The 144,179-nt window shown below is 40.4% G+C and overlaps 1 long non-coding RNA gene across 1 annotated transcript; it reads right to left on the bottom strand.

Annotated features, from left to right (window-relative positions):
- Positions 1–31,810: 31,810 nt before the first annotated feature.
- Positions 31,811–99,778, bottom strand: LOC129527950 (uncharacterized). Its single transcript, XR_008673056.2, has 3 exons — positions 99,390–99,778; positions 80,683–80,805; positions 31,811–33,562 (listed from the first exon to the last, which is right to left on the bottom strand). It is a non-coding gene; the product is annotated as an uncharacterized lncRNA (long non-coding RNA).
- Positions 99,779–144,179: the final 44,401 nt, after the last annotated feature.

Raw genomic sequence — 144,179 nt, 5'->3', positions numbered from 1 at the left:
TTGTTAATATGATGAATTAGGGTTCTCCAGAGAAATATAATGAACCGGATACATATGTCTAGATTAATATGAGGGGATTCAGTTTGGAAATTGGCTTATGCAATTATGGAGGCTGAGAAGTCCCTCAATTGGCCATCTGCAAGGTGGAGAACCATGGAAGTCAGTGGTATAGCTCAGTCCAAGTCTGAAGGCCTGAGAAACAGGAAAGCCCATGCTATAACTCTCAGAATGAGGCCAAATGCTTGAGGAACAGAGGGTTCCAAATCCTGGAGTCTAAGGCCGGAGTACCTGAGTTCTGATGTCCAAGGAAGAAGAAACTCCAGAAGAATGATTTTGCTTTTCCTCTGCCTTTTGTCCTATCTGGGCTCTCAACATACTGGATGGTGCCTGCTCACAATGCGTGAGGGTGGATTTTCCTCAGTCAGTCTACTGATTCTAACGTCGGTCTCTTCTGGAAACACCCTCTCAGACACACCCAGCTATAATGCTTCACCAGCTATCTGAGTATGAATATCCCTTAACACAATCAAGTTGATACCTACAATAAACTACCACATAGGGCAAATTATTGATTTTTGAATGTTAAACCTATCATGCATTCCTGGATAAATCTTACTTGGTCATGATGTATTCTCCTTTATATATATTCTTGGAATGATTTACTAAAATTTTGTTTAGAATTTTTTGTATCTATGTTCACAAGAGATACTGTTCTTTAGTTTTTTTGCTGTACCTTTAGTTTTCTTGCCATACTAAAATGTGATTTTAGTATTAGGATAATGCTGGTTTTGAAGAATGAGTTCCTTTCTCTTCGGTTTTCTGGAGCAGTTTATGCGGGGTGGATATTTCTTCATAAATGTTTGCTCTAGTACCAGTGAAACCACCTGGGCATAGAAATTTTCTCGGTGGGAAAAATTTTAAAGTACAAATTAAATTTCTTTAATGGATATAGGGCTATTCAGGTTATCTATTTCCTCTTGAATGAGTTTTGGTCATTTGTGTCTTTCAAGAAATTTTTACATTTTATCCAAGTTGTCAGATTTGTAGACATAAAGTTGAAATATTTCCTTATCCTTTCAATATTTATATAATCTGTAGTGATATCACCTCCCTCATTCCTGATATTGGTAATATGTGTCTTCTCTCCTTTTTTCCTATTCCATCTGGCTAGAAGTTTATCAATTTTATAAATCTCAAAGAACCAGTTTTTGGTTTTATTGACTTAATTTTTTTCCTGTTTTCTATTTTATTGATTTCTACTGTAATCTTTATTATTTCCATTCTTTTGGTTACTTTGGGTTTCATTTTCTCTTCTATTTCTAACTTCTTAAAGGGAGAGCTAAGATAATAGATTTATGAACTTTCTTCTTGGGCCTGGCCTATGTTGCTCACGCTGGTCTTGAAGTCCTGAGCTCAAGGGATCCTCCCATCTCAGCCTCCCAAGTAGCTGGAACTACAGGCGTGTGCCGCTACAGCTTAACTTTCTTTGTTTCAAATAAAGGCACTTAGTGCAATACATTTCTTCTCTCAAGTACTGCTTTAGCAATATCCTCCAAATTTTTATATTTTTAAAATCATTCAATTCAAAATAATTTCTAATTTCTTTAAAATTGTATTATGTAAAACATACAGCTTACTTGTACATCTGTTATGAACCTCAACTTCATATTTAAAATATGTTATTTACTTTCTAAATATTTGAGAACTTTTCAGAGCTCTTTCTGCAATTGATATCCAATTTAACTCCATTGTAGTTAGAGTACATATTTTGTATAACTTAAGTCATTTTAAATTTATTGAGGCTTATTTTATGACTTAGAATATCTTGTCTATCTTGATAAATGTTCTGTGTATAAATAACTAGGCAAAGCATAAGTCAAAGTGTTCTATAAATGTCAATAAGTTGGTTAATATTGTTAAAATATTCTGTATTTTTACCGAATTTTTAATGCACTTGTCCCATCAATTATTAAGAGGATGTTAAAACCTCTGACTATAATTGTGGACTTGTTTAATTCTCCTTGTAGTTCTATCAGTTTTTTTCTTCATGTCATTTAAAGCTCTGTTATTAGGTGCATAAACTTTTGGGATTATTTCTTTTCATGAAATGATCTCTTTATAATTATACAATGACTTTCTTGATCCTTGGTGATATTCTTTGCTCTGAAATCTACTTCATAAATATAATATAGCCCACCCCAGCTTTCTTTTTATTAGTGTTATGACATGTCTTTTTTTTCCATGTTTTTAGTCTTAACCTCTTTGTGCTTTTATATTTGAAGTGTGTTTCCTATAGGCAGTGCAGAGTTGGGTCTTGCTCTTTTATTCTAATCTAACACTGCCTCGTAATTGGAATATTCAGACCACTTACATTTAAAATGATTACTTATATTTTTGTGTTTAAATTTATCATCATGCTATTGCTTTTCATTTCTTCAATCTGTTCTTCATTCCCCTTTTCCTCATTGTTATATCTTATTTTATATTATTTATTTTGTATTAAATATCATAAATGATTCTATTTTGTATCCCCTGTTGACTTAGTAGTTATACATTTTTTTTTTAAATTTAAGTGGTTGCTTTAAAATTCAGTGGTTGCTTTAGGGTGTATAGCATACATCTTTAATTTATCACACTCTACTTTCAGATGATATCGTATGACTTCACATACAGTATGAGAACCTAACAATGGCATACTTCCATTTCTTCACTCTCAACTACTGTGGTATTCTTGTCATACCATGTGCTTGTACATACATTATAAACACCACACTTTATTGTTACTTTTGTTTAAGCAATGAGTTATCAAAGACACTTAATTCATAATAAAACGGTTTATATATTTACCCAAGTAGTTTTGGTTCTCTTGTTTGTGGGATATCTGATATAATTTTTCTTCTAATATAAAAGGATTGACATCCTTTAATATTTCTCTCAGTTGGGGTTTGATGGTGATGAATTATTTTGGCTTTTGTGCATCTAAAAAAGTATTTATTTTAACTCAGCAATTAAAAATTTTTTTTCTGGGTATGGAATTCATTTTGGCAACTTTTTTTGTTTTAGTACTTAAAGACATTGCTCCACTGTTCTGTTTTCCTATAAGAAATCTGATGTCATCCTTACTTTTGTTGCTCTGTATATAATGTGTCCTTTTTCTCTTGCTGATTTGAAGATTTTTTTTTCAAGATTTTCATTATTTGTGCTTGATTCTTGTGCTTGGTGTTTGTTGGGCTTCTTGAAATTTGGGGGTTATAATGTTCATTAGATTCCGTAAAATTTTGGCCATTATTTCTATGAACATTTTTTGTCATTTCCCTCCCTCCTGACTCCCACCACTTTGGGGACTCTGATTATACATATATTAGGTTACTTGAAGTTGTGACACAGCTTTCTGATGCTTTGTTAATTTTTTAAAAAACCATTTTCTCTTACTATTTTATCTTGCTATATCTTCAAATTCACTAATTTTTTCTTCTGCAGTATCAAATCTGTCACAATACCATCTGCTGTATTTTTTTAAATCAGATATTGTAAATTTTATCTTTAGAAGTATGATTTAGATCTTTAAAAAATCTTCTATGTCCCTACTTGAATATATGGAATACAGTTATAAATGCTTTCATGTCCTTGTCTGATAATTCTAACATCTGTGTCCATTCTGGGTCAGTTTTGATTGATCATTCTCATTATGGATCACATTTTCTTGCTTCTTTGCATGACTTTTTTAATGATATTCTGGACATTTTAAATTGTCTTGTTGGATACTATATATTTTTGTATTCCTATCAATATTCATAGACTTTGTTCTGTGATGCAGTTAACTTAGTAGGAAACAATCGGATCCTTTTTAGTCTTAATTTTAAGATTTGTTATGCAAGACATGAGTAGTGCTTAGTCTAGGGCTTATTTTCGATTGCTGAGGCAAGATCCTTCTGTGTATCTATTTAATCAATTGTGAAGTTTTAAAAATCTGTCTGTGGGAACATGCTATATATCCAGCCCTGTGTAGTGTTTGGTTTTTTTTAAAAAAAGTCAACATTTATCTTAGGTTCAGGGAGTACATGTGCAGCTCTGTTACATGGGTATATTGTGTGATGCTGAGGTATAAATGATCCCATCACCTACGTAGTGAGCATGGTACCCAGTAGGTAGTTTTTCAGCCTTTGCTCCCATTCCTCCCTCCTCCCTCCAGTAGTCCTCAGTGTCTATTGTTCCCATCTTTATGTCCATGTGTACCCAATGTTTAGCTCCCACGTATAAGTGAGAACCTGTGGTGTTTGGGTTTCTGTTCCTGCATTTCTGTTCACTTAGGATAATGGCCTCCAGCTGCATCTGTGTTGCTGTAAAGGACATAATTTAATTTTTTATGGCTGTGTAGTATTCCATGGTGCATATGTACCACATCTTCTTTATCCAAATCACCGTTGATAAGCATTAGGTTGGCTCCATGTCTTTGCTATCGTGAATAGTGTGTGGCAGGAATTCTAACCTCTAATCCTATTAGGTGGTTCTTTCTCCAGCCTTTGGTGGTTTCCTCACATGTATTTTCTGATCAATACTCAGCTGAATACTCAAGGAAGACTTTCTGCAGATCTCTCTGTGAAGCTCTTACCTTTCCCGTACTTTGTTCAGAGAACTCTAGTTTAATTTGAATTTCTGACACTCTCAGCTCCACATCCTAAACTCTAGGAAGCCTCTGGACTCCACTTGAGTTTCCCCTCCCTGTATTGTGGTCTGGAAACTCTCAAGGCAATAAGCTAAGCAATTGTAAGGTTCACCTCACTTGTTTCCTGTCTTTTAGCGGTAATTATATTTCATTCCTTGCAGTCTAGTGTCTTGAAAATTACTATTTAACATACTTTTTCTTTTTCTTTTTTGTAATTTCAGGCAGGCAGGAGAGTAAATCTAGTACCTTTTACTTCATCTTGGCTGGAAAGCAGAAGGCACATGAACACTTTAAAGGTTTTTAATACATAGAGCAAAATTGATGTTCAGTAACATCAGATAATAAATGACAGATGTTGAACCCAAGGTTATTTATCTTAATGGCTATCATTTTATTAAATATGTGTCAATTTGATAAGTAGCAAATATTATTTTTTAATATGCCATTCTTTTAATGACCAGTGAAATATAATGTACTTTCACCTCTTTATCTGCCATTTCTATTTCCTCTTTGGTGGTATTGACTGTTCATCATCTTTGCCATATTTTCATTAAGTTTCAAGGAGTAGTATCAGAGTCAGCACCAAGGGCAGAGAGGCCAGTCAAACCCTTCAGATTCCTGTTCCTGCTCTGTGTGCAGAGAGGCTGTGGAACAGGAGGAGGGATGAAGTAGGATGGAGAAGATAATCTAAGGTGCTCTGAAAGCCAGAGAGAGCCTATTACCTAACCCAGAACATCAACTAACTAGTTCTTTGTGAGCAGCAAGGGAGATGTAATTAAAGTCTAAGAACCAAACTCTTTACAGTTTCTTCCAAGAATGCGCTGCCTGTGTGTGTTTGCAGGTGGTACCAGTGATCTGGATTTACTGGCAACTTTGTGGAAGTGACTGGGGGGTTTTGGCAAATAGAACTGTGTTGGTGTGCTTGGGCCAAATAAAACTCTATTTCAAATAAAGTTATGTCCATTCTTTGGCCCATTTCATTTGGAAAAAATGGCAGTTTAGTAAATTGCCCTCATCATCCTGCTTGAGAAACATACAGATAAAGGTAAGTAGAGACAGGGTTATCTGAAATTCCAGGTTCACTTCAGCAAACTGAAAGGTTGTTTGTTTTTTAAATGGACTACATATCTTTGATTATATGACTCTAATATGGTATGTGCAAGAATATTTTATATTATGTCAATTCCCAAAATGAATAAATATTTTAAAATGAAACTGACAGTTTAACTTGGCAGACCAAGTTATAATAATTTGCAGACTGTCCAATGTCAATCTTCTCAAAAATCTTTAAATAAGAAACCTATATACCAAATTACAGGGTTGGAATAATACAAAATATATGTATGTAAGCATATTCACACATATACCAGGGCCATTGCTAGTTTGTGCATTTACTATAAAGAATTAGGAGCTGGTCAAGGGTATTCCAGTGATTCATTTGTATATTAGTCTGCTCAGGCTGCTGTAGCAAAATACCACAGACAGGGTGGCTTAAACAACAGAAATTGATTTTCTCACATTTCTGCATCCTAGAAGTCCAAGATCAAGGTGCCATCAGGGTTGGTTCTCCAAAGGCCTCTCTCCCTGGCTGGCAGATGGCCACCTTCTTGCTGCATATGGCCTTTTCTCTGTGTGCACACCTGCTGGGTGCCTCTTCCTCTTCTAAGGACACTAGTCTTGTTGGATTAGTGCCCCACCCATATGACCTTACTTAACCTTAATTGTCTCTTAAAAGGCCCTGTCTCAAATACAGTCACATTGGGGGTTAGAGCTTCAACATATAGATTTTGGGAGGAAACAATGCAGTCCATAACAATTTGCAAGGGGGTTCCTGTGCTTCAAGGGGAGGAAGGGAAATATAGAATTTAGGCTTAGTTTCAGTTTCCTGATGGTTTTAGGAAGAACATTGTTAAGAAGGTATGAACGTCTTGCTATTATAGACCCTGAATATAGGAGTGGTGGTCAGTCTGGGAAGAGTATCATGTTTGGGAACAAGATAATTCACCAAGGCACAGGAAACATCAGTGAACCAGGGTCTACCTCTAGAGATACTACAGAATATTACCAAGGTTTTATTTCCTTTTTAAAGGCAAATAGGAAGCTTTAAATGATGTACACGGGTTTCCTAATTTTTGAATCCTTTTGGTTTGAAGGCTTACTTGAAAAACAAAAGTCAGGCCAGGCACAGAGGCTCACACCTGTAATCCTAGCATTTGGGAAGCCAAAGTCAGCGGACTGCTTGAGCTCAGGAGTTCAAGACCAGCCTGGACAACATGGTGAAACCCCATCTCTACAAAAAAAGAAAAAAAAATACAAAAGTTACGCAGGTGTGGTAGTGTGTGCCTGTAGTCCCAGCTACTTGGGAGCCTGAGGTGGGAGGATCACTTTAGCTCAGGAGACAGAGATTGCAGTGAGCCGAGATTGTGCCACTGCACTCCAGCCTGGGCAACAGAGCCAGACCCTGTCTCAAAAAAAAAAAAAAAAGACAAAAGTCATCATAGCATAGACATATCCACCAGAAAATGAACAACTTAAGAATTAGTGACCACTCAAACATCACTTCCTGCTGAACACTAGTACCTAGCCAATGGCGTGCTCAAGCTGGCTCAGAGGGATTTTCAGAGTCAACATACAGATGTTTTCCCAACTCCCAATTCAGTGACATCACACTAGAAGCTTGACGTTGGCCATAGTGGAGTATTTACACTATGGCAGTTGGCCAACAGTATAAGTCAGAGCTTTTGACTTTCTGATAATTTTTTTTTAATTACCAGAAAATCACTGGATTTCTTCATGCCCATTGGCTCATTATTATTGCTGGACCACTTACTATTGATTGTTGAAAACACCTAAAATAAAATAAAAATTCAGTGTAAAAAGGCAAAGTGAAACTATATACTCTATAAAATTTTGTAAAAGATTGAAAATTGTAAGACATTGATGAAAGTGATATTGAGCTGCTATTCAAAACACACATAGCCATTGACAAATAAAGATACCAGAGAATTTTGTAAGTTACCAACTAAAGAAGGAAAATTGGCCAAATACACACTTGAATATAATGTATTACATATAAAAATATGAAGAGGCCCTACTGAAAACTTGTGAAACTGTCAATATTTTTTCAAAAGTATTCCTTTTACTTATAGCACAATAATCCAACCTGAAATTACAATGTCCTCATTGATGCTATTAGAGATGTTTTTGAAAAATTTTCACCCTCAATTTCTAAAAATAGTACCTAATTATATGTATTATCTAAATTTGTATTATAAAAGAACTTACTTTAATAATTTTAATTTCCTTTTAACATAAAATTTAGGTTAATGTTTTCTTTGTCATGTAGATTTTAAGTGATTTAAAGGATTCTTTCCAAGTTTCAATTTTGCTCAGATAACAAAACACTGGAAATGTTTATTAAGCATCCATCCATCCATCCAACCATCCATCCATCCATCCATCCATCCATCCATCCAAAGGCAGAGTGAAACTCTATCCATTTACTCATCAAACGTTAACCGAGTATCTGCTACGTTTTAGGTACTGTAACAGTGTTTGGGAATACCGAGATGAATAAGATAGTGTTCTTGCCGTTAAAAGTTCATTCTAGTAGGTAGACATATGTATAATTAAATTACAGTATAACTAGAGAGGAAGTGACAGTAAGAGCACATACACAGAGAAGTTTGATAGTGAGGAGAGTGATGAACTTTATGTGATAGAGCTAAGAAGGACCTGAGATAACGGAAGGCTGAATTCCAGCACCACCCCCGTGGAAAGCCCTTCTTCAATCCTTAGTCTGGTTTAGCTGTCCCTCATCTATGCTGTGATGGCAACCTATCGCAGTTGTAGCCTTATGTATCTGTCTATCTAAACTAAGTACACCTTGAGGACAGAGACAGTTTTTATATCCCTTGAATGTAGCAAAACTCTGCTACATGCTTGGTGCTCAGTTAAGATATAAAAAAATGAATGAATAAATGAAGGAAGAAGGGCATTGGAGACAATGTTACTTAGGAGGAGTGTCTTAGTCTTGGCTGCTATAACAAAATACCATAGACTGGATGGCTTAAACAACAAATATTTATTTCTCACAGTTCTGGAGGCTGGGGAGTCTAAAACCAAGGTGCTGACAGATTTGATGTCTGGCAAAGGCCTTATTCCTGGGTTGCAGATGGCTACCTTCTTGTTGTTTCCTCACATGGCAGAGAGAGAGACAGAGAGAGAGATCTTGGCTCTTCCTGTAAGGGTACTAGTCCCTCATAACTGCATCTAAACCTAATTACCTTCCAAAGGCCCCAGCTCCAAATACCATCACTTTAGAGATAAGGGCTTCAACGTATGAATTTGGGGAGGACACACATATTCAGTCCATAGCAAGGAGTTTGAAGAATAAATTGAATTTACCCAGAAGGTCTGGGAATTCAGGGTGGAGAATGAAGGCAGAGAGATTAGCATTCAAATATAAGGAACCATAAAACCAGCATACAGTGTGGCAAGTTTAGGAAACTGAGTTGTTTTTGCTATTTTTGAAGTTTGGGGCAACAGAACTGTTAGGGAGAGGCAGGACCCATGTTCCTTAGCTTTCAGGTTTTACATAATTTTTTTCCTTGCAGGGAATGAAAGTTATTCAAGGCTTTCAAGCAGAGACCATATCTATATTTTGGAAACATCATTCTCTGGGCAAAGCAGAGAATGGTTTGGAAATAGAGAATCTAGTCCAAGAGGCAGGAACACCACTTTGGAAACTATTGCAATAGTCCAAGGGAAGGATAATGAAAATTTGAACGAAGGGATTTTTTTTGGTGGGGGTAGGGGGAGTTGAATTATTGCTTGTAGATCAGCATAGAGTGGAAAAAGGGAAGCTGGGGGTAAACATTGCCCCCCTGTGAGAGAGAGGAATCATTTCTTAATGCATGTTTGGCCTGGACTCAAATCTTTGAAACAATAGCAACAACAGTGGCTGCCACTTACTGAAGACTTACTAAGGGCCAGGGACTGTTGAAGATCTTTATACACATTAGCACATTTGATACTCATAAGTAAGGACAGGGCTGAGATTTCAAGCATCCCCCTTTTCTCTGAATGCAGTCGTATTGTGAAGGTTTGTCCAAGTACGTGCAGCTTGTGGAGCTCTCTGGTTGTTTCCCATGAGTTTCTTTTTCTCCCCTGTCTAGACTGATGTTTCTTAATAACAGGAGCTGTGTCCTAATCTTCTTATGATAGCTCCTAAACTGAAGTAGATACTTATATTTTGTCAGTTAGGATGTAACAATGCAAACATGTAATTTAGATGCCCCCGAGACTGATTTATTCCCACAGCAAGGAAGCAAGGATGACCATAAATTTTCTGAAGCTAGGGCACTCCAGATTTCTCCTCAAATCCATCCTGTTTGGATTCCAACATTTGGCTCCATCATTCTATCAATACTTATTAAATCAGGGATCTGTGGCAGGAGGCCAGAGAACACCTGATGGCTGAGATCCTCTCTTTCAAATTTTTATGCTTTATTGAATAGAAGATCCCTATAAACTGTCTCTCGAGGGAAGCACTTTCTCATCCTCTTTCCGCATGTACACAAGCAAGAATCTGTCCTCCTGAACACGAGTCTAACTTATGGGAGCTGAGAGATCCAGGGCTGGATCCACAACAGGCCGACCACGCCTGGCCCCCAGCAACATGGCACTGCCCAAATCACCTACGTGCCTGTCAGGAGCAGTCAGGGGTGCATGGCTGTGGTGGGTAGGAAGAAGCAGAAGTTCCAGGTATGTAAAAGCATAAATAGTAATATCCATGTCTCATCAACATTGTAGTAATAATACCAATTATATTTTTTAAAGAGTAAATTAGTATCCAAGAGACATTGCCCCACATCCAGCCATCATTATGCTGGAGGATGGTGAGAGATGCTTTTCATCATGTGTCTTGGTGTGGGCATTCCTGCCCCTCACTCCTCTTTTACAGTAACTAAAATATTTTTGCACCTCCTATAGGCTTTTATACACAACCTCCTTCCAAGGGTGAAAGCCCCAGTTGCCCCCTCCTCCACACACAGACCTGGAGACCTGGAGTTTCCATCCCTCCTGTTGTCCCCTCTGCCCCCAACTGGCCTGTCTGAAAATGCCCAGGGACTACTTTAGTTCCCAGGCAAGATGGGGCAATTCTAGTTTCCCTAAATCATTTTGTGATTTCTATTTTGCCTAGTGATTTTTTATACAGGAGTACTTCTTTAAAAGGCATTTTGAAGTCTTTAAAGACTAATTATGAGTGCATTGGGAAGTGCACTGTGATGAAATGAATAGTCTTACAGGCTGAGGGTAAAACGTTTTGCATGACTCAGTGGGGCCCTTGGGCATATTTCAGTGGGTTTCATGGGCTTCTCACAATACAGAGTTGTCTGAAAAGGGGAGGCTTTGCCCAGGTGATAATTACATAGACGGCAAGTGTGGTAAAAACCAGCTCTGGAAAAGCCTCTCATGGGAGATTCTGGCTAGGACAGCTATAATTTTGTGCCTATTCTCTCTGACCCTGGAGACTTTCAACTGGATTAGCCAAAGGCATTCCCTGTTGATTCCAGCCTTTGAGGGCCCTCATCACACACCTCCACTCCCCTGCCCTCTCTGCCCCCACTGCAGTCCTGGCTGGGCCTCCTTGATTCAGCAAGCCCCACAAATTGTTAATGGGATCAGGGCTGGAAGACCCAGATTTTGAACAAAGCTAGGTCAAGCCCTGGCATATGTGTTTCGGTATATGGCATTTGTTCCTGAAATGGCCAGCTATCTAAGCAGGAGAGGCATGGATCTGGAGCTGGGGAAACTTGGTCCTGGCTCTTCAATCATGACCTATGGGACCTTCAGCCCATCACTTCTCCTCCTTGGGTTATGGTTTCTTCAGCTTTAAAGTGAGAGAATTTTACCAGGACTCTGCGATCTCTTTCAGCTTTTAAAATGTGTAATGTTTTCAACTCTAGGCACACATGAAATTCAAACCCAGGCAGCTTTCCAAACATGCCGAGGGCCGGGCCACATCTCCAGAGACTCTGAATTGGGCTGGTGTAGCACCTAGGTCCAGGCAGATCCAGGTCCATGGGGCCTAAGGAGCATATAGTTTGAGGGCCTGGTTAAGAAGAACAAAATAATATCTTACTTTTACAACTTTTACAAAAGTATGACTTTGTGAACACATCACTGTGGTCCCTTCCATCCCGGAGCCTTGGGAATAGTTTGTGCAAATGAGTGACCCTGAGGGTTAACTTTATTGTTTGAGAGTAAGTCTAGGGATGCCCCGGCATCAGTATGTTGTAAACGTTCCCCACATGATTTCACCACGCACAGTTGCCATGTGAGACCACTGGGGTAGACAGGTTTTCAATCCAAAGGTTGGTACTCCAGAGTATGAAAGTACATGGTAACCTGTGCATCTCTGCCTAGAATGTCTTTGTTTGGAAATTTCTCTTCCAGGCATCTCTCTCCTAATTGATTCCCACTCACCACTAAGGCTCACATTGGAGATCACCTCCTCTGGGCAGCCTTTCCTAATTCTCTATAGTTAGTTACTCCCTTGTATTTGTCTCAGATTCATGCATATCTCTGACCTAGCTCTTCCTATGCTCTAATTATTTCTTTGTACTTCTTCCTCCCCCACCAACCTGTAAGCTCCTTAGGCATCTTGGCATGCCCAGGACCTAGCACAGTAACCAGCACATGAGACCTTCATGAAAAATATGAAAAAAACAAATTGGAAAGTATTCTTATTTTTACATAGAAGATTTTCTTCATCCCTCACTCCACCTACATGATATTTTCCAGCCTCTTCTTTCAATAACAAATAAAGATGCCACCCTTAACATCCATTCAGATTCTCCTTGTTTACAAAGGTAAGCTCTCAAACTCCCTACCAATGCCATCCACCAGTTTATTGGGCACAACTAGATGAATTGTTGGATGACTTTGTTGCTGGGCGGGAGGACATCAGCACAGAATGTGGTGTGTCACACAGGGTCCTGGCAAGAACCAGGGGGACCAGGAGGCACATTGAGCTGAGATTTTTGTTTTGTTTTGTTTGTTTTTTTGAGAAAGAGTGTCGCTCTATCATCCAGGCTGGAGTGCGGTGGCATGATCTTGGCTCACTGCAACCTCTGCCTCCCAGGTTCAAGGGATTCTCCTGCCTCAGCTTCCTGAGTAGCTGGACCTATGGGCGCATGCCACCATACCCGGATAACTTTTGTATTTTTAGTAGAGACAGGGTTTCACCATGTTGGCTAGGTTGGTCTTGAACTCCTGACCCCAGGTAATCCACCTGTTTTTCCCTCCTAAAGTGCTGGGATTACAGGGGTGAGCCACTGTGCCTGGCCTCAGCTGAGATTTTTAAGACAACTTAAGGTAAGAACCATTTCCCCTCCACTTTCCTGCTGGTGCCTCCCTTTGACCAAAACCAACTGGAAGCCAGAAGAGGAATGGGGCCCAGTAATACACAAACATAAGGATCAGATACCCCGACCCCAGCTCAGAGTTGGGTTGATATAGGTGGATAATGGATCTGGCGAGGGAAGATTAGACAGAAAAACCAGCACAAAATGGATGATGTTATATTGCCAGAACCAGGGGAAGTAATTGGATGTTGTCTATATCTGCAATTAGTAGATGTCATTTAAAGGGGCTCTGCTGTACTTTTTACTTTAAGTGAAAAACTTACCAAACCTTAGGTGGAAAACTTACCAAACTAGCTTAAAAGTAAGGATAGATAGCAAAAATATTTCTATGTAATCAGCTGCTATGTTCTAGAAAAGAAAAGAACCAGCCTGTAGGAGTTTTGACTCCCACCTTCCTATTCCTGCCCTTCATTTTTGAAAGGCAATTATTCTTGTTTCTACTGGAATCTCATTTTCTCCCCAGGCCTCACAGCTGTTGGCACTGACTTCTTTCCCTACCACCTCCCATGTCATACCAGAGATGTCTAAGGTATTCTCCTTCCCTACGTAAAAGGCAGAGCTTGCTTATCTGGACATAACTTATACCTTAGCTCTCTGGTCCTGTGCATGGCTATTTACCCCCATGGACCATAAAATTAGGATCCATTGGTCCCCTCCTCAGTCTGAAACTCCACTGCTTTTTTTTTTTTTTTTTTTTTTTTTGAGATGGAGTCTCACTCTGTTGCCCAGGCTGGAGTGCAATGGCGTGATCTCAGCTCACTGCAACCTCTGCCTTCCAGGTTCAAGTAATTCCCCTGTCTCAGCCTCCCGAGTAGCTGGGAGTAGACACCTGCCACCATGCCCACCTAATTTTTGTATTTTAGTAGATATATGGTTTCCCCATATTGGCCAGCCTGGTCTTGAACTCCTGACCTCAAATGATCCTTCTGTCTCGACCTCCCAATCCTTGTTGGGATTACAGGCATGAGCCACCATGCCTGGCACCCATTGCCCATCTTGAAGGAAAAGAGGAACAGCACCTGCCGGTGTTGTGCGCCCCAGAGAGGTGGGGCTAAATGATGACTCCCTCTTGGCCCCTGGTACTGAGGACTGCAGGTGTCTGCAATCCTGGAGGAGGCCAGTAGGGGCGTCCCACCTCACACTCCCCTTTTATCCTCATCTGCTCCTACTTAACAGGTCCTCTGCCTGCTCCTGCTCACCCTACTGACCTGTCTCCCTCACACAGGGAGTCCCCAGAAGCAGAGAGAGGAGCGTCCTCTCAGAGGACTTGCCAGGAAGCTTTCTTCTGCCTGGAGTCCACCGTTTTCCCTCAATCTGGCTGCCCACCACCTTTCTTTCTCTGCTTCTCTCACTCTCATATTCCCGCAGATGGGAGATGACAGTGTAAGGGGGAGGTGAATGGGATTCTTTTGTTTCTCTGGTCCTTAAAGTCTATAAGGGAGAGTTTCAGAATAAGGATGTGACTGATCCTAATCACTTTTGAATTTTCTAGTCTCTTAGGCTTGTGGTTAAGACTGGGATCTGGGATGGGGAACCACATTTGTCAAGGACGTAATAGTTTTCTCCTCAGCTTTCTAGAAAGAATGAGGGATTTTAATGGAGCTAGAGGAAGAGCTCAGCAGAGCTAGGGAGAAACAAAGAATTATCTTGGCTAAGACTGAGGGTAGCTTCAGGAAGGGCTGAGGTACCTGGGCATGTAAGGCTGTGTCTGCCTGGAGAGGTCATCAGAGGGGCTCCTGTGGGAGGAGTCAGAGGGGGCCAGGTGTTGTTCTGTGCCTGAGCCTGCAGGTGTGGGAGTGGGGCCAGGAGCCTTTGGGCCTGAGGCTGCAAAGACGTTTCCTTCCTACTTCTTCTGGGGACTATGAGTCACTGAGTTGCAGATAGGGGATGACTCCAAAGGACTAGGGAGTCACTAATACAGGTGTCCTGTTAGATTGGGATTTCCTTGAGGGCAGGGTTCATGGTGTCTTCCTTGTAACTTAGCCCCCAGAACAACACCTGATACTCAGTAGGTGCTGAAAGGATGGTTGCTGAGTGAATGAATGAATGAAGACAGTTGATATTTCTGTTAACTTTCTCTTTAAGCATGGTGGTAAAAGCACTCACCAGCTGGAACTTTTCTTTCTAGATTATGTGTGGGAGTAACTGCCAAGTAGAGTAATCCCCTTGTCCCCTCCTCATCTTCAGTGCCTTCTCCTCTTCCCCCAGACAATAGAAAGGTAACTTGGGACTAGGTTTGGGGCCCAAGCCAGCTTTCTGAGCTCCCAGTTCCGAACACGGGTCTATTCCCTGGTGCCCTGGAACACCTGTGCCTGAGAAAAGCCCATGGGAGAACCGTGAGTCTGACTTTTCTTTTTATTCAGCTCTCAAGTCCGAGGCTGTAAAACCTGGGCCAGAGCTCTAGACAGGGGTGTGCCCTTGGTGCTTTGGAATCCAGCAAGGAGAGCCTTCCAGACCACAGGCTTTGTCCAAAATCAATCACTCTTTATCTGGGGCACAACTGTGAATAGCCATCACCATGCCAAAACTGGAGATTGCCAGGGCTTAAAAGGCCAATTAACATAACCCCAGGAGTTCTGAGTACATTGCCATAAAAACCAACGGCCCTGCTGCCTACTCCAATTCAGAGGCATCTTGACTCACAGGGCGCATGACTCAGACTGCTCCAGGCAGATTTTAATAGGTTCTAGGAACATCTCCTCTCACTACTGTCTGAGGACAGGAGGCTCTGCTCAGGTGATAATTGCCTTGAACTTGAGTCTACTGAAAACTGGCAAGAAAATGCTGTTGTAGCCAGGGAGTTTTTAGTGCTTGAGAAAGCCAAAAGCAAAGCCAGGGATCATAGAGACACAGTAAAACCTGGTTTAACCACTGGGCTGGGAAATTGCATGGTCTCAGGAGACCCACAGAGACTCCTCAGTCTTCCATGAAAAGTCCAGACGTACTTAGTAGGCAGGAAACCATAGACGGGATTTAGTGTGATAGTTCCAAGTGGGACCTATAGTCTCAGACTTCTGGCTGCACGATCATAGGGAAGCTCCTAGCTTCTATGAGCCTCAGTTTACTCATCTTTAAAATGGAAGTAATCATAGGTTGTTGGGAGGGTTAAACAAAAACAGCATAATGTCTGGTAGGCAATAAATGTCTGATACATTAACTTTCTTCCTCTGCACTCAGTAGGGAGCCAAGATGAAGTCGAAAGTTGGTCAGGACGCTCTTCCTGGACATTTATATTAGATAAAATATTTTCCTCTCTTCCCACCACTGACATCAAATCTAACAAAGAAAGACAAATAAAATATATAAACTGCAACTGGAGGGTTGATTCTTTTGTTGATGAGTAGCAAATTCTCTGCAGAACCCACAGTACTTAAGCAGTACTCCAGGGCCACATGAAGATACTATTGGTGACTACTCAACAAGCTTGCATTAAGCGCCTATGAAAAACAACAATATGGCTTAGACCTGCCCTCGGGAAGTTCACAGTCTAGGTGGGAAGACACATTCAAACACATAATGTGGCTCTAGGGCAAAGGCTTGAATGCAGTCATGGTTAAACAAGCCTGTCTCAGAATCATCTGGCAAACTTGTTAAAACACAAGTCCTAGACTCCACCCCCACTGATACTGGGTCAGGGATCGTGCCCATGATCTTACATTTCTAGCAAACTCCAGTGATGCTGTTCTGCTATTTTATGGCTGTTTGAGTAGCATCATTATATTAGAAGTCAAAGTAATGGGATTATTTATAGAGGAGGGAAAGTAATTTCTTGCAGTAGGGAGGATGTTATCTGGAGTGACTTTATGGAGGAAGTACTGTAGTTTTTAATCAAAGCCTAGAAGTCTGGGTAGGATTTCAGCAGGCAGCAACTGTAAGTGTCTTCACATAAATAAAATACTAACAAGTCAGGAAACAATGCAGAAATGCAGAATATATTCAGCAAGCAGAATAGCAGGGTGCATAAGTTGTGGAAGGGAGAGTGACAGAAAGCAATGCTGGTCACTGGTTTCTAGAAGAAGACCTCGAGTCTACTTACTGGGTGCTGAGGCAGAGGAGGTCAAGTTTATTTTGTAACTGACAGGGATCATGAAATATTTTTGAACATGGGAAGAATGTCATCAGTTCAATGACCTAATGCTTCATGTCTGAGTGTGAGATGGATTGGAGGAAGTGATGAGGAATGGGAAGATGAGTTGGTCCACAGACTTATTAAAGTCTTTAAGTGATAAGGAGGTCATCTGGAAGCCTAACCTAGGCCAGTGGGAGTAGTAAGAAGGCATTAGACAGGAAGAGAAAGTGGAAGACATATCATTAGAATTTTAAAATTAAATTACACATGGTAGATGAGAGAGAGGAACAAGTCAAAGATGACCCTAAGGAGCAGAGACTGAGTACTGATGCCAGCAGAAGAGAAATGAATTTTAGGGAAAGAAAGGATTCAACAAGGAAAATAGTGAGCTTGGTTTTGTACCTATTGAATTTGAGGTGCCTACAAGTTATCTAGTAGCTTGCATTGCAAGCTGAGGTTCAGTAGAGAGGCTGAGGCTGTGCAGACATTAAATATTTTTCATTATCTGAGTGTGTCACGTGGAAGTGATTATGGAACCCAGGAGAGTAGATGACTTCATCAGGGAGTACGCACAGAGTGAGGAGAAGATGAAGGCAACTGAACCTTAGGGAGTGTCTACATGTAAGTCGTTGGTGGAAGAGCCTGCAGAGAAGACTCAGCAAGAATGGTCTGGGAGGCCCTGGGGAGGCAGCTGAACGCTGTGTTCAGAACAACAAGAGAGAAGACTTTGGCAGGGAGTGATTCGAAGAGTTAACCGCGACGGAAGCTGAGAAGGAGGAAAGAGAAGCCATTGGATGTGTGGCTCGGGACGTTCAGGGGTGCACTTTCCCTGGCGGGGCAGGATCCAGGCTTCAGGGTGTCAGTAAGTAAACCGGGGTGAGGAAGTAGAGGAAGCGAGTGGTGAGTGGTGACAAAGAAAATGGGACAGTAACTCGAGAGGGAGACAAGGTCATGGGAGGATTTGGTTGTTTTTTCAGGGTCTGGAGATGTGCATGTGTGTAGGCCAAGGGGAAGGAGCCAGTGGGAAGGGAAGGATTAAAGAGGTAGTAAGAAAGAGAGGAGGGGAGTGAGGCTGCGAGTCTGGGAAGGGTGGAGAGGCTGGGACGGAAAGCTCTGGGGCTGAAGGGCCACTTCAGTATGAGGTCCTTTGGGTGTTCTGGCAATGAAACTGACTTGGACAAGGTCCAAGCAAGACTCTCCTTTCACTAAAGCAAACAGCATGGTGGCACTAACACTTCTCTGAGAAGCTCAAATACAGAGATGTCTCTTTTTCCCCCCAAGACCAGTCTTTCCACTTTCAAGCATTCTAAAAGGTCCAAAAGTTAAATTAGAGTTTCAATATTCTAATTTTCCAACAAATTTATTTCCTTCATGGGTTAGCCAAATCAAGGAGTCTTTTCCCTCACCTGGGTCCCCAAATTTAATTAGCCAACTTCCTCCTTCCCTTCTGAGAGTCAGAAAATAGACTTTTTTTCTCTCCTTCCCCTCCTGGCTTTTGCTTATCTAAGCTAAGGTCCCCATGAGAGCTTTCAGCTGCTTTATTTCAGCTGGTCCCTCATAGCCACACTGACTCTGGTTAACCTTCTCTAGCTTCTCTGGGACCACTTTTAGGAAAGTTTGCTAGGTATTCTGACCTACTAATAGGTCCCTTAAGGGGAAGTCCACACCATCACAGTAGATCTTACTACCTAACACCTAGTGAAATCCTAGGCTTTGCTGAGCTCAGCCAAGACACCACAGGAAACACATGGTCTGGGGTTCCCAGAGAGATCGTCTATATCTCAAAGAATAATGCTAAACAGACAGAATACAAAACTGTCTGGAATAGAAGGCTTTGGGGTTTTAAAGAGCCCACTTTTTGTTTTTTCTAAAAATTTGTTTGGGAGGGATTAGCTTTGTGACTAAGCATAGGAAATAGATGAAATGTGTTTCCTAGATTTCATCTTATTCTTAGGTAGTATTATGGCATTATTAATCTCACCATGGCATTGTTCCACATGCTAATGCTTTTTAAAAAGCATGTCATTAGTTTGAGTGACAGAAACATGTTCTGCACCCTTCATAGATATTCAATATCTCTGTTCTTAAAACATTTTCTTAAACATCAAGGTCTGTTCCATAACATTTACAGAAACACAGCACTGAAAATTGTAACTGTCTCATCTTTCATGTTAAATTGAAGATGTCAGGAGAAAGAAAATGACCAAACACGATTATAAAGATGGCAAGTGGGACATAAACTTCTGCTCTAACGCATAGTTTCAAAACTTTTTTTATTATACTTTAAGTTCTGGGATACATGTGCAGAACGTGTAGGTTTGTTACATAGGTATACACATGCCATGGTGGTTTGCTGCACCCATCACCCTGTCATCTACATTAGGTATTTCTCCTAATGTTATCCCTCCCCTAGCCCCCCACCCCACTGACAGGCCCCTGTGTGTGATGTTCCCCTCCCCAGGTCCATGTGTTCTCATTGTTCAGCTCTCACCTATGAGTGAGAACATGCGGTGTTTGGTTTTCTGTTCTTGTGTTAGTTTGCTGAGAATGATGGTTTCCAGCTTCACCCATGTCCCTGCAAAGGACATGAACTCATCCTTTTAATGGCTGCATAGTATTCCATGATGTATATGTGCCACATTTTCTTTATCCAGGCTATCATTGATAGGCAGTTGGGCTGGTTCCAAGTCTTTGCTATTGTGAACAGTGCCACAATAAACGTACATGTGCATGTATCTTTATAGAATGATTTATAATCCTTTGGGTATATAGCCAGTAATGGGATTGCTGGGTCAAACGGTATTTCTGGTTCTAGATCCCTGAGGAATCGCCACACTGTCCTCCACAATGGTTGAACTAATTTACACTGCCACCAACAGTGTAAAAGGGTTCCTATTTCCCCACATCTTCTCCAGCACCTGTTGTTTCCTGACTTTTTAATGAGGGGCATTCTAACTGGCGTGAGATGGTATCTCATTGTGGTTTGGATATGCATTTCTCTAATGACCAGCGATTATGAGGTTTTTTTTCATGTGTTTGTTGGCCACATAAATGTCTTCTTTTGAGAAGTGTCTGTTCGTATATCCTTTGCTTACTTTTTGATGGGGTTGTTTTTTTCTTGTAAATTTGTATAAGTTCTTTGTAGATTCTGGATATTAGCCCTTTGTCAGATGGATAGATTGCAAAAATTTTCTCCCATTCTGTAGGTTGCCTGTTCACTCTGATGATAGTTTCTTTTGCTGTGCAGAAGCTCTTTAGTTTAATTAGATCCTATTTTTCAAGTTTGGCTTTTGTTGCCATTTCTTTTTATGTTTCAGTCATGAAGTCTTTGCTCATGCCTATGTCCTGAATGGTATTGCCTAGGTTTTCTTCTAGGATTTTTATGGTTTTATGTTTTATGTTTAAGTCTTTAATCCATCTTAATTTTTGTATAAGGTGTAAGGAAGGGATCCAGTTTCAGTTTTCTGCATATGGCTAGCCAGTTTTCCCAACACCACTTATTAAATAGGGAATCCTTTCCCCATTGTTTGTTTTTGTCAGGTTTGTCAAAGATCAGATGGTTGTAGATGTGTGGTGTTATTTCTGAGGCTTCTGTTCTGTTCCATTTGTCTATATATCTATTTTGGTACCAGTACCATGCTGTTTTTTGTTACTGTAGCCTTGTAGTATAGTTTGAAGTCAGGTAGTGTGATGCCTCCAGCTTTGTTCTTTTTGCTTAGGATTGCCTTGACTATACAGGCTCCTTTTTGGTTCCATATGAATGTTAAAGTAGTTTTTTCTAATTCTGTGAAGAAAGTCAATGGTAGCTTGTTGGGGATAGCATTGAATCTATAAATTACTTTGGGCAGCATGGCCATTTTCATGATATTGATTCTTCCTATCCATGAGCATGGAATGTTTTTCCATTTGTTTGTGTCCTCTTTTATTTCATTGAGCAGTGGTTTGTAGTTCTCCTTGAAGAGGTTCTTCACATCTCTTGTAATTTGTATTCCTAGATATTTTATTCTGTTAGCAATTGTGAATGGGAGTTCACTCATGATTTGGCTGTTTGTCTATTATTGGTATATAGGAATGCTTCTGATTTTTGCACATTGATTTTGTATCCTGAGACTTTGCTGAAGTTGCTTATCAGCTTAAGGAGTTTTTGGGCTGAGACGATGAGGTTTTCCAAATATACAATCATATCATCTGCAAACAGAGACAATTTGACTTCCTCTCTTCCTATCTGAATATGCTTTATTTCTTTCTCTTGCCTGATTGCCCTCGCCAGAACTTCCAATACTATGTTGAATGGAGTGGTGAGAGAGGGCATCCTTGTCTTGTGCTGGTCTTCAAAGGGAATGCTTCCAGCTTTTGCCCATTCAGTGTGATATTGGCTGTGGGTTTGTCATAAATAGCTCTTATCATTTTGAGATACATTCCATGAATACCTATTTTGAGAGTTTTTAACATGAAGGGGTGTTGAATTTCATCAAATGCCTTTTCTGCATCTATTGAGATAATCATGTGATTTTTGTCCGTGGTTCTGTTTATGTGATGGATTACGTTTATTGATTTGTGCCTGTTAAACCAGCCTTGCATCCCAGGGATGAAGCCAATTTGATAGTAGCGGATAAGCTTTTTGATGTGCTGCTGGATTCAAACTGAAGCCGGCAAACCGAATCAAAACTTTTTTGTAACATGAATATGAAGAGTTTATTTCCTACTGTCTTTAATTTTTGTTTCAGCCTTTAAAATAATATTCATGGAAATTTGTGAGAAATATAGATTTAATAAAATATAGAGAATAAACTGTGCTTTAAAATTAGAAATGGAGTAATATAAATTATTGCATTTTTTGGTGTAATTGTGTTGCTATCAAGTCTTTATTCTATTTTCAAAAGTATTCGTCTGTCAATCTTTATGTTGCAGTAATAAAAAAATTTAATATCTGCTCATGAAATATAATAATCATTTTGCCTGAGTGGATGTGACCACTAACCAAAGTGACCTGGTGAGCATGTAAGGAAAAGAGTTTGCCCGTTTATGCTGCTTCACATCTTGCAGTGTGAAGAGCAGGTTCGTATGGAGGCTACACACAGATGCTAGAGTCAGACTGGTTTAAATCACAGCTCTTTGTGACCTTCATCAATATACTTGCTAACCCGCTGTCTCGGATTCCTCTTCTGTAATATGGGGATTATAAAATAGTAATCTACCTGAAACGGTGTGGTGACTACATAATGTAATGTTGGCAGAGTGCTGCAACAGACGCTGTGGCTACTCCATGCAAATACCCATCCCTACCTGCTGAGGGTTTGGGCCACTAAAGACTCAGACCTGACCAGGCGTGGTGGCTCACACCTGCAATCCCACCACTTTGGGAGGCTGAAGTGGGTGGATCACTTGAGGTCAGGAGTTTGAGACTAGCCTGGGCAACATGGAGAAGCCCTGTCTCTGCTAAAAATACAAAAATTAGCCAGTTGTGGTGGCGCACGCCTGTAGTCCCAGCTACTCAGGAGGCTGAGGCAGGAGAATCACTTGAACCCAGGAGGTGGAGGTTGCAGTGAGCCAAGATCACGCCACTGCACTCCAGCCTGGGCAACAGAGCAAGACTTCATGTCAAAAAAGAAAAGAAAAGAAAAGAAAAGAAATATTCACACCTGCACCCTTCTCAAGAGGCTTGCCCCTGGCTGACAGGTGCTCTTTTGAGGGGGTGCTTGTTATGCACTCTCCCAGCACCCACTACTGCAAGTGGCCCATAACTAATGACCTACTGGTTCAGGGTTATAAGAGCCAGCACCCCTGCTTCTGGAGGACTAAACGCTGTGGTACAATCCACTGGTCAGAACTCCCATAGGATCAGGCTGGGGCTAGACTTCTAAAGCCATACTTTGTTTATCTTCTTTCCCTGCCCTGCTCTCACGCCTTTCCTGGTTTTCCCTCCATAAATTATTCCTTCCTTTGCACAGAATCCCTGGCTCAGGTTCTGCTGGGGAACTGGACCTGAGACCAGTACTTCAAATAGTGCTTGGCACTATGTTAGCAATTATTAAGGATTGAAACAATCAAATTATTTGGTCTAAGTCAGATGTATAAATTGGAGACTTTATTGTTTAGAATGGAGTGACTTGCACATTCGTCATCAGAGCTGATAAATAACTGCTTCCACATCAGCTTGTCTTTATAATTATTTTCTCTCTTTCAATGGGAATGCTTAAAGAAAGCCCATTTCAGAGTTGTCAGGGAGCAGTTTGAACAAGGACAGAGGGTGTCCAGCACAACTGGGGAATGCGAGGCCTGACTCCATAGCTGATGAGCAGGCAGGGTTACAGGTGTCCTAGGTTTCAGAGTCTTGGAACAGAGCAGGAGAAGGGGCAAAGCAGCAGGGACTGGGAGGAGCTATGGTTCAGCTCTCCCTCATTTCTTGACAGACAGGAAGAGGTTTGTACCCTGGGGTACTTTAGCTGCTTGAAGTAACCAGGTCTTAGGCATTGTTTTGTTCAAATCAAGATAGAGGAAACTTCTCTCAATATTGAAAAAAGAGAGAAAAGGCAACGGGGGAAAAAAAGGAGGGAAAGGATGGGAGCTTTAGCTATCAGAAAGAGAAGACTCTTCCTGTGTAGCAGGGGAGAGAAGGGAATTATCTAGATTTAGGAGAGTGGACAGAGGCAGAACTCAGACAAATTTAACTGCTAAAATGCTCATCTGTGCTACAAGGGCAGGAAGTATCCCCCTGGGAATGTGTTACTGTTGAGGAGAAAGGCCATCAGCAAACCTAAAGGGGCCATGTTGCAGGAGCAAAGCCCCCACAAAGGAACTAAGCTGCAAGCCCTTAGGTGGCAGTATATGCCAGAAGGGACAGCCAAAACAGGCAGCTGGGCCTAGGAATTTTATCTTCAAAAATCCAAATGCAGTCTTGAAGAAGTTATCTTCCATCTCCTATCTCAAGATGGAAAATCAAAGCCACCATGCATCAGTTTGCAGCTGTGTAACACCCATTTGGTCAATAGCCACCTCTGGCTTTGTTTCCTGGAAGCTGTGCAATCATCACCGCTATCATTTAGGGCTGATAATTTTGAGACACCTGTGTCCAGATAAAAATCTGGTCTCATGGGATTTAGAACCAGACATTGATTTTCTTTACTACCAGGATCATTCACAGGATAAAGTAAGACAATGGCCAGGAGGGAAGATGGGTTCATCTGGATATTAGGCACTAAGGTTGGCTGCATCACTGCGATGGAAGATATAGGAGAGGCACTTCTAAGGGTCTCAAGTCCATTCTGACAAGCCTTCTTAGTAAAATTCAAGGCCAAAAGAGGAGGCAGGAGGATTCTCTGGAGCTCTGGCTAGTATTTAGCAAGGCCCATCTTCCTAGGCCTTGAGTTCACTGCCTTGGAGTGACACAACCATATTTTGGAAGAGGTTTTAAGGTTAACCGTGCACTTTTTCACATTATTTTGGTCAGCCCTCAAAACAATGATGTTATTTCTTCTTTTTTATTTAAAATGAGAAAACTGAGACTCAGAAAATTTAACACCGTTAGGAAGTGGCAAAGTAAGCATTTCGACCCTGGCCATTAGCTTAAGAGTCTGGTGTTCTTCATCAGAGAAAAAAAGCACAGCCCTGCTGTGAATATGTTCTCAGAGAATGTATCTTTTAGCATAGGACTTGTCATTTTCATCTTTTGATTTATTCCTTGAATACTATTTGCATGTTTGAAAATCCAAAAAGGGTAAAACACTCCATACCATCCTTGTCCCTCATCTGCCATGCTCTTTCTTTCCAGCGCCATGGTAACCACTATTCTTAGTTTCTTCCATAGTCTCTTTATGTTCTATCAGGAAGCATGAGCTTCTTTTCTTACTTCTTTTACACAAAAGTTACCATGTTATAAACAACGTTTAATACCTTCCTTTTTTCAATTAACTATATATCCTAGAGCTCTTTCTGTATCATTTTATAGGAAGCTTTCTCATTCTTCTTTATAGTTTATAGTATTCTCTTGTATGGATGTTCTATAATTTATTGAATCAGTTCTCTATTGATAAAAACTTGGGTTGTTTCCTATTTTTTACTACTACAAAACGCTCCAAGGAACAACCTTGTACATTTGTCCTTTAGTACATATACAAGTATATCTGTAGGTTACTTTTCTGAAAGAAGAATTGCTGTAGAAAAATGTTTATGTATTTATAATTTTTGTGGATAGTCATCAGAAATTGATAAAGCCAAAAACTAAACACAAAGCCATTTCATCCCTCATACCAGGGTTTAATAATTGGTTTACCAAGGACACACCCAACTAATGAGGACTCCAGCTCAGTTCCTTTATGAATTGAGTAAATACTGAGTTGGCCCCAAGGCCATTCTTCATAGCAGATTCTTCCAGGGCTCTTATCTTTGACTTTTGGTTCTCTCTCATTTTTTTTTTCTTTTGGTAGAGGCTCTAAGGCAAGAAAATTGGAGACGTTTTTGAAATTCTTCCTCTTGTCCTTCAGATACATCATACTGGAAAACAGCTGAGACAAGCATATCTCTGCAACTGGCCTTAGTGAAACAGAAAAATCACAGGCTCTGGGGTCAGAAAGACCTAAATTTGAATACTGGTTTTCTCACTTTTTAAATGCATGATCTTGGGTGGGAATTTTAACCTCTCCAAGTCTTGGTTCTTTCACGTGGGGAAGAGAAAAAAAAATACTTGAACCTATCAAAAATGGTGTGGTGAGGTTAAAGATAATGTGTGAAAAACACACTAAGGACTCAATGGATATTTTCTGTTATTTTGTAATATTGTCCTAAAATACATGCTTATAAATTCTTTTATATCAGTGTCGCTGGGGGCCTAGGACCAGCCTCTACCTGCATCTACATGAATGACTCATAACCTCAGCTTCCAAACCATCTCATTATTGATGGTTTGCCTCTTGGTAAGCAGTTGAGGAGTGGTTTTCCACATCCTGCTGATGACACAGTGTTCCTCACGATATGGCTGCATTAGGCTCCAACCACACTTGTAACATCAAAGCACCCTGGCTCATCAATTAGTCAGGAAGCAATTTTTCACCATTTGGTCCAGCACCTAAGCTGGCTCTTAAAAAGCACCAAGGTTTATCTAGGGTCAGATGGCTTAGAAATCCTACAAATAGGGCCACCCACAGCCACATAGTTTTGTGACAGGTGTCTGGACTCACAAGAAGCAAAGACCCACAGAACACAGAGCAGACATTTTCAGCTCTGATCTGAGAGCTGCTGTTTCCAAGTCTGCAGATTTATCATTTTAGTATTTCTTGACACCCAAATGAGCACACAAAGGTCTGTGTCCTCCTGGTGAAGGAAAGAGAGGCTCTTTGAAACAGACAACTCTGGTGATGGCAGTAATGCGATGATGGATTATCTTTATGTTTCCTCATTCCCTGAATCCATTAAAAGAGGGGAGTTGAATTCTACCTCATCAGGATCCTCTTTCCTTAATTACTTTTTAAATGACTGAAATGAAAATTTGCAAACGAGGCACATGTTAGGTATTCCTCTCATCTTCAGCCTATCCCTGACACCGTCCCAACTTCTGCCTTTCAAAGTAATCCAGCAGCAAAGATGTTCTAAAGCGTGAGTCACTCACAGATTGTTCAGGGGGCTGAAGGAAAATCTGCTAATGGGATTTGCAGTTCTACACCAGAAAATAATGAGATAGGAAATGGGCAATGTGTACATGATTCTTCCATGTCATTCAGAATAATGAGATCTTGGAGCAGCTTCTTCCTGAATTGAAATCATTGACAATGTATTTGCATATTCATTTTTGGATACTTTGATCTAAAAGTCAGTTATGGAAGAAGTCAGTCTAACATCTGAGAATTGTAGGGACTTGAAAAGAAAAGAAAAATTCTATCCTACGCTTATCTCTTTCCTCAACGTTTCTTAGGATCTTGAAGAAGAGGTTGAGGGAACACAAACATATTTGGGTTATATTTTTAAAACTTAAAAATAAAGATTTGTGGAGAGAATATTGACCCATAACATTTGCAGCTTTTGTCTTTTATTATCAAGGGTTTGTTAAAGCCCATTGTATCATCATGAAGATTTGAGTAGAAATGTTCTTATGCCTGTACTGTGCAATACAGTAGCCACTAGCCACATGTGCTATTTGAATTTAAATTAATTAAAATTAAACCAGATTAAAACATTAGGTCCTTGGTAGCACTAACCACATTTCTAGTGTGCCTGGTGGATGATACAACTCCTGGGTGTAGAAAGTGGCAGGCGTTTGTGTGAATGAATGAAATCTCCCAGGCTGAATGTGATGGAGGCTTAATCAACTAAGCAGCCTCTTTTTCCTCCTTAATAACTTGGAGTTTTACTCGTCCTTCCTCCATAACATCCATCTCTAACCATGGCTAGCTGTGGAGAAAGAGGCTTGCAAATTAAAGTTCATGCATTCATGGTTCAAGGCCTAGTTAAGCATAAGTGGGTTATCTGTAGTAATCAATCCTTCTGAATCACCAAGTTTATCCAAATTTCTTGATTCAGAACAAAATCAAGTCACATCACCAATGGAGTGGCTTTGGGAGATTATGTTCTCCCTAAAAAGAAAAATGCATCAGTTTTGCATATTGATGTTATTCAATTTACAAGCATAGGCAAATATAGCACCATTTGAAATAACACAAGATTTGGGTTAGATATATGCAAAAACAAGCAAGCAAATAAAACTTAATAGTCCACATTTTCTGATTATGAGTTCATTCTCAAGTCTTGATGATTTAAGTCAACCTCACCCTTGATGCAAAGCAATAATTATGGGTTTTGTTGGTAAAATCAAGTCATCATTCAATATTCATGTGTTCTTTCAGAGAAATCTCTTAGGCAGTTAATGTTATTTCTCCCTCCCTCCCTATCCTTCCTCCCAACCCCACCAACCATCAGCATTATTATTCCAGCAGATACAATCAAAATGTACACCACCAAAGGAAGTCTTAGAAGAACAAAAAAGGCTTAAGGCTTAAACATGAATATCAATGTGAATCATTCTATGAGCTTCGTCTGGGGGGACAAAAGAGGTAGAACAGTCTTATTTGATGTATATAAAATGATTAACTTTTACGAGACTTATTCCCTACCAGGCACTGTTCCATATACTCTGTATGTACCAACTATCACAGCAGCCCCCTTTCTCTGATGAAGAAACAGGTAGGGAGAGGTTAAACAATTGCACTCAAGTTACCATAACCAAACTACAAAAAAGGCAGTTTAGGACCACTGACTGTACTCTTAACCTTGAGGCCAAATGCTGTGTCTACTTAAGTGCCTGGGCTGGGGCTGCCTCCTTTGTCCCGAGTACAGCCTGATAGAATGGGCTGGCTTCTGGAGCTATGGGAGGGCCTCAAAATACAGTCAGCCCTGTGACGTGTATCACTGACTTATCTGGAAGGTGTAAGGTGAGCTGAGGAACCACTGCGATACTCACTTCCAGTCTACCCCCACCGGGGCTGCTTTTGTTGGTCAGATGTGGAAGGGAAAGCTACCTTCTCTACCGCCTTTGATCAGACCTAGGCCACAGTGTGAAGAGGAGAGCGTGCCTGCTTCTTAGAGAAAGCTAGGAGATGAATGTTCCCAGTCCTGCTAGCACACTCTTTGCAGGCTCTTTGGTGGGCTTGGGATAACCCAGCACTCCTGAAGGCTACAGGGTATGCTTTGTCTCCTAGACACAGAAAACTCTTTGGCAGCGTCTAGCCTGGGTCCACAGTGCCCCTTGGGTAAGGTGAGGGTAAACAGGCTCCAAGGTCCAAAACATGTCTGCTATTAAGCCCCATATTAATTTAATTAATTAAAACCTAAGATATAGTTGAGAAAGAAAAGCAAAAGACTTTCCTTTGTAGGAGCACCAAGTTAACCTATTGCTAGTAGCCTCTTGGGCACACAAATGAAAGCACAATGCCATAAACAGCAGTCCAGTCAGGACACTTGGTCAGCTCATCATCCAGCTTCTCTATGGTGTGGAGCTGCTATGAATGGCAGAGCAGCCCTGGGTGGTATGTGGCTGGGAATTGACTCCCCTACCCTTTATCTGCAGCAGAGTAACTGACAGAAGGTAGGGTTACGGGGCCAGATAGAAGGGGAGATTCCTTTCCCTGTGCTGCCTGGGTGGTCTTTTTGTCCCCCTATCTTCCTGGAAAAGATGATTAGATACAGTTCTGGGGTGGGAAGGAACCCACCCGCATTGTTGCTTTGCAGATAAGAAAACTGAAACTTGAAGTGGTAAAATGACATGCCCAAGGTCAGTTAAATGTCAGAGATTATGATCATTGATGTCATCCAAAGAAAACTCCAATTTTCTTCCAAGCTATGAAGTGGAACCAATTTGTAATACAGCTTTCTCAAAGGGCTGAAATCCTATTTCTTAAAGCCTCAGTTTATGTCGTTCATGCATTGAGCACTTGGGACAGAGGGAATTGAGGCAGAGGAAATTTTTTTATTATTATTTATAATAGAAACTCCACTGTCTAAAGGGATTTGAGGTGGCTTGTAATGAAAGGCAGACATATCATAAGGCTGTAAAAATATTTTAAAAGGAGAAAAAAAGTTGAAGGTTAGGAAAAAAATCTGTGTCAAACCCCTAAGTTAAAGGCAGCCAAGGGGAACAGTATGAGTAACTCAATTCTCACTGCCTGTTGAAAGGAAGCGTAGTAATGCTTAGCTACAACATTCTTGGAGAAAAGTTAGTTGGTTAGCTTACTATTATTCTCTACTAATTCTGGAGGGTCTTTTTAAAAATTTTAATTTATTCAGGGATAGGGCTCTGGGCCAGATTGATTCTCTGATTCTTAAGGACATAATGGATAGCCCCAGAAGCAGGTGCCAGAAGGCATTACTATCGTGGCTTCACTATTACTCTGACACACTATTTTTATTGTGCACTATTTTAACCCCATATTAATGGCTGTAGATTTTACCTGGGCACATGTATTGTCACCTAATTATTTAGTTGTCTTTTTACAGACTGTCAAGGTCTTTACTTCTTAACACAAGGACATGCCAAGGCAGGACTGCAAGCCAGGGAGACCTCGTCAGAATTCATTCATCTGAGTTCAACAGCATGTATTGAGTACCCACTGCATGCCCCAACCTTGCTAAGGAGCAAGGGATAAAAATGTGAGTTGAGCCTGATTGACAGGCAAAGATTCAATGATTTATAATACAATATGATGACATCATATGATAACAGTGATCAGAATGATGTGTTTTAGGAATGCAATAGAAAAAGGACAGATTCTGCCCAGAGACATTGGAGGTAGGTTACCAGGGGAGGTAATGTTTTATTCATTCTTTTAACAAATATTGAGTATATATTTTCTTCCAGATACTGTATTGGGTGCTGAGATTATCAAAGCAGTCATGTTCTCTATTTTCATGGAACTTGAAGTAATAGCCTATTTATAGATGGAGAAAAAGACTCATAGTGTATTGCAGAGAAAAAAGTATTGCAGAGAAAAAAGAGCTCTATGAGCAAAGATGAGAGGGACATGCAAGCTAAAGGGTGACCAGATAATGTGTGGGGCATGAGGACACTTGAACTGTATCACATACACAATGGGGAGACGGCAAAGGTCTTAGGGAGTGGCATGATCATATTTGTACTTTAAGAGTTAGCCACAAAGATTTAATTACATAAAAAATAAAACCATAAAAGTACTAGAAAAAAAACATAGGTAAGGATATACTTTTAACTTGGGGAAAAGCTTTCAACATATGGCATCGAAAAGTTAAAACCACACAGAAAAGAGGGATAGATTTGAATATATAAAGATTTAAAAGTAAACCACAAAACCACTAAAGTTAAAAGGATAAAAGTTTTAAGAAAAGTAAAAAGGACAAATTGGGGGATATTCAATAGCCTTGATATAGAAATGACTCATACATAAAAAAAAGAAAAAGAAAATGCCTTATAGAACAAAAATAAAATATTTGCAAAAGGAGATATTCAAAAGTTTCTCCCAAAAAACAACAGATGAAAAATGTTCAAACTCACTAGTAATCTAAACAAATTAAAATACGTAGCTATCATTCTTTACTTACCAGATTAAACAAAGATTTAAAAAGAATACAGTAATGCCAGCGCTAGTGAAGGACTAGAAGAACAGACGACTCTTAAGTATTACCTGTATATGAGTGGTTTAGAAGACTAATTTGTAACAGATGTCAGGATTCTTAAAAATTAATAGATACACTGATTTAACAAATTTACTTTTAGGAATATATCCTAAGGAAGTTGGCCAACTCACAAAAAAATTTTTTTCCAAATGGCTCATTTCAATGTTGTTTGTAATAGCTAAACAAAATCCAAAAAAAAAAAAAAACACAAACAACAACAAAAACCCACAAAACAATGTAGATGCCTAACCCTGAAACAAAGGATTGGTTAAAAAATACAAAGGCACTGCCACCCACTCAGACGCTATGTAGCCATTAAAAATAATATGAATCTATACTTACTGACATGGAAATTTACCCATAATATATTGTTAACAAAGAATAGAAGGTTACAGAGAATTATAGCAGGATATCATTTTTGAAAATAGTTATTTTATGTACATAAAAAATCCAGTAGGAAAGACAAAATATTGTATCATTTTTCTGATTATAGTTTGTAGTTTTTTTCATTCTGCTCATTTTTATTTTCTCATTGTTCTACATCAAGCATGGATTAATACAAAAATAATTCAATCATTATAACACATTAAAGGTGATTAGCCTCAGGCACAAAAGATGAAGGGCATTCAGGAGGCATTTGCCATAAACCAGGAAAGAAATGAGAAAGGCTTGTGCTGGACTCCAGTGGTTTCCAGTCCTAGCTGTACTTTAGAAATACCTAGGGAGGTATTAAAAAGTACTCATTTCAGGCACAACACAGACTAATTAATTTAGAGTCTCTGGGATGGTACCTTGACACTGGTATGTTTTAACGTCTGCCCCCTGCCTTGCCCCAGGTGACTCTAAAATGTGCAGGTGGAGATAAGTCCACTACTCTAAGGCAGTGGCAGTTGGAAAGGAGAAGAAGAGGATTTGGACCTGAATTACGTTCCAGGGGTGGGATCCCTAAAAAGGATATAAATCTCAGGACATGAATTTGGCTTTAGTGGGTTTCCTTTCATTCTATATAGCTCTCAAGGTCAAGTGCATTGCTGAGGAATGGACAATAGCCTCTGCTGATCCCTCTGATCTAAGCTGCAGCTGGCACGGCAGCATTGGAGGCTACATCCATTCTCAGCACATTTGGAGTGCAATGATGCTGCAGGAACAAATCGCCCACCTTCCAAATGCCCTGTGAGTGAGTCAGTGCTCAGCAGCATTGGCAAGGCGGAGCGCTGTAACTGCAAAGAAAGGATGACATCTCATATACATGTGTGAACAGGACTGTTTACTCATAGGATGATTATTTTAAAGGAGACGTTTGGTTTTTTAAGGTCCGTAGAAGTTTGTTTCGTCACTAATCGCAGCGGGTGTAGGTGTTAGCTAACATACCGGTAACTGAATGTTCTTAGCAATACTGCAATAGCTTCCCTTAAGGTTTAAAAATTACAATTTGATTTTAATTGCCACCTCTCTTAATAGGTGTTACTCAAACAGGAAGGAAAATGCCACATACTCTTACCAGTTCTTGATGCCAGAGATTACTAAAGCAATTTGGAAAGATATCGAAAAGGTGTTGAGAAAATACAGGTGAATTTTAATACATGATGTGTATTGACATTTTTACTCTAGGTAGCAACAGAGAGACTTCTGTATTGCTGGGGAGGAATTATATGAGATTTTGGCTACGGAGACAGGATTTCTCACTTCTTATTGGCTGAAAAAAAATAAATGAAGCCATTATAAGCAGTATTGAAATATTAATCATACCTTCCAAAATTAAACACCCTTTTAAAAATAAAAGTTACACAATCTGTCTTTCACTTCATCTTTGACTTTCATCCCAACACTGGTGGGAGAAAATAAGCTCTGGTTAAAATCAAGACTGAAAGTGACTTTGACTTTGCAGAGAACAGTGTCAAGGCGAAGAACTTGACTGTATCTTCTCTCCCACTTGGGGTCAGTGTTTAGGCACATGAGAGAAGATGAGGAACCAGGACAGGAAACGGCAGCGTTTCCACCAAAGGTCAAGGGGAACATTAATGGGCTACATTCCAGACCCAAGGCTGACGATCCTCTTCAAAGGAGTCAGTGGTGGAAACACAGACTCAGAGCCACTCCCAAAAGGTACGATGAGGTCAGGATCATTGAAGAGAGGCAGGGCACAGGGGGCGTTTGGGTGAGCATCTCTAAAGTTACCTTTCTGGTTGGTCTTTGACATCAAAGTGCATAAGTCTGCCTTTCATGGGCAGGTAGAAATGCTGTGCAGGTGAAAACAGGCCTCTGGCAAGATAAGAACAGAAATCTTTGAGCTTCAAATTATAGATCTTTATGTTTCACTGAAGCTTGTCTTTACAGGGGTGTCAGTCTTCACTGTGACTGACCACAAAACCCTGCAGGAAAGAGGCTGTGGGTTTTCCTGTGTGGTCCCCAGACCCTAATATGCCCTTGTAGCTGCCTAATACACATCTCTATTTAAAATGTTCAGAATCTGTGTACTTGGTAAGTAAATTTCAAACAATACCCTTCCTGTCTTCCGCTCCCTGTCTCCAGACCCCCATTTTCCCTCCCTGAAGATAACCACTGCTAGTGCATTTTTAGACTTCCTACCGGAGATAGATATTCTTCTTGCTCCGTTTCTCTCTCTCTCTCCACACGCACACACACTCACACACACACACACATAAATACATATACACACATAAACATATACATATTTTTACATAGATAGAACTTCACACACTGCTCTGTACCTTGTCTTGTTCCCTCATGTTCACTTATCAATAAATTCTGGAGATCATTCCACACCATTCCATACAGGACTAATTCAATCTGTGCATGAATGCATAGCACTCCACTGCAGAGGTGAACCACAATCTGTTCAACCAGGCCTCTCTAACTGATGGAATTTAGAGTTTTTCCAATCTTTTGTCAATGCTGCACTAAATGTCTTTGTATAACTATGTTTATGTCTGTGGAAGTATTTCTGAAAGATTAATTCCTGGATATAAAATTTCTGAGTACATGTACTTTAAGTTCTGATTGATATTGACACATTTTCCTTCAAATATCGAGCCAATTTATACTCTATCAAGAATATATGAGGCCTTGAGAATATTAAGTGAAAGAAGGCCACAAAAGACCACAGAATATATGATTCCTGTATAATGAAATATCTAGCATAGGCAAATCCATACAGAAATAGATTAATGGTCACCAGGGGTTGGGGGAAGGAAGGAGCTAAAGAGTAACTGGTATTGGGTGCAGGATTTCATTTCGGTGTGATGAAAATGTTCTGAATTCAGATAGTGGTGATGCTCCTACAACTATAAATATGCTAAATCCCACTGAATTTTATACTTTAAAAGGATGAATTTATGATATGCGAATTCTATCTCAATAAAGCTCTTATTGTAAAAAATGCATGAGAGTACCTGTGCCTTCCACACCCCTATTGACAGTGTATGTTCACACTTTTTCATCACCATTCTAATTACAACATCTTGCTTCATTCCTTCTAAAGGGGGACTAAGCAGGAAAGAAATAGATTGAACGGGCCAACCAGGTATTTTAGGATTTGGGCTGTCAACTTTATAGTCTAACAGCAATGGAAATGTCTAAGGTGGAAACAATCAAAACAGTCAAGTTGTCAACAATTGCCAATGAATTCAGCAGCCTAAATGAAACAAGCAAGGAATAAGACTTAAGAATTTAAAAAAGGGATGAAGGACCCGGTTCTTCCAGCCTAAAGGATTTTGAAATCTCCGTTTGCTTAACCAAGGACATTAATGCCACATCTCCTGAATGCAGAACTTAATCCAGCAGCCTGTCTCCAGTAAAAAATAAGCTGAAGTTCAATGTATTCTCTATGAAGAAGGTATGGGAGCTGAGTAAAACATTTTTGTACACCATTCTAGAGCTATTGATAGGCTGAAAAAATTAACCATTGCTTGCCCCTCTTAAAACTCATATTTTCATTGAGATGGGTTTCCTTTGGATTCCATTTCGCCCCTTTTCACCTCTCACCTCCAAGATTAACCCTGCTAAATACTTCTTTTTCTATGATGTCTTATATTTCAAACTGCTTGTGCCTTGTGGGATTAAAAGCTAAATACTCTTTAACAAGAGTAATCCCCTAAGTGGACATGTTTCTGAGATTGTTAGGCATTTGATCACAAGTGAAAGATGAGAATGCAGAGGCAAGGTATGAAAGCACAGAGAGTAGAGAGGTTCAGGATTTTCACCTTAGTAATAACTGATTGCAAAGGGGCTCTCCAAGCCAATATTTGCATGAAAATAGGCCCATTCTTAATTCTCAAGAATAAGCTCATTTTTCTCCCTTCCATTGAGAAGCAATATGACCCCAAGGAAATAATCCCAGCAAGTGAGGCCTTGACACACTTGACCTTTCCCAGTTTTTGACTCAGCTTATGTGGCTTTAATAATAACAGCTAGCACTTACAAACAGTGCATTTAATATGTGGCAGCCACTGTTCTAGGCACTCTATATATACTGGCTCATTTAAGACCCAACAATCTTGTGAGGAAAACACTATTTGTCCTGCTGCTATGGACTGAATTGTGCCTCCCCACCCCTGCAGAAATCATATGTTGATGCCTTAACCCCCAGTGTAGTGGTATTTGTGGATGGGCCTTTGGGGAGGCAATTGGGTTTAGATAAAGCCATGAGGGTGGGGTCCTCATAATGGGATTAGGGCCCCCCTAAGAAGAGGCTCCAGACAACTTGCTTCCCTCTCCTGTCTCTGCCATGTGAGGACACAGGGAAAAGGCAGCCATCTGAAAGTCAGAAGAATTTCTCACTGGGGAACCAAGTTGGCTATCACCTTGATTTTGGACTTCCCAGTCTCCAGAACAGTGAGATATAATTATTCACTGTTTAAGGCACTCAGTCTATGGTATATTGTTGTGGTAGCCCAAGCTGACTAATGTAAACCAAAATTAAAATTCTAAGGCCCCTCAACCATCTGAATGAACCCTTCCGCCTGGCCAAGGACATTCCAAAGTTAACCTGAAGAACAAGTTCAGGCTATGATGGGAAGGGGGAGCTGGACATGCCTCATTATACCCTCTCCTCCCTTTTGGAATTACTGGTAGAACGGACTCTTTAAGTTTGATAAGAAACATTTACAATTTATTCTCTCTGAAGTCTGCTACCTGGAGGCTTCATCTGTATGACAAAACCCTGGTCTCTATGACCTCTTATTGTACCCAGACATTCCTTTCTATTGATAATAACTCTTTCAACCAATTGCCAGTTAGAAACTCTAATCTACCTATGAGATAGTCATGCTGCCTTTCTGGACTGAACCAATGTACATCTTACATGTATGGATTGATGTCTCATATCTCCTTAAAATGTATAAAACCGAGCTGTACCCCACCACCCTGGGCACATGTCAGGATCTCCTGAGGATGTATCATGAGTGTGTCCTTAACCTTGGCAAAAATCAACTTTCTAAACTGATTCAGACCTATCTCAGGTACTTTTGGTTTACATTAATATGAGTGCTACCTCATAGAGGAGCAAACTGAGACCCAGGGAGGCTATGTCATAGCTTACCTAGGGAGAAGTAGAAGATGATGAAGGCAGGATTCAAACTCACATAGTCTCACTCCAGAGTCTGTATTGCTCATTACTATGGTCAAATGCCTGCAGCGAAGGCAATAGCTTGTGTATTCTGGCCTCCTCTTCTGCCATCGTGAAACTCCAAATTATGCCATCATGTGGACTCGCAAAAGATTGTGTTCAGGCTTCCACTGTATGTCTCATGTGTTTTGGAGTTTGTGCCCTCTTCTCATCTGGGAGCCTGGCAATGGCTGGGACTTTTTTTCATTTCCACTCCCTCAGTTCTTAGTGCAGTGCCTGGGTAGGTGTTTACTAAATCTTGTTAAGTGAATATGTGTAAAGATGAAACAGCCTAATCTCACAAAGTTTTACAAATAAGAATAAATCATGTGAGTTCTTTGCAAAGAAGAACATTGCAGTATGACAGGCTGATTTGGTAATAACTCAGCTAACAGAGACCTGCTTAAACAGTTACCCAAGACCGAGAAGGAGCAATTTTGTGCTGTCTTATGATAGTCTGAATAGACTTAGGGGGACACCAGTTTTCTGTTTTGCTCTTGGCCCCTTGCTCATAAAAAGTACTACTGCAGGTTGGGCTGCTGCAGAAGCAGGCTCTGAGATAGAATCTAGTGTGCAGGATATTTATAAGGAGGGTCCTTGGGATCTATGCCTGCCACAGGAGGAGACTAAGGCAGAACTGGGTAGAGGAAGAAGTTGAAATGTGGTGCAGGCCCAGTGACGGCCTGCCTGAACTCATGAGAGCTCTTGAGCTAGAATGGTCTTGCCAGAGTTGAGCCAGATGGCAAGGTCTTCTTACTCCAAAGCTACTTAGTCACTAGATATGGGCTGCCCAGGAGGGGCTTGATCGTGAGCAAGGCAGCTTGCCTGAAGGGATGGCAGCTGAAGGCTGTCTGTTGACAGACTTCCAGCAGCTGGGACAACAAGCTCTTATTTCAGGGAGGTCTGGGTGGTGTATCTCAGTGTCCCACACATGAACATTACTTTGGAATGAGTGTTTCCACAGCACAGGAGCCCAGCATGGTGAGTATTCTCATTATTACAGAATATTACTTTCATCTCTTGAGCCAGATTTTCTTTTATGACTCTTGGCAGATGCCCAAAGATCCTATGTCTGTGTAGCATCTTTTTGAAAGGTTTTTTCATACATAATATCTCTTGTATGAGATTCCTTTCTAAGAACACTCTACCTCCCAGAGTCTGGCTTTAAATTTGTTTTCTCATATTTCCTTCATATCGCAGAAGAAAAAGTTCCCTCCCCCTTTCTCAGGTTAATTTTTCTTCTATTACTTTGACTTGCCCCTTCTTGATCTCCTACAAAACCTAGTTCTTTCAGTGAGTCTCAAGTCCCCTCAATGTCTTTCCTCCCCTATGCAGGGTAAGCCCTAGAATATTATTGTATGGGAAATCGGGTCTTAGTAAGAGAGTAAACACAATGATGTGTGGGCATATAAGCAGGGAGGCCAGGAATGAGATGCAGCTCTGCTAATGAAATACAATTTAACACACTATAAGCAGGGATTCTTCTAGGAAGTTTTGATGAATAATTCTTAGTTGCTTATTCCTCTGACGAGCCCCTGAGGGTTGTATCAGTGGAAGGTCTCATGGTGAAGTAGGAGGAATGTGGTTTTTGGAGTTATTCAGGACTGATTTTGACTTATAGCCAAGCCAACTTGCTAGCTGTGTAACCCCTCAGTTTAATCAGTTTAATTACTTTCTCTTAGCTTTAGTTTCCTCATCTGGAATACATGGCTTATGAAGTCCTCCCTCAAAGGGTTGCTGTGAAGGGGACACTCAATGAGATGACACAGGTGAAGACTTGCATAGCATCTGGCACATGGTATACTCTGTCACGCACACGCTGCTTCCCCACTGAGGCAGTTGCACTGGGAGTCCAGCTGGCCAGGTGCCACCTCTCCTCTGGCTCGTTCACACATGTGGGCCCCACTACTTTTTGATTTTACATTTAAACCCAGTGCTCTGAATTCCTGTCTTGCCTTTATTGGTGAGATATCTCCATCTCAGTTACAGCTGAGCAGGTGTATTACGAGCTGAGTGAATGCAAGATTGAACAAATAAAAAATACAACATGTAAGTAAACTCAAAAAAGGCTTTTGGAGTACCCTGAGTTCAAATGGTTTGTGCTTATTCCATTCACAGATGGCACATTCTATCTGCAATGACTACCAAGCTAAGTATGGCAAGATGGTTTCTTAGAATGATAAGAGACTAACAGGACCCTACTTCTCATTTGTTAACCCCTCACAGTGTACCAATATTAAACAAGGTATTTTAAAAAGATCTGTTCCTGTCTTTGTGGTTAATTTTTAAGAGTTAAAATTCTTCTTGTTCTATGAGCCCCTGAAAATTCATTTTAAATCAACAGGCAAAGAGTCAGTTACAAGGAAGGGCAGAGCAAAAATAAACTTTATGCAGCAGTCATGTCTTAGGGAAAGAATTGGACAAACCTCTTCCTTGTTTCAGTAGAAACTTCAATACATGTAACAGAATTAAGGAACAGCTAGATTGATGCTTGTAGAGGCAAAAAGATATAGAGAGTATATATATTTAATCAGACTAATCAAGCACACATCTGTAAGTGAATTTAAAAAATGTCTTTGCTTTGAGGAAGTTGACTCTCATTTTGGTTTGTTTCATGATTGACTGAATTATTCTCTGTCTTGCATGTCACCTTATTTGACTTGACACTAATCTGACAGAGGGATGTACAGGAAAATCTGCAGACCTGGGTGTCAGCCCTGAGTCAGGACTCTGACTCTGTTGCTTCTTAGCTGTGGGACCATGGGTAAGTTACTCAATCCTCTGACCTTCAGTTCCTTCAATAGTAAAATGAGGTTTTAATACTTACTTCTACTATAGTGTGTATAAAATATAATACATATAAAGTGCCAGGAGTGAAGTAGGTATTAAAAATGCTATAGTTCCTCTCTCCTTGCCTGCTAATTTCCAAAATATCCAATGGCTTTTAGTCATATGATAAATTTTGGTTGCTACCATTTTTCCCTATTAGGCACTATTTACTGATACAGAATATTCTATACTTAGTGCAGTTGTCATAAGCAAGTCTCTAGACAAAGAGATGAAATTGCTGAGGCAGTTTACCTTGACAGGTTGACAGAGCCAGGCTCTGACACTTATCAAATGTTCGACCTTGGGCAATTAGTTAAACATTCTGTGCCTCAGTTTCCTCCTCTGTAATATGTGGATATTAAACCTCATTCCTAGGGTTGTGTTGAGGATTAAATGAGTTAATCTATTTGAAGCCATTAGCATGGTGCCTAGCAATCGTAGGAACAATGTTGATGTCAGCTATTGAAACTGCTGCTCCTCGTTGCTATGTTTGTGGCTGCCTTCCTACTCACAGCTCTCATCTTCAGGAACTGCTTCCACCCACTAATCGCCTCCCCCAGCGATGTTTGCGTTACATAAATGGTGTATCCATCCAAGCCCCAACTGTTTAGATCAGGAGTGGACGTCTCATCTGAGCTGGAAAAATCAGAACCCTCTCTTTGGTTTGGGAACAGCGAGTAATTGAGAGCAGCCAGCTGTGGGCTGTGGAGCTGGAAGGCTGCATAGACTCAGGTCTGAGGCTATTATCTGGTCCTTGATGGATGAATGGAGAAAGCTTTCTGCTAAGAGAATCAGGAAAGTGGGGACAGATATAAGAGAAAACCAGAGAGGAGAAAGTTCATGGCCCGTAAGAAATGATGAGAGGTCCTGGGAAGATGAATTTTCCAGTTCCTGAGACCAGGCTGTGCTGAGCACTCTGCACTTAACACTCTTGAGATGCCCACATTCTTACATGATCACGCTCCAATTCCCAACCCCTTCCCGACCGGCTTAGGCAACTCTCTCTTCTGTGCAGGCAAAGAAGCTGTGATGAAAACACTGAACTTCAGCAGGAAGTGATCTACATCCTTGGTCTACAAATGTTTTTGCTCACATAGTTGCAGAATTTTTAGGAACTATGTACCCCTACATATTTTCAAGTCGATATCTAAAATTTTTATCTTAAGTTTAAATGTCATATCCCATAGAATCTAATAGTCCATTGATTGCAAGATATATTTCTTTCACAGTATTATGAACAGCTAAGAAAAAATAAATGCTTACCATTTTTGTAAGATACCCCCCAATTTAACAGATGTTAAAATGAAAAATATGTCCCTTGGAATCACTGAAATGTGAACATTAAGGATATAATCCTTATACATTATAAATATTGACATTAAAAAAAGCCTGCTACATTATTCTTTTAACTGTGTCCAAAGAATCTAAATACTATAAAGATTTAATATTCACATGATCCAGTTAGAAAATATACTAGATGAGCATGATGTACTCTGACATTTGGAAAATTTAAATCTTTTTCCCCCTTGAATCTAGATTTTCAACCTATTACCCATACAAGATTTAATCTAAATGTATACAAGGTATTTATGTAAAAATGTAGTAGTCTTTAAACTCTTTTACTTATTCCCCTATCATACATTTTTTGTATACATACAAGAAAAATATGCATATGAACTGGAAATTTGCTTTATTCTCTGTATTCATAAGGCTGTAAATCTGCACTATCCCAATATGGTAGCCACTAGCACCTGTTGCTATCTAAATCTAAATGAACAAAAATGAAAAAGTTAAAAACTTAGTTTCCCCATATTAGTCACAAGAGCCCGATAGCCACAGTGGCTAGTCAGTAGTTGATGCGTGGATACAGATAGAAAATGTTAGTATTGATGCAGGACATTCTATTGAACAGAGCTGCTCTAAAGGTTAAAAATTTCTTTCAGATTCACTTATTATTTTACTTCTTATAAGCATTCAATTGATCAAAACAACCTAAACATATAACATAATTTTATAAATAATTTAATTGACACAAAGAGAAAACATTTGAAGGATTTGTGGCTTCTAATCAAATAAATGGAGCAGAATTTTTGTTTTGTTTTTTAAGTAGTTTCATGTGTTCTGTGACTTATTTCTAGAATAAGATAGAGGCCAACATCAATTTTATTTCTACTTTTTAGTTTTATAAATGGAAACACTGAGAAATTTTCTTTCTTTTTTTTTTTTGGAGATGAAGTCTCACTCTGTCACCCAGGCTGGAGTGCAATGGCACCATCTTGGCTCACTGCAACCTCCATCTCCCAGGTTCAAGCGATTCTCCTGCCTCAGTCTTCCAAGTAGCTGGGATTACAGGCTTGCACCATCATGCCCAGCTAATTTTTGTATTTTCAGTAGAGACGAGGTTTCACCATGTTGGCCAGGCTGGTCTTGAACTCCTTACCTCAGGTGATCTGTCTGCCTTGGCCTCCCAAAGTGCTGGGATTACAGGCATGAGCCACTGCACCTGAGAAGTTTTCTTCATACAAATAAGGAGATAATGAAGAACTTTATCACATTTCACTTCTTTGAACTTTTCCTGAGCCAAAAAAAAAAAAAATCACATAATGATCTATCATCAAAATTTATATTTAAGGATAATTTAGCTGACAACTTTATTAGGTACTTCAGTTCTGTTCAAATCAAGGATTAGAAACCACTTTGCTTGCAAAATAATTTGGCATTATAGCCATCTGCTGTCTCAATTTCTGCTAAGTCCCGTATATCAAAAACATACCAAAATTTATTAAATGACCATCAGTTGAACTTTTTGAGACAGGTCTTCCCTTTGTTGCCTAGGCTGAAGTGCAGTGGCATAGTTATAATTCATTGCAGGATTGAATTCCTGCAGTCAAGTGATCCTTTCCCCTCAGCCTTCCAAGTAGCTAGGGCTACAGGCGCATGCCACCACACCCAACCAATTTTGTTTTAAATTTATATTTTATTTTTAGTAGAGATGAGGTCTCACGATGTTGCCCGGCTGGTCTCTTGAACTCCTGGGCTCAAGCTATCCTTTTCTTGGCCTCCCAAAGTGCTGGGATTACAGATGTGAGCCATCAAGTCATCATACCTGGCCTAAACTTTTATTCTTTCACTTAGAGGCACTCTATTTCACTATATATATCTATATATATATTTTAAGTTAGGAATATATTACTGGCTTTATTATATTTTTGCCAATACTACCTTTTTGTGCTAAATGTTCTTTTCTTATGCTTTAAATACATATTTTTTTTTTCCAGAAGCTGAAGCTACAAACTCATTTAATTATGGGAAATGTTGGTCATGAACTCTAATTGGCAAAGTCCAAATTAACATTCCAACAAATTAGCCAAATTAGAATTACTTCCTGTCAAAAAAAGTATGACTTCAATTTTCAACAAACATGTTAATATGTTTTATCAAATATTATAAGATCTAACGAGAAATTATGAAATGCATCTTGTAAGACAAGTCAGGTCAAGATTAAAATGATGACAAATATAATTAGCTCATTTTTATAATGTAAATACAGAATTATGAATATGTCTTTAAAAAAAAAAAAAAAGAATCTCGCTTTGTCGCCCAGGCTGGAGTGCAGTGGCGTGATCTCGGCTCACTGCAACCTCCACCTCCTGGGTTCAAGCGATTCTTCTGCCTCAGTCTCCTGAGTAGCTGGGATTACAGGGGCCTGCCACCACACACAGCTAATTTTTGTATTTTTAGTAGAGATGGGGTTTCACTATATTGGCCAGGTTGGTCTTGAACTCCTGACCTCATGATCCGCCCACCTTGGCCTCCCAAAGTGCTGGGATTACAGGCCATGAGCCACTGCGCCCAGCCTTATGCTGTTCTAATTGATAATAATGCAAGGTAATTTGTAGGTAAGATAATAAGTTATATATGACACAAGGAGTTCCAAAAATTTATTGGTAATTGTCATAATTTTTGGTAAACTTATGTGCATGTGTGTCTCAAACTCTGACTTTTAGTTTTAGGAGAAAAGGTAGAATCATGTATCAAAAAATAGCTGTATTAATTTCATTAGACATTCACCCTTATATTTAATGAAAGAGAAGTATATACCAGTAAAAGCTAATTATTTGGCAGCTAGCATATAATTAATTTTTTGGAAATATGAGATAGAAAATATTTAACATTAGATGAAATAAGACAAAAGATGACCATAGTTTGGATATATAGCTCATGATATAATTCGATAAAATATATTTTAGATATCTTATTAAGCATATACATCCAATGTGAAAAAATTATTAAAATTATCCAAGAGTTTTCTAGTGTATTTTGAAGATCATAGTAACGCAGAAAATACTCCATTTACATTTGAAAGAATAAACACAGAAGTCTATGCTATTTTGACTATTTGTGTTTTTCTTTTTAGGGTCGTGACATTCCAGGGAAGACTTTGAGAATAGCTGAAAATTATAACTTTTATTTAAATATGGGATGGGGGAAAAGCTGTTTCTGGAGTTCAGTATTTTTCTGTGCTCTTTGGTTTGGGGCCCTGGAACTCTTCCTTGGAAATAAGGTATTCTGACCATAGCTGGGGGACAGAAGAAGAAAAGTAATAAAAAGTCATTATTCTATCAAACTGTTCCACCATAGATCTGAGTTTAGGACATCCAGGTGTGGGCCAAAATGCCCCTACAGCTGGGGAAGACTGGAGCCCTAGGGGTTTCTGGTGCCCAAAGAATGTATCCCCTTTGTTTGGTGCTCTGGGAAAGCCTTATCACTGCTACCAGGACCCAGAGTAAGATTCGAGATGTGTGAGCAGTTGGCCTCTCTTTTATACAGACCAGAGAAGGGCTTTGGGAGATACAGGCATGTTCTCATTCTTGGAGCAAGTTAAATTTTAGGAAAAAGTACAGGCAGAAGTTGAAGATCTGGAAAACAAAATATTCTCTAAGAACTACATGTGATCGCGTAGCTTTTGGGAAGTGTATCTGTCTGAAAATACTAGTCCACATGTGCATTTCTAAAAAAACGAGTTTTCTTTTTTTACAAACTATATTATTAAAACTGTTAGGACAGCATTGAAGGGACTTTCAAAAAAGGAAAAAATTACAACTTCACAGGCCTTAAACAACTATTCACATTGTCTCCTGGGCTTCCATCATTCATGTACACACTTCTGAATAATGATGATCTTAGAAATCTGAGATTTTGTATTCTGATTTTCCTGTTGTCTTTTTGACATAATGCTGAGAAATATTCCAAGTTGTACTCAGAGCACATAAAACCACTATCAATGATAGTCCATGTGTCTATGCTAATAAGACCTTGTATTTGTTTTGTATCATAGCTGTAACAAATTATCACAAAATTAGTGGTTTAAAACACCACACATTTTTTATCTCATAGTTCTGAAGATCAGAAGTCCGAAAATCAAGGTGTCAGCAGGACTGTGTTCCTTCTGGAGGCTCTAGGGGAGAATCGTTTTTCAGCTTCTAGAAGCCACTTGCATTCCTTAGCTCATGGCACCTCCTTTCATTGTCAAAGCCAGTAGGGCACCATTTTCAAATCTCTCTTCGATCCATCTGATTCTTCTATCTGCCTCTTTTTTATTCATAAGAACCGTTGTGACTGCATTGATTTCACCTGGATAGTCCAGGCTCCTCTCCCCATCTCAAAGCCAGCTGATTAGCAACCTTAATTCCATCTACAGTCCTGTAGCCTAACATACTGAAAGGTTCCAAGGATTAGAACATAGACATCTTTGGGAAGCCATTATCTACCTCCTACAAACCCTAAAATCAGCTTAAGTGTCACTAAATCCCCCTTTTATTTCTGGGAAAATAAAAGAGGACCATTTGGTGTTGTTATCATTCCATGTTGTTTGCCTGCCAACAATGCACTGAGCTGTCCACAGAAACATAATTTAGGAGCAGTCTCTGCTCAAAGTGCTCAAAAAATATGATTATTGTTAATATTTTCATTATTTAACATTTATTGAGCACCAACCATGCACTAAGTCCTCTTCAAAACATACAATTAGTCATGGTTGATGCCCAAAGGGCTTACTATTTCAAATTAGAAAGACACATCTAAAATTAGATGCTAACATTTACAAATAGCCATGCTTTGTGAAAGAACTGAATATCCCAGACAATTCAAATATAGTGCTTCATATTATGTGTTCTCCAAACTCATCTGTATTCCCATGAGACCTAGAAATGCACACTCACCAGAAACTTTATGTAGACAGGAAAGAAATTATTGTATACATGCTACTTATAAGCGATGTTTTAAAAGTTTGGGACAGCTGCATTGTGCTCTTATTTCAGATCTTGTGAGGGATTAGATCTTGTGAGCGATAGTCTTTTTGTGTTCTATGGTTAATAGGATTCAGCTAGAAGCAGAAAATATCTCATAAACGATGCACAGTTTAAAATTTAATTGCTACTGGAGAAAGAAATTTTCAAAAACTGCTGTTATGAATGACAAGCCAAGCTCCTACAGACCCATGATCATTTGGGAGACTGTTTCACATTGTACCTCAAGAGCCAGGAAGCCATTTCTACAGTTTAGAAAATTGACCCAACCTTCATGTTAATGCCTTATGTTGGCTGGTTGAAGTATAAACATGTATGTACTACTTGCTCTGAGTTTATACTGCTTCTAATGAGTTTCCCTGGCAGTAACATGTTCCATGTACTATTTACAGGGAAGAGGATTGGCAGGGGGGAATTCAGTTTATGCACTTGCCCTTTTTTTGGAAAATGGAAATATATTTACAATAGCATTTAATATGCTGTTGTAGTTTCTTTGATGAATTCTAGGGACAAAATCACCTCATTAATTTAATGATGAACAACTGAGACTCTGGTAAGGTGAATTAAGGTCATAAAACTAATTGACATCAGAGCCAGAACTAGAATCATATCACCTGTGACCCTCCGTGGACGTTTTACCATTTCACCTGATGCTCACTGTCTGCCTCTTACCCTGACCCTCCCTGGGTCTCCTCCTCACTCCACCACTATATACCCTTTGCCTATAACTCTTTAGGAGAAGAGAGTTTCAGTAATGCCATGTGTCTGTTATTGTTTTTTTCCCAGATGTTCTGTTCTAAGTTGTCAAGTAGACTGTGGAAACATCAACCCACAGCTGCAAGAAATAGCCCAAGTCATAATGTTCGCCAAGAACAATGAGTGACATGACTGTCCCCAGTCACAGTGGTTGATGAAGATTTGAGCTTGCCCGGATGAGCCAGCCAGTTAGCACTCTGGGCACAGGCATGGGTGGAGGCCTCAGCCTGTTCTCACTCCAGAGGATGGGGCTGCCATGTTAAGCAGCTCCACCAGAACAGGCCATCAACGTGTGTTTTTGGTGTGTGGATGTGTGGGACAGATTGTTATCTAAATTAAATAACTTAGTGTTCATCCAACCATCTTTCCAGAATGAGAGTAGCAGATGGAAAGGCTGGAATGTGGCTCTTTGTTTCTAGGGACCAGTGCTCTTGTTGAAAGGACTCTCCAGAATCAGTTTCAATCTTTCTATGCTTTCACCACAGGCTGAGCATGAACTCCACCTTATCAAGTCAACCTTTAATTTCCTCAAATGTAAAATATAGGTGATTTTGTATCTACCTAATAGTTCCATGACAGAATACAGGAAAAGCATCTATAAAAAAGATCAGACATATATTAGTGTTCAATAAATGATCCTATTCTTATTATTCCTTTGATATATATCAAATAGAGCAACTCATTAAGTGCCTGGTCCTTAGAGGGAGCAATACAGGGCAATGACTAAGATATAGGCTTTGTCTTCAAGAAGCTCTCAGTCAAGCTGCAGAGGCTCTATTATAAAAGATAAAGGTCATTTGGAAACACATTAGAAGAAGCTGTCAAAGTAGGTGGTAAATATCTGGGGAGGTAGGAGGAAAGAAAGGATCAAGCAAGGAAAAGAACCAATGGCCTACAGAGAGATGGTATCTCGTATGCATCTCCAATGCCTAAAACAGCTCATGATCCTCTAAGAGTTTAGTGGCATGTAGATTCTCAATTGCATAATTTTTTTTTTTACTGTGAGCCAAGTGGAACAACTAGGTCTAGTTTTATTAACTTACTATGTCATGGAGAATGAAGGAAAATCACTTTGTACCATGTCCCCACTGCCTGTAAGTCAGGTCTAAAATAGGTTTTTGAAGAAGGTAGGTAGTTCCAGGCAGTCACTAAACATATTTTGCTGGATCCTCTAAGGGAATTTTGTTAACTGACAAAAATATAATTTGGGTCACATAGGCAGTTCCAAATTTTCTACTAGCCACATCAAAAAAAGGAAAAACAAGCAGGTGAAATAAAATCTAATAATACATTTTATTTAACTCAATACATTTTAAGAATATTATAATTTTAACATGTAATCAATACAAAAACTATCAATGAGATTTTCCTTTTTTTGTACTAAGTCTTTGAAATCCAGTGAGCAAACTACACTTACAGCATCTCTCAATTTATACTAGCCACATTTTAAGTGTTCAATAACCGTATGTAACTAGTGGCTACCATATTGGACAAGTGCAAATCTAAAAGTCTTAGTGAAATTAGAGATTAAAAGAAAAACATACTTCAAAATATTTCAGAAAATAAATTCAAATACATAGGTTGGAGGATGCTGTACAGCACACGGTGTTCTGATGGCAGAGTGCACTGAGTTTGTTTCAGTAACCGCTGCTCCAACAACTTTTAAAGAATAAGGGCAAACAGAAATCCAGTCTGAGGACTTGCTTGACATGGTGATTAATTAAGACATATGGGTGAGCAGAAAGCAAGATTTCCTCCTACAATCCGTCTTCTACTGACCTTCATTAAGGACAAAGAACATTTTAATGGATGAAGCCTTCACCTTTAATAAGCCTTTACTCTGTTATTTCCTATGGAACCATGCATTAGATTAACAAAACAATGGTAGCTGGCTAATGACAGAGCTGTGGTCAGAACCCCAGGGATAGCCTATGTCACTATTAGCGCCTCAAGGCAAAATGTCACTTGGGCCACCTCTTCCAATCCAATCAAGAAGACTTTGACCTATAATTGCATTCAGAGAGTTCAAGAGCTCAAGAGGTTACAGATGGGGTGAGCGGGCCCATGCTTTGCATCATCAGATCAGCTTGAGGAAAGAATGTATGAGAGCATAAACGGGGACCGATATGGGCAAGGGGAAGGCATATTTGTTTCCTGTTTGCAAATGATATTTGGAAACAAAACAAATATTCCTGTTTATCATTGACTACTTAGGAGAGGTATATTTGTTTATTGTTTATATACATTTTTATTTTGGAATAATTTTGGATTTACAAAAAAGTTCCAAAGATAATGCAGAGAAACACTGTACCTTTCATCCAATTTCCCTTTACATAGGAAGTGTCATACATATGTCAAAACCAAGAAATCAACATTGGTAACATTACTACTAACTAAATTCCAGCTTTCATATTGCATTTGTTTTTTTCTATCTGCAGCTTTAAATTTCAGTGGGAAGAATTGTATAAAACAATAAGATATCAAAGCAATTTTAAACAGATAACCTCTATCTTGTAGAGAGTAGGGATAGAGATGAAAGATAGCATGAGGCAAAGTGGTGATATTAATCCAGCAACTTACTTTTCCTACCATGGATATTTAGATGAACTTTGATCATTCTGATGCAGATCAAAGGGTACCTCCTCTGCGAAGACTTCCCTGGTCTGACACCAAAAATGCTGACATTGGAGTTGTCAGCCGAAAGAAAGGGACCAGAATATTCTCAAGGAGCAATTTTTAAAGCTTCCCCTCCCCTACTCCTTGCTACCTTCCAACTCATGTTACTGAATGTGCTTCCAGAAAGCATCTCTGAAGGTTTTATGCATGAAGAGTTTGTGCTGGGTCTTTTGCCTTTTTGAATGATAGGAATTGCTGAAGCTATATATCCCTGAAAATGTCCAGTTTAGGAATCATCAGGGATAACACATCTTAGCACATTTAGGTAAAGCTATTCATATTCAAAAATGAGTTTGGGGGGAGTTGGGCTTACTCAGTTTACCTCTGACCAAATTTAACAAATAGGAGGAGCTGCCACAAATTTGGCACTGAGCTGGCTATGGCTTCACTGAGGATCACTCCTTTCTGAACACTGACACTCTAAATGATACTGTAGATGTTTCTCTCTACTAAACTCTAAGTTCCTGATGATAGGGACTGTGAGAAATGTGTCCTAGTCTTTCTTAACCTTGGACCCTCATTGCCTGAAACAATCCCTAGAATTTAACAGATGCTCAATAAATGTTCTTGGGCCAAAAATGGACAAATATCTATTGCATGGATAGATGGTTGAATGAATGCATAACTGATGAGTAATTCCTCATCTCTGCCTTTAGGAGCTTACTCTCTGGAAAGAGATATCGAGAAACACCCAGGTGATTATAATACATGGTGGAATGAGGTAGTAAGTGCTGAGAGAGGTGAACATGCTAAAGAAAATGCTGTTTAGGTTCCAAGAAGGTGAGAACTACAGCCCCTTGGAAAATAAGCAGAGGTAAGCTGTACTTGAGATTGTCCAGGAAGGATGCGTAGGATGTTGTAATCAGGGGTGGGATGGGAAATAAATAAGAACATTCCTGTCTGAGGGAACAGAGCACACTAACCCAGCAAGGTGGGAAATAAGGAACGCTTAGCATTTAGTTTAGAAAGCTTATGTGGCATGTGGAAGTAAGGGAAAATAAATGAAATTCATACGCTGAATTTCCACATTATGCATGTCCTTGAATGCCTCTGTTTGCCAATTTGGAAGCGATGACAGACACAGATAAATCATGAAGAGAAGCTATCTTGGGACGGAGGTAAGTGTGTTCAAGTACATCTTCCAAGAACATATTAGGTCTGAGAAAAATATTAGAACTGCAGGAAAGAAAAAAACATTGTGATAATATGATGATACCGTTTAGTCATTAAGTTCTATGGTGACAAACCAGAACTTTCCTATGTTTGTAATGTAGGAGGCTATGCTGTGATTAAATCATTATCTGTCCAGCCAATAAAATACAAAGAAAGCCAGTAAAGCAATTTTGTTAAAGAAGCAATTGAAGGGCCGGGCACGGTGGCTCATGCCTGTAATCCCAGCATTTTGGGAAGCTGAGGTGGGCGGACTGCCTGAGCTCAGGAGTTCAAGACCAGCCTGGACAACACGGTGAAACCCTGTCTCTCCTAAAATACAAAAAAAATGTGCCAGGCATGACGGCATGCGCCTGTAATCCCAGCTACTTGAAGGCCGAGGCAGGAGAATCATTTAACCCCGGGAAATGGAGGTTGCAGTGAGCCAGAATCTCCCCACTGCACTTCAGACTGGGTGACAGAGCAAGACTCGATCTCTAAAAAAAACAAACAACAACAACAAGCAATTGAAATAGCAGTTTTTGAACCTAATACTTTTTCTCTCCATGTTCCTTTAACAGTTGCATGATCAAGCTGACTTGAGGGTTCTGAACAGAAGCTGACCAGTCTACTGCACATTGTAAAGAAGTTAAAAAGCTGGACTGAATTGCAAAATGTACTACTCAAGGAGTCCAAAGAATAAAATATGAGCAGCTTGTGGGGGTAAAGCATTCGTAGGTATAGTATAGAAAAGGTCCATGAGCATCATGTCAGTGTCTTTTAACTTTCCATTGCAGTGGAATAATCCTTTATGCGTTTATGAAAATCTTTGGAAAAGAAGCCACATCACTGGGTGGTTCCTATTTATTTTCCTCTCCAGGGGCCTTTGCTGCTCTTGCTGGGTGCCTCAGTTGCTAGCTTTGTGAGTAGTAACGCCCCACTGTTCCCAGCTCCTTGCTTGCTGGGTGTGAGGACAGAGGCTATCATAGCAGTAATTGCTGGATGTTCTGTGTTTGCACATCTGTGGTGGCCTTCTGAATTGAGTTTCGTGCCAGAGCCAGGCAGCACCCCCCTACTCCACCCTCCCACTGCCCCTTTATTTTCTGTGTCACACCATTAAAGGAAATGAGATTATGGCACAAATCATCATTCACGTGACTCTAGCATAGAAGGTTAGCGAGATATTGCAGAGATAATTCCATAGCCACCATGGCCCCTGACAATAATTACAATGTGGCCACAGGGGATCACCTTCTAATAGGCTTTTGTTCACTCAATTCAGAGTCTGTTGTGTGCTAGAGTTTGGATAATTAAAGTTGTGTCTCAGAAGCCACATGTGGTAGCTCATAATTATGTAGTCGAGTCTAACAGAAAACTGAGGTGACTGACACCCGGCCAGAGTGAAGAACAGGGGTCCTGGTGACAACGAAGAAAGAAACCAGTCCCCTCATTTGGGGACAGGGGATTGGTGTTCACTCCATAGCATCAACTGCTTTATTTATTTTAAACAAAAATGACTAATTATAGCCCTTTCTGGTCCAATCCCTCACTCTCCACGGGGACTTTTCCTAACCCTTTCCTATTGCTCCAACAAAAGAATGGTAGCTGGTCTGAGCAATGAAGAAAATATACATGGCTTATTTAAACAGCATAATGGTTTAATTATTTAATCATTTGCATGTTGAGTGATTTGCATAAAAGCAGGAAAAGGCCCATGTTGGAATTTGGCCTGTATCTCCCCCGTTCCTCACTGGAGAAAGGATTCTGAAACTTGGCCTCATTGAAGCCCTTGAATTTTAGAAAAAAAATGTGAACTTTGAAAAACTTAGATTTGTTATTTCAAGGATGCAATATTTGAAAAGAAAACAAATCCAAAGACTATATCCCATTGGGCCATATTTCTCAAGTCAGTCAATGGCTGTCAAAGAAGCAAAGTAGTTAATTTTCCCTGTAAAGTATGCCCTTGAAAAGCCATTCTCCTAAGTATAGGCAGAATGCTTTGCTAAGTGGGTGCCTTTTCAGCATTCTAAGACTGGGTCCCACATTTTCTAACGATTCATTGTGAAAGAGATGGCTATTTTACCATTCTGCTTAAAATCTGAAACTTTAGTTCAGCACATCTCTTATCTTAAATCCTTGGAATGTTTAGAAGATTCTTGCAACACACTTCTAAAAGGCTCTGAATTTCTGAGCCTTAAAAGTAAAATTCTGCTTTGTTCCAACATAAGACATTTTTCCTCCAAGTTTTGCCAGGTAGAGAACAAACCCCTTCATTTTTTTCAACACTGTTGTCTCTCTTAAAGCACAGCAAATTTATTCTTCACCCAATGTGGAAACAACAATTGATATTCAAAACGCTACCCTTTCCTAAGGCTTTGCCTTCATGAAAATGAAACATATTTCATACTGAGCACCATATGGTGTTTGTGAAGAGTGGACACGCAGATGCCTCCTAATTAAAGCATTAAAGTTTGTCATGAGAAATGGCAGCACAGATGATTTTGGCTGGGTGTGTGGGAGGGGGTAGGCAGGAAGGGGTCCCAGAGAGTGGATGAAGTGGTAGGCTGACTCCCAGTTTTTTCAAACACACGCTCTGATTGGTCCTCAGGGAGCAGATAATGGCAAGAGGCAGTTAATTTGAAGATAATTGAGAGATCTCCTTCCTGTCTTCACACAATAAGAAAAGGTGTCGGGCCTCAGCTGGCACTTGCACTCTGGCAGGAAGAAAAGGGCTCGAATTGGTCTGTGAAAGCTGCCACCTCCTTTTCACTTCTCACACAAAGCTGGGAAACCCCTTTCCTATCCTACACCCCTCCTTCCCCCATGCCCCCAGCCGTGCACCCATGTTTATTGTTTCAACACATCGGACCATAAATAATTTTCCAGAGGGAGAGAATATTGGAGGACAAGGGAAGATCTATTCTTCTGGAAAACATGAGCTGTGCCTCTATAAACACTACCTCCCAGACAGGCTGAAGGGAAGCATCCCCTCAGGTGGGGGTTTACTGTGAGATGATGAACTGGTTTTTTGAGCCATTTTTCCCCCTTTCTCAGCATCTCTGGTACTATGTGCCAAGCTGTTCTCAAACCCATGCAGTCTAGAAACCCGGAGGGACTTTCTCAGGTTAAGGGGAACATTCATCTGCCCACCTCTGTGTAGATGGTAGATAGAAGCTCTTGAGGTGTCATGTGGTAGGAACGGTCTTAAGCTGGGTTCACACTTGCCTCAGCAAGTCACACTGCAAAAGGGAAGAGGTAATCACATGTGAGGGGCTTTTGGTTTGTTTGTTTGTCTTTTAAGGAAACTGTCCCTCTGGCCTGCTAAACTTCCCAGCTCCTTTTTTATATTATAGCGCAGCTTGCTTATAAATTCTAGGAAAATCTTAAGTCAGCACTTAAAATAATCTTTTTTAAAAAACACACCCACATGAAGAATTACTGGAAATTAGGATTACATAAGTGTGAAGAATGTTGCTTTTTCCCTCAGAACTGGGAAACTTAATGTTGACAGGCTTATGGGTATGACAGTGCTAAGGGAAACTTTAAAAAGTGAAAAGAGCTACAGTCATCAGTTTATTCCTTGTCAGTAAAGCCCCAAGAAAATGGATTTGATGGAGTGGGCAGAAAGGCAACAAAAAGAGTGGCAGGGGCAATGCTGAATGAGAAAGGCATTCCAGGAAGCTAAATCAGCTGAGGAACAGGATGGTTTGGGGGTCATTAAAGGTAGCTACACAACTGGGTTTGCTAATCTGATTGAAAAAATTTTTCTGAAGTATATTTTTCAGTCATTCAAGTAAGTTTTTCTTCTCTCTGAGCAGTAGAGACTGTGATGGCCTCTCCACCAGAGGGCTGCCTTCCAGTAAGTTCCTGGGGAGTACCTTGGCGGTATGACTCTTGGTCTGTGTTGGCATTTCTGTGTTGTAATTACACAGAATGGGCAGAATGGGAAACCTAATAAAGTGCTGGGACCATTGAAATAAAGAATAAGACTAAAGTTAGAAACTTCTGTTTATCTAATGTTATCATAAAGAAAGCAGAGAGATAAACTCCAAACTTAGAAAAGAGATTTCCAATATATAAACCAACAAGAGTTTAGTATCGAGAATAAAGGATAAAGGTAGGAAATCAATGAGAGAAATATAGCCCAGGAAAAAATTTGGGTAAATGACAGAAATAGACACCTTAGGGTAAAGGAAATGCAAGTGATTAACATATACTTGAAAAATGTATATATAACTGATTAGTAGGCAGGAAATGCAAATTAAAACCCAAATGAGATCCTATTTTGCATCTAAGAGATTGGGAAACAATTGGGAAGTTTGATAATATCTAGTGCTGATGAGGATACAGACAAAGGAATTTCTTATATGCTCTGGAGCATGTGTATGCATTGGTTCTACAACACCGGGAAATGATTTGGCATTATTAACTAACCCATAACTCTATTGCCGGACATATCCCTTAGGTAACTCCTGGCACATCTACAAGAATGGTCATTCAACACACCGTAAGACCAAAAATACTATCTGAACAGTTCAAAGGCCATTAATAAGCAAGTCTGCGAATACATTGTGACACTGGAGTACTATACAGCAGGAAAAATGACTGAGTTAGGACTATGCACGTTATGTAGAATCTCACAAATAATACTGTGGGAAAAATTTTTTACAAGATTTCATACAGTATGATGCCATTTTCCTAAGCCTAAATCAAACAACTTAAATAATATCTTACTTAAAGATACAGTAGATTCTCATTATTTGTAGTGGTTATATTCTATGAAGTTGCTGCAAACACTGAATTAGCAAAATACTGAAATCTACAACTATATCTCTGTCTATATTTATAAACACACACATATAGAGTTGGCCCTCTGTATCCATGAGTTCCACATCCCCAGGTTGTACATCTACAGATTCAACCAACTGAGGACTGAAAATATTTTTAAAAAGTAAAAAATACAACATAAAAGTACATATTTTAAAATACAACTATTTACATAGCACTTGTGTTGTATTAGGTATTATAAGTAACCTAGAGATGATTTAAAGTATATAAAAGCACATGCATAGGTTATATGTAACCACACCATTTTTATACCGGGGACTTAGTCATCTGTGGGGAAGTCCTGGAAGCAATCCTCCATGGATACGGGGAACGAGGGATGACTATACGTGCTCGCATATATCTCACATAGATTATAATCTTAAATCTTAAAAACAGCTCTTCCTGGTAGGTTCTATTTTCCTTATTTTACAAAGAAGAAGATGAGGTTCAGAAGTGAGTGAGTTATCTGAGGCCCCACTAACAGGTGCGCACCATGCATCTGCCCCAGACTTGAAACCCTCTTACACAGCACTGCACTGCTCCTGATCTCTATCCTCATCCACTCTTCATAGGAGCTGAAACAAGAAGCCAGAGCATCCCCTTTTTTGAACCCAGCTGGGAATGGGAGCCTCACTGGAAACCAGTGAGTGACTCAAATTTTTTATCACTTTGTGCATGTCTGCAAATGACTGCAAATGTGCTGTATTGATTTAGGTGTTACAAATATATTTTAGCCAGTAGGTGAATTTGCAAATACAGAATCTGAGTAATGAGGAGGAACTGTACACAAATATGTGCTAAAACAAAGGTCTGGCTTGGGGGTTAGATGGTGGATCAGAGTCTTACTCCCGTTTCACAATCCCCACTCTCTATCCCTCTCTCTGTATAACGTATGCACATAAACTTGTGTAAGTATATTATCTATAATTGTATATAGATTGTGTATATTATACATATTTGTGTTTGTGTGAGTGTGTATTAGAGAGAAGCAACTCTTTGAAGTCCAGTCACAGTATTTATATTTTACCATTTTAAAACCGAGGTGGCTGTCAGCCTGCCAGGGCTGAGGAATGTAAAGGCAGTGTAAAATGAGCCCCCCTCAGGTTCAAGAATCCTCCTTTCTGGTAAGATAACAAATATTGGGATTATTCACATTTAAAAATAATTTTAAAAATTCACAGGATATCCGGAAGTTGAAGAACCTTGCCTTGCAAATTTCACTTTTAAGAGCCTGATATAGTTAGAATTTTGTCAATAATATTCTGGAGTACGTTTCATTATCTATTGAGGTAACTTTCAAAATCGGACAACCAATAAAGTGGTTCTAAGTATTTTGAAATAAGAAAGTGTTCCTTCAGTATTTTTATTTTTTTGAGATGGAGTCTTGCTCTGTTGCCCAGGCTGGAGTGCAGTGGCACGATCTTGGCTCACTGCAACCTCCATCTCCTGGGTTCAAGCAATTCTCCTGCCTCAGCCTCCTGAGTAGCTGGGACTCAGCCTTGCACCACCACACCTGGCTAATGTTTGTATTTTTAGTAGAGACAGTTTCACCATGTTGGTCAGGCTGGTCTCAAACTCCTGACCTCAGGCAATCTGCCCGCCTTGGCCTCCCAAAGTGCTGGGATTACAGGCATGAGCCACTGCGCCAGGTCTCCTTCAATCTTTTTTATGTATTTGTAGAATATTTTTAAAAATGGGTTAATGCATCAAAATGTAAAATACGATCCAAATTCCAGGATCATATATATACACACACACGCACACACACACAAGTTATCCAAGACTTCTCAGGCCTTACACAAATGTTAAAAACTCAGATTGCACTGGCTCTTTTCCCTACTAATCACCTAGGATACCCAGGTTTCCCCAATATTGCCTAAATGCCACTTGGAATCCCCAGGGAGTGTCCAACATGTGCTCACACTCTTGGAGGAGGCTGATGGCCTGCAGGCATCACTGTAGCTCGGGGAGCGCTACTTGGAGTCCTGTGTGGTCATAGGTGGCAGGGAGGGAGAACACTGCACTTCTCTGGGATTGTCCCCTGCTAGAGCCTCTGAGTCATGTTTCTGGTGCCCATAACCTACAGAGTTGTTGGAAATCTGTAGCTTTTTCTCTTCATAGGACCTAAAGGTGCACCCAGGGGCTTGAGCTGGGGACAGATTTGGGTGACTGACATGATTCTGGACTCAGGATCACCCAGGTCCCACACTAAGGTTTTGTTACCAGATGAGTTAATCGCATCTGGTTCCTTTGTCCCTAAGAGATCTCCCTTAAGATCCAAGAAAACTCTTCAAGACTGGTCCTTCAAACTATCTCAGTAAACAAACACAATATTACATATTTTGACTGTCTACCAGACTGCTGGACATGTCTAGTTATGTCTGAAACTTAGTTATGAGAACTTTCCAGACATAAGCCATCTCCTAATAAGCAGAGGTGTGTGTATGTGTGTGTGTGTTCACACGAAAACACAGAGGATATCACTTAGTACTGTGACACCCCTCTCTCAACCTTTTAAATTTTCCCTCTAGTTTCCACCATGTATTACATTTATGAGAAAAATGTAATGACCACATACTCCCCAAGAAAATTACAAAGCCCCAGATACAAATAGTTTTCCCTCTCATTACTGTAAAAATAAAGTAAATTATAATTTTCACTTGTTTTGAGAGGATATTTTAAAACCCATTTCCCATTATCATTAGAATTTGTAGATTATATGGAGCCACTGAATAGTCAACGTGCCTGCAAATGTCAATAGACCTTTCTATAGATCAACAATTATTAGTTATAAAATAAAATGGAAGTGTATCCCACACTCAATAGCAGTAAAAGACACAAAATGACTAGAAACCCTCAACAAGACATGGATGAAATTGGAAATCATCATTCTCGGTAAACTATCACAAGAACAAAAAACCAAACACCGCATATTCTCACTCATAGGTGGGAATTGAACAATGAGAACACATGGACACAGGAAGGGGAACATCACACTCTGGGGACTGTTGTGGGGTGGGGGGAGGGGGGAGGGATAGCACTGGGAGATATACCTAATGCTAGATGACGAGTTAGTGGGTGCAGCGCACCAGCATGGCACATGTATACATATGTAACTAACCTGCACATTGTGCACATGTACCCTAAAACTTAAAGTATAATAATAAAGAAAGAAATAAAGAAACCCTCAACAAGAAATGTGTGAAACCTAAATGAAATAATACTTTATATAGAGAGAAAATAATTGACTATCCCAGGTACTTGATGGCTGAATGGCAATATTGCCTGTCAAAATTATGTCAGTTATTCACAAGTTAACGTGTAGTCATATGACAAGTATGACTAACATCCTAGTGAGGATTTTTGGAAGAAACTGACAAAGTTATTTTAAACTGATCTGCAGGTATAAAGAGTAAAAATAGCTTAAAAATGTGGAAAATGAGGACCATTTCTGGCTCCTGTTACGATGGTGGATTCTCATGGCCTCCTGCCACCCTGCCCAGTAGCAACCCTAGAGAAACTATTGGAAGTAAGAAGAAAGCATGGAACTAAGTGAAAGCAAGACCCCTGTCAGGGGTGAAACCTGTGTGTGTGTGTGTGTCTTTGTATGTGTGTCTGTGTCTCTGCGTGTGTCTCTGAATGTGCGTGTGTCCTTGTGTGTGTCTGTCTCTATATGTGTGTGTTTCTGTATGTGTCTGTATGTCTGCGTATCTCTATATGTGTGTGGCTGTGTGTCTGTGTGTATGTCTGTATGTGTCTCTGTGTCTATGTGCTTCTTTGTGTCTCTGAATGTGTGTCTTTGTGTGTCTATGTGACTGTGTGTCATACAATGTGTCTGAATGTCTGAATGTGTGCCTGTGTGTCTTTGGTGAGTCTGTATGTGTCTGTGTGCGTGTGCCTCTGTGTATGTGTGTGCCTGTCTGTGTATGTGTGTGCGTCTCTGTGTATGTGTGTGTGTGTGTGTGTGTGTGTGTGTGTGTGTATAGGTCTGGGGTAGGTGAGATGGTTGCAGGCTGGACACAGAGCAACCAGTGGCAATTGATAGAGGACAGGTTGGAGAAACAAAATTCTGCTTTCCCATGTGGCCTCTGTATAAACCTTCCCTACCCTAATGTCCTAGAAACAACCTCCACAGCTCAGGGCACTGATGTCCTGGTTATATCAGGGCAGCCACAGACCTGCTGGGAGGAGCAGTTGATGAAAAATGTTCATGCTTCTCCCCTTTTTTCATATCTCAAAATTTGGTGAATTTCTATATTAAAAAATTTGCCTTCTAACAATGTTACTTCTTTCCAAGAGTTTAAAGGAACACAGATAAAGCAGGTCATTGTATACACAGCTTAAAATACATTTATTGGAAAATAAAAATGGTTAAAAGCAACACTTAGCTAAGGATTTAACTCACAAGGTACAGAAAAAGCAATAGAACAGTCAAAGAAACAAGAAAAAAAAAGAAAGATAAATATATGATGTGTAAAATAGTGCATGTATCTGTACCCACACCTGCAAATGACACAGAGGTTAACTAAGTCCAAAGTTATTTCTTTAAAAATATTCGCAATATAGATAAGTTTCTAGAGTGAATAAATCAAGAAAAAATATGCAAGTAAACCAAGTACAGAATGAAAAGGGAGAAATTTCTACAGAAAACACAAGTTTTTTTAAAAAACAAAATGACTAAATTTGAACTTAGTGAAATGCATAAATTTTTGAAAATATGCCAAAATCAGTATAATAGAAAACTTGCATGAACCAATAAGTATGAAAGAATGAAATATTGAAGTATTAAGAAATGACAGTAAAGCACTTTTCTTTCAGAATCCCCAGTCCAGCGAGCTATACAGTTGATTGCTATTGTATTTTTTAAAACTCAGTTAATTGATGACTTACATAAGTTGTTCCAGAAAGTATTTGCAAAGTACAAAAAATACAAAAAGAACAAAAGTTTTCTAATCTAAACAAAGGTATATATTAATCATAAATTTTTTATTCTGCAATCTTTAATTGAATTTTTATATTGAAATAATTTTAGACACAGAAAGTTTACAAAAACAGAACTGCTTATACTCTTTAGCTAGCTTTCTCAAATGTTAAAAATCTTGCATAATCGTAGTACAATTATAAAAACTAAAACATCCATACAATGCTACTAACTAACCTACAGATTAAGGGGGACATTATATGTCTTGTTACTGATGTTAACCTTAATCATTTGGCGATGTCTCCCAGATGTCTCCACTGTAAAGCTGCTATCTTTCCCTTTGTAATTAGTAAAGTATTGGGGGAAGATACTTTGAGGTTATGCAAATACTGTTTCTCCTTAAAGTTTTGCCCACTAGTTTTAGCATGCATTGGTTGATCTTGTCTGCAGTAATGATTACTGTGGTATTCTAATGGTGATATTCTATTTCCCTCATTTCTTCTAATATTTATTAGAATTCTATTTTTTTAAAAGCCATCTTTTTTCTCCCATGAATTAATTACTTAATATCAGCATGGCCTCATGGACATTTATTTTATTCTATGGGTTATAATCCAATACTGCTGTTAAATATTTTGTTGCTCAAGTTGTTTCAGTTTTGGCCACTGGGGTCTCTTTCAATTTGGCTCCTGTGCCCTCTGCAACAATGCCCCTATCCTTTCTCCAGAACTTTTATTTTCTGGCATTACAAGATGCTAAAGGCTTTTCTTACATTTTCCCTACTCCAGCTTGTTTTGTAAGCCTAATATAATCTTGGTTCCAACAGCAGATAAGAACAACATGGAAAAAGAAACATAGACCTATTTAACTTGTGAATATAGATACAAAAAAATTCCAAATAAGATAGAAATCCAGCCATGCATAAAAAGTAACATTGTAATCAAGTGTTGTTAATACAAGGAATGCAAGAATGCTTGGCATGAAAAACTCAAATAGTGGTATCATGTAATCCAGCAATCCCACTTCCGGGTATGTATCCAAAAGAAGTGAAATCAGGATCTCAATCTGTTCTCCCATGATCATGGTGGCACTATTCACAATAGCCGAGATACAGAAACAACCCAAGTGTCCACAGACAGACGAATGGATAAAGAAAACATGGTGTATACATATAACGGGAACATTATTCAGTCTTAAAAAAGAAAGTAATCCTGAATTTGTGATGACATGAATGAAACTGGGGGACATTGCGCTAAGTGAAATGAACCAGTCATTATGCTAAGTGAAATGAACAGAAGGAAAAATGCTGCCTGGTTCCACTCACATGAGTTATCTAAGATAGGCACACTCATAGATGCAAAGAATACAATATGTATGACCAGGAAGTAAATAGGAAAGTGTTTAATGTCATTAATCATAGGGAAATGCAAGTTAAAACCACAATGACATACCATACACCCACTAGAATGTCTACAATTTTGAAAGACTGACAATGCCAAATGTCAACAAGGCTGTGGAACGCCCCACACTTTTATACAATGCTGGTGGCAGCGATGAATCAAGGGTGAGGGGGAGGAAGTGGTCATCCAGAGCAAAGGTTGTTAGGAGGTGGGTGCATTGCCTTCAGAGAATTTAAAAACAATAATAAACCTGATTATATGTCAGTCTGCTTTTTATTATCAACATATGCTGGCAATTCTAAACAACATTAGTGATAAAATACTTCTCCCTGAGAAATATCTTTTTGTTGGTCTAAGAGCTAAACAGTTTTTGAGGTTACTCTGGAATTTTAATAATGTATATGTAAGCATCAGATTAGCACATTTTATTATCTGTCCTTTGATAATCACTGTATATTGCACAGAAGTCCAGTTACTCCCGGTTATACAGCCAGTCCCTACACATTCAGATTCAGCTACATGTGTTTAGAGAATGAGCCTCTTATGGTTTGGAATCTTTTCAGCTGCCTTCAGAGCACAATTTTAGTCTGCAGCCCACTACATATGCCTGCATTTAAACAGTAGATTGAAATAAACAATGAAAGCACTGTGAGTGTAAAGTCAAAATAACAGAACTTTAGTTACTTTAATTCTGTCATTCTATGTGACCACTTGCAATTTTCATTTGCTTAAAATTTAAAACAGAAGTAGAGTGCAAACTGCAAGGTTTTATGTTTCTGTTTAGATATGTAAAAAATTTAATTCCTGCATGAATATATTTGAATGACATTTTAAAAATTAAACTTTGTTCAGTTAAGTGGTCATTTAAACTTAAGAATGAATCAGTAAAATAATGATCATCACTGATTACTACATGAATGCTACTGAAAATAATTTTGTTATATAGAAGAAAAGAATGCTAAAAATTATCTACTTCAGGTGTCAAATACTCTAGATACACCACTATCCAGTGGGTATATAAAATGATACGATCACGTTTAAAAAGGTTTGAAGATTTCTTTAAACACACATCTATCTACCCTTGGCCCAGTAATTCTATTCCTAGGTTTTTATCCAAGAGAAATGAAAACAGGTCTACAAAAGTTTGTGCAAGAATGAACATAGCTTTACTCACAATAGCAAAAAACTGGAAGCAACCCAAATGTTCAATAACTGGAGAATGGCTAAACAAATTGTAGTAGCCATAAATGAAATGCTTTTCATCAATGAAAGAATAAACCACTGAAATATGCAATGTGGCTAAATCTCAGCCATTATTAGGCTAAGTGAAAGAATACAGAAAAGAGAGATAAGTACGGGGGTATTCATTATTCATTAAGCTGTTCTGTTTTCTTTGTATATTTAAAAAATTCCCATATTGAAAAGTAAAACATGTATATAAAACAACAGTGCATGAATATGTGTTTTACAAGAGCACATATAAAGAAAAGTATAGATATCAAGTACGTTAAAATTTTTGCTTATGGGGGAAGTAGGAGATTTAAGTGTGGGAAGATGGAGGTACTACAGAACAAAATAGTAAAATGAGATTCTCCTCAAACAAAACAATAGTGTGTGATGAACTGTGGAGGAAGATGATCCCAGTCCTCTAAACCCAATGTCTCTCTCCTCCTGCAACCACCCCCCCCAAAAAAATAGTGGGGTATTTATCTTAAAATAGGTTAAATATATATCATAGAGCTATAACTGTTAAAGCAGTATGGCATTGATTCAAAATTAGAGCTATAGATCAATGACTGACAAGAGATAGTTCAAAAACAGGCCCCAGTATACTCCAGAATTTAATATTTGACAAAGGTACCATCTTCAATCAATTGGGGAGGAAGTGGTCCTGGAATAACTGAATGGCTATTGTGGGGAGGGTGGCCAGATTTAGAGACTCAGCTCATATCAAATACAAAGAAATATATTATACTTTTCAAACATCTGGATTGCCATATTTAAAAGTGATAGAAAAATAAGAAAATATTACAGATTTTCTTGCAAAAAAGCTTAAAATATCTTCATGTCAAAAATAGCATAAAGAGAACTAATATGAATACCATAAACTGAAATAAATATTTAGAGCTTTAAACAAATTTAGAGGGGTCACACAATTTGACAGTCAAAACACCAACATTCCAAAAACCAATAGGTAAAGGAAATGGAACATAAAACTCGCAAAGGAGGAAAAACGATTGGAAAGCTCAGTAGTAATAAAATAAATGGAACTTAAAACAAGTGTTACCATTTTTTAATTTATTAAATTCACTTTTATAAATAAGAATATTAAAAGAGCACAGTAAGGTGGGCATTTCCCTGCCCCACTCTAAGTGAAGATCAGCAGCCCAATTTTATAAGATAATTTTACATATAAGTAAGAAGAAATAAAAGGAAATACATAAATAAAACATCTTACCATGCTGTCTTCTTTTTCTCATTATTCAACTTGTAGCAACTCTAAGGAAATAACCCAAACTGCAGTAAAGTTTCTATGTGTAACAAGTACATTATAGTTACAACCCAAATATCTGTCAATAAAGAAGTATGGATATAAATTAGTTCACCCTATGATAAGATATTATGTAGCTGTTAAATTTCATGAATACTTTTAAAATTAAAATTTGATAAATACACATATTTTAAAAATTCAATTGTATTCAAAGTCTCACAGCAAACCTCAGCAGCTTCATGCTCCATCCTTCCTCCCTCCCAGTTTATCCCACCCCCAGAGGCAGACATTTACAACTCTCCTGAGTCTCTACTATCAGAAACATTCATATTTCTAAACCAAGAGTGGCTTCTCTTGGTTTGTTAATCTGAGGCTTAATTCTTGTCTTCCTATTATGCTAAACAAAGATTTAGCTGTCTTTAATCTTTTTTCCCATGACATCCCCTTAATTCTCTGAATAATTATGTCACAATTATTCATTTAAGTAAAAGATAATGTTTACATTATTACTATGTAAATATTGTTTGTTAGTAAACCAAATAAGAAAGGTTTACATTTCCTTATTTGTGGAACATTTGTTTTTCTAATTATTGCATTGACATTATTTTGCTAAATTTTCTATGTTCCTGTTGATATACTTAAAAATGAAATTCTAGGCCGAGCCTGGTAGCTCATGCCTGTAATGCCAGCATTTTGGGAGGCCCAGGTGGGAGGATCCCTTAAGGTCAGGAGTTGGAGACTAGCCTGGGCAACATAGTGAGACCACATCTTTACATAAAATTTTTAAAAATTAGCCAGGCATGGTGGTGTAGTCTAGCTACACCACCAGACTAAGGCCTGTAGTCTTAGCTGCTTGGAGCAGTGGGGCTAGAGGAGCACTGGAGCCCAGGAGTTCAAGGCTGCAGTGTGTCATGATTGTGCCACTGCACTTCACCTCGGGTGACAGAGCAAGATCTCATCTCTTAAACAACAACAACAACAACAACAACAACAAAAAACAGATCTTAATTATCTTCCAAACAGCCCAAATATTAGATACCAGTTCATTTTTCCCTGGGAGACCCCTTCCCTGTCACCCTGTCCTTCACCTGCCTGCTCTATGCCCAGGGCCCTCTCAGCCTGAGGGGCAGCTGTCCACCTGGCACTTCCCTTTGCCAGGGCCTCGTGTTGGGTCCCTTAGATCCCATTTTCTTTTTTCTCGATTAGTCCTTCACATTGGTAAAGAACAACCTCTAGCAGTTCCTAAGAAAGGTTGCATGGAAGGTAAGTATTTGGAAGCAATGTGTGTCTAAAAATGTTTATTCCATTCTCATGGTTATAGAATATGTAGAGAATAATTTCCTCTCAGAATTCTGAAATCCTTCCTCAATATAGTCTACCTCCAGATATTGATGTTGTGAAATTTGATGTAAATATCATTCCTGATCTGTTCTGATCTGTTCCCCTTCTCCATGGGTGCTTTTTTCTTTTCGTTCCCAGTGTTCTCAAGTTTCATAACAATATTTTTGGCCTGGGTGTGTTTGCCTTCATTGTGCTGGAAATTTTATGAGCCTCTTAAATCTGGTGACTCATTTTTTTCATTATTTCTTTAAAAATTTTCCCCTGTTTTCCTGTTTTTCCTGGAAGTTTACTTAATTAAGCATTGGACTTATTTGATGCTCTAACTTTCTTGTCTTTTCTCTGTCCTCTACTTATTTGCCTTTTAATTCTACTTTCTGGGAGAGTCTCCTGACTTTATGGTAGAATGCTTCTGTTGAATTTCACATTCAGCCCTCATGTTTCTGATTTCCAAGACGTTCTGTTCTTGATTGTTCTTATCCCTTACTTCCTTATCCCTTACTTCCTATTTGTGTTTGCAGATGCCGTATCTTCTCAAAGTGAAAAAATATATTTGCATTTAAACTGCTAGGCTTGGAAGTGACACCAATCACTCTGCTCACATTCCAGTGGGAAGAACCAGTCATTATGGCCTCACCTAGATGTAGGAGGTTGGACAATGTACTCTAGTGGAGTGTCCAGGAAGGGAGAACATTAGCAGCGCCTTCCACAGAGGATTTCCCTGGTTAGATTATCTTTGGTTTTCTGTTCATTTTTAAGAGCTAACTACTAAAAACTTTGTTGAAAGCCCCGTGTGTATATGCTAGACATGTCATTCCTTAACTGGAGATTATGTGGTAACAAGATGGCTTTTTTTGTTGTTGGGGGACCCTCAAATATCAGTATCTGAAGTTTTTTTCTCCAGGGACATTTTTTATTTGTTTTTGCAGGGGGCTGGGGAGTATATATTTAGTTGTTAGCATTTTGAAGCAGAAGGAACAGAGCTAGGGAGGGTTTGTCTAATTCATACCTAAAATTTCACTTAATTCTTCTGAATTTATGTCCAGGTTTCTTTCTCCTCCTCCCCTTCTGTGTTTGGTTTCTCTGAGTCCAGATTTTCTCTGGTTCAATTTATTTAGAGACTAAACTTCAGGTTTCCTGCGGGAGAGGAGGGGGCTGAGAATCCAGCTAGTTCCACGTTAAGACATGAACCAATCCTCCTGCGTTTGGTTCTGCATCTCATTCCACCCCTCAGTAATACCTGCTGCCACCAAGTCCTGGGCCTTCCTGAGTTCTGTAGGGTGAAATAGTCATTCTTGTCCTATCTATCACTGCAGACCTTGGGGTTGTGGCCTCTGCTCTGAAAAATCATAACATTGCTTCTCCATGAGCTCCTAAAAAATTATTGCAGAGTCTTACTTGCTCTTGTCTTTCTCTCATTCTTTGTCCCTGTAATTGTATATGTTTTAAACTCCTTTACTCTCATCTTAAATGGGTTTTAGAAAGGAGAAGATATGAACAAATGTGGTCAATATGTCATATCCAATGAGAAGCTTATAATTTCATAATCCTCAGTATAAAAAAGACATACAAACTGTATAAATAGTGCGATCCCAAGCAGGTTAAAATGTATAGAAAAAATATAGGAAGGAATACATAAAATGTGAATTTTTTATTACTTATGTCTGACTGATGGAATAATAGTAATTTTTAGTTTTCCTTAAATCTTTATTTATTGATTTTATTGATTTTTTTTCTTTTTTGAGATGGAGTCTCACTCTGTTGCCCAGGCTGGAGTGCAGTGGCACAATCTCGGCTCGCTGTAACCTCTGCCTCCTGGGTTCAAACGATTCTCCTGCCTCAGCCTCCTGTGTAGCTGGGACTACAGGCGTGTGCCACCACGCTCGGATAATTTTTTGTACTTTTAGTAGAGACAGGGTTTCAACCGTGTTAGCCAGGATGGTCTCGATCTCCTGACCTCGTGATCTGCCCGGCTGGGCCTCCAAAAGTGCTGGGATTACAAGCGTGAGCCACCATGCATGGCCATCTCAACTCTTTTATTTCTAAGTATTCTTGTTGAGCATGATTGACTTTACTATTCCTATTATTTTTGAGACAAGGTCTGGTTCTGTCACCCAGGCTGGAGTGCAGTGGTGCAATCTTAGCTTACTGCAGCCTCAAACTCCTGAGCTTAAGTGATCCTCAGCTAAGCCTCCTGAGTAACGGGACAACAAGCATACACTCACGCTGGCTAACTTAAAAAAAAATTTTACAGAAACAAGGTCTCGCTGTGTTGCCCAAGCTGGTCTCAAACTCCTGGCCTCAAGGCACGCTCCTGCCTCAGCCTCCCAAGTCACTGGGATTAGAGACGCAAGCCACCATGCCCAGCTTGAGTATGACTTACTTTTGTAATCAAAATAAACTAAATATTTTTTAAAAATACTCTTTAAAGTAGAGAAAATATTAAGAAGCAATTAAGAGACTATCTCAGTTGGAAGTGTTTTTCTCTAGGCATAGCATGTACAATTGAAATGGATCTTGTGGATTCTATCACCAATGAATAAGTAGACACACATAATGCTAACATTGTATGTTTGCTGTGTGTCAAACACTTTACTCAGTATTTCATTTAATGGTTATAATGATTCCAGAGGTAGGCATTATTTTCTTCCCCATTTATAGATGAGGAAACTAAGGCACAGATGTAGGAAGTACATGGTCCCATGCTGGTATATGAAGAGCCAGGTTTTGGACCTACTAAGTTTAATTCTAAGGAGACACCCTTAATCATTATACTACAGTCTCTTACCACATTTGTATGTGTTTGCATATGTTCTTAGCTAATTCTTTAAAATAATTGTGCTTATATCTATACATATATTTGTTTAGTGAAGAATATGCATAGGCTCTTGAACAAGTTATAAAGTGAGGACAAGAATAGAGGTCAGTAGGGCATCTCTCTGAGAACTGTGATAATATACACCAGAGGTGGCTACACAACTACCTGATTCGGAATCCTCATCTCTTTTTCTTTCCTCTGTACTTTTCCATACCAATAAATAGTCTCCCACCCTTGGCACAGGGGAGCACTGGGCTTCTGAGTGCATTCAGAAAACAAGCAACACTTACACCTGTTTAGCCTCATGTTTTCTAACAGCTTTAGAAGTACAATATGGCCCTAGGTCTTTGTTTCAGTACAGTAGGTGGAGGGGGCTTCTTGCCAGCCAGAAAGCGTTAAAAGTTCATGGCAGCTGCCGAGAAACCACTGCAATGTTTCCCATAAAAGATGAATAAGCTAGTTTAGACTCCCATGTATTTCCAGGAATGTAGGAGTGTTTGATCTATTGTTCTTTCCATTCTATTGTTTCAGAGCTCTAATTAAATAATGCCACATATAAGATTCCCCAACGCCCTAAGAAAATATATAATTTGAATTATTTGGGACGGCCTAATTGTTTTTTTCTTCCCCCCCCCCCCCGCCCCCCCAAGACAGGGTCTCGCTTTGTCACTCAGGCTGGAGTGCCGTGACATGATCATAGCTCACTGCAGCATTTGACTCCTGGGCTCAAGCAATCCTCTCACCTCAGCCTCTTGAGTAGCTGGGACTACAGCCATGTGACACCACGCCTGGCTTATATTAACTTTTTGTAGAGATGGGGATCTCATTATGTTTGCCTAGGCTGGTCTTGAATTCCAGGCCTCAAGTGATCCCCCCGCCTTGGCCTCCCAAAGCACTGGGATTACAGGTGCGAGACACCACATCCTGCCCTAACTTTCTCTAAAAAGTTTTTAAGACTTTCTTATTTGTAGGCAGTAATTCCTGGTGTATAGATGATATTCCAAATACGAATGTATTCCTGATGGTCACCTTGGGGCCACATGCTTGGTTCTAACTGGCAAAGATTTATCATTATGTACAGTTTTTGTCCATATATTTTTCCTTTGCTTTGTGAAATAGGGTACGCTCTCAGACTAATTCTTTTTTCCCTTTATATAAGAACATTGTTGAGATTCACATGCCATACAATTTTCCCACTTAAAGTATACAATTCAGTGCTTTTTAGCATATTCAGAGTTGTGTGACCATCCCCACAATCAATTTTAGAACATTTTCATTACTTTAAAAAGAAACGCCAGAGCAAAGCAAGTGCTGTGATCATACTTTCTAAGAACATTCTCCAATCAAAAGATCCAGGGGTCCTTAGAAAAATGGGTGATTTTAGGACTGGGGCAGGAAATATGTGAGATTGAGCCTGGGGCATCTTGTAGCACCAGAAAGAACAGAAGTGCTTAATAAAACAAACAACAACAAAAACAGGTATAAAACTTACTAAACCCTACATTCACAGAGGCATATCAAAGGGATCCAGGAGCCAACTGAAACAGCTCCCAAAGGCCAAAGCTGGAAAAATTAGAGCAATAAAATAAAGCAGTGTTGGATCATAATACAAAGTATTAAATATCCATGAGTCCATACTGATATAAATGACTGAATAAATGGGGCAGAAAAGACAAATTACCCTTACAAAAGAATTTTCCATAATTTATACTTTTAAACTTATCTCTTTATTAATATTCTCTATTTGATGAGACATTGTCATACCTACATTTACTTTTAAAAGCATGGTTTCCTGTAGTGTATTGAAGCCTTTCTTCTGTTAAATTCAACATCTCCCTCTCACAGGCAGTTTCTGTTGCTTGCTTTGCTCCCTGTGTATGGGTCATACTTTTTTTTTTCCATGTCTCAAATTTTTGATGAAAATTGGACATTTTAGGTAATATACTGTAGCAACTTTGGATACTAATCTCCTTCCCTTCTTTGGGGCTTATTTTTGATGTTGTCTGCTTATTTCTTTGGCTGGTCCATTTTAGTGAAATCTATTTCCCGCTAAATGTGAAGCTTATAATGTTATTTCTTAGAGGGTAGAGACTTGGTCACACATAGGGTAAGCCTAGGATGACAGTAGGTTAAGCAGGGCTCTGTCTTTTTTCCTGATCTGTGAAAATATCTGTTTTATTTGGTATCCCACTCAGCTGACAGTTTCTTCTAGTTGCTGGCTAACTGCACTATTGTTTTTGAGCATGCCTGGGACATAAATTGCCCCACAGTCTGATCCTATAATTAGTATATCTAGTCCCCTTGGGACAGTTTTAAGGTTTGTTCTAACCCTAGGAGGGCTTTGCTTAACTACCTCTTTCCCTTCTTCTCTCTGGTAAACTTAGGCCTACAGTTTAGTTGGCTGCTCTCATAGAGCTACCAACTGGCTTTTAATTGCTCGCCACCAAAATATCCATTGTTTTCCCAAGTTCAATCCTTAGGCTTGAACTTCTCAACTCTGCTTCAAATAAAGTCAGTTTCTTTGGGGAGAACTTCAGAGGTGTCTGTTTTTGTGGTCTCCCTTATCTCTTGGGTAAAATCTCTGAGCTCTCTGAACTCTCTGAGCTACTGCTCCAGAAATAGGATGAGGGTGATACCCCTGCCTTATAAGCAGAGTGTGGGGCAGGGGCAGGGTCAGTGGCCTCTAGTCTTCTTAGCTTGCCCTTGCCAGCATGGAATCTCCATCCTATGAGCAAGCTGAAGCCAGAGAAATTAGGGCTCCAGTATCCTTGGATTGCCATGCCTGAAGCAGAACCTCTGCCTTATGAGTGGGGGTTGTGGGAAGGAAGAGAGCAAATTCTTGGCTGTATTTACCAGAAATTTAGTCTCTGTAACTTGGAGCTAAAAGAGATAAGAAATGCTGGTGGCTACTGCCTCTTGGTGAAATACTGTATCCCTTGAGTTGGAGCTGAGGGAAAAGGGAGCTATTTCTTCTTGGCTACACCCACCCAGAGTGGAGCTTGGAGAGTGGACTTGTGGCTGAAGTGCCGCAGACTCTTGCTTAATGTTTCTTAATTTGCTGTGTGACCCGACGACAATTTCCAGAGAGTTTTTTATTGGTTATTTATAGGTTTACTAGAAGAATAGAACTTATATAAAAAGATAAATATATACATAGATTTATATAGAGAGTGCTTCTTAGCATATAGAAACACTAAAAATTCATGACAGGTGGCAATAATTGTATGGTTTCCCTTTTAAAAACAAACCAACCAACTGGTTTAGAGTCCTGTATATGTGCAGGAGTGTAGAATGTGACACTGTGGTTCCATTTTATTGTTTCAGTGCTCTAATTGAAAAGTGTCACATCCATACTTTATTATTCTCCAAACATCTAAAAGATTAGAGATTGCAAATTTGAAAGATGACATGCACAAACTCATACACACACATACAAAGCCCATTAAAATTGTAATTCCACAATACTGTTGCTTCAACAAGGCTAAAGTAGCTATTTTCTTTCTTCAAAGTCCATTTAAAAGTGATCCAGAGACATATCAAGAAGTGTGAAGGTGGTATGAAAATGATTGGATTTTGAAAAAAGGTATAAATGTCAAGTAAGAATTTTACATACCAAATCTGTTTAGATAAAAAAATTAATCAAATTTGTTGTTTGACTACAAGCATAAGAAGGAGTATTCAGAATTCTTTCTCCTAATTAGTTACACTGGACAGCTTAAAAAATAGGGGCCTCAAACAGACAAAAGGGGAAAATAATGGTTCCTCTTCTTCCACCCACACAGCTTTCTCATTTGTAGCTTCAGGTACATCTAATCTTTTCCTTTTCCTTCTTGTTAAGGCACTATCAGGATTAGCTTGAATGAGCAGACGGCCTCAGTTAACTTAAAAGCGGAGCATCTGCAGGCCCCTGCTGAATTATACAGTCAGCAGGACAGAGGTTAATTAGGAGCCGACCAGCAGAGTCACAGTTCAGATGGACCTGAAGCTTCCAGTCAACTGGTGATAATAGCATAATTTCCAAGTTTAAGAGCAATCTTCCAGGGAAGGCTTGTGATCGCTTTTTGGGGCCAGTTATTACCTAGACCATTTATGTATATAAACTCAAAGCATTGTTTTGTTTTGTTTTCATCTCTTTTGTTTCAAAGTGTTGCTCCTGAAGTTGTTGTAAGATTTATAAATTTGTCAGATCAGGCTGTGATAGAAATAGTTGTTATTTCAGCCCTAGACATCTTAGGGCTGCCTCGTGCACGATTTCCCCATGACATAGATTTAACATTTGTATTTCACACTGCTGATGTGTTTCTTCTTAGTCAATCTTGCCCCCTCTTCCTGCCCTTCTGAGAGAGGATCAAGTTTCAGGGAAATGGACACACTCAGCACAATCCCCCCACCTCCTGCATTAAAAGAAAAAAAGATTTTTCTGAAAACCAAGCTTAAGCAAACATCAGGAACTTACTTCTCCCCCATCCTTCCATTTAATGCCAACTGTCCTTATTCACTTTTATCTTGCTTAACCAGTTTTGCCAGTGAACTTCTAAGTGACAGCATTCACCAACATGAGTTTTCTCTTTCTTGCCTCTTGTTGCCTTTGTTAGAACAGCTTAAGAATTAGGCACAATAAGGATACAGAATGGAGAAATCAAAGAAACAATGGGTCTGGAAATTTCTTGAGAAGAAAGGATTGACCACAATTATCATGAGATATACTTGTAGTAATAATATATCACATGTAGGATGCATCCTATGGGCTGCCTCAGATTCTCCTGGCTTCACCTGTCCCCTGGGCCAGCAGCTGAGAGGAAGGATTCTATGTAGAACCTCATGGTTCCCCCTGTGTTGTCTTCAGCTCTTCCCTCACTTCTGATCTCATAAAAGGCCACTTCTTAAGGTACAGGGTCTGCTTCCCCCAGAGGTCTGCTGCCAAAAGGGGCCAGGTGACCAACCCAGAACTACAAGAGGATTAACTTCCATGGGGTTCATTTTGGTAAATGGGAATGAGGAGACAAGAGGGAATCAGCAGGCTTTCTCTCCGTTTGTCCGTCTGATGCATTGTTCTGAGGTATGGTTTTCCATACAAGCTTGTCCAGAGACATCCTGCACCTATCAAACAACTGGCTTTGTCACTTTGTGCCTTATTGTGACACAGTGGCCAAAGCCATCACTCACACATCCCTGCATTGGCTTCTTGTTTCCATTCTTTACTTCCCTTCCTCTCTGATATGGTCACACTTTGTGTCCCCACCCAAATCTTTTCTTGAATTGTAATCCCCAGGTATTAAGGGAGGGACCTGGTGGGAGGTGGTTGGATCATAGGAGCAGTTTCCCCCATGCTGTTCTTGTGATAGGGAGTGAGTTCTCATAACAGCTGATGGTTTTATAAGGGGCTCTTCTCCCTTCGCTCACTCTCTCCTGTTGCCACGTAAGACAGCCCTGCTTCCTCTTCCACCATGATTGTAAGTTTCCTGAGGCCTCCCCAGCCACGCAGAACTGTGAGTCAGTTAAATCTCTTTTGAGTCAATTAAACCTCTTTTCTTTGTCGATTACCCAGTCTCAGGCAGTTCTTTATAGCAGTGTGAAAACAGACTAACACACTCTTACTCTTGCTTTCCTGTGATTATACTTCCTACAAAGCACTCAACTTTTGCTTAGGCTTGTCCCTCTCCTTCCCCAGGGAATCCCTGTTAAAATATATCCTGAAATTTCCTAGACAATTCCAAGTCATAGTTCTTTTTATCTCTATAGATGTTTTTGTTTGCTGAAGTATGTAATACAAGCTTGTCCAACATATGGCCCATGGCCCAGGACAGCTTTGAATGTGGCCCAACACAAATTCATAAACTTTCTTAAAACATCAGGAGTTTTTTTTGTTTGCTTTTGTTTTTTAGCTCATTAGCTATTATTAGTGTATTTTATGTGTGGCCCAAGACAATTCTTTCAATATGGCTCAGGAAAGGCAAGAGACTGGATACCCCTGATGTAATCCCTTCTCCTCCCCACTTCCTTTAGAAAATCCCAGAAATGGGATGTAGAAGACAGTAGTGGTCCTTTAATTCAAATCTTAAATTTCTGTCTTTGCTGCCTTGAGTTTAATTCATTTCCATCCCCTGCTTTGTGTTTTCTTTCTTCTCTGTCTGGCAAAATTAGACTTATCCTTCAAAGCCCAGGTAAATGTAATCTACTGAGTGAAGGCTTGCTTACCACATCTGCCCATGCCTCCCATGGGAGTCTGTGCCATCTCAAGCCTGGCATCACAGAGCCTACATCTGTGCTTCCTAGAGTCCTGGCATTGTGTTTTTGTTGGTTGGAGCCAACCTGACCATGAGTTGCCGCTTCCTCATCGAGTCATACTCATTGTGTTTTTTTTTTAGATCTCCAGGACTAGCCCATAGAAGATTTCAAGTACTGTTTGCTAAATGAAGGTGATCTGGGTTCTCCTTTCTGCATCCCTCATTGTTGCATCTACCCCAGTCCAAACAGGCCTCCTCGCCCTGGCCAGGACAGTGACCATGGCCATGGCCTCACTGCTGTCAGTCTCCTTCAGACAATGCAACCTGCATAAAACCACCCGGCTGCTCTTTTTAAAAATTGCATCCTCTCACCACTAGACCCCAAGGGCCTATAGGAAAGAGGCAGTACAGCAGAGAAAGAATGTAAATGCACAAAGCATAGACAGCAATAACAGTTACATATTAGGTACATCGTATCTGACATCAGTGCCTCTGTCTGGTGCACAAGGTCCTGTTCAGCCTAACTCCTGTGCTCTGCTACCCCATACAAACTCTCTATTTTGGTCAGGCTTGGCTCCTTATCCCCTGCCTAAGCCTACCCAACTGTCCGCTCCATTGGAACAACTCTTACCTCCTCTGTACCTGTCCAAATCCTGTCCATCTCTCAATCTCTCATCCTCATAGATGCTTGAGGAGTTGATGTAACCAGGGAGATGCTCCCCTATCTCAACTTTTATGGCAAGGATGTACCACCCAGTTTCTCTGCCTTGAGATCTGACTGCCTTAGCCTTTTCCCATTTTTTTCCTCAATAAGACTAAGCTCTCCAAGAGCAGGACTATGTTTGGTACTTCATTAATCTTCCTAGTGCCTAGGCAAGTAAAGATTCAACAAATATTAGTTGACTGATTCACAGCAATAGAAATTAGCCTAACCAAACCTGGCAGAAGATGTTAATGACAAACTACAGCCTATAATTTAGAGGTTATTGTTAGATTTTAAATTTTTTAAAAAGGCATTTTCTGTTATTTTCACTTATGTCAGCATCTAAGGAGAAAAATATGACATAATTTTCTGTATGTCTAGGAAGAGAAATATACTATATGTTATACTAGTTCATTAAAGCATTCTTCCACTCTCTTTCATAACATATGCTATGAATCTTCATAGCAGTCAGGGTACTTTTTTTTCAATTAATTTTTCTTTTTTGCTTTACTGGCAGTCAGTTTTACTAATAGTCATTTTTCTAAGTCAAACGCTTTAATTAAAGTTGGAATGAAAAATCTGATTAAAATCTAAATTGGCTCAAGGAGCTGTGATCTTTTGGTCTGCTCTTTGCTGTTATATAATTTATGCCCCAAATAGTTACATTAGGACTTTCAGTACATTGTCCTTACCTAAGGCATTTAGAAAGGTCTGGAGCTTTGAGCCAAATAATCCTAATTTAGAAGTTATTGCATACCCAATGTCAAGAATTTCAAAACTAGCGATAGGTTAAGGAGTGAATTTCTAGAATGATTTCATTTTTCAGCAATTCCGAAAGACAGGCACATGATTTATTTTCTGTTGGTTGCCTTTCCCATTCTAACCTGTTATTTAAATAAATTCAATACTCAGCCTAAAATTCATTCTTGGTGATAGATGCTCTGCCACACTCCAGAAGAAACCAATTAATTTTGAATATATAAATGAGTAGTCAGTACAGGGGGAAAAAAAAACAAAACTGATGTGGCTTATTTGGGCTTTTTCTATTTTCCAAAAATTATTCTGATGATAACATGTTTAAAAGGTAGGATCTGAAAACCCAGAAAAAGCAATGTTGTGTGTCTAAAAACAAAAAACCCAAACCCTGAACTACAGAGTAAGCTGATAAATCTGATTCTCACTTAGTGTCTCAGGTGGATAAATTAATAATTTCATAAAAAATGTATGAGACCATCAGGGACATTTGAATTACAACAAAGCCCGATAGAACAAAGCTAAGGAAAATGGGAAGCATTTATGAGAAGACATTGAAGTTACTCGAGTGTGTTGTTTTTCGGGCTCAGCTTGTAGGGGTCACTGGGGGTAGTGGGTCCTATTGCTGTTCTCTACAGATTGAAATTGGCTGCCGTGGGCAAAGGTCACCCCACGGTATCAATTACTTGCTGCTACCTGGAAATTTTAATTTCATGCCCTGCAGTAGATCTGCTTTCTTCTCTAGTATGAATGGCAACTGTCTCCGATTGGTAACAAGAATAACTCATTTCCTCAGGGTCATTACACTCTAGAAACTTCTCCATTCAGAAAGTCGATTGCAGATTGCTGTCACAACCAGATCTGCTGCACAAATATGCTGAGTGAATAGAGTAGAAACTGTTTCCTCTCTTAACCATTTTTAAGATATGGTTTTGGTTTCTCCTTTGCAGTGGGGTCAGTCTAAACTCTGAAGAACTGATATTTAGGTCAACATAGACTTTCTCTGTGGAATTCCTCAAAGAAAAAGATGACTAGAGATGTTAGCAAACATAAAAAGTCAGTATTTTTAAACAGTAGGGAATCTGGTTGAAGGAAAATTTGTAGTGGGCTTATTTTTGCCTGGAAATACTGTTAAGGGTCTATTAATAATCTCTTCCTTGCCCAAATTGTAGCCTTTGGAAAGATGAGGTGAAACCTATTTTGACAATGAGATTAATATTGCACTAGGAAGCTGATAGAAATATTTAGAACAAAAAGAACAAACCCTTTCCATTTGGTCTGCTCCATTATTGACCTGGCTTTGAGTTAGAATAATGAGAATCAAAACTGCCAGAAATACATGATAGTAAGTGACCAAAGGAAACACTGTTAAAACACCTCATTTTTGTTACTTTTGTTCCCTTGGCCTTGGTTCTAATTTCAGAATGTTCCTTACAGTCTCATCAGCATTGCAAAAGAAAGAATAAACTTATAGCTCAATTAAATAGCAATGGACATTCCAGAGTATCTAAAATTTTTAAATAAGCAGAAATGAAAAGTTGAGTTATTAAATGATGTTTCTTCCAGAACCTGTGTTTGAGGATGTTTGCACATACACACAACATACATAACACCCTAACTATGCAGTTGTGCTTGCCCGTAATAGTAAGTGGGAAACACAAAATAGAACTCACATGGAATTTCTTCCTCTGCAAATCACCAATCACCCTGCCCATTCTCATGAATACAATCAAATCTGTCCAGGCCATAAAGGCACGTAAGGGCAAGAGAGAATCTCCGCATTTTAGGTGTTGGGCATGTCAGTAGGTAAGGAAATAAACGATGGGGGAAGTGAGGGAAGATTATGAGGTGGGTGAGAATTGCTTCCTCTCTGGCCATTAGTTTTCAGAACAATGGCCCAACTGAGAAGGGCTGTTGTCAGAGGAAGCAGCAAATATTACCTGCTGAGGGTCAGGGGTCTTCAAGTTATTCCATCCTTTTTGATACAAAAGGCCATGCTTTACGCCTCCTTCTCCCCATGTTAGGAAATAAATGAACTAATCATGTGTTGCTTTAGACTAATTAGCCACTATTATGGCCTATTTAAATAAGTTTTTAAATGCAAGTAAAAAAATGCAAAACAAAACCAAGAAGTTATAAAAGGCCTTTAAGAAAATGAAGAGAGATAAAAATGTTGAATCTTGGTTCTTTAGACCTACACATAGAAAAAGAAAGTAAAAGGTTTTCTAGTGCAGCTCTCTCATTATGCAAAATGAGAAAATGGGATTCAAAAAGCAAAATGACCTGCTCCAGGTCACACAGCTTCTTAGAGCCAGACCTTTTATGAAAAATCCTTGTTTCTTAAATCTGGGGCAATTTGAGCTCAAAATAAGTGATCATAGTATACTCTAACCAGGGGAATAAAATAAAACTCTCGATTCCATACCATACTGATATAAGCAGATAAACAAATTGGTAAGAAGGAAAAGCCCTTCTTTAACTTGAATGCCAATTAATAGAGAAAAAAATGATAGATTTATGAAACTATCAGTGGATACTAAAACTGGAGCATTAAAGTTTTAATGAGAAACAGGATATCTGCATAGTCTAAAAGGTGGCAAGGGTAGCAGAAAGTTTCCTGCTGGCATCCCAGACAGTCATCCCACTGTACCACAGGCTCTGTGCCACATGTCAGGGAGTCCTTTAGGCATGGTTACTCCTGTTTCTATAGGGCCTGCAGGGCCTTTGCTCCATGATGCTAACGGAGCTTTCCAATTAATATCCTCTTTTGAGTCAGAAAGATATGTTGACTGCATGCCCTCCCTGATGGGTCTTAATTCCTGCCAGATAAATGGACATACTTTGTTTGAATAGACCAGTATTCTAGCTTCCCAGGGCCCTTTACTGAACTTCACTACTGCTGGAGGCATGTGGAAGGCAAGAGTACAGTCTATATAGAAATGTCATATGGCCTAAAGAGTTTAAGAAAAGCTATTCTTGGGAGATGTACTGTTCTACATTCATGCTACAAAATTCCAAATGGCAAAATTAACATGACCAGAAAATGAACTGTTGTTCACATTTTTCTGCATACTCTGGGTAAGACTTGCATTTGTGATCATCATTAATGATGCCCAGTAACAACATTTGAGAGTGTCGCCAAAAGCCAGTATTTACAAACTGCTTGATGAATGATGCAGTGTCATGGAGAAAGAGGTAACCGATATTAAATCAACACCTCTAGGGAACTGCAGAGGCAAGCAGATCTACATTGTTTCAATACAAACAGGTTCCAAAGTCATAGCACTGTCAGTAATAACAGCAGTGCTACCTCTTTCTTGTGGTGGCAGACATGAAATTAGCCAGAAACAGTGCATTTGACAATAAAGAACATAAAAAGATAGTTTAGTTCCTGGACTTGAGCAGGATGAGATGGTGTCTGGATACTCTCAAGAATCTTCACCTGCACTTATTGAATGATAAGCAAATGCGTAAGGGCCTCTTTTCTACTTTTTTCCAAATCTCCATTAATAAATCACAGTATATCACATGAACCTATGAATGTTTAAAAAATGTGTTAAAATCAAATTGTTTATATAGATAGGGGCTCTGTGCAGTCTAGTGGAAGGGTGGAATGGGGGAGCTGGCTGTGGTGATATCTTACTTTGATAATGATAGCTTAAGAAGGGTTACAAAATGAATTCTTGAGAATTTGTAGTACCTCTCTGGGCCTTGGGTTTCTCACATAGCTGATGTATATAGCTAGAAGGCTAATTTATTATTTTCCACTTAGAAATATCATTGTCAAGCCCAAGCCTGCATACAGATTGGCTGGCCAAAGCACTCTTTCCTTATAGACAAGGGCCAGGGAAGCAAAGTTATGGGATCAGAAATAGGGGAGTTTATTCTACAATGGGAATGTTTAATGTCATCCTCAGGAATTGGCAGCCAGATGTGTGTAAACACATTGGGATTCTAGCTTGGCCTTCAAAGGACATCTTCTCTCCCAAGCAGTGCTAAATGGGGCAGCACTAGCCTTCAATCTGAGATCATCAAGCATGACGGACAGCTTTCCTTCTCCTGGCCTGAGTGTCCCTTGTGTATCTACATTAACATTTTCAGATTGACTGCCTTGCAGGGCAAGATCTGAGTCATGTGGACATTGTGTATTTCCATGTGAATTCTTATATCTGATCCTTTCTCTCACCAGGGGCAAGATCTTACAAATTCTTCATTTCCAAGTTCTTGGGAGTGGCTCATGGCTGTCTTGCCAATGAGGGATCACTTGTGCTACAAAGGATGTGAGTCTGTTAAAGCCTAAGTTATTGTCTGTTATATCTTTATTAGAGAAAGAATGAGAGGAACTGAAGTTTGTGTCTCAGCTTGGAAAGTCAGTTTCCCCTGATCACCAGTCATCTCCCCAATTTTCATCCCTCCCAGCCAGGTAGGCAGATCCTGCCTCACATGCTGTATTAAGGGCACATTCCTTTAGGATAACATTTATTTTTCATTGTGCTTATTTTACAATTCTACCTCCTCTAAATCATGAGTTCGTGAGAGTAGGGACCATGTTTTACTAACCTTGGATTTCCCAGAGCCCATATAGTGTTGCAGCCAAGGTCTTGATCTCTGGAGTCAGACTGTCTAATGTGGGATCCCTGCTCCTGTGTTTCTTCCAACTTCTCTCAGCCTCTGTTTTCTCACCTATAAAACGGGGGATATTAATAGTAACTGCCTTGTAGGTTGTTGAGAAGAGTTGGAGATGTCATATGTAAAATGTTTAGCACAGTAGCTGCCATTTGACACACATTAAATATTAGTATTTAGTTAGTAGTAGTTGGTGCATGAGACACAGTTACTCAAAGAAATGGGTACTGAGGCCAGGTGTTCATGCCTGTAATCCTAGCACTTTGGGAGGCCAAGGTGGGTGGATCAGCTGAGGTCAGGAGTTCAAGACAAACCTGGCCAAGATGGCAAAACCCCGTCTCTACTAAAAATACAAAAAATTAGCTGGTGGCAGCCACCTCTAATCCCAGCTACTTGGGAGGCTGAGGCAGGAGAATTGCTTGAACCCGGGAGTTGGAGGTTGCAGTGAGCCAAGACCACGCCATTGCACTCCAGCCTGGGTGACAGAGCAAGACTCTGTCTCAAAAAAGGAAATGGGTACTGAGTAAATGGATGAGATGAATGAGAGGTGCAGCCAAGCCTGTGAATGGAAGTCACAGCTAGAGCTCCGAAACCACAAAATGGGTCCCTATCATAGCCCATTGTCACTGAAAGGCATTTAATAAATGTGGTTGCAGTAGGAGGAGAAATTCTGGTGACAACAACAGATAGGTAAGTCAATCTCCGGGCTTCCTGAGGTTTTCAGCATCTCAATTTTTGCCCAAAGGGACCTTTCCTGGGAAGTCTCATGGAGAAGACTCAGCTTCATTGCATTACAGAATTAATGTGTGAGGAAGAGATATTGTGGAATTCAACCCATCTCACTTCAGGAAAGATTTAGGTGCAGAGTGTTAAGGATGATACTCTTCCGAGGCTTCCCTGACATCCCTATGAAAAAGTTAGGCGACAGTTGATTGGAAGCAGGACTAGAGGCATACAGTGAGGTGTCTCTTCAATGTAAGGCCAAAGACTAGCTGCCACATTTTAAGGCCCTTTTCAGGGGGAAGGTTCTTAAAAGGGCTGCCTCAGCACAGATGCACTGGCATATGTCACCGTGGCAGGTAGACACATATTAAAACAAACCTCACAAACACAATTCAAAACACACCGAGTCTGTAAGGACTGGTTCCTTACATTAGCTCATGAGTTCATCCCCTTGTCAAGAAGAATTGACTCTAGGTAGAAGGCAAAACACTTGATCCTCTCCAGAAGGCCACGAGAATTTAACTTCTTTCCCTTTCAGAACTGATAAGATCTCACATCACCACGTCAGTCTGGCTCACAGGAGGAGTGAGACCTGGCTCTGCTAAGAAGCTGGTAGTTGTTAGTGGGAGCTTGAGACCCACAAACAAAGGGATTTTTAACTACCTGGCTGTACTTACATTTGGTTTTACTTCAGGCTTTCACACTCCATGCTTACCTCACTGGCTTGTTATGTAGACCAAATGAGATGTGTGTAACAGTGGGTTTAAACACAACATCTCTACGCAGATATGATCTTTTCCCATTGTTAAGGGCACTGTTAACACAATGCCCTCAAAGAGCTTTTGGTTTGAATCCATTTATAATCTGTATATTCATAAGCTTTGAGTGTGTGTTTGATTCTGATAAATAAAGTCAGCTTGGGTGAGAGCTCTTTCCCAAGGGAGAGCGCAGAATGGAATAGGGCACTAGAGGCAGGAGCTTGGAGCTACCTGTGTAACTCAGATCTCCCCAGTCCTTCCAAGCCTAAGGGTACATAAACAGTAGTTTACTCCAATTCCACCACCTCTTGTTCCCACTTGTCCAGGAAGGGCTCTGTTAAGTGCTCCTTCAATATTTTGGTCTGTGTCAATGGGTGTTACCACTCTGCCACCTCCTACTGGGCACCTTCATTTTCCCCTGCCAGGTCACGCCCTCTACCCCACAAGCATGCTTAGTGGCACCGCATATTGTCTTGTGCTTCATTCTGTGTCCCACTCGGTTGGAGTGCTCTCACAGCAGGACTGCCTGAGTCCCTTTATTTTCCAGAGTTGAGGAGAAAAACTTCTTCATTTTTATTTCCTGGTCACATTGTTCTCCCACACTGAGTCCAGTAGGGCCTCCACTAGGAGCAATGCTCAGGGCTGTGCCTAGAATTGTTCTTCCCTGTTGACGGCTAGGACTTTTCTTCAGCTGCCACGGGCTGTACCTGGCTTCTTTTCTCAGAAGGCTTCTCCCTCTCTCAGGCAACTCCTTCTACCTCTCAAGGGCTGTGCTACCCTGTCCCACTCATTTTTTCAGATATCCTAGAGGCATCTGTGGAGACTTTACTTCCTTCTTCCCTTGCCCCACCGCCCCAGCCTTTCCTAATATTCATTCATTCCACAGACTTCTTTGAAGAATATTTGAACTATATGAAATGTTTTTCAAGCTGTCAAATAAAATTGTGTTTTAACTCCAAGCAGTGCTGAAAACATCCCATAACTTAAAACCCTGTAACCCTAGAAGAAATTGCCTTATGGAAGATGGGGGGACGTGGTTCAGTGATAATTTTATCACCTAAATTTCAGTTTTAAGAGATGATTTAAACCTGAACACTGAGACATATTTAAAGGGTTTTATTAAAAATATTTACTTAAAAATTATACCTTAGTGGAAATTTTCCTCCCCTCTCCTCCTCCTCCCTTCCCTAGTTCTCTGGAGGTAAGTTCTGGGTGGAATTGGAGGTCTACAGAAGTTGGACTGGAGCGTGGTTCTGGTGTTTGCTCGGGATAGTTGGGTGGGATGGGAAAGGAGATGAGCCCTCTATGCCTCTCTCTAACTTCCTCTATTCTCCAGCCCCTTAGCCTCTCTAGCTCTGTAGTATAGCCTTAACCTATTCTGCCTGCAACATAGCTTCACTCAGTGTATAGTGGATGGAAAGATCCAGAAAGGGGAGAAAGAGGGCACCCAAGACAAATTTCCTTTATTATGAAAGTTTTTCCACATTTTCTCCTCTAATCAGAGAGCAGATTACAAATTGACCCCATAGCCTGTTGTGCTGCTTGAAGAGTCTGACCTGAGAATGAGAAGGAAGGGCGGGCAAAGTCATGCCTCCCTGTCGCAGTCAATCCTTTCTTTTGCAATTCTCTCCTCCCCTCCCCTCTGGTCATCCCTCCATTTCAACATTTGTAGGTCCCTGAAGCAACTTATAGCAGTGCGAATCAACACCTTCCAGGAGAGTCCTTGGTCTTTGTGGCTTGCTGAAATCAGAACACCAGAATTCCTGTGCCTGGATTAAGGTAAGTGGAGATGGAAGTTATTGGGGGAGTTAAGAGGTCATTTTTGGCCTCAGGTGCTTTCAGCGAGAGGTCTGGAGGAGCTGCTGTAGGTTACACTGGAAAAGGATGGCGTGAGGGACCTGCGTCTTGAGAAGTCTTTTATGAGCCTCCCAATTCTGGGTTAGGTGTCTCTCCTACCTGCCTCCACAAGGCTTCCTTCTTAGCTTTAGTACTTATCCCCCTGTTGGCTCTTGTATGACTCTCGCATGACACAGTAAGCATCCCAAGCAGTACAGTATCCCCAGCCCTCGGTCCTAGCTCAATATAGGTTGCTTGTCACCCAGCCTATAATCCCAGCACTTTGGGATGCGCCAAGGTGGACAGGCTGCTTAAGCTCACAAGCTTAAGATCAGCCTGGGAAATATAGTGAGACCTTGTCTCCACAAAAAACAAAAAAAACAAAATTTTTTTTTTTTTTTTTTTTTTGAGACAGAGTCTCGCTCTGTCGCCCAGGCTGGAGTGCAATGGCACAATCTTGACTCACTGCATGCTCTGCCTCCTGGATTCACGCCATTCTCCTGCCTCATCCTCCCGAGTAGCTGGGATTAGAGGCACCTGCCACCTCGCCCGGATAATTTTTTGTATTTTTAGTAGAGACGGGGTTTCACAGTGTTAGCCAGGATGGTCTCGATCTCCTGACCTCGTGATCTGCCCACCTCAGCCTCACAAAGTGCTGGGATTACAGGCGTGAGCCACTGTGCATGGCCAAAAAAATTATTTAAACTAGCAGGGTGTGGTGGCACATGCCTGTAGTCCCAGCTACTTGGAAGGCTGAGGCATGAGGATCACTGGAGCCCAGAAGGCAGAGGCTGTAGAGAGCCGAGATCGTGCCACTACACTCCAGCCTGGGCAACAGAACAAGACCTAGTCTCTAAAAACTTTGCTTGTCTATGAATGAAGTGGGCTGCCAGATTGGAAAGGTCACAGGACTCAGGCTTAAAGACCTACAGATTTTTTGCTCTATCGTTTACTAACAGGGCTGAGCACTTAGCCTCTCTAACCCTCAGTTTTTTTCAGTAGCTGAATGGGTTCAATTTATCTAATTCTACTAATAGGATCATGGAGAATGAGATTAACAGATGTAAAAGGGCTTTATAGACTGTATGTTGCTAGTCACATGTAAGATATTATCCAGATACAGCTTGAGCAAAGAAAGTATGACATTGGCCATTTTATATAAAGCAAGTGTCTTAGTCTGTTATAACAAAATGCCACAGACCGTGTGGCTTAAAAACAGTATTTATTACTTACAGTTCTGGAGTGGAGTAGCTTCATAGGGCAGCCTAAATAACAATCTGTGTCTCTTGCTTTCACTAACACTAATTCTGTTTTTTGTCTCTGATTTTTTTTTTTTAAATGAAACTCTAAGGTGATTCCATTCTTCACAGAATTTGCACTGGTTCCAGCCAAATGTCCCGGAGCCCTTTTCTACTTGGGGCATTTTCATTCATGCAGATGGTGTAAATTCAAACCTCAAAACCAAAGAATGACAAGCACAAGGCTGCGAATTTTCCAGAAAGTCCTTTTTTCACCACTCAAAATTCATATAGAGTCATTCATGTTTTCCTGTCATCTCCCTTTTTCAATACACCATTTTCCCCTTTAATCTGTGCTTTGACTTCAAAAGTCCCAGGTTTTGACAGATCTCAGTTTCACCTCCCCACCTGGCACAGACCCTGTCTCCTGCATAGTTGTTAAAACCCAAGGGCACCCAAATCGTACAACACCCTCAGGACAGACTGGCCTCAACACCTGCTTCCCACTCAGGTTTCTATTTCCCTTTCCATCTTCGGTGCCTTGGGATTTCCCCAACTTTCTTGTTTGTTGCATTTTCCCTAGCATTTCCGAATATTTTGTAGTAGGAATGTTTTTCAGAATAGGTAGTCTGCCGTATCAGTAGAAACTGAACCCCCTACCGATATTTTTACACAAGTAATGTCTAATAACAATTAACATGAGAAGCGGAAAAGAAAAAAAGAGTCTGCCACCAGAACAAGGAGTAGCCCTGCTCTTCAAACCAAAAGTAAATTACGTATAACTACAAGTTTTTTTTATGAGTTCAAGGGATGGAGCATCTAAAATAAGAACTGGTCCAAGACATCCATGGATATAGGGATGATAGCATCACTGCCAGGGTTGTCTCATCATGACCCCTGGCCAATGAGAAAGTGTCTCCAGAGGCCAGTGGGAGAGTCTGCTTCTGCCTGCTCCCAGCCCTGCCTCCCTGACCTGCTCCCCGTCATCCAGTTTCCAAAGAGGAGAACCCTGAATTCCTTGCCCTGGGGAAGAGCTCTGCCATAGCTTTGAATGACTCAAAGGACAGGCTCTGCAAAACATAAGTATAGGTTGAAATGCTAAGTTTTTCTGCCACTGTTTTCTTGAAACAGCCCAAGAAAGGACTCAGAGAAATTGGCTCTTGCTACAGGACACACAAATTGAATACTTGAGTCAATCATCCAATGATTTGTCACAATGCTGAACACACACCAGAGCCTTTGCTAAACATAAGGAGACAGAGAATGTTCTTGATAGAATCACATCCATTTGTCGATCCCAGGTATATTCCTAAACAAGATGATGGTCTAACTTTGGGGGGCCTGGTGGCAATGTGGAGGTGTGGATGGTGAGGAACAGGAGCCACTCTTGCTTATTGTCCTCCCTGATCTTCAGGTCAATGGCTGAGCTGTGCCTACCCTCCCTTCATCCTGCACTTAGTCATACGTGAAGCTTGCTTGTCTCAGTAGATCCCATTGGATTTTCATCTTTGTTATTAAATCAGGGCCACATTTGGCATGCTTATTTTATAACGACCATCTTATGACATGTAGGTCCTTTGGCTGAGGGAGAAGTGCCTCCACAAATTTAATTACCCTCAGGTGAGCAGCACTGGGTGCTTGTCACATCAGAACACCCCAACAATTGGGAACAAATCTGTATTTATCCTAGAGACGAGACACTTTGAGCCTCAAAGGATAATACTCTCAGAGTTTACTTTCTCCTCTTATTCCCTTTCGGGCTACCAAGGTTTTTAGTCACTGCTGAAGCTATTTTGTATTTTAAATCCACAGTCCTTTCATTTTAAAACTGCAAGGTTTTTTATTTTGTCTCACCCCTAAATTCAAGGCCCAGAAGGGCCTGGTGCTGTGCCCAGAATCACATTGCTCACCTGGGGCAGAGTCTCCAATTCCTAGAGCAGTTTCAGTCCCCCATGTCCTCAGCGTTTCCCAGAAGATAGTAATGGATGACATGAATCTGGCAAACAGCTGGGAATTACTGCCCTCCAAAGTGGTGGAAGGAGTGGCTCTGAGGGCCTGTCTTGGCCGACGTAGATTTGGTATCAATACCTGCTGAGTACAGAGGCCAAACAGACTGCACCTGGGCTCTGCCTGTAACTCTCCAACCTAACTCATGCCACGCCTGGTGAGGAGTTAAAGAAACAAATCCTTGTTTTTTATTTTCTTCATAGGATCAAATCGCTCAGGGTACTTGTAAGGAGTGGACCATTATTTTACAGGTGTGTAATGCTTCCACCTCTTGCATCCTTCCCTCTTCCAAAGGCTGTCATAGCAACAAGGCCCATCTCTGCAGGTGTCAGGAGACCTTCACATTAACTTTCCTTGGACAAGTAACATCAGAACAAATTCTCCTTTGAACTTAGGTCAGAGAAATCTAAACCTCATGGAAAGTATGAAATGCAAACCATCTGTATGAATTAGTCTTTGAGCCCATTATGATACTGGGAACTTATTCTTTTTTAAGAATTTCAAATTATTTCAGTTTTTTTAAATTTTGTTTTTGAGATAGGGTCTTACTATGTTGCTCAGACTGACCTGGAACTCCTGGGCTCAAGCAATCCTTCCACCTCAGCCTCTTGAGTAGCTGGGATTACAGGTGTATGCCACTACACCCAGCTAAAATTATTTTGTTTCTAATTGACACATAATAATTGTAACTATTTACAGGGTACAGTGTGACGCTTCAATACATACATACATTGTGTAATGATCAAATCATAGTATTTAGCATATCCATCACCTCAAACATTTATCAATTCTTTGTGCTGAGAACATTTGGAATTCTCTCTTCTAGCTATTTTAAAATATACAGTATATTATTGTTACTACAGTCACCCATCTGTGCTACAGAACACCAGAATTTATTTCTCCTATCTAACCGTAATTTTGTACTTGATCAATCTCTTCCCATCGTCCCCTCCCTACTACCCTCCCAAGCTCTGGTAACCACTATTCTAGTCTGTATTTCTATGAGATCAAATTTTTAAGATTCCATGAGTGACATTTTATGGTATTTGTCTTTCTGTGCCTGTGCCTGACTTCTTTCATTTAACATAATGAGGTTCATCCATGTTGCTGCAAAAGACAGGATTTCATTATTTTTATGGGTAAATAGTATTCCATACTATAGATAGACCACATATTTTTATCCATCCATCTGTTGATGGATGCTGAGGTTGATTCCATATCTTGGCTATTATAAATAGTGCTGCAATAAACTTGGGAGTGCAGATGTCTCTTTGACATGTTGATTTCCTTTCCTTTGGATAAATATCCAATAGTAGGATCACTGGATTATATGGTAGCTATATTATAATTTTTTTTTTTTTTAGGAACCTCCGTAGTTTTCCATAATGACTATACTAATTTACATTGCCATCAACAGTGTATTAAGAGGAACTCCTCTTTTTTTTGTTTTGAGATGAAGTCTTGTTCTGTCACCCAGGCTGGAGTGCAGTGGCTCGATCTCAGCTCACTACAACCTCCACCTCCCAGGTTCAAGAGATTCCTGTGCCTCAGCCTCCTGAGTAGCTGTGACTACAAGCAAGTGCCACCATACCTGGCTAATTTTTGTATTTTTAGTAGAGATGGGGTTTCACCATGTTAACCAGGCTGGTCTCAAACTCCTGGCCTCAAGTGATCTGCCTACCTCAGCCTCCCAAAGTGCTGGAATTACAGGCATGAAACACTATGTCTGGCCATCTTTCTTTATCTTTCTCTGGAAAGAGGAAATTCTCAATTTTAGAGAAAGCTCTGTTGTGAATATTTGGCAGTTTTGCCTTTCCAGCAACTGAACTATACCTCCAGGCCACCCCAAGGTATGTTGAAGGTAAGGCTTGCCTCAAATGGTTCCTCTCTCACTAACCTGGCCCCTGGCGAGTGAGGTTGGATGCCAATGCCCTGGATTTTTAAACTTGAAGCAGGTGATACAGGGAACTATGGGATACTTAAAGGTGAATTCTGGCAGTACCAGCAACATCTTAATATTGCTTACTGGTGGGGATTTCAGGGGCAGCTGCAGCGCCATCCAGACCCTTCTGTGGCATGACCTTGGCTGTGTTTCCAGCACCTGGACTCTGTTGGCACCTGGAAATCGCCCAATCTTAGTTCTCCATGCACATTCTCAGTTTTGCAAGTTATTCCTTCTCCTTCCAATAACTTCCTTTTCTGCTTAAATTAACTAGAAATAGTTTCTGTTATTTGCAACCATGGATCCTGACTAGCCCTGCCTCCTTAAAGTTGTTTCAATGGATGAGTGACTATTTAACAAGTGAGCTATGCTCATGGCATCTTATTAAAAGGGACTGAAAGTAGGAGAGCTTCTTGATTGAAGCTTGAAGGACTTTTACTTCTCCAGCTGCTGGCAGTGGGGAACAGGAAAGGAGGTCATTGAAAGCCAGTAGGAGGTGGTGGTCTACGTTAAATCACCCATGTGACTTTGCTACAGCTCCCACACCCTCAGCTTAAAACCAGGTACTGACAGGCAGCCTGTGGATTTATTTTTCCAGCTCTGCCCTACCTGTTTTTCTGGCTCTCCTTTCCAGCCCAAAGTCAGGCCCCACAGCTGGATGAAATAAAATGGTTATATTGGGAGGCCTTAAAATTAGCATGGTTCAATATGTCTTAAAGTTGGGGCCATTCCCTGGGTAAAGAATGGAGGTTTTCTCACTTTCTCTGCTGCAGCTGCTGGGGATAAAAGTCAGGAGCTCTCTGCTCCAAGGGCTCTCCCAACCAGGTCCGACTCTCTCTCCACTACTTTCCAAATTCATTCACTGCTACATTCACCATGTACCACAGTGAAAGACAACCCCACTCCATCAATGGCACATTATCATGTGGCTTTCCATTTTTCCTAATCACCTTATTCCTTTGCTATTCCAAAGTTGAGGATAAATTATTTAACAAGTCTCTAGGGTTGACTTTATGAGAACTTAAAGCCAGTGCCCATCTGCTATAGGTTAGGGTGAGCCAAATGCTGAAAGTTAATCCTTCTTGTTCCACTCTGAAAAATACCCGGCCATGCACACATACACGTGTGCACACGTGAGCAGTCACAGACCCCCACACCCTACAACAGCACCTCCCAAACCACATGGCCCAAGTAGTAAAACATCAAGGCTTGAATCACCATACTCAGGCCAATAAAAACTTAACTTTGCCTTCTCATATAGTTGAGCTTGTGCTTGCAAAATTCCCTGCATGCGCCTGGCTCTGTGATTGAAACACTGTCATGCCTTTCAGACAAGGGAATAGGTAATATTTAAACATTAATATACACCTACACCTTTCTGACACATGCATTGAATGTGTGGAGTATCAGAGATGAAAAGTATACAATATACACACACATCATATTGTATAATTGTGTAATTTATTAATTTCATCACATTTAGTTTAAGAGGCAGAGATCAGCTAATGCAACAGTTTTCAATCTTTTTCAATAGAAGTGGGTTTGAAACTTGGTCCAGCCACATTCTTACTGGATGGCCTTTCTAAGCCAAAGTTCAGTTTTCTTAAATCTGTAAAACAGGGATTAAAAATAGTATGTACCTTACAGTATTACCGTGACGACTAAATGAAATCTTAGCACAAAGCCTGGCAGACAGCCAATGCTATTACTGGCTAAGAACATGGTAGCTATTATTATTACTCACCCCTGAATGGATTGTATTTTGCAGCAGTTTGTCCACAAAACTGCATTTATGAATTAGTCATGAATTTACTCTCGCTGACTTTTAGTATTCAGAAACATTAATGTCACCCCATCAGAACTTCTCACCTGAAACATCAGTTGTTATAACTTCAATAAAAGATAAAGACCATTTCTAATTAAGTTTAACCCGAGTAGTCTTATTGTCAGTGAGTTATAAACATTAGAATTTTAATAAGATTTGTGATACTTTTATGTAGAACTGGCTTAATGCAATTTCATGTTTCAGAAGAGGAAACAAATGTCCAGAGAGGGGACCATGCCTCAGGCCACAAAGCAGCAACACAAACTCAGGTCTCGAACCATGAGGCCCCCTTCAGTCTACTTTGGCTTGTATTTATATCCAACTAAGGGCCTACGGAAGGTCTGGTATATTTTACGGGCCATGTCCTTAATCAGGAACCATGCTGAAAACCTATTGGATTATGTGTCTAGCAACTTACCTCATCCTAACCCTAGCCTTTTTTTGGAAACTGCTCTCCCCATTCCCCACCATGGCTCCTGGTGGCCACGTTTGTAAGATATGAATCAACCCCGGCCACAGTCACTGGGCCCAGGTTGGGCCCAATAGTCACTGGGCCAGGTTGGGCCAATAGGAATATTTCTTAGGAAGATGGAATGAAGTGGAGAGAGATCTAGTCTTCTCCAGGTGGATAGACATCATTATTGGTTATATTTTCAAAAGGTGTGTCCAGGGAAGCAGAGGAAGCCAAGGTGTAAAAAGAGAAAAAATAAGACCCATTATGACTAGAGATAGGAGAGTCAGATTCCTCATGGCTGTCTCTCTCAGATTCCAGTTTATTTTGAGATCCACTGCATGCTTGCCCTTGGGTTTTTGGAAGCACTGTTGAGTAAATTCTTTCCTGGCTTAAGCTAACATGAGTCTTTTCTCAACTAAGGATTTGAGAAATGGGGTTGTATTCCAGAATGCTGGAGCAGTAAGCAGTCCACACTATATTGCCTACTAGAACCTCATGCCTATGGCGAGAGATTTTTCTTGTCCATCTGTAATGATCCTTTCATTGCTTCAAATCTCTTGAAGGTTTGGCATGCCTCTGGCCATGGTCTCTGAAGACCAGGTCTACAATTGTTCAGACCTCCAACTGCTGTGATATTTTTTTGCTTGTAAAATGTCTAATGATTCTTACCAGACTGTTCTGTTCTTTCCACTTCTACCACCTATTGCCTTGAAAGCAACTTGGGCTTCCACAAAACTTGCATTTCACCATCTAGTAGAATACTCTTTGCTTCAATGTGGCAGCTATGGCTCCAGAATTTGTGCCTCTTTTGTCACTCTTGTGGGAATCAGAACTCTTCCCCCAGAACACTAAATGAAGGACTAGAGAGAGGTCACAGTGGAGGGAACCACACACATTACAGAACACTCTCAACTCTGGAGCTGATGTGGAGGGCACACTCACTGTGAGAGCACATCTAAGTTTGAGCTGGGGATTCTGCCTAGTTGTAGAGCTTACTCAGAGCTCAGGGAAAATATAGCTCATCAATTGCTGAACTGGGTAGTTAAGTATAAATATGTACATAGGTGTATGTGTATAGAAATGTTTTAAAGAGAATATTTCAGAGGCAAATATTTTAACAAATCAGCCCTCTGCAACACATCGGGAATGTATGCATTTGCAATCTAAAACATGTTTACTTATGCAGGAACGAAGCTTGTTAAAAACTATGAGAAACATTTGGACCCATCCATTCAGCAAATATTTTGTGATTACGTACTATGTGCTATTTAGCTATGTACAAAATGAATAAAGTTCCTCGCCATTGTGAAACTTCTATCTCCTAGGCATGAAAGCTCAAATGGAAATATTAACAACGGCAAATAGTAATGAAAAGTGCTGTCTATTCAGCACCCCTTATTTCAAAGTATTGTGCTAATACAGTTTTTATATGTTATTTCTTATGTTCCATCAGAAGATACACTTCATAAGTGAAGGAACGGTCTTTGTATTCATCATTCTGTGTCCAATGCCTCACCCATATTTGGTCTCAGTAAATATTTGTTGACTAAATAAATGATCCCCCCATAAATTCTGAGTTTGGTATTATTATGCCCATTTAACAGGTGGTAAATTGAGGATCAGAGAGGTTAATAATATGGCCCAAATCACACAGCAAAAAGAGCTAGGATTTAAACCTAGAGTGTTTTCCAATACACCAAAATATTACTTTTGCATATATTTGTTGGAATAAAGTGTTTTGGAGATCATGTCACTCTTTATAATAAGTTGGGTCTGTAGGGATGAATTACAGCACTTGCAGTCCCTGGAATACTATTCTGTGCCAACAAGAGAATACAATCTCTGATCAAAATGTTAACTTTATGTTACTTACATATCCCAGGCTTCACCAGCCCAGCTAGTGACTAACAATGAGCTATGGTTAACATTAATAACCCAAAGCCCCTGTTTTTGCCCGTCTGCAGGCTCTTTAGCATATCTTTCCTTAAATAAAACCAACCACCCACTCCTCTTACCCCATCTCCACCATACACACACAAATACTTCTTGAAGTTGTTGAAGATCAGCCTACATAGATCTCAAGCCCACTTGTGAGTTGGTCAATAGCCACCATGAGATATCCACAGCTTTTATCTTCTACTGCAGCTTTGCTTTGTCAGCCTCTACTGTGAAAGGAGCTGTTGAGGGTAACTACACTGTTACTGCTGTTAATAGTGCCTTCTGGAAAAATAAGGATGATGCCTCTCAGCTCTCCCAAGCTTCCATCCCTGAGATGGAGCTGGATTTTGTGAAGAACCCAGGAGAATGGCCCAATAACACATGTGTAACCTGCTCCTGAAGCAACACTCATGCATCCTGAGTCTCACAGTGTCTCTCCTTCATGCCAAGCCAAAATGCTCTCTCTATGCCCAAATCCAGGGACAGGAAGCCTGGGGGAGTGCAGAGATTCTCAAACATGTTCAGGTAGCAGAAGACCAGGAAGCATGGCTTCCCATGAGCTCTGGAAAGCCGTGAGTCATTGATATTTTAAACTAAAAATAACTAAGTACTATGGTTTTGCTAAATGATTATCCTGATCAATATTAACAGAAAACAGAGTTTAAGCACATGCCCACAAATACACAAACTCCTTACTGAGGAAATTCAACTCATTAACTCATTAACACTGTATATGTGTAAGTGAGAGAGAGACACAGATTGGGAAAATGTCCATGTTCTTGTACTTTAACTGCATGGCAAGCACAGGCCATGAGGCACCACTGTTCTGAAAAACACTTGAAAAGGGCTGAGCCCAAGAGTTATTCAGGTGATTTGGGGAGTGTTATTTGCATCTCAGAGTCTATACGATGCCATTCCTCTGAACCTGACATCCTACTCTGTAAGATAAAGTGGTTACACTTGATGTTCTACTGGTCTTCATCCTGCTTTAGCTGTCTGAGACTCCCATTGAAATTAGTAGGCCAGGATATAGAAAGTTTTGGGGTAAAAGAACATGCTTCAGGGAGAAAAAGCCAAGAGAGGAGGTTTATTGGGTGGTAAGAAGTTTATGATACAGCTCAGAACCTCACTGTGGTCTAATATCTACAAGGGTGGCACTGTAATTATAAGGAATTTTACAGGGAACATTCCCAGCCAGGAATAATATAATTTTAGTCTTTTACCCACACTTCTCAGTGCCTATGCACATGAACTTATTGAGCCCTGTAGACTCCCAGAATGGGTCATAAGTATCATTGTGTCTTTCAGGTAATAAAAGGAGTGTTACCTCTGGGCTCCCAGAGTTACCCACCAACTCAGTGGTCCTCCAGGGGTGGTCTTGGCTCCCCTGGTGGTCTTCAATGGATTTCCAGGGGCCTCTGAGTTACCCTCCTGGAACAGTCATGCTTGTCAATAGCATTGTCTCTGCTTATGCTCCAGGAGGGATTTAGAACTCACTTGTGCTGTGCCTTCTGAGAGTTTGCCAGACTTTAACACCATTCTTTTTGTTTCCCTTAGGACATCGTCCATGCCCACCCTGTCCTTCATTTTTACAACGTTAAATCATTGAAGGTGTTAGATGGCCTGAGTGTTCTCTGGTTCTGGTAAGGTAGCTCTTTCCTCCAAAGTGTTAGATTCTCTGCTTCATCCTGGCTTTTGGCTAACATAATGCCCTGTAATGCTGAATTTCATACCTTCAAGTGGGCATGGCATTGTTCAGAAGTGTTAGCATAGAAGTCATCTCCTGTTAGAATAACAGTTGTTTTTCTCATCCAAAGGGAAATGTTGGTTGTCAAGATATCACTCAGACCATGCTACTTTCCTGCCTCATAAAAGGCCAAGAAAGGAAACCATGAGAAAATAGAGAAATTATTTGTAGGTCAAGGTTTGTTATTCAACATTAAGGTTTCAGTTTAGTGGAGAGACAGGAAGGAAAAGAACATACACAAGCCCACCCAAACAGTTTATTAATGTCCACATTTTTTTCTTGTTATTGGCTGTTATTTCAAAGGCTCTTGAGTGAATACAGAGTCGTATATTTTTCTAAAGTAGTAACTGTTTGCAAAATTCTATGTTTTATATTGAAGCTCCTATCTATTGGCTCAATTTTTCAATAAAAGAAACTTTAAACCACAACAACCTGAGATCCCTGGAACATTTTAAAACATATTTTGTTTGTTTGACAATAAAATTTCACATCTGGGCTGACAAGCCTTGTGCCAAGTTTCAACCTAATGCAATGTCAAATGGATGAGCTATTACATTCAAGCAAGCAAGAAAACTCAGGCTTCTGATGGTTTCTTGATAGCCCTTTGCCCACAACCTGCTGCTATAATGAGAGTGTAGCTCTGCTGAGTGACCAATGAACTCAAATTCCTGCTAGAGACCCTCTTTCTTGGAAAGAAACATTGCATTTTAAATTTACTCTTCATTAAGAGGTTATTAGGCAGAGCCCAAGTATCTGGCCTTTTCCATTTATATCATCTGTGCCAATAAATGCTCTCATAAGCCTAGTTGTAAGACTCTAGTTAAACGTGATTTGGCTTATTCAAACCAGTTCTCTTTCAGAGGCTACTGCTTCTTTAGTAATTACTTCCTGTTCTCTTTCCTCTGCACAGCAACAGTACTTTATTCAAAACCGAATGTAAGTGGTCTGTAACAAACAAACCCCCCAAATGTGTATGGGTTCATATGTGATCAAGGTTTATTATTTCTTGCTTATATAAAGTTCAAAATATGCTCTCCATCAGCAGCCTGCTCTGCATCAGCATGTGAGGCAGGGGCCCAGGGTCCTTCCCCTGTGACTCTGCCATCTATCTCACGTTAACTTTCTGTATCCACCCAGCATAGGGGAAACAGCACAGCAAATCACATCCAGAGGTATTAAGGACCAGGAGTGGGGTGTCATGTATCACTTCTGTTCACATTCTTTTAGTCACAAGACCAAACTGAACCACAAAGAAGTCTAGGAAATGTAGCCCAGCTCTGTGCCCAGGAGGAAATGGGATTGGTGAATCATGATCTGGCCCCACCCCAGCTCTAACCATAACGTCAAATGTTATAGCATTCTGAACCCCCACTCCCACCCCACCACAGAGAGTATAGGGGCCACCAGCCCAGGGACTATCATAGAATCATATCTACCCTTAGTTCTGGATCCTGCTCTCTGGGTGAAAAAATGGGTGGATTTCAGCCAGAAAAGGAATAGTGTAGACATATTTTATAAATCTTGGACCTCTTTATTATGAGAACAGACTATGAGGCAGAGCAGATGTAGCTGTTAAGGCCGTCTTTTGCAAAATTGAAGAAATTGTCTTTTCTAGTTATAAAAATAATATGCGTTCATTGTAAAAATTCAGAAAAATGCTGAAAACATTTTAAGGAAGATAAAAATCAACAATAATCTTTCTCCAAGATATGCTAAAAAATGTTTATATACACTGATATATTTCTTATGTACATATAATTTGAATTAATTTGTGTCTGCAAAACAGATCATACTGTGTGATATATACTATTTTGCAATCTGCTTTTTCACTTAACAAGATATGTTATGAACATCAATACATGTAAATAAATATAGATCTGCATCATAATTTTTGGCTACATATTATTTGATCATATGGACATGTGTGAGAATCATATAATACATTTAGCTTAGCTGAGCAAGTGCAGACTTATTCAGTGAGACCTGGGATTACGTCTATCAGTTTATCCCCACAGCATGCCAAGATATCTTGCTTGTTAAATGAAATTCATAAGAGGCCATGGTTTTGGACTAGCCTCCTGCGCTAGGCTCCCGCAAATCAGACCAAACGGGATGGAGTCACTCATGCTAGGTGCCACCTGATCCAACTGAGCTCTGAAACAGGCCAGTTTTAAAAAAAGAAAGAAAGAAAAAGGCCAGGAGAGTCATAGCAACCAATCTCAAGGGGCCCAGTTCACTTCAGCCGGCAAGCTAAAGAAGTCCCCTGGGTTTAAACCATACAAGGAAAATAACTTTGAAACAACCAGTCTGCTTTTCCTTTCACTGTTTCTGCTTTCTTCTGCCTTTTGCTGTCTGTAAAGCCCACCTCCTCTACTCAGCTCATGGGAACACTTATTTTATAGAATGTGGTGTTGCCCGATTCTAGAATTGCAAATAAAAGCCAATTCAGATATTTAAAGCAAATTTGTTATACTTTTGTCTTTTAGTATGCTCATGATAGATTCTCAACAGGGCTCAATCAAGCAGACCTTTGCAAAACTGGGGGTGCCTCTCAGGCTTTGGTGCGTATGCACATCACACGGGGATTTTGTTAAAATGCCGATTATGATATAGAAGGTCTAGGTGGGCCATGAGATTCCAGAATTTCAACAAGCTTCCCAGGAGATGCTCAAGCTGATAGACACTAATGTCTATCGTTATTCAGCAAAAAGTCCGAAATGGCTTTTTGCACTTTATGAGTATAAAAAACCCCTTGAGGGCTAAATAATTGATTGGAAAAACAAATCTATGGAGTGCATGTATTTATTTGGTTGAAAGATGGTCTGAAGAGCTTTTTATAAATCTGTGACCCTACTGGACCAGCAAGGATTTAGACTAGTCAACTAGGGGGGATTTTGCCACCCAAGGGACATTTGGCAAAAATCTAGAGAAATTTTTGATTATTATGATTGTGTATGTGTGTAAGAAAGGGAGAGGGAGATACTGGCATCTAGTGGGTACAAGCCAGGGATGCTGCCAAACATCCTACAATGCACAGAGAAACCTCCACAACAAATAATTATCTGGCCCAAATTGTCAATGGTGCCACTGTCAAGAAACTGATCTAGATTTTTTTCAGATAATATTTCTCATCTGAACCATAGAACACAGAAAATTATTTTTTTGACTATTTTCTCAATTCTCTGAAGTCTAAGTAACTGGTAGTAATCTAAATGCATAAGAGACAGCTAATTCATTACATACAATGGATGCTTTCGGGAATTCCAGCTCAATTCTTGTCCAGAGCTCTTATTTAAAGCTGGTTGTGGCCAGGCATGGTGGCTCATGACTATAATCCCAGCACTTTAGGAGGCTGAGGTGGGTGATCACCTGAGCTCAGGAGTTCAAGACTAGCCTGGTGTGACATGGCAAAACCCTGTCTCTACAAAAAAAAATAAAAATAAAATAAAAGAAAATAAATAATATATATATGCCAGGTGTGATGGCGTGCACCTGTGGTCCCAGCTATTTGGGAAGCTCAGGTGAGAGGATTGCTTGAGCCTGGGAGGTCAAGGCTGCAGTTAGCCAAGATCGTACCACTGCACTCCACCAGCCTAGTGGCTCAAGGGAAGTCAAAACCTCATTGTTTTGTTTTTCTCTCTGCCTTCCTATTTCCCTCCCTATCTCTTTCTCCCTCCCCGCCTCTACTTCCCTTCCTCCCTCCCTCCCTCCCTTCCTTCCTTTCATGAGTAGAGGGATCTGAAATGACTTTTTACACTTTATGAGTATAAAAAACCCCTTGAGGGCCAAATAATTGATTGAAAAAACAAATCTATGGAGTGCATGGATTTGTTTGGTTGAGAGAGTCTGAAGAGCTTTTTATAAGTCTGTGACCCTACTGGACCAGTCTTAACGGAGAGCTGTAGCCAATAAAGCAAGTCCAGCCAAAGGTATTCAAGATCTGTACTTGAGTTTCTTGAACACCACAAAAGGGGTAATAGAACACGACAATATTTCAATACAAAGAAAATGTAAACATTTTGTTTTCTTCATTTTCTCGTATATATAGCTGTTCCCTCCCTTTCTTGATTGAAATACCACTCAATTCCTCCACCAGCCTTAACTAGTCTCAGACCTTTTATATTTCTCCCCAGTTACTCCCAATTCTGTGTCATAAAGGATCAAAAAACCAACCTTGCTGAGAAGAATCTTCCTTCTTTTTATTAGGTAGCAAGTGTAAGACTCAGGATTCCAAGAAATCAGCATCAGCCAGGAGGATTTTCAATAAACTCTTCTAGGTTACATTTCTACTCAAGATACCATTAGGTAAAACTGTTCAGTCTTCTGCTGATGTGACAGCTTTTCTTGAATAATTTTGAAGTTCCAAACAGATCTGGAGACCCCAAGAAATAGGTCCACTTAAGGCCATGCTCCATGGACATAACATCCCTATGACTTCTCTCTCTACAAGGTAATCAGCCTTCATCATCAAAAGTGAAAATGACATTGATGAGATGCAATTCATGCTGGAGAATAGGGTCTGGAGGCAGGGCCAGTTTGCACCGACTTCCTAGAAATGAATCAAAAGGAAAACTCCAACTTCCCATGCTTAAGTAACAAAAAAACAGAGGCTACTCCCTTTGCAACCCCCACCCCTTTCTGCATCGCAGATGAGAAATGGCAAGTACCTCTGATTGGTCCCCTTCCTACAACCAATCAGACATCTGCATAGGGTGTTACTTGGTAACTTCACTTCAGTCTGACTCGTCACCTTCCACAACCCATTAGACTGGTTGTGGGCCACTCCTTCATTTACATAGGGTGTAAACCAACTAACTACTGGGAAACCTCTAAAGGGTATTTAAACCCCAGAACGTTCTATAACCAGTGCTCTGGAGCCGCTGGCGCCTACTCCCACCCTGTGGGGTATACTTTCGTTTCCACAAGTCTGTGCTTTTGTTGCTTCATTCTTTGGTTGCTTTGTTTAATTTGTCCAATTCTTGGTTCAAAACGCCAAGAACTGGGACAAGTTGTAGTCAAGACCCTCCACCAATAACACAATTACGATTCTTCCTTTCCTATTTGGCAGAGTCAGACTTCCTCTTTTCATAAACAGAAATATGAAGTAGCCAGCACGCCAAAATTGTCATAACATTGAGTGAGAGGTAAACAGTGAAGAACGCCTGGTGATTTCCTTGTTTCACCTTCTTCCAAGCTTTGCTGTGCCATGTGCTCCTGCTGGCAGGTTACCCAGGAAGGAAGCATTGTAACTTTGTGGCTGACCAGGCAGGATGGTCACACGGCTCCTGATGCAGGCCCAGACGTATTCACGAATCACTCCATAGTGACTCTGATGTGCTGCCAGAGTTGAGAACTAAAGATTAAAGCCCTTGGCTAGTCAGGAGGATTCCATTCCTCCCCAACATGGGCTGTACCCTCATTTAACCAATGCCTTGCCAGCCCATGTTAGATGGATGTGATGGTTAATTGTATGTGTCACCTTGACTGAATTATAGGTGCCCATATTAAACCGTATTTCTGGGTATGTCTGTGAGGGTGTTTCCATATGAGTTTAGCATTTGAATCAATGGACTCAGTAAATTGCTCTTCCCAAAGTGCATGGACACCATCCATTCGACCGAGTGCCCGAGTAGAACAAAAGTCAGAGAAGGGAGAAATTTGACCTTTTTTTCTCCCAGCCCGCCTGCTTGGGTGGGACATCTCATCTTTTCCTGCCCTCAGACTGGGATTTATACCATCTGCTCTCTTGGTTTCCTGGCCTTCGGACTGAATGTGAATTATACCACCAACTTTCCAGCTAGCAAAACAGCAGACAGTGGGACTTCTTAGCCTCCAGAATCATGTGAGCCAGTTCCTCGTAATAGCTCTGTGTGTGTGAGTGTGTGTGTATGTAAGGTCTCCTATTGATTCTGTTTCTCTGGAGAACCCTGACTAATACAATGGACATCCTGTCTCTTCTAAGAAAACGGTGAGCCACATGCACCCCACAACACACACACACACCTTCCTTTGGTTTCCAGTTGTCTGGCATTTACCTTGGAGCAGAGCTTAAGTCTTTACAGTTGCGTAATTTAGGAGCACACACAAAAATGATGTTAGCAGAGAATATTTGCTAAGCAAATTAACAGTGCAAATAAGATTAGAGGGAGGTAAGGAGTATGTTTAAATGTTGAAATGCTTGAGGACAAACTGTGCTCAATCATCTTAAAACCATCCATTAATATGTAAGTAATTTAAAATTAATTGCAAATGCCTTTGCATTTAATTGCAGGCTATGCATTGTTGGGATGTGTGTGTGTGTGTGTCTGTGTAATTGCTAATATAGATTTCTAAAAGGTATATATATATTGTTAAAATAAGTAAATGACTGCTTTCCAACTGTTCTATGATTCACACATTTATATCACAAACATCCTCAACATACCAGTCTGTATCTATGGATTTGAATGAAATGGCATGACCACTACGGCCCGTATTTTGGAGACAGCAAGCCCCCGACTGTTCTTACAGCACCTTGCAAGATCCCCCACATACATATGGAACTTCCCAAAGAGTAATTTTCATCCATCTGTGAGTCACCTTAGGGGCACTGCCTGTCACTGCCTCTGCTATCCAAGTTCGGCCCCAAAGGGCCTCTGCTGCCTGTCCCACCACGGCCCTGACCTCCAGCACCTGCCTTGGCCTCTGCTGTTTTGCAGCTGCAGTCTCCTGCAGATTCTGTCTCCCTGAACCACATTCTTCCTTCCAAAGGGCCTCTTCCTGGCCCAGGTTCAGCTAATTCACTCTGGCCACCAGCACTATCAGTCGCCACAAGACCCTGACAGCCTCACAGTCTCGTGTAAATTAGAAAGGAAAATATTCACCGCTTCTATGACATCTTCAGATGGGTATGTTCCACAGCATGGTTCCTTGGGCCTCAGATTATTACCAGGTTGATTGTAACACCTGTCAGTTCACACTCCCAGCCCCTATTCTTCAAGGAATGGAGAAATGCCACCAAGGCAGCAGGGATGTGAAGATTCCATATCCAGATACTATGCCGTGTGTTCCAGAAATACCAACTCCACTCCAAACAGCAGGCTGACTCTGTGGCTGAGTCTGGCTGGCCAGGCCATATTTATCTTTTTAATTCCATATATTGAATTTTCCCTTCAGGAATCTACTCTTTCTCCCCTCTACCCATGCACCGCCCCCCCCCCCCCCCCCGCAACCACCTCAACCTTTCTAAACATGTTTGCACACATTTGAATCTCATTGAGGACATGGTTCAGGCAGGAACTTACCTCCAGGTTAATCCATTGCTGCCAGTAGATTTGGGAGTAGGAGTGGGGTGGGATGGGGGCAGAAAAGGGTGAGGTATTGATATTCGGCACTTTTCATGATCAAATACAGATTTAGTAAACTAAGATTTTAGCCCAGTCAAGACGCTAAAAATGAATTCATATAAGCATTTTCCTTAATCTACATCAGTGAGGAAACAAACTTCAGAAGTTCACTCATTTCTTCCCCTCATCAAGTTTTAAGTTCCAGGGTACATGTGCAGGATGTGTGGGTTTGTTAGAGGTAAATGAGTCCCACGGTGATTTGCCCCACAAATCAATCCATCGCTTAGGTATTAAGCCCAACATCCATTAGATATTTTTCCTGATGTTCTCCCTCCACTTGCCCCAGTGTGTGTTGTTCCCCTTTTGTGTCCATGTGTTCTCATCGTTCAGCTCCCACTTATAAGTGAGAACATGTGGCATTTGGTTTTCTGTTCATGTGTTAGTTTGTTGGGGATAATGCCTTCCAGCTCCATCCATGTCCCTGCAAAGGACATGATCTCATTCCTTTCTATGGCTGCATGGTATTCCATGGTGTATATGTACCACATTTTCTTTGTCCAATATATTGTTGATGGGCATTTGGGTTGATTCCATGTTTTTGCTATTGTGAATAGTGCTGCAATGAACATATGTGTGCATCTTTATAATAGAATGATTTATATTCCTTTGGGTATACACCAGTAATGGGATTGCTGGGTCAAATGGTGTTTCTGCTTCTAGACCTTTGAGGAATCATCACACTGTCTTCCACAATGGTTGAACTAATTTACACTCCCACCAACAGTGTAAAAGCATTCCTTTTTCTCTGCTACCTCACCAGCATTTGTTTCTTGACGTTTTAATAATTGCCATTCTGACTGGCATGAGATGGTGTCTCCTTTTGGTTTTGATTTGCATTTCTCCAATGATCAGTGATGTTGAGCTTTTTTTTTCATATGCTTGTTGGCTGTATGAATGTCATTCAGAAGTTCATTCTACAGTACTTATAGACTTCTACTCTAGGAGCATGAGAGAAAATCCAAGTGTATTGGGGTAACATTTTGAAAAATTAAGGTATATATTTTCCATTACATATAGAGATAATTTTTAAGTTGCAAATTAATGAAAAAGGACATTCATGTGAGGTTATTGTTCAGAATAATTTAAAAGACCAGAGAATGAATAATACAGTACATTAAATAATACAACAGCACATTCGTGTGGATCTTTTTAAAAGCTCTTTATTCCACATTTACTCCAATTTCCCAAATCTTGATTTAGACAGCATCCCAAGAGAGCTATGAAAAATAGTTAGTAGTAGACTAGAACATTGTAATTTAAGTACCACCTTGTCCCCCTAGCTCCAAGGAAAGCGTCTCTTGGAATGTTTAGAGAGCTAGGAAAAGAGTTGCCTAGACTTTGTCTTTGATACTTTGGTTTTGCCAGCTACTGTCTTGCCCTTAAGATTTATCTTCTCCTGTGGTTTCAACTAACACTCCTACAAAAATGATGCTCAAATCTGCCTCTTCAGCCTTGATCTCTGCTAAACCTTGGATATACAACTCTAGGCCACACCTGACAGTCCTTCCACCTTCATCTAGAGCTCAGTGACTGATACCATATTCAGTCATTTCCCTTCCCACCATATTCACTCATTTCCTTCCCCCAAACCAAGTCTGTCTCCAGACTTGTCCATTTTCAATCAATCATTCTATTTTGTAATTTTAGTTACTGTAAGAAACTTAGTAAATATTTTTTTCAAAGGACTGGGAGGCTTTCAAAAAGAGTTGTTTATTCCCTAGTACTGAGGTGGAAGTGTTTCTATCTCTCTTATTGCTCTTCTGAGGGAAGGAACAAGGCAGAATTATAAGCAGAAGATTATGATAGATGTGGAAAAAAGCTTGAAGGAAGGCAGCTACTATCTGTTGGCTGAGATGGTGAGTGGGCAAGGACTCCAGCACCAGATGCCAATTTGAGGTGAGGCCAGTGGCCTAAAGCCACTGCTCCCACATTCCCAGCATCCGAGGGAGCAGGTTGCTGGGTATGCTACCTCTCCTGGATGTGGTACAGGGTCTGCACTCAGCATGGCCACATGAAGATGGGTACTAAGAATACAGTGATGTCACCAAGCACAGCTGTTGCAATGTCTGCCTTAGAGTTTTGATCACAGCCTGGCTTAGGTTTTGTACTGTTACTGGCTGGGCCTGAGCACATTTTGTGCTTTCTGGCCTTTTCCACACCATGCTCTGCTTTCCCCACCCATTTACTCCACAGCTGCTGCTGCTGCTCATAGCCTATTCTCCATGGCCACTTTTCATGCCAATGTCAAGAGCAAGAATGTGGACTGACAGCTGATATTGACTGGCTCTTTGTCTTCTTGTTGAATTAAACATATTAGAGGGGAGTTGAACTATCCCAACTTTTCCTTTTACATTATTCTTCCAATTTCCAAATTTCCCTTAGTGGCTGAGAACAGAGACTCTCTAGCCAGGCTATCTGGGTTCAAATCCTGTCCCCACATTTTTATGAGCTATTTGGTGTTGGCCAAATTACTTAATTTCTCTGTGCCTCAGTTTCCTCATCTATTAAAAAGGGATAAATAGTTCTTATCTCAAGGGGTTATTGGGGGAATTAAATGATTTAATATATTTAAGGAACTTAGAATAGTGCCTAGCCTTTAACAAGTCCTAGCTATTACAGTTTTTATTACAGAGAAGGTATTCACTTCACAGTAGTGATCCATACCACAATTGAAATGCTAGCCTTTCTAAGAGTTATAGCCTTATATATATCTAAGAGAGATAGAAATTAATGAAGATAGAAAGGCTATCTTTCATTAATAAAAATAGGTGACATTTATATTAGCTAAATTGTAACATGTTACAATTGTAAGGCAGTACACATTCACTATCTCACTAAATCCTGTGAAATAGACAAAAATGGAGGCTTTTATTTTGCCTAGTGTATAAGCTTTAATAACTTGTCTGAGATCAGAGTTTATAAGTAGTTGAGTTAAAACTTATATTAAAGGCTTTTGACTCCAAATTCTGTACTCTACCTTATTAAGCTGCCTCAAATTTTTATTGATCTATTCAATCAATATTTGTCGTGTGTGGACAGATCTGTGATGAAGGAATAGCTGCCAACAGCAAGACTAAAGGTGGACAAACTGATTTACAACCATCTGCCCAAGAGTTGTATTCTTCATAGTATAACATTTAATTGGTAAGTTGAATAATCGATTGGATCAGCTCACTAGTTAAAGAAACTTTTTAAAGAGAGTGACCTAAATCAGTCAGGGTTTGGTCAGAAAGTCAGAAAATTATTCTAGATGTTTTAGCAGGAAGGAATTTAATTCAGGGAATTATGTGCCTATTAGGAAACACGTAATTATGTGCAGTTAGAAGGATTGGGGGAAGTATAAGTCACGAAGAGCCTCTGCAGCCTTTGAGGAAATTATTAAATGCCTCTGGCAGTTCGAGAACAGGCAGATCATAGGCACTCACCTGGAAGCCACTGCAAACCTCACTTACATCTTCCAGAAGTCCACCTATTGCTGCCTGAAGGGGAGTCATGATGGCTTGTTCTCTTCTGCCATCTAAATCTCACATCAGTGCCTTTCATTGGATGAATGTGAACCAGAGCTCTGCTGGCAAAGATGTCTAGGAAATGTAGTTTCTCAGCATCCGGTTATGTGAAACAAGGGAATAGGCTTAGAAGGACAAGGACGTTACTGAGTATTGATAAACACTAGCGCTTTTCCCATTGATTTGTAAAATGCCTAGTGATGGGGGCAATTCTCTTCCTCAAGTGCAGGAGGCTGAACCTCATTTAACCGAGACAGGTGTCACCATTAGCTAGTCCCATCACAGTAAAAGTCTGAAAATTTTCCCTTTGCCACTGTCTTAATGGCAATAAAACTGCCAGAAGGTATGGCTTTTACAATACTCTCCATATATTGGGCCCATATAAAGGAGAATGTTCAAGTTCCAGAAGATCTTGGGGACTTGGGTTGTCATTTGTGTTTCATGATAAATATGTAGGTGATTTGCAAGTAGTAGTCAGGGAAAAGCCCTCACGTTGTTCATGGCTCATGTGGCTCTTCGGCATTGGTGGTGGGTCATCTTCCCTTGAATGGCGCACATATTTCACACTCAGAAACAAGCACCTGATTCCCATGTAGTTCTTGTGAATCTCCCTCTCCGTGCTGACTCTTCTCCCTATACAGTGCTTCCCTCAGAACAATCTCCCAGTCTTTGGCTACATGTGCCCCCAGTCCAACTCTCCTCCCTCTTCCCACCCACAGTCCAGTAAGCCTTTAGGGCTAAGGGCCTCCCTTTACCTTCTTTCTAATTCCAACCTAACACACCATTCAATTTCCTTTCAGTTCTCAAAGGCATTTCCTCTTGAGAAAACCTGATTCTAACAAATTAAAAAAGTTGGTTTTCAAAACAACTGTTTCTGGTAAAGGCTGCAAGAGCTTACTTTGTAAGACCAAAACTGCACATTCAAATATTTTTCTTTAGAGATATTTCTAGAATCAGATCCACATATATACAGTTACTTGATGTATGAGAGGCACAATAAGAAAAGGATCTTTTTTATGTCATGTAGAAATAATTAGATAGCCATATAAAAAAATTAACCTTAACCCTGACCTCACATTATACTTAAATATTAATTCAGGATGGACAATAGCCTTGAATGTGAAATAAGTATTCTAAAAGAAAACATGGAAGAGTTATCTGTATAACCATGGGACAGGCAACAATTTTTAAAAATTGGGACACAAAGAACCCGCCCTAAAATATAAAGCTAATAATAAATTGGATTTCATTAAAATTAAGAACTTATGTTCATCAAAAGGCACAAGTAAAAAGGCAAGCTGCAGACTGGAAAAATATTTTTTTACAGTATATATGCTTATTGAAAGATCGACATTCATGATATATAAAGAACTCCTATGAATCAATAAGAATAAGAAAACAATGAATATAAAGAGATATTCTTGGACAGGTACTGCATAAAACTATATATAAATATATAAAATATATATAAATATATATAAATACATAAATATATATATAAATATAAATATATATATCTATATGCATATATATAAGGTTAAATAACCATACGGAAATTGTTCAACATTAGTCATCAGGATAGTATAAATTGAAACCACAATGAAATACTATTATTACACACTTGCCAGGACACTACAATTTTAAAAAGATAGACAAAACCTATTTTTGGAAAGGTTGGGAGCAACTGAACGCTCACATTATCACTGGTGGGAGCAGAAAATAGTACAATCACTTTGGAAAACTGCTTGGAACATCTACTTGAACTAAACATACATTGTTTTCCTAGACTTATGCCGAAGAGAAATAAAACATTTACATCCAACAAAAACATTCACAAAAATGCCCACAGAAGTTTTATTCTTAAGAGTCAGAAACTGGAAATAATTTAAATATCCATCAACAGTACAATGGATAAATAGTGACATTTATACAATGAAATACTACACATCAATAAAAACATGAACTACTGCTCCAAACAGATAAATCTAAAAGACATTACGTCGAATGAAAGAAACCAATAAAAAAAAAAGTACATCCTGTAAGATTGTATTTATATGAAGTTCAGGAACAGACAAGTTACTCTACAGTGATAGATGTTAGGATAGAAGTTATTCTCAAGAGTGGCTGGGTGTTGACTGGGAAGGGGCCAAGTGAGCCTTCTGGAGTTTGTGGGAATGTTTATATCTTGATCTGGTTGGTGGTTGTATGGGTATATACATTTGCAAAAATCCACTGAATCATGTGCTTGAGATTAGTGCACTCACTGTAGGCATGTCATACCTCAATTTAATAAGAGGGCAAAAGAGCTGATTTGGGAAATTTAAAGAGAAATAAATTTTTGTCTCTTTTTTTCTAACAATTTAAATTTTTCTCCAAAGAATGCATATACCTCTGACTGATTTAGGAAAAGGGCCACAAACAAGAGATTCTGGAAAGAAAAGAGCACATATTTGCTTTTTCTTGCTATAGAGAGACATATGTATCAGGATAGGTGGTAGAAGGGCAAACAAAGAAAACACCACCCTAGCCAGGTTGCCCTGAATAGCCCCAGTGTCTAGCATAGTGCTTTATCACACAATAGCAAATAAACATTTGCTAATTATCCAGCTGAGTGTTTATAAGCAGACTGAGTGTTTATAAGCCCCATTAAAGCCTAGGAAACAAGCACAATGGAGTCAAGGTGCACATATTTCACATGCTCCCCTAGAATGGCCTTCTCCCCTTGATGCTGGGCTAGCCCACACTAGACCATGCTCCCCAAGCTTCCAGTTGGTCAGCATAGCCCTCCTTATGGAGAGGATGGGCTCACCTGATTGTTGCCTCTGGAGCCTGGGAAAGTCCCTTCAATGTCAACTTCCTGGCATGCCTCCCACTGCTCCTCTGGCTTTGCTTGGTGGCCTCTGAGTAAACTAGACAGGCTACATCTGAACAATTCCATCATCAGCAGACATGCTTATCTCAGTCTAGCCATAGACTTAAAAGTACCTGCACTTTACATTTTGAAAAATCCATCCTGTGTCTACAGAAATGAACATCCCCTCCCATGAACTCCTAATAAATATCTGGAAGATCTCAAGAAGTGAACCTTGGCTGACCCACTTGTGCACATCTTTAAAATCCCTCTCTTCCGTACTTTCTGTGGAGCCAGGCGAAGGGTCTGAAAACCCTTGAACACTTTTGTGAACTGTAAATTCAGGGAACTGTTAGTTTGAGGATTTGAGGAACAGATTTCAGGAAGTAGCAAGGAATAATCATGTTTGGGGTCATTTCATCATTGTCCATTCCCAAGGGTTTACATATGTTCTTTGTCTGTATCCCTACAGATCTGCATTTCCTGTTGGAAGGAAAGGAACCAAAGTCAGTATTCAATTTGCAAATGACATTAATCAAAATTGTATTTTAAGTGACAGCTCTTGGTAATGTGGGGATAGCTCCAGCTCTCACAGAAGATCTATTTTGTCTGCTTGAATATGAGCATACAGCAATGCATGTCCTCTCTGCATAAAAAATCATCTCATAAATATATATTTCTTTCCCATATGGCACATCTTTTCAGGCCTCGTTATATGTGCATTCAGAGGAACAGCTAGCAGTAGCTGAGCTGTATGACCAAGTTCATTCTATTTTAAGAATCTAAGACTTTGACCTCAGCTCAGAGCCATACTTCAAACGGATAGATTCTATGTCTTATGATGAAAAAATGGGAGTTCTTTACTTGATGAATTTATTTCATCATTTCTCTGGGATGGAATAAATGAAGACAGTGATAATTAGAGACTAAGTTTTTTTTTTTTTAATCTGTGTAGAATTCACAGAATCTGCAAGATTGGGGTTACAGTGCAGAAGTCACAGACTCTGCAAGTTCTGAGTTATAGCCTAGAAGTAGAATCCTTTGGTGTTTGAACTTCTATTTTGGTCAAAATATGACTACAGGGGAAAAGGATTAGAACATTTTTTGAAAGACTTCCAAAAGTATCTTAGACATCAAAAGGGTTATATAAAACATTTTAATGATTTAATGTAAATGAACCAGAAATTGATATATTGTATTTCCTTTAGATATACACAGGGCTTAAAATTAAAGGGAAAATGCTTACATATATGGTTTCTGATTTTATTGAATCAAAAATGTTTCTAAGACTGATTCTATGCAGGATAGAATTAAAGCAGAGTAGCTTGCTTTTCCTAAGGAAATAGTAATTTAGTATATTTTAAACTCATGAGTTCTATATCATTCCATATCCACATTGTTTAAATATAAATCATCTCTACTCATTGAAAATGCTTAGGCTACCATGGTAACAATACGTTTCATTTTCTTCACACTAAATAGCAACTTACAGCAAGTCTGAAAAAGACAGAGTGAAACGTGGGTGTCAGCAGAAATTACAAGGATATGTTAAGGCGGAGGTTGCAAGCTGGTGGCCCATGGGCTGAATCTATTCTATACTCATGTTTTATTTGGCCCATAGAGCATTTAAAATGTTCTTGAATTATTTACTAGCATTTAATATTCAGGTGATTTGATTAAGAAGATTCCTAGCTTTTTGATCAGTGGACAATCTGGTTACAGTAAACCAGATTGCTGCCTGGACCTGAGGCCAGGCTGCCTCTTCAGATGAACATGAACTCTCTGGTTCTGTAGTTTGCCACAGCCCCTCCTCAGTGGCTTCAGTTGGTTAACATCACCTGCCTGGTCCCTCTGGCCTTTGAGTGTGTGATCCATACTGAAGAACAGAAGTAGAATGCAATGCTCTCTGAAAACTGCATCCTTCTTAAGAAAAATATAGAGCATTCCCTGCTCTATGTTCTTCAAATGAAAAATCAACTCCAGATTATTCAAAGTTTGAATAATCCTCAAATGCAAATTCTTTGCTTTATACCTCTGCTCCATCCCAGATCTCCCAGCTCGTTCATAAACCCTTCATCAGAGGGACAGAAGAATCTCGGAGCCACATCTCTGGCAAATATTTTAGTTATTGACACAGCTGCTGAAAAGAGCTGGCCCTTGAAAATAAAAATAAATTAAGGAATTGACTATTACAATTAATTCTTTAAGTTGTATCCTCAGCCGCTGAGTATGGGAAGCTACATATTTCATTGAGCTATTTAATTATTGCCTGGATTCTTTGGTAGACATGAAACAGCAATTAGTTCAGTTGGCCCAGGTTTTTGGTTAAAACTTTGTCCTGAGGAGGGCAAGATAATGAGATCAAGTATGGCATGGCCCAGTCACATATTAATGACCACAGAAAATACCCTAATATCAAGCCAACTAACTTGCACAAGTAAATTGTTTATCACAAGGAAAGAGCATAAAAAATGTACCTGAATTATTAGGAAAACCCATCATCATGAGTAAATAACTAAAAACATAGTTGTAAGCAGAAAGATGTCATCTTATTACAGAGTTATTTATACTTGCTTTATAACCTTGAATAAAATGGCCAAGGCTATGCAATATGTCCAGTTTTATAACTCATAAGACAGCCACTTATTACATCCTAGAATCAGCTCACAATATAGGAATCCTACAACCACAGAGTTAGGATTAAACATGGCATTGGTTTTAGTAGAACTCAGTGCTAAAACAAAATTTGATGTCCAGAGTTTGCCAGGATTTACCTTCCTGGCATGAACTAGAATCTGTGTTTGGTTACAAATTCCTTTCTAATTTAAACCGATGCAGACAAAACTCAATGTCACCACAACTATGCGAGGATAAAATTATCTATTCTACTTGTGCTTATCTTTGACCTTTCTTGGGTTCAAATCTTGCCACTATTTCTCCTCAAAAAATTCCCTATAATAGCCCCTTCCTCTCCATTGTGCTGAGCTCAGCTATGGGGCAGTCCTTGGTGTTCCTTCTCAGTGACAGTCTCAGGGGCATGGCAAAGAGATTGGCATGGAAGTTAGTCTTTGAGAAGATCAGAAGTTGTGACTTGCTGTCATAGTTGAGGAGGACATCTATTTGCTTCCCATTCTAGGTTTATTCAACAAACATTTATTGACTATGTACTCCAGACCAGATATAATTCCCAGGAGAAGACACTTAAATGATTCAGTTCTTTTTCAATATCTACAGTGATGGAAAATGGAATCTTCACTCTGCCACTCTTGCTAGCATATTATCTTCCACATTATATAGTTTCTCATGTCTAGTAAGAAATGTTTGCACTTATTTATCATATTTATTGACTTAACAGTACTAATTTTTTGTGTTTCTGAAGCTATTTCACAAGAGAATATCATAGATAGCAATCAACTCTTGGATGCTCCTTTATTTGCTTTCAAATGAGTTGAATCAATTTAGTAGAATATTTTTGATGGGTATTTTGTCCCCAAAATGGAGAAAAAAAGGTCATTCTTTTGTTATTTTCCACGTGAAAAAAACTAACATTAAAAAATGTATCTTCTGCTAAAAGTCACAAACACTTGGTTCCATTTTGAAATGCAAATTTGCTACCAATTTGTCACTACCAATTTGTGATGTGTCATCAGGGCCTATTTCAAGAATGGCATTTTGATTGCCAGCTCTCCCAGACTATCTCAGTAATCACCACAGTTACGCAGAGTTGCAGAAGGATCTATGGAAGACAAGAGGTTCCTACCAGCTGAAGAGTCAGATAAGAAAGTGCAATGCCACTGTAATGGTATCCCCAGCATGGAGATATCACAGCATCATGCTGCTCTAGGTGACTCACACTCTTCAGTAATTCAGATTTCTAGGGCCTGACTTTAATGAGGCTCTTTGTGTATCCATAGGACTTTCCAACAAAGACGTCTTTCAGGGCCCCACTATAACTCAGCTGCACAATGGAAAGAGAAAATTATAAGAAGTCTTGGACACTGGAAATTTAGACACAAGAAAACCCAAGAGAACATGAGAGAAGAAAATTCTTCCACTTTTCTCTCAGGATGAATGCTTGGTTACTTTGAGAATCAGTACATTGTAATGGGATCCAGTGTACCATGAGATCATAGTGAAAGCCAATTGCTAATGATTTTAGTTAAAGATGAACCTCACAGAGACATAGAATACTTAAAGATCTCACAGAGACATGGAATACTCAAAGATGTTGAAACATGAGTGGAGAAATGTGTTTAATTTGGGCCCCAAATAGTCATTTATACCTATTTTCATGAATGTATCTTCTGCTAGAAGTCACATAAGTACACTTGAGACAAATGTTCAAGTAAGAAACCCCAGCAGTAATTTCCATACCACACAGCATAAATAGGAATCACATCATCAGCATACTGGAGCTTTGCAGTCTGCATCCCCAGCTTAACCCTGTGCAACAGGCTGGCCAGCTACCAAGGACTAAACTTAATTTTTACCCTTGAGTATAAATTAGTCCAGCACAGGACTCCAGACCTGCGGGACTCCAGAGCTTAGCTCAGACTCAGCTTGCCTGAGCCCCACCATGCACTGCAGCCAGGTCTCTTAAGCCCACCAGCTAATTAAGCTAACTTCCTGAAGGGAGAATTTCAAATGTATGGGAGTTGACATCAGTTAACTACTACTGAGGTGGTAGGCAAGGAAAGGGCCATATCAACTCTTGAAGTCTCATATCATTTCTAATTTTGTAAATCTATTAGTAATTCCTACAGGACTGTAAGGCAAGTCTAAGACATGGAAGTTACATTAAAGCTTTATCTTTTGTTGGAAAAGGCTGTCATATATAAAAACATTTTGATTCAGTAAAAAATATTCAACCTAAAACTACTTCAGAAGCATTAGGCCAGCCCATGCTGAGTATAATTAGATTATTCATTTTGAGAGGAAGCTAAAACACCATTCTGATATTGTCATCTTTTTTGCTTAGCGAGAAATTTAGGAGAATTATAGCTGGAACAGAAAAAAATGATATGGATGAAAACCTCAGTAACAAATGAGACACCTTAAAAATAACCTGAGACATTATTAGGAAATACTAAAGGGTTCGCAACAAAGTAGGAGTTAGGGGTTTGGGAAAAAACAGCAAGTACTCTCCATTGTTAGAACTGCACACTGGTTATCACATGAAAAGTGAGGATGGCTCTTGGTTCTCATAAGGAAATAAGAATACATGACCACAATGTTAAAACTGATCAGCAAGAAATCAGATCTCTTGTCAATGGGAGTGGAGAATTAAGTGGCAACCTATAGAAGCCCCATAGGTGTCATTCCAAATAACATTACATTAGCTGGGAAAAGAACCCAATAAGCCCCTCTACAGAGATGCTGTAAAGAGAGAAGCCTGGGCACTGAAAGGTAAGGTTAAATATAGCTTACGTTTGACAGATTAGAGAAAGGGACAAACCAGTAAATTGAGATGACAAAAAGACAAATTGCACAATGTTAATGAAAAAGAATCAAAGTTACAGCAGAGCAGCAGTTGGTGGAGCTCTGAAGAAAGATTAGAGATTTATGGTGAATGATCAGCTGAAGATATATGAACAATGTTGGCTGCCCTGGCAGATGCTGTACGAAAGATACAGTGGGGTGGATTGTAGCATGGTTGTGCAGGTCTCACCTGAGGGTAAGCTGATGAAAGTAATTGACACTGAAAAAGTTTAAAGTACTGAGGCACAGAGAAAATATGAAATATATGGTTATATCCGGGCCAGAGGAAAGAATTATGTAAGTGGGTTTTTGCAATTCCCCCCACCCTGTCAATATTATCTATAGATAGATGCATTATTTTTCCAATGTATGCACATGGAAGCATGATGATATCAAGAATGATAAAGGATCTGAGATTTTACCCAACTTGCAAAATGATAACTTAGCCTGCCACAGTTTCATGGATGCTGCCCAAGGACATGAGACTCCTGGTTCAGAGACAAAAGACATTTTGTTACTTCTATAAGTAGCTATAGCTTGAGTATCATTTTCCTGCGTCAGTTCCCTAAGCCCTAAGTCCCACAGGGGTGAGGTAATGAGGGCCAGGTGACACATGCACATGCAGTAAATTGTTTTTCAGGAGAGGAATTGTCAAGATTCCTCTTGAAGGAAGGAAACTTGAGTCCTCATAGTGGTCTACAAACAAATCTGCGCCTTGCTCCAGAGGGAACACTTTATCTTCAGGGCTTGATTGTTATACCATCATTCTTGAAATAATCCCTAAAAAAAGTTGCCAATTCTTTTACCTACAAGATGTTCAGAAACACAACAGACCAATGATGGTCTCTCAACAGATTTTATATATATATATATATAACTATGTATATAAATATATAACTATATATAAAATATATAACTATATATATAAAAAATATATATCTAAGGATTCACTGACTACATAGAAATTTTTCATAAGTCTAATTTTTCCATCAGTGAATATAGAAAAGTACAACTGCTAACCTTTATTTCCATCCATGATATTCTTAGAAACTTACGTCACCCTGTGAGGTGGGCAAGTGTATTGGGCACACTAGTGACTGCTTTGTAAGGCTTGCCATACCCAACATCCCCTTTTAAGCTGAAACTGCCTCATCCTTAGCCCCTGCCTTTGATAAGCAGTGTCCTGATCCATAATGACCAACAAGAAACTCTGTTTCTAGAAACATTGGCAATTAGCCAAGAGAAATCAACTAAGACCCCCTACAAAATTGGGGCTACCAAGTGCTCAAGAAATAGGCTGGGGAGAAGTGAAAGGAGAAAGGTGCAGATACTCAAAAGGCTTTTATGAGGAAGGCCGTGTAGTACATGTGAAAGAAATGAAGGGAGTAGCAAGTCCGTGGAGCTACTGCAGACACCCACAGATCTCCTGCTTCAGATCCAGTAAAGAATGTCTTCTCAGCAACTTCCCCGTTTACTTTCTTTCCTTTTAAAAACAATTTTTATTATAAACAATTTTTATTATAGTTTATGTACAGAAAAGTGTAAAAATCACTTTCACAGATGGAACTCACCCCTGTATCCAGCACCCAACCCTCCAGAAGCCTCTATCCTATTCCTTTCCTTTTTGCTAACTCCCACCTTTTAGGTCACTATCCTGTCTCCAACAACGTAGATATGTTTTGCCTATTAGCACGTCCTCTTTGGTTACTAGATTTCTCTGTCTCAATATTAAGTTTGTGGGATGCATTCACATTGTCGCATGTAGCCTTGGATTATTTGTTCTAATTGCTGTGTAGCATTCCATTTATGAACATGCCACAGTTTATTCTTTATCCATTCTACTACTGATGGTCATTTGGATACTCTTCAATTGGGGGTTATTGATAGTATTGCTATGAGTATTGTAGTACATGTCTTCTGATAAACATGTGAGTGAGTATCTGTTGAAGTACATCCATACAGGTGGAATGGCTGGGTCATGTGGTATGCGTATCTTCAGCTTTTACAGATGCTGCCAAAAGTATTTTCAAAGTGATTGTAGCAATTTGCGCTCCCCAGAAGTGTATGAGAGTTCTGGCAGTTCCACATCCTTGCTAACACTTGATGTTTTCCATCTTTTTTATATTAGCCATCCTAGCAGCTATAAACAGCTATTAGTGAGTGTTAAACTCAATATGCTTTAAATGTGAAACTGTTTTATCTTTCTAGCCCCTGCTCTCAACCACGCTGTCAAATCCTATTTTCCCATCACTTAATAATATGGTGGGGGAAAAATCTCAATTTTTGGGTTTTTCCATTATTAAAGTGTATTTGGGCTCAGCTTATAATATCAGTCTCTGATTCAGGGCTCATTCCCTCTTCCAGTCCAGACTAGACCTGTGGCTTAAGAGCCTTAGAATGGAGAGGCACCCATTTACAGACCACCCTCTTCTCCCTTGTCTGGTTCTAGTTCTAGTTTGGGGGCAGGGAAGGAGTTTTTTTGAAAAGTCTTGCTAATTAGTTGTGTAAGGTCACAGTCATCTCCGGTTGGTGTGGCTGTTTCTCTGGCTAAAACTGGTGTGGTATAATGGGGAATATTTCTTTTCTTTGTCCCCAGTTCCTGGCAGTTTCACAAATCCTTGGAATTTCCTGAGTGATAGGATATCTGTTATGCTAATGAGGTGACACTGATGGATCCCTAGATAGCTTTGGGATAAAAGATCTGGTCACCAGAGAGACCAACTGCATGGCTACGGAAATGGAACTTCAGACCACCTGACCTCCAGGGAAGGTGAGAGGAGCTGGAGATTGAGTTAAATCACTTGGCCAATGGCTTAAGCAATTATGTCTAGTAATGAAACTCCAATAAGAAATCTGGACACCGATGCACAGTGGAGCTTCCTAATTGGTAAACACACATTAATGTGCCCAACATAAATAGGTATAGCTAGGGTATCATCATGTGCCTGGAGGGTGATATGTCCTGACTATACTTTCTCTCAGAATTTACCCTGTGTGTATCCTTTCTAATAAGACTGTAATGGTAAGTATGACCCTTTAGTTCTGTGAGACATTCTAGTAAGTTATCAAACCTGAGAGTGTTGTGAGAACCTAATTTGTAACTAGTTGATAAAAAATGTGAGTGGCCTGGGGACCCCATGTGCAGCTGACATCTGAAGTAAGTCTTCTTGGAGACCATATCCTCAAACCTGTGGATTCTGATACTAACTCCAGGTGGTTAGCATCGGAACTGAATTGCAGTGCATCCCAGTTGGGGGTAGAAATGGAAGAACAGGCTTGTCACAGTTGTCTCCATGGTCAGTGTCTAGAGGCTGGCTCTGTCATGGAGTTGCACAGTGAATTCTACAGAAGACTGGGAGGCCTTTTTGTGACATGAAAGGCCTAGCTCCAGCCTGGCCACTTTCAGCTCTCAGCACGACTGGTCTCATTAGCACTTTGCTGCTGGAATGCCCTGGACAGCAGGCAATCCTCTTAGATAGGAGACTGACAATACGGGTCAAGTCCAGCTCCCTTCTGCTGTGTGTCCCTGAGACCCCCAGGAAACTCACATGACAGGGGGAGGGGAGAGAGCTTCACCAATGCCCCCTCCTCCCACCTGGCATCTCTCTCCAAGTCTTTTTGTCCTGTTATGATGGCACGAAGGTGGGGTATCCAGCCCCCTCAGTAAGCAAATGTCCCATCTGGGATATGAAACGCCAGCTACCCCCTCCTGTAGGTACACCAAAGACTCTAAAAATGATTCTCTTGGGGCTCTCTCCTACTCCCCACTTAAGAAATTCATTCCCCCTGTTAAACACTCATGCCTTATAAAATGTAGGTTCCCAGCAAACTCTCTCTTCCCAGTCTGTTTTATGGGCCAGGGAGGGATTCTTGACTGGTGTTAATAGGACTTGCCCTGCCAGCTATTGGTAAAACCCGCAGGGAGATGCCTATCTCTCACTAGAATGTACGACATTCACTTAGAACCTCTAGTTTTCAGCTTTAAGCTTCTGCCATTTTTCCTGGACCAAGAGTCCTTTTATGAATTCACAAACACTAAACAGGCCAGATCAATCAGCAAATATATTTTTAAGCAACTATTTTATGCACTAGGCTATGGAATGGAAATGGAAATGAATCACAGGGTTAGTGGTGAGGGACCTCAGCAGATTAAGGGCGGTTAAATATCTGTAATAAGAGATAGAGTTGGAAATTGTAGATGAGAGAGAGAATTGGTCCTCACAGGAGACCAGATATGGTTCTATGTTGGCAGTTTATAGTTTCCTTTCCCTGCTTCCCTCATTGTAGAAGCACTAATTACAGGCAGGGGAAGGTGAACTGTGCATAACTAAATTGGATTATTTTTATTGTTTCCACAGGAACCACACCATGTGGGGAATGTTTGTTCAGGGAATATGCTGTGTTTGTGTTCATTTCATCCAATTGTCCACAAGAGTGATTGAATTTTATGTTCTATAACTTTAATACCATGAAATATGCTTGAAGTATATTGGTTCTAAACAGGATATGAATTTCAAAACTCCTGAGCTATCCCTTTGCACTGTCCTCCCTTGTACTTGTGTTGTCAATATTTTGTTAAGTTTATCTTCCCTCTGGCCCTTCCATTCAGCTTTTAAAAAATATAAAAATGTGAAGGCCATCTTCAAAGCCCTGCTGTTGGATCTGAGGCCTCTGCTTTTCTGGCTTGTGGTCGTTACCCTGATAAGGAGAATAATTGATGGTGCTGAAAGGGGATGGGACAGCAAGCAGTAGAATGTCCTGGTTGGGAGCTCAGGCTTAACCTGAGCTCACATTCAGGTGCCACCACTTAGCAGCTCTGTTACCTGGGGAAGTTGCTTACACTTCCTGCACCTCCATTTTATTATTTGTATAATGGCAATAAAAATACTACCTCCCTAACAGGACTTTTGGGAGGATTAGATGAGAAAATGCTTGTAAATCCCTTAGGACAGTGTCTGACCCATAATAGGGCTTAATAAATATGCCATGTTATTCTGAAAATGGGGTAGGGTGGGGAGAAGGAATGTTCTTAGTAAATGTGTACAGAGTCACTATGAATTTTATAAGCGCTATAGCATTTTTTTGTGGACTATGCTGTCTCCAGGAGGGATCTATAGCTTTTCATTAGGTTGGAGGGCCTTCTCAGTGAAGAAGGAAATTATCTCATCAGGGTTCATGTTCTGTGGTTGCAGTGCCTGCTGATGTTGATTTAGCTCACTTACAAAGCCACACACCATGAAGCAGCGTTCATCGCCCTCTGCATTAGCTTATTAATCCTCGGGTTATTCCTCTATGGTTGAAGGGCATATTTGCTTTCCAGTGGAGGCACCAAGAGGTAAAAAAAATGTGCCCCAACTGGGACGGAAAGAGACTGGTTGAACCAGCTCTGTTTCTCCCTCAGCCCACCATGGTTGGAGGTCCCATTTGCACTGAGGACTTTTTAATCCCTAAAATTGATGACTTAACTGTAGGTGTTTTATTTGCTAAGTGAGAAAGAGGCAGTGGGGGATTATAGAGTATAAACTTGACCAGTAATCACTTTGGATTTGAGTCCCTTTCCTGCCCTCTCTGCTATTCAACTGGGTGCAATTAATCACATTTCATTCCCACATCTATACAATGCAAGATCAGATGTGAGCAATCCTCAAATCCCCTTCCAATGCAAACGCTGCATGTATTCAAGATTTCGGAGAACGGAGACTACTATTAATGACCCTAGTATCTTATTAAAGTAGAAGAGATTTTAATGTTAGCACTTTCTGCTTTATAATTAAGTAACATGAAGCAAGTTTTGCCCCTTCGGCAAGTTACAGTCAGGCTCTGCTCTGGGCATCTTCGGACCCAAAGGAAGCACAAGGCAAGTGATCAGAGGGTGTCCTGACTGCACCAAGGCTGAGGATCCTGCCCTGGGCCCACCCTGACCCTCTTGGCTTTTTCCTGATGCTGTGGGTGGGGCTGCTTCCTGCAGAGCTTCCTGGCAGCTGCTGTTTTTGGAACCTGTTTCTATGGGTTGCCAAAGACAGTGAGCTCATGGCATGGCTGTCTGGCCCAGCATTCGGCTCCAGGATCTCCTTTCTGCAAAGGCCCCTCTCCGTTATCCTCCCAGGCAAATGTACAGCTGTCTTTGGTTGCATCTAACTGTAGTATGATCACTCAATTTTTCTCCGAAAATGTCAGGGGCTCAGGTCTACCCTCCTCAGCATAGATAGGTGCACCCTGACAATGTCTGTGGTTGTCTCTGAGTTGCTTATGGTAATATGCCACTGTCTCTCATGAGTCTATCATATAAGGGAGAAGCCCAAGGAAGCCAGTGATTCACAAGTCTGTGTCCATTGTCCCAAAATGCTACTTTCCCTGGGCTTCGGCTTTCTGGGGAGAAGTCCTGGGATCATTCTTTAGATTTTAGATTTTAGAGCCTGGGTCCTTTTCCCTCATAGCTCATTGCAAAAGGAAGGTACATTCTAATTTCCCTGACCTCCTGACAGCCATCTTTTCTGTGAGACCATATACTTGGCTCTTCAGGCCAGAAAGATCCGTTTCTGATGGGGAAAGAGAATGGGGATAATAGTACTAAGAGCTACTATTTGTTTGAGCATCGTGTAGATTGAGCATCTTATGGGTCAAGCACTCCTAATAATGTTATCGCCATCTTAGAGATATTGAGCCTGGAGAAATGACCTTGGGGCCACAAAGCTTGTAAGTAGGAAAACTAGAATTTAAATTAGGCTGAGTCTAGCTCCAAAGCCAAGGGGGAAGCTACCAATGACAGGGGCTGATGCTTACAGGGCAGCAAGCCTCTGTAGCCCAGGAAACCACAGGGACTCTTGTTGTATAAACCATCAGTGCTCTTACAGAGATTGCCGCAGTGCCCTCTCCTGCGTCTGTCCACTTACTCAGGCAGTTGTCTCTGAAAGCGCTCACCAAGCTCCTGTTTGAGGTAATCTGAGGGTGGTGAGCCCTGCCCAGTGCTGGAGAATGAAAGAGGCCTGCAAATAAAGCTTCTGCTCTTCGGTAGGAAGTCCTCCATCATCCAAAGTGGTCCCCACCACAAGCTGCAGGGAAACCCTGCAGAGCTGGAGCCAAATGTTCTACGGAAGAACCAGATTTGTGGCACCCACTCTGGTCCAACCTCCACTTCCCAATCTTAGATTATTGCATATATTGTATATATTCCATATACATGTGTATATATAATAAAGTGTGTATGTTCTAAGTATGGAGCTTGAGGACTTTTTTTTTCCCACAAATTGAACACACTTGTACTAACCAGCACCCAGCCTGAGAAACAAAACATTAACACTACTCAGAAGCCCCTCTGTGCTCCCCATCTATAAAAATGATCACTATCTTGACTTCCATCACCATAAGTAGTTTTGGTTGTTCTTATGCTTTCTAAGTACACTGTAATAAAGTAAGCTAATACCTATGTGTGCTTCTGATTTCTGTACACACTATCGTATTTGTGGAAGGCATCCAAGGTATTGCACCGAGCTGTATATCATTCATTCTCCTTGCTATCAGTCTCCTTGCTGTTTGTGTGAAAATAGAAATTTTTATTTATCCATTCTTCAGCTGATGCACATAGGGGTTTCCATTTTGTGATACTATGGGTAGTCATACACCTTGATTTTAAAAATGTTTTTGAAGAAGTGTCACCCTAGGTGCTGAGTAATTAGGACTTGAGAATGATTGCCTCTGTCCTGGATTAAGTTGGACTTAGCTAGGGGACATTCCTGGATGCTTCGAGTTAGCAGGTAAAGTCAGTGAGTCCTAGGAAGCCTATGATGCCAATTTTATTTCACATAACTACTGTCCGTATTGAGAAGCGTAGGTGGGAAGGAATATGGGTCAGCTCATGCCATGAGATGCTACTAAAAACTCATGGGAGCACTGTGTCTTCTGGGGGCCAAGAACTGTGTTGGTCTCTGCCCCACAGGGAAGTCTACATTACAACCAGAAGTCTTCGAGACAATTAGGAATGGTATAATTAATGGCCTAGATCACTCAAATTTCATGACACAGTCGGAAGATGGGAATCTTGGGGTCTGTAGATTACATTTTGAGGTAAAACTCTATAACCACAAATTCAGTGTTGTTCTCTACAGTAAACATTTCAGGGAAGTCTTGGCTGAAGGCAACCTTGAATGGCCAGCATTTTAAACTACATGTTTTAAGTCATGGCATGGTTTGTAAGTAAGAACCATGTACAAATGATGTTCTAAAGGTCATTAGTCTGGAAAATATCCAGTTGCATACCTGGTCATGTTCAGAAAACCAAAGGAAACCGACTGAACTGGAGAACCTGATAGTAGCAGAGTATAAGGAAGAGCACTACAAACACCCAGGCCCCAGGAAGCCTAATCATATCTGAATCATACAGGTAACTATGTGAAACAGAACTACAGATTCAAAACTATTGCAACCTAATAAGTTCCTCTTTCATTGCTCTTTACCTCTTTCCAAAAATTGGTAATAAAAAATTTCTCACCTAATGGCATTAAAGATTTGCTGATTCTTAAGTAACACATGATCATTTTAGAAAAATTGGATTATCAGAAGTTCATGGAGGAAAATAAACACCCATAATCCCATCATTCACACTTAGCCCGTGCTAACATTTTGTATGTTTTTTCTACCTATATTTATCTTTGTTTCACTTAGCCTAACTGGGTTCATACTGTATGCCAGCAGTTCAAATCCTCTTAACTTTTATGTCGTGAAGATTTTCACATGTTTAAATAGACTTCGAAAGCATTACTTTACTTTTATCTATTAGTGTATCAGATGCATGTGTCCAATTGGTTTAACTTCCTCCTACCCCATTTTATAGATATTATCTACCTTGCTGCATTGCTGGGCTCTACCTTATCAGATTCTCCCCCAAGTTATAATTTAAACATATGCAAATTATCCTCATTAGTAAATACAGAGTACAGCTGTATGCTTCTTTCCTGTTTTTCTCCTGTGGGAGGCAAATTGTGATTTATGGCCTTTTCTTTAGCAAACATGTCTGTTCACAATTGTGTTAATTTTCTCAGTCGAAAAGCCTAGGAATTTACTACCTAGAATCATGTCTGCCAGGAGGGAGCTCAGGGGACTGGAATCCTTAGGGGCTGGAGGCACTGTCTCAGTTCTCCTCTCCACACTCAAGCCTGTGCATCTCTCACAGAAGACCAAACACAGCCACATTCTGTGTGCAATTGACAGTGTGGCATAGCCTTAAGTGCACTGAATGATCCTGCAATATTAACCATCTGAGCCTCTCTCCCCAAGCCAATTGCCCCTCTCACCCAGTATCCAGGGGGTCCACTTCCTTCCTACATCCCACAGACCAAACATGTGAAACTGATATCCAGCTTACAGTGAGTTCCAGGGAGGCACAGGCAGGTTATCGGAGCCAGCAGCTACCCTGAGAGAGGAAGGAAACTGACTTCATAGGAGGGTGGAGTGGGGTTCCCCCTCCAGGATCAGAGAGGGGGGTCCAACTCGGCTCCAGCAGCCTGTGCTATTCACGGGCCAGGACACAGTTGCCCAGAGGATGCAGCCTAGTCCTGGTGAAGTCTGAATGACCTCCATTAATCCATCTAGGGCTTTATAGTTGTTCAGTTCCCTCAGAGACACTGTCACATTCAGGGAGGGCAAGACTCAGAAGTCACTCATTGTATACACTCACGCACACATGCCCCAGCCTGGCAAAGATGTGGTCCTTGACCTTCAGACAGGCAGAATGCAGTAAGAGCTCAACTACTCCTCCCAGCAGAAGTGAATACTCTCCAGGTGTCTGTGTCCTTTCCTCAGTGCACAAAGCCACATCAGCTCAGCCAGGGCTACTTTTTCCCCCTTGCTTCCCTTCCAGTTGCCTCTTTCAGCTAGGTTAGCATTGGCCTCTTACCCTCCCTGCAGGATTGCTCCTGTTTGTGCAGGAACATTCCTGCCACCTGGAGTCATCTCTCTGTATCTTTCCTCTTTGTTTCATTTCTGTTCACGGCAGGGCGCCACAATTTTCTCTTTCTGTTAATAAAAATTAAGCAATCAATTTCCTTCCCCTCCATTACACCTAATTCCCTCTGTAACTCAATTATTATTGCAACTCTGGCAAGTGCTTCCCGAGGCAGATGGCAGGAAAGACACGTTGCCAAAATAAAGGGCATTGTGTGCAGAGGAATATTGTTTACATGGAGGTGATGACACTTCCCTTCCAAGGATAGGTTATTTTTCTAAAATCAAATTCATGTAACTATTAATGTAATAAGTTTATTCAAATGTTGCCAAGGTTAATATAAGCACATGTAACAAAGTATAAGAACCACTAAAAATGCTTCCTATGTATTCCTTTTTCAGGGGTTATGGCAAGTTAGGATAAATCTATTACATGAGTTTTTATTCACAATAAATGCAATAAATGCACTGCCTTTGAGTTCTAAAATACCTGATTTATAAAGGTGTTCCAGGTTCTTGTATTGTCATAGTGCAGAGCAATGGAGGAAGATTGAGAGTATGGTCCTTTGCATTTAAACTGGGACCCAGTGTCATGACGAACTCCAGTTGATGGATTGATTGCCAATGACTGTGTAAGCTGGGGTGGGAGACAGATGAGAGAAGAGGACCAGAGTCCTAATATTCCTGACTCCTGGAGATGGCCAGAAAGAGGGTAAGGGGTATCATCCCCAGGTAGTCTTCCTGCCCAAAGGTGAGGCTCTGCAGAGCTTCACTGGGCTATTTCTGTACCGTATTGGATAGGACTATAAAATGGAGAGGCTGTTTTCCACAGGACGGCTATAAAACCAGTCTTATTTCACGATTTCATTACATTTATAACACTTTCTGCTGTTTACAGAACTACCTTCATTTCTCCTTATTCTTGCCATCCTGTGTCACAGATTCTAGCAATTTGGTTCTCCCAGAAAACAGGGTGGTTTTTGAACTATGGATCTCAGAACCAAGACTTGCCATTGTAGGGGTTTAATACCACATGTCTCTGCATTTAAGAAAACCTGGACATCTGTGTCCATTAATTTCCAGAGTAGATGTGAGCTTATCAGGACACATGAAGCTGGAGTGTCTGGCCAGGATTTTCCTTCTCTTTCTGAAATAACTTGGATAAGAATTACATAAGTGATTAATAGAAATGTGAAAAGAGTGTTTCCTTTGTACAATACTTTTACAACATTTCGATACAGCAGGAAAATATTGTTGATAACCCAGAAGATATAAGCATAAAGAAAATAAAATTGTCTGTAATTCCACTCCATGCAGATAATGGCCTTTACTGTTTTACTGAATCTCAATTGGTTTTTAAATGTATATATACTCTTTAAAAATGGAATTAGCCATATGTTTTCTATAGAAATCTGCTTTTTTCCGCTTCGGTACTGTTAATATTATTTCCATTTTATCAAATATACTTCTGCCATCATTTTAATGACTACAAAGTACTCTGTTACATGGATATGCCATAATTTTAAATAGTTCCTCTAATGGTTTACATTTAGAGCTTTTCTGAAGGCTAATTACCCACATGGTGATTAACTTTCTTATTGCTAAGACTTTGCATATATCAATTATTACCTTAAGACAAATTACCAGAGGTGAAACTGCTTAGTCAAAGCAATTCAAAATTTCAAAGGTTTTGATAAATTGCCAAACTGACCTTCTGAAAGGCTGGCTATATGATGCTTTGTAAGCTATAATTTTTCAAGGCTACATAATTTGATTTTTATTTTCAATATCTGAAAAGGCACTATATGTACGTGTTTTGCATATATTCTATTCAGCCATGCAGTTAGACATCCTAGGCATTAATGTTCTTAAAAGCAAACATTTTTTATCCATTTTTTTTCATTTAACTCAGACTATTTCTTCTGTAGGAGTAGTATCCCTTTTAGTGCAGCATTTTTGAAGCTCAGTCATTTTGAAAAGTATTCCCCATTTATACAACTATTATCATACTTAGCATTACAAATCAGTGGCCCTAGGCTTGCGATGGGATTCAGATGTCTGTTCACTTAGAGTCATTTTCATAATTTATTTGAAGAATTTTGCTCAATATTCATAAAGCCAAATGTTCAAATAGTTTATTTGCCAGGCTATTATGGCCTTGTCATTGTATGAGAGGCCCCTGCATCTGAGGCAGGACCACGGCGGCGCCCCAGCTCCGTGGAGCACAATACAGGTAACGTAGCTTTGGCTCCACTCCCAAAACTACAGCACACAGATGGTGGAGAACAAAAGGCCAGCGTGGTCCACCACGTTTCAGCTGTTCTCCCAGCCTCATGCAACCCTCCCGGGTCTGCTCCCTGTCCCCATCTTCACTCCCCTCCGGAGAGCACCTCTGCTGCTCTTGGGCTGACAAAAGGCCATGCTCAAAATATCCCCAAATATTGGTCCAATATGACAAAGCTGAAAGGAGAGCAATTTAATGTCACTCAGTCCCTCTCATTAAATGTTGTCTTCACCCTCCCTCTTCGAATGTCAGAAATAAAGTCCATCTAGGTGCCAACAAATCCTTCTGATAGAGCGGTTGCTATAGCAACTTTATAGCGATGAATTCAACAGCAAACCATTCAGTCAGAAGGTGCTGGCTGGAAAGCTGCCCCGCGTGGTGCAGCACCTTCTTTTGAAAATAGGTTGTTCTCTGTGACCCGGCATCTATTTTCTATTTCTGGGTTTCAGACACAATCCTTTGTTGAGGTATTTGATTTACTGTGGAATTAAGACTCCCAGAGGGCAGAAGAAGAGGTGGGGTGGAGAATAGCTGAAAGACTGGAAAAATATGACAAATACAGAAGGAAGATTTTTTAAGAGGGAGCAGGAGGGGGAAAAAAGCTTAAATAGAATCAATTCACTCCGAACCAGGTGCAGAAGACTAATGTGAATTCTGTGCTCTGTGAGAGGGTAAAACAAAATCAGCTCTATCCAATGTTGGGCTGTTTTAAAATAAACCTCATGCTATTATTAATATAATCCCTGCTTTGTAAGCCATGACATTTAACCAGGTAATTAAATAATAATTGAATAAGTCTGCAAAGCATAAAACCAGGCAGAAAGGAACATTTCCCTGAGGCGATTTTTATCAAATATTGACTTACTCTTCAATATTAATGATGGGGATTTAATGTTATATTTTATATTTACATACTGACTTTGTTTGAAAGACCCTTTGTAATTTATAGGTTCTTAAATTACACATGTGACTTGAATTAAAAGCACAAAAGAAAAATCCAAGGGAGGGGAATGTGCAAATTTAAGGTGTGGGGTGGGAGGCAAACCTTCACTGCAGTTCTTGCAGCTGTTGGGGTCTGTCACCTATCATGGTCTTCATATACTTGTTGTAAGTAACTATTCCTACTCTACAAAGACACTCACTCCTTGCTGGGCAGAAGTGAAGCTCTTTTTTGAACCGATTTTTTTTTTTTTTTTTTTTTTTTTGGCTACCCCCTCTGGGAGCACTAGATAGAGATGAGTATTGTATCCCAAATCTAGTGGTATTGAAACATGTCTTTGTTGTTTTACTTTCATCATACTCAACCTAAGAGAAGAATATGGTCAATATTCATGTAGAAACCATACTTGCATTGTTACATAGTTATATTGTAGGTTGAATATAGAAAGATATGAGTTCATAAAAAGCAGAATGCAATCTGTGAGAATCGGCTTTATGGAATTTAGAAGAATATTGAGTATTTTATTGTTTTTCTTAAACTGTGAGCTACATATCCTTTACACCAGTAAAATTTAAAGTTATATACATATGCACATATTTTTTTCTTGGGAGAGCCGATTATAAACCATTTACCAGCACACCACTAGATTTGAGAGTGCTCTCTTTGCTGAACGAATCCTATTATGGCTTTCCAATACTGGAAGCATATTCTGCCAGTGTTTTGTGCCATCCACAATGTTAACGACTACAGACATAACTTGCTTTTAAGCTTCACTCACATTAGAATTAAGGATGTGATGAAAAATGTTAAACAATCAACAATAAATTAAGCCCTTATTAATGTCTTATAAAATCTCTAGTCTCATCTTGGCAAGCCACCAATAACACCACTAAACAGAGTTAAGAGATGAGCAGTAGCACACAGTTATATAGTATTTTTGCCATGCAGATACAAAAGAACCTCAAGAATATAGAGAATAGTAAAATAATTAGAAGATGAGTTTTAAGTATTTGAGCTTTGTTCTTAATATGACTTAACCGTTTAATTATAGTAATTACTATGTTACAGAAATTTTCAGACGTTCTCACAGAATTTCTGAAAATTTAAAAATTGGCTTTTGGGAGGTGGTAAGAACTGGCTTTATCTCACCAGTGCACCCTGACCCTTCCTGTGTTCACCCCTGCTGAAGCCTGTGTCCAGGGCTCTGCCAAAGCTGCTCATACTGTTGGTATCCTCTGCCACCTTGCACTCTGGTGTCCTCCACCAATAAGCACAGCAACACCTACAGGGAATCAGCCACCTACTCTGTGCCATGTACCTTGAATGCCCAGCCGGCCTTTGGGGCTGTGGCCCTGGGTAGCCTCTCAGCTGTCCTATGTGTGAATCTCCACGTCCTGCAAAAGTGCTCCCCATGCAATGTGCACCCCAGTTCTTCCCGCCCTGCCCCTTCTGCCTGATTCAAGGCCTTGCTCTACTCTTCCTTAATTCCTTCCTACTGGCCATGTCAGCTCTGTCCTCTCAACAATCAGGGAATTGAATATAATCCCTAATTATTTTTTCTGCTTTGGCTCAGAATGGAATCTGGTGTTTTCTCAATTCCTTTCCAGGGCATCCTTTAACTTCCTTGGGGGACTCATTGTCACAGTGCAGTGTCCCTGTCCCCCCTGCCCCCCGTTTTCAATTCGGGACACACTACTTAACCACTTTCAGATGACATGATTAGAGGTAGCTGGCTCAGTTTTCTTCCAGGTATGTAAATTCAGCGATATAGCAAAGACTCCCTTCTCTGTGTGTGTTGCAGAGGAAGAAAAAGGCAGGAGACACTCATCCCTACATTAGGCCAAACTCTTTTGGTTACAAATAACTGGCTTAAGCCAAAAGACAAAAGGGATGTATTGGATCATATTTAGGATACTCAGAAGTGAAGACGGCTTCAGGTAAAGCTGGATTCAAGGGTTCAGATGAAAATCATGTGGTGATTTGTCTTCTCTTTCTCTCGTTTTCCATCTTTTCTTTTGTCTGTTGGCCTCGTTCTTTCCTCCTGCAACTGAGCTTTCCAATGGGACCAAGGAAGGTGCATAAGCAGCAACTCTAGGCTGACATGGTCTCACTCAGCAACCACAGTGGTGAGACAGCATCTATCTTTCCATGCACAGAAACCAGAGGACTTGCTCTGGCACTGCATGGGTCATGTGCCCAAGCCAGCCCAATCGCCTGTGCTCTAGTGGACCCAGCGTCTAGCAGGGGAAGAGTGGGTGGAGCAGATGCTATCAGTACTCCAACATCATCCCCTTACTCTTTCCTGTTTTCGTGCTCACCTGCCACACATCCAAGTGTCAGCCCCGTGTCTCTTTGCCTAAGGGCTCTGCTGTCTGGCCTGTTTGCAAGATTGGCCAGAAGTGCCTGGGATCAGCCCTCTAACCAGGGAGTTGGTGTATAAAGACCCCAACTTTCTTGGCTCTCGTCTGGGCTAGCGATAGCCTCATGCTTTACATTGCTCCCCTGGCTTCCCCAGCAGGTTTGAGCTCCTTGCTCACGGTGGTAACCAGCTTCAAGACACAGCCTTTACTGGATTTCTTCCTACTCCTGTCAGGTCTCCACTCTTCCCAGTGTCTGCTTGCACTCAAATCCTTGTCTCAGGGTTTGCTTCTGGGAAATCTCAAACTAGACGAGGAAGAACCCAAGTTCAGCCCCTCCAGGGCCATATGGAGTGGTGTGAGGCACTTCCCTTGAGGAAAGAAGGCACTGGGCAGAGTAAGGGAACAGAGGCCTACAGTCTCTGCAGCCATCCTTACGGTCCTGGCACCAAGGCCCTTCTCTCTCTCTCTCCCACTTTCAGTTAGGGGACAGGATCCCACCTCCAAGATGCCCACAATCACTTTTTATTTTCCAGTGTTCCAGGTTCCTAGACAAATGGCTTCCAAGCAGTCCCCACTCTCCCCTCCCTACCATGGAAATACTGAAGCCTGGAGAGGCTGCTCCACTCACTCACGGGGGTCCTCTAGGCTCACCCATTCTTTCACTCCAATTTCGGACAAATAAATGCTTGATTTTTCAGATTTTCCAAAGGATATTTTTAGGAAATATATAGGCAAAACTCATATCAAACTGCTATTTAGGAAACGTGTTTCTTAGTACTGTGCTTCCCCTCACATTGCCCTGCGACTGACTTTGAGATATTCCTAAACTGTTAGTAAACCAAGACTTATTGGTAAACTGAGGACAATACTCACATATTTGCCCCTCTGTGTTCTGTGACAGAACCTAGGGGGGTTTTTACATGTTAATTTCTGCTTGTTCTTTCCAGGGATTCAAAATAATTCATTCCAGGGATTCAAAATAATTCATATTTTTATTTTTGAGACAGTCTTGCTCTGTCATCCAGGCTGGAGTGCAGTGGCACAATCTCGGCTCACTGCAAGCTCCTGCCTCAGCCTCCTGACTAGCTGGGACTGCAGGTGCCCGCCACCATGTCTGGCTAATTTTTGTGTTTTTAGTAGAGCAGGATGGTCTCGATCTCCCGACCTCATGATCTGCCTGCCTCGGCCTCCCAAAGTGTTGGGATTACAGGCGTGAGCCACCGCGCCCAAGCAGATTTTTTTAACATAAAAATTTTTCTATCAAAATTTTCTTTCAAGTATCATTAGCGTTCATCAGAGAAAGCAAAGCCCAAAGCAAAAAATCAAAACCAGCTCAACCTATAATTTAACATTGAGAAATTTCCTCCATTTCCAGACCTCTGGCTTTTGATAGCACATGATATCCCACATTGGTTCAAAGAAATTCAGGAACTTGCTCCATACATGTGATGTTCAGAGAAGCCTTCAGTCCCTTGTAGGACACAGCACTGTTCACACCTCTTAGAGGTCAGCCATATTACATAGGGCCACACTGTACAAAATACTAAGGGTGTGTCAGAGGGTGTGACCCTTTTCACTATATACAAGTCGATGATGTAACAGGTACTATATGTGCCTTTGGAAATATAACTTTTTAATTAGCTATATCTGCTGTCTTTGGGCAAGTTGTATTTTACATTGTGAATGTAAAAATTTAAACTTAAGTTTTAAAACATTTACAAACATTTTTGGAAAATACTTCAAATATTTTGCATTTTTCTGTGCCTTGGAAAGAGGATGGTGAAAGCATTTTGACTTATTCAGTTTGATGTCTTGATTTAGGGTTTTGATAAATAGCCATCATCACCACCATTATCTAAGCTATAAGAATGATGTTATCAAGCACTTTCAAAGTAGAGTTGTTTCATGTTCCCTTAAGCTGTTAGACTACTGTGCTCTGTGAGGTCCCCTTCTTTCTGCTTCCTCTCCCTCTTTTTTCTATGGTTCTCTAGCTGACTGTCCCTAAAAGCCAATGTTTTCCTTTGCTCTCATTAATTAACAGCAGATAGTACTTAGCACCCACTCTGTGACCAACACTAATATAAGTCCTGGGACTTTGGCAGTGGACAAAGAGAGCAAGTCTTTGCCCTTATGGAGTTTACATTCTGGCAGTTGATGCCTACTTATCTTCTTTAGCTCCTCTCTTTTCCTTGTCCTCATATTCCAAACCAATGAAACAAGTAGAATTATGTTTACAGCATAAGCTCTGAACAAGGGCACAGGGTCTCATCCATGATTCATTTTTATAAATTTCAGCGCATGCAGCATGTAATATGAATTTTTAGGTACTGAGAACTCTTCAGTTCTTTCTGGTTTCTCATTAGTGTGCTGGATGGTTCAATTTGTGGGACAATAGCCTTTGGATAAGTAGTGTCATTTAATTTGATTCACATAATACTTTGTAATAGACACTTCCCTTTCTGGCTCAGTGGAAAAGACAGTGGCACATGACATAAAAGGGTCTTATGAATTTTTGCTTAACATTCAGAAGAACTTTGTAGAATATACGATAAGAAGCGCAAATTGGGGCTGGCTTTGCTGGTGCACTCAGTTGGTTTGGCATTGAGCAGATTCCAAGGTGGAATCATAATGTCCCCACAGCTATCTTGCAGCCCACCCCGACTATGCTTGTGCTGCAGCTTAGAGAAGAGAATCAGACCCCAAGATCAAACTGTACTCTTTAGATTGTCCCATTTTGGGGAACAGCCTGGCAGCTGCCACCTGGTCAATCCCTCCATATTTGGCGCCTGGGACAAGGCAGCCTGCCAACCTGCCACCTGAGAGCTGTTTTTCATTGCTGACTTGGTAACTGATTTTTTTAAATTACACTTGTTTTTCTTATATGTTCAAGTTTGGCCAAAAGGAAAAAATAGTCTTCAGTTATCCAAGTGATCATGCTGTGTACATATATAGGAAAGAAAACCTGAACTTTTTCTGGCTGCCTTACTGACTGCTGTAAATTGTCCTCCAGCATGCACAGAGTGGAGCCAGAATTTCCAAAGAAGGACTCCAACCAGGAAAATCTGGATGTGCCTTGCTTTTTAGAGAACTGCCCTCTGCTTTTTAGGCCCCCATGCCAACTCCACATCCATGGAAGAAATTTGACTTATTATGGTTGTTCTAAAAGAGAGACATTGTTGACTTCAGACAGAAGCTAGACTGCAATCTAAGGACCCAGAAGTGAGCAGAACTTCTAAGAAGTGAGTCAAAAGTAAAGCAGCCCATACACCGTCAGTAACAAAGTCAAAAAATAAAAGCCTCTTAAAAATATTTTTTGAAGTCATACATGACATTCTATTTCTCCAAACCATTTACCTGTAAGTAACTTTTAAAAATCTCCCCCAAGAAAGTATGCAGTTGAATCCTACAATATGAGGAATTTGAGGCTTTAATTATGGGAAGATAAATGTAGCGAAGGGGATCATAGGATTCTATTTTCCTCCCTCAGCACCTAAGCTACTGAGAGGCACTCAACTACTTCAGTCAAGAGGGATGCAAAGACCCCCCTAGCTAGCTTTTGAATCCATAAGACTTCTTGGTAGTGCAATATATGAAGCTTTTCCGTGAGGGCTTAGGAAGAGAAAGGGACCCATGTTTCATAAACTTCTCTGCAAACACAATTAAGTTGTTAAAGACAAGCATCAGTTCTGAGTTAAGACAATAAATTTTTCATCTAGGTCTACCATACATAGCATGGCAGGAAAGGGGTCTCCTACCCAGCTAACAGTTTGAGGAAGGTCCAGTAGTCTTTGCGCATGGGGTGCTCACCTTAAGTTCTTAGGTCCAAAATGAGGTCAGTGAGATAGATGGGAGTCCCTGCTTGCCTTACAGGAGCACATAGGTTAGGGTGAGGTGGAAAAACTTTACTCTCAGGTTTCGAAATGTGATTTTCCTGAAGCAGGTTAAAATACAGTTTTGCTAAGTCACATTGTAATTACATAGAATACTAAAATTTACACATAAAAATTCTTGTGACTTGAAGTAATGTCTTATCAAGAAATTGTATTTCTATTTATGTGATTAATGAGTACTGATAGTTGTCTCAGTTTTAGTTATTGTTGCCTTTGAATATCTCGGCTTTCACTATGTTAATTGTATGTCTCATATTTCCAAGATGTTAGAACTCTTTATGGCTTCAAATACATGTTTTTCAGAAAGATACAATGCTAAAAGATTCCTAATTGTAGAGAGAATTCATCTTTAAATTTTCTTCCCCTTTGGAGTATGAATTTTGTTTCTAAGCACAAGGTAGATGCTAAAGCCTTCTTTTAAAATTGTTTTACCTTATAGGTGCATGTCTAACTCAAATAGAATCTCTAACGTGATCCCCATTTGCTGCTTATTGATGCTCATGGCATAACCTAACAGTGATATTTCTGAAACCAAATCATTTGGCAGGAATTTGGCAATTATTTCTACTGAGGAAGAAGTGAGGAGGGTATGTACTAAAGAATCTAATTTCTTTGAGCACTGGTTGAAGCCAAACCCAATTCTAAATCAAAGTTTTGTTTGGAATCTGTTACATAATGAGTTTTCTAGAACAGATAAATTAGATAATTGTTAGAGTGATAGTGTAAATAAAGTTTTGTCAACCAAAATATCAAAACCTTTTAACCTTCCAATGCTAGAACTGATAATTTTGGAGCTTCAGTCCCTTCCTAGCACTGAAAAAAGCAAGCGCAGAAAGCAGATTCTAGGTTGGCATATGGACAAGAGTCTTCTGTTAAGAAACGTTACGGCACACCTCAGTTTATGACTGTATTTTCAAGGTTAGGAACCCACACATGTAAGGAAAACCTGTAATTAGTCCAGTGACTTGGTGGATTGTGGTAGATGCAATCATTGCCAGTAAGGGAGGATTGCAGACCAAGAGCAAAAGAGCTGGTCATCCATTGCTGCACCTTCTCATTCTTGCTTTTGATTTTGTAAAGAGTCTCCTCTGCCTCGATCACCACACCCTCCCCTCCCCACATATACTCAACATACACATTCACTCCATTTTTACCCATCTGTGCAGAGATGTAAAATCCAAATGCTTTAAAAAGATTAGAAAATCTGAAATGCTTAATAAAAGTGCTTAGCTATTTAACAGATGAATAGGACACCTTGTGAGAAAAGCACGGCTGGCATAGGACTGTCATTACATCCCTCACCATCACAATTTTGCACCTACTCATCTGCTCAGGCAGTACTTCTGGCAGTTGGCAATGCACTTGGGTGCAATTTGAAAGACCTACAAAAGTTCCAAGCAGCTTTCCAAACATCACGGTGCCTTTTTGATTATTCTCCCATCTATTCCTATGGTTTAAATGCAATCTTATTTCTTTTCCCATATTGCCAAATGCTTACTTCTATCAGTCTCCATTTAAAAGTTAAACATGAATAGATTTTACAGTGTGCATAAGTCAGAAGACATTTCAGGCTGTGCAAAGAGACAGGGTTAGACAACTGAAGGGAGTAACGTATAATCCAATGGGCCATGACTTGAGAGCAGTGTAGGAGGGTTGTTACCGACTGGTTCGTAGTGGGTCTGTTTGGATTTGAATACCACCTCCATCACTGTGGCTTGTGACCTTTCCATCAAAACAGGATTTGTATTAAATTCAAAAAACACAGTACTGGCTACAATTTACAGGGCTCAAGCCAAAATGAAAACGTAGACTTTGCTCAAAAAGCAGGAGAAAGTGTCATTAAAAAAGGCACTAAGAAATTTTTTTCTTCTGCTGTTCTGAGCATGGGATACTGCTGGTGCTGGGTGACCACAGACTCTTACACTCTCACAGGTTCCCTGAGAACCCCTCCTTGTGAGTTGGTGCATGCATGTGGACCACTGGCTGCTGAGCTCTCCCTCCTGCAAGGCACTAGCTGGAGATAGGGAAACTGGGTCACGCAGCTCCTCTTCTCATGATCCTTCTGTCCAACCCATGGCAGATACGTGATCCCCTAGGGATTGCAACCTCTTTAAAGCGACTCAGTACATGGATCGGGGTGGGTAAGAAACTCTCCCCAGCAGAGCCACCTGTTGCTCATTGGTTTGCCAGCCCAGCATGGGGACAATTGCTACCATGCCCCCAAGACACCATGGGGTACCTGTGCCTGATCCCCACCCTCCTTGTGCTAAGTCCCTCGTCAGGGGGCAGAGGGCCTCAGTGTTTGCTGTATGGGAGCTCAGAAGGAGCAGGGTTTGGTGCAGAGAAAGAGTGGGAGACTGAACGATGTTTGAGCTAAGTCTCTTAGACCCTAGTGCATGCATGCTGCTTTGTCCCATTGGATGGCACTTTAACGCAAATTCAGATATAAAATTGGGGATTTTAAAGAAATGCGAGCATTAAACTTCAAGTGCAAGGCTCTTCTGAGGATGGATGCTGCATAACTACACTGGTCACTCACCCATGAAGCCAGCCCTGAAAAGGAATAACACATAAAAATCTCTTTATACAATGCCAGAGGCAGTCAGTAGTCAATAAATATATACTGCTAGCATTGTTGTTATTAACTAGACGATCTGCATGGAATAGAACATAACATGTTCCAGTCATGTGTATGGATGTGGATATGTTGGTGTCTGAGCAAGCAATTATAACAATCCTCAGTCCTAGGAGGGTTGTGACTCAACTTCCAAGAGGACTCGACCAATTCTAGAACTGTGTGTAGCCCCATGTGGACTTAGCAACAAGTCAACTGAGGTACCAGCAATTGCTTTGGCATGACTTGGAAATGCCAAAGAAGCCACACACACACACACACACACACACACACACACGTATATGTTAGGTAGAGAAAAGTGAGTTCTTCCAAGTCAGCAGCTAAAGGCAGTTCCAGCTCAGCTCACCATTAAAAAAACAGTGATAGGAAGAAGATCTAGTAATCACGGGATTGAGCAAAGCCTTTTCTATCTCATTCATGTCTGCAACTTTTCTTCTGCATTGCTAGGCAAATTGACTTTGAATTGCCAGTCTCCAAGACAAACATCCTTTGGGTAAAGAATCATCTTGGGAGTAAATGTCAAAATTTGCTGGAAGCTAAGTGAGCCCAGGTGAGGTGCCAGCTATGCACCAAAGCCCCTAACTTCGAGGGCCTGCTTTGAAGGAGTCATGTTTTCCATAAGCCCGTGAAAATGAGTTTACACACTTTCTAAGCACAACTCCTTAGATGCTGTCTAAACAATGTTCACTTTAAAAGCTTGATCACTCCTTGCTACACACAGACACACACCATCACAACTATTCTGGTTCTGTTTGCACAGGCTTTTTAAATATTTGGCCCAGGAAACCTAGGGTATTATAAGTGATTGCCTCAGTTTGACAGAAGGATCTTTCACATCCAGAAATCAGGATTGGCATAAAAGAAGCTGCCAGAGAAGAAAACCTTGAAACATCAGGAATTTCCCTTTGAAAATACATAGGAAAGGGTATCTAATGGGAGGGAAGGCCTATTGTTTCCCCACTGAATGATTCATTAAAAAATAAACTGTCCCTATAAACACTCTTCAGAGAGCTGACCTTTTCATGGTTAAGTTCAGTTTAAATTTCCCTTATGACTAAGAGGTCAAAAATATTCTAGGCCAGGCACGGTGGCTCATGCCTGTAATCCCAGCACTTTGGGAGGCTGAGGCAGGCAGATCACAAGGTGAGGAGATGGAGACCATCCTGGCTAACACGGTGAAACCCCGTATCTACTAAAAACACCAAAAAAATTAGCCAGGCGTGGTGGCACATGCCTGTAGTCCCAGCTACTGGGAGGCTGAGGCAAGAGAATCACTTGAATCAGGGAGGCGGAGGTTGCAGTAAGCCAAGATGATGCCTGGGAGACAGAGGGAGACTCCATCTCAAAAAAAAAAAAAAAAAAAAAGATTCTGGTCTGCAAATGCAAAAGGTTGCACACAAGTAATTCTGTAGTTTTCTGAACTGAATAACTAACCACCATAAACTATAGTTGAGTGACATCTGCTATATATCAGGTACTGTCTTAAGTCCTTTATAGGAATTAATCCACAATCTCATAACCAGACACGGAAGTTATTATAGCTTTGAGTAACTCGCCCAAGGTAATGTCGTAGCAAAGATTTGAGCCCTCCAGTCTGTCTTAGAGTACACAACTATGCGGCTTAAGTTTAAGTCAATGATAGTGAAAGGGTTTCATTTAAAGACTCAGCCTAAAGGAGGTACAGTAAATCTTCAATGTTGTTGACTGGTTCTTAGAAACTGGGACTTTAAGCAAAACAATGTAAGGAAATCAATTTTACCATAGGTTAATTGATAATAAACAAGACTTAAATTCCTGTGATATATTTCTGGTCACAAAAACATTGAACTTTGAAATAAAGACCAAAGCACTTCTAATTTTAAATTTTGAGATAAAGGTGACTTATACATATAAGAAAAATTGATAAAAACAAAATAGTTACCTAATTATTTCAGTTTGGGTCACAGGTGGCAGGACCCTATCCTGGCAGCTGAAGATGCAAGGTGGGAACTAACCTGGACAAACCACTACCATCCCATCTCAGGGCACACTCACACCCACAGCACACAGATGGGGATAATTTAGACACCAATTCACCTCAGGGGCTCAGCTGTAGGATGTGGATGGAAACCAGAGTACCCAGAGAAAACTCAGACATGGGGAGAACATGCAAACTCCACAGACAGTGGCCCTAGCTGGGAATCTATTTTTTCTCATCAACCTAAGGAAATGATATTGAACAAAAAGTTATTGGAGCTGCTGCATTTTTAAGCTCAACCACTATGATACAGAAGTGATGTTTTGCTGTTTTTTTTTTTTTAAAAACAAAGCTCAATACTTCTATATACTTGATATGTTATCCGTATAATGTTATCTTGTTACAAGTTTTTTAAAAAGTAAACACTGTATAGAGTTGCAGCAAAAGCTTAAGGACATGCAAATGTTTTCAGCAGTGGTAGCACCAAAAAGCACCTCTCATGTCAAGGGCACCATCTGATGTTGTCTTGAAGCAAAATGGCTGGGAGTCACCCGGATCATTCCAACTGCTTTATTAATAGACTGCAGCAGAGAATGCAGAAGCTGAGAAGACAGTTAAGAAAGGACTATAATAATCTATCACAGAGATAATGCTAGCGTGGACCAAGGTGTCAAAAATGGAGATGGCGAGAAGTGGTTGGATTTCAGATGTAAAACATTATAGCCATTCGAGTTACTATTTTTTTGAGATGGAGTCTCGCACTGTCACCCAGGCTGCAGTACAGTGGCGCAATCTCAGCTCACTGTAAACTCCGCCTCCCGGGTTCACGCCATTCTCCTGCCTCAGCCTCCAGAGTAGCTGGGACTACAGGCACCCGCCACCACGCCCGGCTAATTTTTTGTATCTTTAGTAGAGACAGGGTTTCACCGTGTTAGCCAGGATAGTCTCGATCTCCTGATCTCGTGATCCGCCCGCCACGGCCTCCTAAAGTGCTGGGATTACAGGTGTGAGCCACCACGCCTGGCCCATTCAAATTACTAAGATTGAAGTTGGGTATAAAACTAGAGAAATCTTGGATGACTCCCAGGTTTTTGATCTGAGCAATTAAAAGGTTGAAGTTGCCATAGATTGGAAAGGGGAAAATCATGGAAGAGGTAGGCTTTGGGGGAGACTCTCGGGAGCTCAGGGTTGAGCATATTAACACTGAGTTCCTATTAGCCATCTAAGCAGGGAGGTCAATTAGATTCTGGAGGTGAGAGGACAGGACTTGCCTAGAGATGTAAGATAGTTTTCAGCATGTACAAGTATTTAAAACAGTGAAAGTGCATAATGTCACTGAATTGAACAACGTTAGAGAAGTTTAGGTAGTGCTACTCAAAATACAAACCACTGATCAACATCAGCATGGCCTGAGAACTTGTTAGATATGCAATTCTTGGGCCCCCTACACCTACTGAATCAGAAACACCTGGAGTGACGCCCTGAACCTTGTTGTAACAAGCCCTCCAGGTGTTTTTTGCTTACTAAATTTTGAGAACCACTGGTATAGAAATTACGGAGATAGGAAGAATCTGATAAGGATCAGCCAGGAAGGGAGAGGAAAACCAGAGGCTGTGGCGTATTGGAAACCAAGCCAGAAAAGTGTTCAAAGCAGAGGGGAGTTGATCTGCTGTGTCACATGCTCCTGAAAACTGTCCATTAGAGTTACACATTGTCTACAGCCTGGAAGTCACTTCTGTCACCTGTAGTTGAACCTTGGTAGAGTTGTTTGTGGACCAAGCCTGATGAGTGGAGTTTGAGAGAAGGGGTAGGGTGGAGAGAAGTTAGAGACCACAAAAATAAGTCTTGTTGGAGTTTTGCCTCAAAGGTAAAGAAATGAATAAGAGCTAGAGAGGTAAAAGGAGTTAAGAAAAAAACTTTTTCCTCCCTGCCCTTTCCTCCCTCCCTTCCTTTATCCCCTCTCCTTTCTTCTTTTATTTTTCCCTCCTCCCTCTCCCACCCGCCACTTTAAAAAAAAAAAAAAGAAGAGAGCTACAACAGTATATCTTTATGACGTTGAATCTGATCTGCTGCAGAAGGCAAAGGCGAGAGCTCAAGAGAGAAGGGAGGGTGCACGAGGAGCAATATCGCTGAGCAGGGCGGCTATAAATAGGAGTCGCCCAGGGCGGGGCCAGCTCTATGGAGCATGCGTGGGCTTCTTCCCCCTTCATAAGCCGGAAGGAGGATTAGGAGCGCCGGAAGCAGTAGGCAGAGGCTGGTGGGTGTGTTCGAGGCTGAGATGAGAGGCAAATGAGGGAGTTATACTCGGCTTTCTTTGCTGGGTTGTCTAGGAAGCAAGGTCACCAGCTGAGGGTGAGGAGCGTGCAAGGACCATAGGGGAATAGGACGACTGCCAAGCAGCAGAAGGGCCCTCTAGGGGCATTCAGTTTTGAGAGACTTAGCAAGCATCAATCAAAGTAGGGATTTTTTTTTCTTTTTCTCAAGCCTTTCAAAAAAAAATTAGGTGCACTGTGTCTCTCTCTCTCTCTCACTCTCTCACATACACACACACACACTCCTATGCAGAAGAGAAGAAACATCAGAAAGCCACTGTGAAAAAACTATCCTGAAGCAAACGTGGGCTCTGAATTGCCGTAGCATGGAAAGTAAAGGAAGGCTTTTGGTTGAAAGCATGACCTGAAAGGTGACATTTGAGCACGTTCCCCAGATGGGCGCGAAAAAGGAGACAAAGGCAGGATATGTATATACTGCCTGTCAGCTACACAATGGACTTGGGCAAGGAGTAGATTTCAGTATGTGTGGTTTGGGGAGTAAGGGTAAGAAGAAGGAGGTGGAGACACAGGCAGGGGTAACCGAGGTAAAGGGAGAGGTCGAGAAGTAGAATGGGGCATGACTGGAGGAGATGAAGCAGGGCTGGGCTGTAGACGCAGATGTTTCCACCTGAGCCCGTTCTCCAATTCCCAGCTGTGTGTCCTTGGTCAGCTCACTCGGTTTCTGAGTCTCATATCCCTCTAAAATATCACATCAGAGAGCATAGCATACAGTAAGTACTCAGAAAAAGCTATTAATACTATTTGAAGCAATAGAACTAAGGATAAATAAGGGAACCAAGAAGAGTTAAAAGTGACAAGCTGAAGGAAAAAGGATAAAGCAGATAATTATTAAGGTGAGGAGGAAAAGTAAAATAGAAGAAAAAATGAAAAAGTAAGGAGGAGAGAAAAAGAATTATATGGACGGTGGGCCAGGCGTGGTGGCTCACGCCTGTAATTCCAGCACTTTGGGAGGCCGAGGCAGGTGGATCATGAGGTCAGTTCGGGATCAGCCTGGCCAAACACGGTAAAGCCCCATCTCTACTAAAAACACAAAAATTAGCTGGGCATGGCGGCAGGCACCTGTAATCACAGCTACTAGGGAGGCTGAGGCAGGAGAATCATTTGAACCCGGGAGGCGGAGGTTGCAGTGAGCCGAGATCACGCCATTGCACTCCAGCCTGGGCTACAGGGCGAGACTCAGTCTCCAAAAAAACAAAACAGAAAAAGATTTATGTGGACAATGAGACTGAGAAACACACAAATAGGAAAACAGAAAGGAGAAATGGAAGGTGCAAATGCAATACACAACTTTATAATCTCAAAATATAAACCCAATCATATTTTTGATAAAACATGAAGGTTCTTAGAGCATCGTGTCTTTTCAGAATGTTTCAATAATGTACAGATTTGAATACCAGGCAATGTAAATATCATTAGCAAAACACTGAATTTTAGGAAATTCCAGGTTTTGATTGATAGTTTTGGCATTCTAAGATGACCACATCAGGGTCCAGTAAGTCATTTGATGGCATGTTTATAATGTTTTCTATTTTTAAAGGCCTTTTATGCAATTTCTTGGGCAATGATCAAAACACCCTGAGTGTAGGATGAGGCCCATTCACATTAGCAAGGTTCTGTTATTCCTTTTCCGAAGAGGAAAAGGTTTGGAACATTCACCTCACCTGCGGTGCTCCAGAAAATCAGCCACGCCCTAGATGTCAAATTAGGAGGAATCTGAGGGAGCTGTGCCGGCTTTGTCTTGGAACTCCTTTCAGAACCGAATGGGCGGGTTTGTGCTTCTAACTGATGGAGCCCTAAGGGAGCCAGGACGAAGGTTTTTCCAACCTCAGCACTTTGCCTTATATGCTTTTTACCATGACCTGTGTGCTGTTTAGAAATTTTCTAAAGCTAGTAATAAGTATGCTAGAAATGTGGACATGCAGGGAAGGTGAATTTCTGCGACCTTTCTGAACCTATCTGAACTTCATTTCCATTTCGAGCCCCCATCCCCTTTCCCAGGATTGCGGCTAAGTCCCAGCTGATAACGTAATTCTAAGGTGTTGGGGAGGGGAGAAATGAGTCTGAGCCCTGCCTGCCGCCTTTGCCGGCTGACATTCCGAGATGCATATTGTTCCATCCAAACATCTGACATCCAGGCAAACAGCCCAGGGCCAAGGGCAGGGGCCCCACCTCCCTGAGATTCTCAGACTTGGCTGGGACCTGCCCAGTGGTGGGGAAGGCCCCGCCACAGTGACCCACTGGACTACCATCTTCCTTCCCTTCTGACTGTCCTTTCTCTCAGTCTGCATAACTTTCCCTAGTCCAGGGTAAGGGATGGTGTCAGAGGGAAGGGAAAATAATTCTAACGAATTACATAGTTATGCAAATATTTTATTTGTCTTAGGCCTAGGCTTCTGGACGGGAGATGCCAAGAGTTTGATTCTCTTGTCATCCATGCTTGGGTAGCAGTATCCCTTCCTGGGGGTGATAGAGACGAAATTCCCAGGTGTTCAAATTGTTGCTGAGGTGGGGGTGAGTGTGGGGGAGCAGGGAGCAACTACCCCAAGGTTGTTACTGCATGGTTGCCCCACTACATGGGCATGGATGCCTCATTCTAAAATTGCTTCACCCTGAATGGTAAAACCAACACAATGCTCAGCAGGCTGTGATGCTGGCACTGGGATGCCTGCACATCAATGGTGAAGGGCCCAGATGCCCTCTAGGACAGTAGGATGGTGCTGATGACAGGCGTTTGAGGCAAGAGCCCCAAGCAAAGAGTGGAACATATTCTCGCATGAATTCTGGAATCCTGCTCAAAGCAAATTTTCCAGTCCTGGGGAAATTTGTTTTTAAGTTTCCATGTGATGGAGTCTACCTTGGAGGCCCCATCTCACTTGGCACCATCCCACTCCAAAGAGGCCTTACTTGAAAATCTCATTTTTCTTACAACAGATGCTGGGTTTCAGTCCAGATGCCTTAGACATGTTTTTAATGTATATGCAGTGCTGGGGCTGGGATGGAAATAGAGCCAAAAAGTGGTGGGAGAGTGTATGAAAGCCTCCCCCTTCTCCTGCCTGGTTCTTTGAACATATTTGTTTTCTCCAAGAAAATTGGCTGGAGGTAGCAAAGGCTACAAAAGTTAAGCCTGTAAGGAGCTAAGGCTAGCAATCTGGACTCATGATAGCTTCCCAGTGGAAGATACTCCTGGGGATCTTAGCAGGACTCTTCCATCTCTGGGACAGTGGACAGCTTTGTTTGGAACAGCAGCTTTCAAACTTTAATCAGCTAGGGAGTTTATCAATAATGCAGATTTTCAAGCCTCTCCCCCTCAAGATAGTCTGGTTTCTTGTATCTGGATTGGGGTCCAATAATTAGCATTTTTAGGAAGTACCCCAATGTGATTCTGATACAAATGTTCCCAGATCA

The sequence above is a fragment of the Gorilla gorilla genome, chromosome 19, assembly GCF_029281585.2.
Source record: "Gorilla gorilla gorilla isolate KB3781 chromosome 19, NHGRI_mGorGor1-v2.1_pri, whole genome shotgun sequence".
NCBI classification, from domain to species: domain Eukaryota; kingdom Metazoa; phylum Chordata; class Mammalia; order Primates; family Hominidae; genus Gorilla; species Gorilla gorilla.
This window is presented reverse-complemented; position numbering and strand designations above follow the sequence as displayed.